Source organism: Heloderma suspectum, chromosome 11, assembly GCF_057233095.1.
Source record: "Heloderma suspectum isolate Gila_16-S chromosome 11, 16-S_ref, whole genome shotgun sequence".
Classification (NCBI taxonomy): domain Eukaryota; kingdom Metazoa; phylum Chordata; class Lepidosauria; order Squamata; family Helodermatidae; genus Heloderma; species Heloderma suspectum.
Window position 1 is genome coordinate 26,019,124 of NC_139468.1, and position 134,253 is coordinate 26,153,376.

A 134,253-nucleotide genomic window follows, 5' to 3' on the forward strand; every position below is an offset into this window, starting at 1 on the left:
ATACGAGGATCAAACTAAATGGCATGAATACCAATGAAAGCACAACACCAATATGCTAAAATCGGTTTTTTAATTTATTTTATTGTACTCATCCATTCAAAGTTATTTTACTGTCCTTCAATGAAACATTTCCTAGGCAGTTTACATTAATTCACAATGAAACTATAATCAGTAGAACAATGATTGACAACAGTATATAGGACAGTGCTAAAAACAGATCACAGCAGAAAGAAGAAGATAACCGAAGTTAAACGCCCGGGATAATCAAAGGTCTTCAGCGGGTACCGAAAAGATAGCATGGGTGCCAGGTGAGACTCCTTAGTGTAGGAGTTCCACAAATAGGGTGTCACCAGAGAAAAGGCCTTCTCCCTAGCCATCACCCCATCAGAGGCAGAGGCACCCAGACGGCGGCCTGCCAAGATCTTCGCGTGCGGGCAGGTTGGTGCTGGAGATATGTTTGTCTGTTTATTTATTATATTTTTAAACTGTCCAATAACTGGAGTTCTCTGAGTGGTGTACAAACAAAAAAAGCAAAAGTAAACATAAAATAATTACCAAACTAGTCGGATAAAAGCAAGATAAAACCAGCAGCACATCATAAAACCAAGAGTAAGCAGTGTGAAGATCTCAAAGAACTGAAAGCAGTCCTTACGATGCCTGGGAAAATAAGGTTTTCAATGGGTGCTAAAAAGACCATAACGTGGACATGTGGTGAGGCTTTCTGAAGATGGCATTTCACAGAGGGGGCACCATTGAGAAGGCCCTCTCCCTTTTAGTCACCTGCCTCACATCATTAAGTGGGGGCACCTGAAGAAGGGCGTCAGGTGATGACCACATACACCAGGTAGGCCATATGGGAGGAGATGCTCTTTCAAGGTAACCTGGCCTCAAGCCGTTTAGGGCTACAAAGGTTAAAATCAACACTTTTAATTGGGCCCAGAAATGGACTGGAAACCAGTGCAGATGCCAAACTACTGGCATAATGTGATCATATCAACCTGTCCCCACTACTAACCTAGCATACTTGTTTTGGACCAGCTGAAGTTTCTGGACCATTCTCAGGAATATAATCAACACAGCTGAACACAGCCGCCCAAACTCTATATAGACAGGAGCCTGAGCTCAAGAATTGTCCCCTCAACCCACACCTTTCCAAATACTCCCCTTGCCACCGTTGAGCACCTCTGTGACCTTTTATGGTGTTGAAGACTTCACCCTTTCAAGTAGCATCAACACTGGTGCCTTAGACAGACGCCACAGGCCTTCGACCACCTGAGATGTGGCAATGAAAAAGGCCAGTGGAGTAAAGAGGCCAAGTCTCAGATTGCTGAAAAAATGTGTAGCTTTATTATGAGGAGTTAAGCTACATATTCTTTCCCCAGCCTGAGACTTCGTTTCTTTATTCCATTGGGCATTTTGGATGTTCTCCAGTTTTGTTTGATCCTGCAATGAAAAGGATGCCAGCAAGTGTGCCCTGGTGCGGGAGCAGAGTAAAACCGCTAGGCCGTTCGTAGGTGAAAGACAAGAAGTGCCACCCATTAAAGAGACAAGAAGCCATCACACAGTTTCACATCTGAGGCAAATCAGAATGCCAGTAGTTAGACAGGATTAACTTGGAACTAAGCAGCATGGCTGATGTTTTAACAGCACTGACATTATATGAGCCAAGGATATTATAACAAGGCTTAACTGCAATCCGTAGAGGCTGGTGGCTCCGATGTCAGTGGGGCGGTGAATCCGCTTCAGGTTTCAGCCAGAACCAGTCAGGACTCTAAAGGAGCTATTCAAGGTGCGCTGCCACCCCACTGACATCAGAGCCACCAGCCTCCACTGCTTAACACACACACATCCAACAACAGCAGCCAGGTATTTCCAGCTCCAGGCACTAGGAATTGTTAGTATGACGCCTCCAAAGGGTAGGATGTTGATAGGTAATATAAGGCTCTGGGGCAGAGACAGGCAATCTGATGCCCCAGATGTCTTGGACTACAACTCCCATAATCCTTCACCATTGGCCATGCTAGCTGGGGCTGATGGGAGTTGTAGGCAAAAACATCTGGAGGGCCACAAGTTGCCTTCCCTCCACTCAAACTCAACATTCCTCAATGCAGCACCCTCCAGACACTTTGGAGTACAACTCCCATAGGCCCCAGCCAGCATGGCCAATGGCCATGGGTGATGGGAGTTGTAGTCCCAAACACCTGGAGGGCACCACATTGGGGAAGGCTGCTCTAGCCCTTAAAATGACAGCAACCCTACACATGAGGACTTTTGTCAGGTTCTGGATTACACGGGCAGCAATGTGGAAAGGTCGCTAACATTGCTCTTCGGCAAACAAGACGCTTCTGTCGAAGGACTGACACAGTACTTCAGAGTCAGGCAGAGGTATTTGATTTGGAGAGAGGAGAAAAACTGCATTCTTTGAAATGGAAACCAAACACACACACACACACACAGAACTCTTCTATTTATCAGCTCCTAAAGCCAAGGAGAATTCTAGCATTTTTTCCTGCTGCCAGCTGGCTGTTTTAGCAAACTTATAACTCTGAAGCCATGTGGAAATAAAGCAATTGCATTTCATCTTAACTTGAACAGCTGCCACATTATTAAGATCTACTGTGAAGCAATCTGTCCTGTCATCAAAAGGCAATACATTTTTAAAAGCTTGGGGAGGACCAGTTGTAAGTGAATACTACTCCCAATAGTAAGACAGATAGCGTACGGCTACAGCATAACATTTGAAGATCACCAATCACGGAACCGGCGTCAGGGGTCAGCATCATTGGGTGCCCATCAAGGCCCAGAGGGGGCTCCCACTGATGATTCCTGTAGCCGCCTCCCCTTCCTTCTCCCCCCCCCTCACTGCCACAGCCTGTTCATCTGCCTTCTCCTTGCTATCACCAGATCACAGTCCTACACACAATGGTGTGGTGGACTGTATTTCCTTTTAAACTATAGTAATTCTTTCTAAATTCACATCTTTAACTATACATTAGCATATGCTTTTTATTCAGTCGTTCAGTCGTGTCCGACTCTTCGTGACCCCATGGACCATAGCACGTCAGGCCTTCCTGTCCTGCGCTCTCTCCCGGAGCATGCTCAAGTTCATATTCATTGCATCAATGATGCTATTTAGCCATCTCATCCTCTGCCATCCCCTTCTCCTTTTGCCTTCAGTCTTTCCCAGCATCAGGGTCTTTTCCAGGGAGTTTTCTCTTCACATTAGGTGGCCAAAATGTTTGAGCTTCAGTTTCAGTATCTGTCCTTCCAATGAGCAGTTAGGGTTAATTTCCTTTAGGATGGACTGATTTGACCTCCTTGCAGTCCAGGGGACTCGTAAGAGTCTTCTCCAGCACCACAGTTCAAAAGCATCAATTCTTCGGCGCTCAGCCTTCCTTATAGTCCAGCTCTCACAGCCATACGTTACTACTGGGAAAACCATAGCTTTGATTAGACGGACCTTTGTCGGCAAGGTGATGTCTCTGCTTCTTACTTTGCTGTCTAGGTTTGCCATAGCTTTCCTCCCAAGGAGCAATTTATGCAAATCGGTGTTCTCTTTTGCCCTCTTTTTGGGTGATGCTTTGGGGGGGGCGGGGTTGGCAATGCATAAGCACTCACCTTACAAGCAGTGGGTTAGTGGTAAATTCTGAAGTGCAGATGCTTATCATGACATCCCCCAAAGTCACATTAAATGTCTAAAAATGCAGGCAGTTGTGTTGAACCAGATCAACAAACCAGTTCTAGCTGTTTTAATCTCCACCAGAAGCAGGCAGGGACGTCAGAGGAATCCATCTGGGGGGTTGGAGCAAGACTCCTGCTTGCTTCCCCATGAGCTGGCCTGACTTATCTGCATCGAATTGGGCCAGATCATGGATTTTCTGGGGGGGGGGGTTCGCTCTCCCTCTCATAAATAGAAAGTCACACAAATCGTGGCTGGAACTTGAGCAAATAAGCAAATTACAGTCGGAATTTGTGCAGACAAGCAAATTATGGCCGGAATTTGCACAAATTAAACAAACTGCAGCTGCAGTTTGAATGACTTTCTGTTTATGGGGGGGGGGGAATGAAAAAAAGTTCCCAGATTTTGGGAAAAGCCTGTGGCTCAGCTGGCAAATGCAAGCTGAGCCGGGTGGCAGCAGGGGTCCGCTGAGCCCAAAAAGGGCAGGATTTTCAAACGACAGACATCCCTAGAAGCAGGGTATTTTTTGTGTGTAAAGCTAGTGGGTCTTACTTCCCATTCAAGTCACCCTGAATACTTTGCATGACAACAGGGATAGCTCACAACACTATACTGTCACTGGAATAATTCATCCCCCCCTCCCAAGCTTCTGGGAGGACTGCAGCTAAGTTCAGAAGGAACAGGGAATTCTGAAGGGGGTGGCCAATGACATCAGCACCCCTGCTAATGAAAAACTGCCAGCGCTGTGTCCCTGTGAGCCCCGGCTCCATGACACCACGGCATGCAAGCAGTGACAGGAGCGCGGAGATGGAGCGTCATCTTCCCCTTGCCGTGTGCTCTCCTTCGGGGCAGTTGTGCAAATTCAGGCTAGAGGGAGAGGGCAAGTAAATGAGGAGTGTGGTGGAGTCTTAAGGCAACTTGCTGAATAGGACCCCCAAACCCAGAGCGAGCACTATTGCCACTAGAGAGCCAGTGTGGTGTAGTGTTGGACTGGGAGCTGAGAGATGCAGGTTCTAGTCCTCACTCAGCCACGGAAGCTCACGGGGTGATTTTGGGCCAGTCACAGACTCTCAGCCCAACCTACCTCACAGGGTTGTCATTGTGAGGATGAAATGGAGAGGAGGAGGATTATGTACACCGCCTTGGGTCCTTCCGGAGGAAATAAGGTGGGATATAAATGTAATAGATAAAAATATAAATAGTAGGGGTTGTGTGTTTTTTAAGCCATAATGCAAGGATGTGGAACCCCTGGCCTGGGGGCCAAATCCGGCCCCCCTGGGGGCCAAATCTCAGATTCCTGAGATGGCACCACCCCCTTCCCTTGGCTCTACCCATTTCTCCCACCCACCTACCCTTTGGATGTTTTCCGGCTTTTGTGCAGTTTTCCCTCCATTCTAAAAGGTTGAAATGCCTCTCCGAAAGCTTAGTGCCTGGCAGGAAGAGCTGTAAGCATAAATATGCTGATATCTTTGGTATTTTGGCCACATCCCCTTTGCCTTTGGCCCCGCCCACCACTGGAATGCGGCCCCTGAGACTTTCCCTGAAATGGAATTCAGCCCTCAGGCTGAAAGAGGGTTAACATCCCTGCTGACCAATAAAGGTGGAACCCATTTATTTTCTTATCTATACTTTTAGCTCTTACAAACAGAGATCTAGGAGGTGCTGCATTTTCCACGGTGGAAATGTGGTGATGGAGAAAGCTAACCCAGCTTAATTTCTGCCTCTAAAGCGCTCTCTCTCTCTCTCTCTCTCTTTCTTTCTCTCTTGTTTTAAAAGGTGGCAGGCTTATCGGGCAGCCGGTACAGTGAAAACCTTCAAGGTTGCTCTGGTTCCAGCTGCAAAACTCTCAACCGGGCAAGAAAACATTGCCATTAAAAAGCCATTTGGCAACTGCAAGAGTAGGATTTACATCTCTTATTCTGGCAAGAGGCTTTGCTTTGAAAAGATTCCCAGCTGTTGAGATATTTCCGAAGAGCAAATATTAGCAGACAATGCTAAAAGTAGATCCAGGAAGCGGTTAGTCAGGGCTCTTGCCAGCTGCTTACTGCAGGTGTCAATCTCCTGCCATAAATTACCACAAAGAGGGGCCTCAGTCTGCCCAATTCTTGCTCAAGACAAAAGTCCCAAATCACTGATTAGTGGGTTTATAGCATCTTAAAACAACAACTAGGCATGGGTGAATCAGTCAGTTTCACTTTCTCCAGCGTTTGAGTATAGCGGGATGGGGAGGAATAAAAACTTTGGTGACATGAAAAGGTGGATTCATCAATATGTATCAAATGATTAAAATCAAAGAAATTAACATGTCTCTGCATTATTTATTCTGATCATCATGGGAAGGAACAAATATGCAGAACACTGTCAGACCAACAGAAAACATACCTAGCCCCCCACTCCCCTTCCCACACACACTTTTGACATTTCACCAGGGGTAATGCCCGCACATTTTCAAGCCTATCTTCACACTTAAGTGCCAGAAACATGCTTTGAAAAATATGAAAAAAGAGTTCTGTGTAACTTTGAAGTGTGCATACATCTGTAAATTGTTGGTCATATTTTTAAAAAATCATCTTGTCTATTGTGTATCCTCAGAAACTGAGTGCCCTACACCAGAAGAGAATTTTGTATTGTTTCCTCACTATCAAGCATCGTCTTCCAGATATCACAGGACAATTCAGCTGCAATGCTGTACCTACTGAACTGAGCGGAATGCCCACTGAGTTCCAAGCCCTAATGGAACTTGTTTCCAAATAGACGTGCATAGGATTGCATTGTAAAAACACTCAGATTAGCAAGATTAGTCTTTTTATTTTTTGGCTGAACCAGACTGAAATTCACTCCTCTTACCTATATATGCCTGCCCGAGGACTGAGATCTGTTGGAGGGACCCTCCTCTACGTCCCACCAATGCGAGACATACACTATGGTGGGGCATGGACCTTCTTTGCTGTGGCACCCCAGTTGTGGAATGCCCCTCCCCTTGGAGGCCCGATTGGCACAGACATTGGCCTCATTTCTGCATCATGGCTTTTTACCAAAGTCTTTGAGGGCTAAATGCATTTCCTAAAGCAGCACATTATTTTTATTGTTTTAGATTTTAATTGTTATTAGCTTGTTTAATATATTTTTAGGTGTTTAAATTATTGTTTTATACTATTTAAATCAATTTTATCTGTATACCGCCCTGTGATCTTAATGATATAGGGTGGGATATAAATGTTTTAAATAGAATAAATAAATAATAAATAAATAAATGCAAGTCAAGAAAGTGTTCTGCACGCTTTCTGGATCATCTTCCAGATATCACAGGACAATTCAGCTGCAATGCTGTACCTACTGAACTGAGCGGAATGCCCACTGAGTTCCAAGCCCTAATGGAACTTGTTTCCAAATAGACGTGCATAGGATTGCATTGTAAAAACACTCAGATTAGCAAGATTAGTCTTTTTATTTTTTGGCTGAACCAGACTGAAATTCACTCCTCTTACCTATATATGCCTGCCCGAGGACTGAGATCTGTTGGAGGGACCCTCCTCTACGTCCCACCAATGCGAGACATACACTATGGTGGGGCATGGACCTTCTTTGCTGTGGCACCCCAGTTGTGGAATGCCCCTCCCCTTGGAGGCCCGATTGGCACAGACATTGGCCTCATTTCTGCATCATGGCTTTTTACCAAAGCCTTTGAGGGCTAAATGCATTTCCTAAAGCAGCACATTATTTTTATTGTTTTAGATTTTAATTGTTATTAGCTTGTTTAATATATTTTTAGGTGTTTAAATTATTGTTTTATACTATTTAAATCGATTTTATCTGTACACCGCCCTGTGATCTTAATGATATAGGGTGGGATATAAATGTTTTAAATAGAATAAATAAATAATAAATAAATAAATGCAAGTCAAGAAAGTGTTCTGCACGCTTTCTTGCTCCAGTTACTTGTAACAGGTCCTGAAAAATGTTGATGTTCATGGAAGCAGAGAAGATGTTCTACCCTGGATGCAACTCCCACCCCCCCCGGTGAAGGAAGGCCAGAGGTTTTGGACTTCAACTCCTATTAGTCCCAGTTAGCGTGGCCAATGGTCAGGAATGGTGGGGGTTGTGGTCTAAAACATCTGGAGGTCACCAGGAGAATATCTGGTGCTTTAGACCACTGATATTATCTAGCCCAGTACATTCTGATCTCCATAAGACAGCCTTGGCTTCAATAGATTCTCATCAATAGTGAAGATAAAAAATGGCAACATGTTCTGGCCGGGGTAACAACGGCCCTTGGGCAAGATACCCTCAATGGGCCTCTCCCTCTGGGATTTGACCTTCTCACCACCATTGCCACCAGCTATTGTTCTGCGTCCCCTTTCTTGTCATTGTTCTCATCTCCTTGCTTGAACAGGCAGAGACCCAGGTTGCAAGTAGGCAGGGGGATAACTACTGCACCTCCTTCTCACCACCATGGTTGTCTGGGTCAGAGAGGTGGGTGAAGAAGCAGGTTGCAACGATGAAGAGAAGGAGCAACTCTTGTCAGTGGGCCCCTGCAGGGGTGTTGGCCCTTGGCAGGTGCCCAACCATGCCTACCCTTGATGCCGGCCCTGCTGGGGGTGAATCCTGACTGATGTCATCCACCCAGGGAAGAAATTATTTGGAGACCTGGAGAGGTAAAAATTCGAAACGTACCTGGAATATTCCCAAGAGTATATGGGTTTCCTCCTCCGCTAACAGATGTCCCCCACCCCACCCCCACGGCTCGGTGCACAGGTTGCCTTTCCACTAGCCCACCAGGCCAGCTGCCGAAACCTGCTGCCATTCACTGGTCTTGTAACTGCTTGCCTTTATGCAGCAGGGTGGAGATTGTTTTCCTTTGTGCCTCTGTGGCACCGATCTTGTTTACAAGTGGCTCACCTCACCTAGCCTCCCCCTCTTTCAGTGAGGGATTGAGCATATGTGTAATTTTCCAGAAGGTCATTGTTTTCTTCAGCTTCCACATTGCCAGCTCTTCTGCCCTTGGTTTGGGAGGAAAATATCAGGCATCATCCTCATCATCTTGGCGGCTGAAGGCCAGGTCCCTCTCAGATATGGCAAAAGAAAAATGGCAAAGCACGTGCCGTAACAGTGTGGGCTTCATTTAAATCAGGGTACTTGGTATCAAGCCAGTTTTTAGTGTCCTTGTTTTGCAGTTTTTTCCCCTCCAACATAAAAATCCATCTCCATATGGGCTGGCGGGGGCAGCATATATCTTTCACAGTGCAACAGTGCCAGCAAACATTTTTCTGGGCACACATACACAAAACACTGGGCGGCCCAGATTAGTCTTTATGTGCCAAGAAAGAAAGGGGGGAAAGGTATTGACGGGGTGGTGGGAATTCTACTGTTAAACCACAAAATATGTTATTGGGTGCAAATTTTAGCATTGCAAAAACCTCCACTTTTTAAAAGAAAATAAAGCAGCTTCTAGTCCGCAGGGATATGAAGATAGGCTTGAAAGCACATGGGCCAATTCTAGTATTATTGCAAGAACCTCCACTTTAAAAAAAATAAAGCTGCTTCTAGTCCTCAGGGATATAAAGGTAGGCTTGAAAGCGTGGGGGAAATTTCAGTATTGCAAAAACCTCAACTTTTTAAAAGAAATATAACACTGTGTCTAGTCCTCGAGGATATGAAGGTAGGCTTGAAAGCATGGGGGAAATTTCAGTATTGTAAAACCCTCAACTTTTTAAAAGAAAATAAAGCAGCTTCTAGTCCTCAAGGATATGAAGGTAGGCTTGAAAGTGTGTAGGCAATACCTGATGAAACCTCAGAAGCCAGAGAGAGGCTGAGACATAGGGCTCCTATGACCCACAGAGCTCTTTGCTTCCTCCCATAACTACCAAGAGCAGAATAAATTCCACAGAATATTATGAAAACTATTTGACTAATTTAAACACAGATCATAGAAATCAGTATTTCCTGGTGCAGAATGGGGGTTACTTTGGTGCGGAATTTTACAGTCCTTTTAGCACACCGTCTAGTCAAGCACGCTCACTTACCTGCTGTGTGGATTGAGCTTGCCAGCTGGTTTGCCAAACCAGCCAGGAAAAAGAAATGAACGCAACCACCTAGCTTGATTTTCTTCCTTTAACAGAGGTTTGCTGTGCAGAAACCTGCGGGTGAAGCTTTCCACGGCATGGAGCTAACCTGATCAACACCTACTAATTGCTGCAGATCAAGCTGTTCTGAGCACCCTCACAAAAACAAGAAGTACCAAGGATTCTCTGGGGAAAACCCTGAAAGTTAAACAGGTCTAGAACGGATACAAGTCTGTAGCATGTATGTATAAGCACTATGAAGGGTTTTGTGTTTGCTTTGGGTGGGGGACTCTTTCTCCCTTTCGTTAAATCCAGGGCGGCCCTCCCAATGGGGTTGGACTACAAACCCAATCACCACTGCCCGTGCTGGATGGGGCTGATGGGAGTTGCAGTCCAACAACATCTGGAGAACACCAGGTTGCCTGCCCCCTCTGCTTTGAATACCTGGGAGACTGAGGGGGATATGGTACGTTTATCGGAAATCACAAGGCACAGACACTAGGATGATTCATGCGCAACTATTACAGGATTATGGTTGTATTATGTCATGTAAAAATAAATAAATACAACTGATGCAAAATTAAGCGTGGACTGCAAATATGCCCTGCGATGCATTATGATGCCCAAGGACTCCTCCAGTATTATCTCCAGAACTCAAGGCTTAAAAAGAAAGGGAGACCAGCTCTCCTACCTGCTGTTTAGCAAATCAATCTCGGCTCTCCTTCCTCTTCTCAATCTGTTTTCATCCTGCCCGTCTCAGGTGTCCTTTTGCCACACAGCTCTCAAGGGACCCCCTGTTTCATCTGACACACTTTCGAGTCACATTAGCCATTGATGCGCCGTAGTTTTGGAAGTGAGTCAGAAGCGTGATGTCAGGCAAGCAGGCAAGCAGGCCAGGCTGCCAGCTCGAGAGAGGGAAACTTACCAGGGAGCAGAACTTTGGCCAACAGAGCTAACTTCAACAGGCGCAGGTTCTCTTTGGGCCTTGAAAGCTCGTCGCCAGAGGAGAGATAAACTGGGGAAAAAACCCTGTGCTGAGGTTACCTTCACAAGAGCGGCCAGCAATTCAGCGGAACGACAAAACAGTGGTGTACCACACCAGCCTCAGCAATGGATTACAGTTTCACTTTACTCCTAACAATCCCTCTATATAATTATCCTGAAGAAAATATTTACTCCCTCTCAAAGGGCGAACAAAAGAGGTGCTGCTTTGTTCAAAACAAGCCTCAGAACACAACACAGATCTCGCTATCAAGGTAGTTTTCTGTGTGCCCAAGGCCAATGTTCCAAAACATCTGGGTCTGGAGGTCATCAATTTAACATAGAATAGGGGCTTTTTCCAGAATTTGTTTCCCTTCCAAGAGGCCTGTCCTCATCAGTTTTCTGCTAAGGAACCCCTGGATATATGCTATGGAATCCCTGCACACTGCAAAGGATTCTGGGGCAGGTTAGGAACATAAGATGCTGCCTTATACTGACTCAGACCATTGGTCCATCCAGCCCAGTACTGTCAAAACGGAGTGGCAGCAGCTCTCCAGGGGTTCAAGCAGGAGCAGTTCCTAGCCCACCTGGAGATTGATCTTGGGACCTTCTGCATGGAAAGCACATGCTCTACTCACTGAGCTACCGCTCTTTGCTTGATACTTCACATTAAATGTGGGCTTCCTGTTGCCATAACCAAGCTGAACACATCCAACACTCCACATTCAGGAAAGTGGGCATGGTCTGAGGGCACCTGATACAGCCATTTTCCTGAAGCAAAACTGGTTCGGATCTGGTCAGCACCTGGATGGGAGACCACTTGGTAATGCCAGGTCAATCACCTTGAATTCCTTGATGGAAGATAGGCAGGATATAAATTTAATAAAACTCACACACCCTTTAATGGCACATTGCAGGGAAAAATTGGTAGCGGTGGGTCTGGGAAATATCTTGAGAATCCCCAAAAGCTGGAGGAGGAGGAGGTTGGCAATGGGGGCATCCTCAGTGCAAAGACAGCTAATGTTAGACCTAATGTTACACGTTTCCTAAAAGATAGCTCACCTTCATAGCCCAAGACATTTTACTCCTTGAGGTGCAGCTGCAAATGATACCCCCTTACCCCATAAGCTCCCAAGGACTGTCAAGCAAGCTCCCAAGGCCAGTCAAGTTATGCTGGCATCCAAGGCAGAAGATATAACACGTGCCTTTCTCCTTTGCTGGCAGTAAAAAAGCAACAATAAATTAAATAAACAATTTGCTGCCATTTTTACAAAGCTTGAAATCAGCTGCCAGAGATGACCATCTCATTCTGCCAAATGGTAGGGTCAGCCCTGCTGGCAGTACTGAAATCTCTCTACAATTTTTATCCCAGGTGCACTGATTTCACGCACAGGCGATGGCAGTATCTCCAAAGGTCTGGTTACTTCCTTGTGCTTGCTGAGGTGAGGATGCAGCTAAGAACATACCTGATAATCATCACTGCTGAGGTTCCTACGCAGAGAAGTGAACGTGGAGAGGGGATGGGGGGGGGGACAGACTTGCTGTTCTAGAGCAGGTGGGCAGAAAGTAGATCTCCAGAGGTTTTGGACTTCAGCTCCCACCATTCTTGACCATACCTGCAGGGGCTTTGGGAAGCTGATATCCAAAAGGCCTGGAGATCTACCTTCTGCCCAGCTCTACTCTACAGGATCCAAACTCCTTCCACACCTGCTCAAAAGGAAATCAGCAGGAACTGTAATTCAAAGTGGCTATTGGCTTATTTATAGCTGCTGTCCTACACTCGCTTCCCTGGGAGTCCCATGGAATTCAATGGGGCTTAAATCTAAGTAGACATATATAGCATTATACTGTAAAGAATTTGGAGGATGAGCTCAGCACCCAGGGTAATTTACTCCGAATAGAAACAGCAGCAAATCCTCAACTGAATTCAGAGAAAATGATAGAAGCTTTCATTGCATGGTACCTGCCAAGTTTGATTGGGAACTTTTTCTTTGAAATTCAACATCTAGTTAAGGGTTGTTGTGTTTTGTTGGTTATCTTCCATTTCACTTGTGAAGTGGTTAACTCACAGATCTCGAAATGCATGCATGTTTCACGAGAGCAACAGTACAGGTTTTTAAGGGCCCTTGGGCAAGACACCCTGAAAGGGCTCCATCCCTGAGTGAGCCTACTATCTCAGCACCCACTGTTACAGCTCATTCTCATCGCTGCTTGATTGACAGAGAGAGCCAGTGAGCAACTAGGCAGGGACTTCTACTGCTCCTTCTTCTCACCACCACCGTTATCTGAGGGAGAGCAAGAGGCGGGTGAAAAAGCAGGTTGCAATGGTGAAGAGGAGGAGCAAGTCTACGGGGATCTTGTCAGTGAGCCCTTGCTGGGGTGGGGGCCTCAGCAGGTGCCCAGCCATGCCTACCCTTGATGCCAGCCCTGACAATGTAGGCAGTCCTGAAAGCAATATCCTCCACCTTAGATGGCATTTGTGTCATTCAGTACAAGTTGCTGAACTTCCTCGCTAAATTGACTCTTTAGATCCATTCACCGATGAAGGATTGGCTTTCTGTCGGACAAAAGAACCAAATCGTTGTGCCCAGTAAAAAAGGTGCAGTTTGAAAAGAAATGCCCTTTAGGGTCAAAAATCCAAAGTGGGCAATACCAAAACGCCCGCCCCCCCAAATTGTGCAAGCTTTCAAGTTCTCCACAGCTCTTCATCAGGCTAGGTGGTACAAAAATGAGGAGGAGGAAGAAAGAAGTCCAAATGTTAGACCAGATATTGTAGCTATTACAGGCCTTTAGGAACACTGGTGGTTTTAGGCCTGGGCAGGGCTGGCCTTACTATCAGGTAGACTGAGGCAACCACTTCAGGCGGCAGATACCAGGGGTGGGGTGGGGTGGGGTAACAGTAGCTTCCCAGCCATTCCTCCTGAGCCCCATGGCCATTCCCCTTCTTTGAGGGGCAGAGATGTATGTGCCACACAGCCTATAGAACATTATCCTATTGCCAGTGTAGAAGTATTCAACTGTCAGTCCAGCTGAGTTCTGCATGTGAACTTGGGGCAGGGGGTGTTACGCACCATCTTTCCTGTGTCTCCGGAAGCAAAAGGTTATGGCATGGCCCTGGGTCTTGGCCAACCACTGCTGCACATGATTCATCTAGGCATGGCTTAATTTGAGGATGGGCACAGGCCCAGGACCTGCAAACCCAGCCCTTTGTCTGGATTTAACATGAAGCAATTGCATTAAAGTTCAGATTCTGGAAGGGATGCCATTATTTCAGTGCTACCCCTGTGTGCCATATTTTTTTAAAAAAAATTGTACAGAAGAAAGGGATGGTTGCTTCAGGATTTAAAAAAATGATTTAAGCTATCCCTACCCACCCCTAGAACTAGACTGCACTGTCAGGGCTCAGCCTGGAATACATAAAGTGATAACAAAGAGTACCACTACGTACGTGCAGAGTGCATTTTGTTTTCCAATGCAACTCACCTCCACAATTCCAGGATTAAGAGAACAGAGTTGCCAGGAGAGAGGTTTGGCTTCCAGCCAGACTCAAACTCCAGCACCAATCTGTTTAGAAATTAGTAGAGTCCAGAATTTGAAAAAAGAAACAAACTACACTCCCCCGCCCACCAACACTTTTGTCAGATCAGAATATATTTATTAGTTGTAAAAGAAAGTTATTTTAAAAATGCACTTCCTGATAAAAGCTTGTAAAAACAAGAGCATCAGAGGTATGCTGCCTCCTTGCAAGAAAGGCAACGGACCCAGCAGATCCAGTTGTGTGGGTTTTAAGGCCTTTTTGGAGTTGGGTCTCCACTGTTCCAACAGTCTTAAAGTTTTGTCACATCAACCGAGCATCTGTATTCTCTCAGCATCAGTGGCACGTAAGATTGGAGAGAAGCGGATTTCCGATCAGCAGCTTGGTTGTGGATTTTAATCCAAGAAGGTTTGGGGTTTCCTTTATATCCAAGCATAGCAAAGCTGCCTGGGGGGCGAGAGGGAAAAAAGAGAGGAGAAAAGAGAGAGAGAAAATGGATGTGATAACTATCGCACAGTGGGGCAAAAAACCTGTAATAAATCAGTACAATTTGTGCAATGTTAGTTCCTTCAGATGCCTGTTAAGTCTTGCTCACATTCCACAGAAAATGTTATGCAGATAACTGATTTCTATGTACCTTTTTGTACTCTTGCATGTATTTAAGGTATAGTATTAAATAGAGCAATCCTGGGTTCACAGAAGGGATGTCTCTCATGGGTAAATCTAGCCCTTTTGCAGCCCAACAGTGTCCTGTGGCACCCCTGACTCAGCTTGCATTTATGAGCCAAACTGGGGAAATTGTTCCTGAAATCCAGGAACTTTTTCCAGGTCTTCTATTTCTGTAAAAAGCCATTTGCGCAAATTACGGCTCCCACACTAAATTGCACAAATTATGCAAATTTTGGCCACAATTTGCACAACCCACACAAATCACGGCTGCCATTTATGTAATTTGTGCAAATTGTGGCCAAAATGTACATAATTTGCGCAAATTACGGCTGTAATTTATGCAAATTGCTTTACACAAATTTAAAAAACAGGAAATCTGCACACCGGCCCGATTCAATGCAGTTCAAGTCAGAATAGCTTTCGGGAAAGCGAGTCAAAGTCTGGGGTCCAAGCTGACAAAAGCCCAACAAGCTTCACCCCCCCAGATGGATTCCTCTGACATCCCTAGTTCATAGTCACATATATTTTACCCATTTGTAAAAATTGCTTTCCAGGTCCTGGGCATTGCTCAGCGTGCTTACAATCCAAGTTTCTTGGCAGATCTGATTTTTGAACATTCCATACATTTATTTATTATTGCATTTATATCCCACCTTTTTTCCTCTTGCAAGGAACCCAAGGCGGCTTACATTATCCTCCTCCTCTCCATTTTATCCTCACAACAACAACCCTGTGAGGTAGGTTGGACTGAGAGTGTGTGACTGGCCCAAAGTCACCCAGTGACCTTCCATGGCCAAGTGGGGACTAGAACCCGGATCTCCCGGCTCCCAGTCCAGCACTCTTGCCACTACACCACACTGGCTCTTTTAGGGTTCAGGTTCTGAACATTAAGGAAAAAGATGTGCAACCCAAACTGAAAGCCCGAACCCTGGTGGTTCAGTGCTCAGGATTTTGCATACCTATTGCTACACCAATGTATTGGCACACAGTGACTATCTTAGTGCACTGGGAAATACTTAAAATTTAGGTGTCGCTAATGAATTATCCACTCTTGACTATAATTCTCTTGCGATGCTTTGCCTAAGGTACTTTCAGGGGTGCTTCTCCTGTGGAGTGCAGCACAGTCAAAATGCGATATCACAATGCTGCCTGCCATTTTCACAGCACCTGGGACTACTCGAGATGTCAGAAAGTGTTTCAAGATGACCCATCTTTAATCATACAGTGAAACTGCTAATTCTAAGAGCTTTCTGCATTGCTGAAGAACTACTGAATCAGGAAACCTATTGCCACAGCTGGCAAGTTTGAAAGACAGCTCTGTGCTGAGGTCCACACTCCATGTGGTTGAGGGATTGGGACCGCCTGCTCTCCCTATCATTCATGTGTTGGAAGTTCAAGTTTGCACAGGAGCCTACAGGAACAGGTAGCAATGTGCATGGATCCCATTTATGCAGTAAAATCAATGCTCTACGCATTCAAGACAACTCAGTCGTGCTCAGGTTCTCATTTGTTTTACACTTTTAACTTTGTTCTATCTCATTTCCACATCACCTTGAGAATTTTTTTTTCTTCATCTGCATGAAAATTTGTTTGGATTTTTGTGTACTTTTTTTCAAACCCCCTCCCCCTTACAAACACACACACACACACACACGTATTTTGGGAACACCACTTCTAATGTGTGCATTTTTCTGCACACTATTGCAAATGCACACATTTTAAAGTGATTTTCCAATGAATAAAGTAATTTTGGTGTTCATTTTCTCAAATATATGCATTTCTGTTGCATCTTTAAAAAAAATGGGGGAAAACTTTTGGGGGGCAAACCACATCACAAACTTTACTAAGGTATGGATTCTGATGGTAAACCACATTCGGGTTCATGTTTCAATTAGGTAAGTGGCCCCAACAAATTTCTCACCCATCCCTATTACACACAGAGGCCATGTCAACAACTCCAATGAATATCTGGGTGTGTTGGGGGGAGGGCATGCTGAGATGGGGCAGGCCAGGCTGTCAAAAGCCCACCCTACAGGTTGAATGTCAGCAAACGAATCCACTGATTGCATAAAAACAGGCTTTGTAATTATACAGCAAACGCTTCTCCTCCACATCCTGCACTGGCCACCTCCCAAGTGGAATGCAATGGCCCTTTTCAAAAAGTGCAGGACAATGTAATTAAAGAGGGTGGAGGGCAAATACCACACGCTCTGGAACTGGCAGGAGATGGATTTTAATTAGCCCAACTGTGATGATCCAGATGGGAATTTGAGCAGGATCGCGGGGGGGGGGGGCAAAACACCCTGCTCTTTGGGAAAGCATGAAATGAATAGGCCACATGTGGTCTTCAAGCCCTCTCACAGCCATGAATAACACAGCCCCACTGACACCAGGTTGAGGAATTTATCCATTACAGAGGGAAGAGTCGCATCCAGAAACCCTGGCACTTTCCCCTTCCAATAGCTCTTCCAATCTCCAGTGAGACAAAAGCCACTGCTGTAAAGGGGGGGGGTCCTAACGTCTTCCCCCTCCCTTATTCCAGACTGTGAACTTCCACAACAGAAAGGAGAGTACTGTAGGAAGGGATATCATGCTGTCAGGGTTGGATCTGAGCCCACAGAGTCCCAAAGCAGTTCTGATTCTGAGGAAGAGATACAATCCGTGGGAGAGGAACCCACTCATTTTTCAGAGGCGCAGCTGGAGGGAAAGCCCCCCCTGCTCACATTCCTGGGAGCGATAGTGACCCTGGCATGGAGAGGGAGGGACAACTTGAGCTTCGAGACATGAGGCGCAGGCACAGAGACACACGAGAGGTTGCAGGCGCCGAGAGGAGGTGCTCAGCCCACTTGGTAGGATGGCAACAGCTGTGCCCCAATGCCCCACAGGAAAGGCGAGACTCTCACCTCTTACTCCTTAAGTTCAGAGAGTTGCATGCTTTTCTCCAAACGGAGACCAACTGACTTCCTAACGCTTAGAATCCCCTGGTAGGCTGCTCCTTTGAGTAGGGATGTACGAACCCCTTACCTGGCTCCGCACAGGGGCATCCGTGGTGGGGGGGAGGTGCTCCGTCCCTCCCCCTGGAATCGTCCCTGGCCGGCTCCACTTCGCAACAGCTCCATGGAGCCGCCAGCTGGGGCCGTCTGCAGCCAGAGTTCCGGCCGTGACCGGGCTGCTGTGGCCACAAATTTTGGCCATCGTAGCGGCCGCCATTTGCATCCTTGCAAGCAGCCGTGATAGGCTACGTAAGTATTTACATAGCCTATCACGGCAAAGAGCAGGGGTGCAAATGGCGGAGCGGCCGCCATTTGCAGCCCTGCTCTTTGCCGTGATAGGCTACATAAATACTTACATAGCCTATCACAGCTGCTTGCAAGGACGCAAATGGTGATCACAGCAGCCCGGCCACAGCCAGCCGGGAGACCAGCCGCTGGAGCCGCTGCCACCGCATCCGCCCCAGGTAAGTTCCGTCACGGGGGGATTTCGCATGGGGGCAGGAGGGCGTTCCGCCATGGATTCCGGGGGGCTGGATTCTAATGAATCCGGCCTCACTGGAATCCATGGCGGAATTCTCTGACATCCCTACCTTTGAGTTTTCCACTTAGTCTCAGGCAATTAGCATCTGTAAGTGTCATTAAGTTGAATGGAAATAAAGCCTTGGAAAAGAGCCCTTTTGTCTGTGTGCTGGTTCTGGCTACTTGAGGATTTCAGAAGGCAGCAGGGGCGCTCCTGACACATGCCTGTTCTTGGAATCACAGGTACCATGTGCAAGTACAGAAATAGAAGACTATACCTCACTTTAAATGTGTTGGTTGAAGTGACAATGGGGCTTTGTTTTAATTAAAACCGAGAAGGGGGGGGAATTCAGATCAGGACCATAGTGTGCAGGGAAGGAATATGTAACCGGTCCCACCCTGCTGCAGTTCTGGAGTGGGGAGGGGGGACTCCCTTATGGCAGAAATGGAAATAGGCCAGAGTCCGACGGGGCGCTTACGCCTCCACTGAGTCGCTTTCGTCCCCCCAATTCCTGTCCATGAGTGGCGCCCACTGCTTGATCTAGTGCTTCCAGGGCAACCAGAAAGGAGCAAAAATGCTTGTTTCTGTCACGGGGCAGGTTGGCGGAGCTCACACAAGGGAGCTCTGCCGACCTATCCCAATTGAGAAATGGGAATTTCTAGTTGTTTCAGGGCTTCCTCTGGGAAGTGCTAAATCTCCGTTGTGTAAGCGGCAGTCCCACTCATGCAACAAAATAGGCTGGACCTGCTGCGTGAACAGAATCTGTGGGGCACAAGACAATCGATAGGGGTGTAAGCACCCCACTGGATTCCACTCACAGTAGCAGCAGCAGCAGCAGTAATAGCAGCAGCTCCACCTCCTATTGGTGCCAATGTGTTTTTTTTAACTGTTGCTATTCTTGCTGTACCCCGCTATTTTTTCAAGGTTGTACCAGGGGAAGGAAGGGTTAAACCTCCCCTCCCTTGTGGTCTTGATCCAGATAAGCCCCCTGACCATGGATTTATTTTATTTTTTTAATCCAAGTGGCACATTGAAGTAATGTGTAGTTAGACTAGCCGTTCCCAACCTGGTGCCCTCCAGAAGTGCCAGACTACAATTCCCATCATCTGTACCCAGTGTGCTGGCTGGGGACTGTGGGAGTTGTAGTCCAACGCCTCTGGATAGCCCTGGTTTACGGAAGGCTGAATTAGAGCCCCCCAGCTGCTCAGTAAATCAATAGCAGCCAACAGCGGGATTAGCCCTTTGGTGTCCGAACTACACAGCAATATTATGAAGATGTTTCAGGATGGCCGGTTTAACTGTACAAGCTGGATTTCAGTAACTTCTCTCTCATTTGTTCTTTTTTTGACAACATCAGCTTTTTCTGGGCAACACTCATGAAAGCCATGGATCGGCATCCAAAGCCCCAACATTAGTAATAATCTGCAGCTGGAAATAAACCCAAGTCCACTGTTGACCCCTTCCCAAGAAGCATCTAAAGTGGAATCACAGGCAGCTGGCTGGCAGAGTTTCTTATCAACAAAAGGGAATTATACTTCACAAGGAAGAAAGATCTGGCTGCACCGGCTGCCCGCTTTCCAGAAGAATTACTGCAACAGAAAATCAGGCCGCCTTTTGTACGCTTCGGCATGCAGCATTTACGTCTGCACAAACACCATTTAAAAAACAGATTCTGTGTCAGACGGGGAGGGACACAGATTTGCTGTCCCATGGGGCAGACACTGGGATTCCAAAAGGGGTTTTAAAAAGCCAACAACTGCGAAGGTAAAAGTGAAGCAAAGATCCTTACGGGATGAAGCTGCAGTCTCGCTGAGTTTGTTACCATGAAAGCGCAAGCAATTTCCAGCTGCATCCTGGCAAGGCTGAGCCCCATTTACACACAGTCCAGCTTCCCATGAGAACATAAGAAGAGCCCTGCTGGGTCAGACAAAGGGTGCGTCTAGCCCAGCCTTCTGTTCACACAGTGGCCAACCAGTTGCTTGTGGGAAACCCCCAAGAAGGACAAGAGTGCAATGGCACCTTCCCGGTTGTATACCCCAGCAACTGATATACAGCAGCATACTGCCTCTGATGCTGGAGGGAGCATAGAGGCATCAGGACCAGGAGCCACGGATAGCCTTCTCCTCCAGGAATTTGTCCACCCACCTTTTAAAACCATCCAAATTGGTGGCCATCGCTACATCATCTGGAAGTGAATTCTATAGCTGAACTGTGAGAAGAAGTCCTTCCTTTTATCTGCCCTGAATCTCCCACCAATCAGCCTCATGGGATGAGCCCATTGGGTTCTAGTATTAAGAGAGAGGGAGAAAAATGTCTCCCTATCCACTTTCTCCACACCATGCATAATTTTGTATACCACTTTCATGTCTCCCCTTACTCACCTTGTTCCTAAGCTAAACAATCCCAGATGTTTGCCTCGATCACTTTAGCCGCCCTTTTCTCAAGACTGATTCCTGCAAGAGCTGCTTTCAGGGCCTTTGAATGCCTCCAAAGGGAAAAAAGATGAATCGGAAGCAAGCACTACAGACGCAACCAGGCCAGATGTATTGCATTCCCTTCGGATTGTATATCCCAGCCTTCCACAGCCTGGGCCACCTCCAGACATCCTGGACTACAACTCCCATCATCCCAGCTGTCCACCAGACAGGATGGTTGTGGATGATGGGAACTGTAGTCAAGCACCAGTGGAGGGAGGGTGGCATGGTTTGGAAAGGCTGGGATATCTTCTGTCCTAGTTCAGGAGCCCAGGGCAATTCCAAAGACAGCAGCAGCAACAGAAACAAAACCCAGTGAATTCATCCATTTGAATAAACCTTGCAGCTCTTCTTCTCTCCAACCAGGACATTCTGGGCCTAATGTATTTTTGCCCTTACATGGCCATGGGCGTGTGGTCTGAACAAGCTGGGCAAATCCTTATCTTCTGGTATAAGATTCAGAAACATCAAGTGGTACCAGCATGGCAAACAGTGCCAGCTCCACATCCTTGGGGGCCCTTGGGCAATACACCTTCAGTGGGCCCCTTCTTCAAGAAGTCTGCCCTCTCACTGCCATTGTCACCAGCTATTGCTCCTCAGCCTCTTTCTCATCATTCCTCCCACTTGCTTGCTTGACAGGGAGAGAGTCAGTGAGCAAATAGGCAGTAGCATCTATAGCTCCTCCTGCAACGAAGATGATCAGGGGACTGGAAACAAAGCCTAATGTGGAAACAAAGCCTGCTCGGAAGGTGCCCAACCATGCCCACCCTTGATGCCAGGCCTCGGACAATCCATAGGGGAAGAGTGATTACCAACGCACCCCATTTATGACTTTGAGAGGCATCAGGCAATCTCTTAGATGAACTTTGCTCTGAACCAGCAGGGAAAATCCTTATCTTCTGGTTTAAGATTTGGCAAAGTCAAGTGCCACCGGCGTGGCAAGCAAACATGGGAATAATTCTTGCACTGAAGTCAGTTTGGGCCGCCGTCATGGTCAAGCACCCAAGAGTCAGGGGATCCCATTCTTTCTGTCCAGACAGAGTTATCTAAAATTATCTGTCCCACTTTGGTCTGGACGTGAGCCTCTATCCCAAACAACTCAAGGATACAGCGGAACAAGAACCTGCACAAGAGCAGCTGGAATGTCTGTTTCTATCCTTGAGGAGCAAAGAAGGGAAGAAAATGTTTTTTAAAACTATTCAGCCAAAGTAACTCAGAATGGTTACCGTGGAATGGATGTCAATTCTGGAAAGAAAGAAAGAAAGAAAGAAAGAAAGAAAGAAAGAAAGAAAGAAAGCCAGCCAGCCTGCTCGCCCGCCCTAAGATGTCCTTCTGTTTTCTTATTCTTCTGTTACATACTTGTTTCCAAATGACAGAATTTTCTACTGCATATGTGTTGGGCGGTGACTCCCATTATGCCCAGCCTGAATGTCCATCTGGAGAGCACCAGGTTGGGGAAAGGCCATTTTAAAGGGAGGGGGCAATTGCCATTAGATTTAAGGTAATCTTTGAATGAGCTAATTGGACATTTTATTTCTATAAGTAAGAGACATCAGGTTAAGGGTTTTGCAATTTTTTTTTTAAATCCCCTAATACAATGCAGTGAAAATAAAATGGGAGAAATGTTGATTTAGGGCACAATCCTATGCCTGTTTAGACACAAAAAAGGTCCTACAACTCCCAGCATGCCCCAAGGAGCAGGGCTGGCTGGGGAATGCTGGGAGCTGTAGGACTTTTTCCTGTCTAAACATGTGTAAGATTGCAGCCTTAATGGTCTAAATTTGGGGTTTGGTTGTGTTTTATTTTATTTATTTATTTATTTATTTATTTATTAAATTTATTAATCGCCCATCTGGCTGGTCACCCAGCCACTCTGGGCGATGTACAGCATATAATAAAACAGTTTAAAACAATAAAATTCTACAATAAAAACGTTTTCGAAAATACCCTAACCCACCACAAATGCCTGCCTGAACAACCACGTTTTTAATGCACGGCGGAAGCTCATTAAAGAGGGGGCAGGGCAGAGTTCCCTAGGGAGGGAGTTCCACAGAGTGGGGGCCACCACAGAAAGGGCCCTCTCCCTCGTCACCACCAGTCTAGCTGTCCTGGCTGATGGGACAGAGAGAAGGCCATCCAAGGCTGATCTTGTTAAGCGGCCTGTCTGGTGTTGCTGGAGGCGCTCCTTAAGATAGGCTGGGCCAGAACCATATAGGGTTTTAAAGGTCAAAACCAACACCTTGAATTTGGCCCGGAAAACAACTGGTAACCAGTGCAACTCCTTCAGCACAGGAGTGATGTGATCTCACCAGTGGCTGCCTTTAATCAGGCAAGCCACCAAGTTCTGTACCAGCTGCAGCTTCCGAACCGTCTTCAAGGGTAACCCCACGTAGAGCGCATTACAGTAGTCTAAACAAGAGGAGACCAGGGCATGTACTACCGATGGGAGCAGATGGTCGGGAAGGAAGGGGCGCAGCCGCCGTATCAGATGGAGTTGATACAGCACTGTCTGGCTCACACCTGACACCTGAGCCTCCATGGACAGCTGGAAGTCCAAAATGACCCCCAGGCTGCGGACCTGGTCTTTCAAGGGTAGCCGTACCCCATTCAACACCAGATCAACATCCCCCAGCCTCCTCTTGTCTCCCACCAAAAGTACTTCGGTCTTGTCAGGGTTCAGCTTCAGCTTATTCCTCCCCATCCAGCCACTCACCATCTCCAGACATTAGGACAGGGATTCTACGGCCAACCTTGGTGAAGATTTGAATGAGAGGTAGAGCTGCATGTCATCCACATATTGATGACACTACACCCCAAACCTCCTGATGATAGCCCCCAGCGGCTTCACATAGATGTTAAATAGCACTGGGGAGAGGATGGAACCCTGTGGCACCCCACAAGTGAGTGGCCACGAGTCCGAAACCTCCTCTCCCAGTGCTACCCTCTGGTACCTGCTGGAGAGGAAGGACCGGAACCACCGCAATATGGTGTCTCCAATGCCCAACCCCTCCAGGCAGTCCAGGAGGATACCGTGGTCAACGGTATCAAAAGCCACTGAGAGGTCAAGGAGAACAAGGAAGGAGCATTCACCCCTATCCAGAACCCTCCTCATATCATCCACCAAGGCGACCAAGGCCGTTTCTGTCCCATGCCCAAGCCTGAAGCCTGACTGAAATGGGTCTAGATAATCAGTTTCTTCCAAGTGTGCCTTCAACTGCATCGCCACCACCCGCTCAATCACCTTGCCCAAAAATGGCAGATTTGAGACTGGGCGAAAGTTGTTCAGAACTTGAGGATCCAAGGAGGGCTTCTTTAAGAGCGGTCTTATCACTGCCTCCTTGAGGGCTGATGGCATCACTCCCTCCTCAAGGGAGGCATTCACCACCGCCCTGATCCCCTCACCCAGTCTCTCTCTGCAGCCCATAATGAGCCAAGATGGGCAAGGATCAAGTAAGCAGGTGGTCGGCCTTACAGATGAAAGCACTTTGTCCACTTCATCAGAAGGAAGAAGCTGGAACCGATCCCACAAAACCGGTTTGCCACAGACTGCCTCTTGCTCACTAACTGTATCCACAGCATGCAGAGTAACACTCCTAATCTGATCAATTTTATCTGCAAAGTGCCTTGCCAAGGCCTCACAGGAGGCCTTAGAATGCTCCAGTGGTTCCAGAGCCACAGGACCAACCAGGCTCCGGACCACTTGGAACAGCCTCCTGGGACAGCACTCTGCAGATGCGATAGAGGCAGCATAATATTCCTTTTTTGCTGCCTTCACCGCCACGTGATAGGCTGAAGATACAGCTCTAGCCCATGTCTGATCGTCTTTGGAGCGAGACTTCCACCACCGGTGCTCTAGCCGTCTCACCTCCTGTTTCAGAGATCGTAACTGTGGATTGAACCATGGTGCAGTCCGAGCCCTGTTCAGGGGGAGAGGGCGTTTCGGAGCCACCTGATCTAATGCCCCAGTGATTGCGGCATTCCAGCCACCCACCAGGGTCTTGACCAAGTGGCCGTTGGTGTGCCCCAGAGAATCCCTAAGCATGTTCAGGAATCCATTCAGATCCATAAGACGCCTGGGGTGGACCATTTTAATGGGTCCTCCACCCCTGTGGAGGGGGTGTGGAACCGAGAAGTCTAAGGTCATCAGATAGTGATCTGACCATGACAAGGGGGTGGTGGATATACCTCGACTTCCAGATCACTCCCTGCTTCTCCAGAAACAAACACAAGGTCTAGTGGATGGCCGGCTACATGGGTGGGCCTAGTTAGAATATGGTGCAGCTCCCAGGAAGCCATGGTCTCCATGAAGTCCTGAGGTGCTCCTGTGAGGATAGCCTCTGAATGTACGTTGAAGTCCCCCAACACCAATAAGTTAGGGGACTGTACACGCACATCAGAGACCACCTCAAGCACCTTGGCCAGGGAGTCAGTCGTGCAACGGGGTGGACGGTACACGAGCAGAATCCCAGGACTGCCCTTTGGGCCCAACCTCCAGTACATGCACTCAGCAACCTTGGTCTCCCAGAGAGGGGGTCTGGTGAAGACCAAGGACTCTCGGTAGATAACAGCCACTCCCCCTTCCCGATCCCCAGCTCTTGACTGCTGTGCATACGAAAATCCGGCTGGACACAGGGCTGCAAGGGTTGGAGCAGCAGCCTCGGCCAGCCAGGTCTCCGTAATACATGCCAGGTCTGCACCCTCATCCAGGATCATGTCATGGATGAGGGAGGTTTCCTGGGTAGCAGACCTGGCATTGCAGAGCAGCAAATGAAGGCCAGAAGATGGAGTCACGCCAGATGGAGTTTTATGCTGATCTATGGATGAAATAAAACTTTGAAAAGGGTTTCACTCTAATGTCCATGTTACAACCTGGCTACCGTAGTTCAACCATTAACTCCTGACTTCCTGATCAGCTTGTGCATTAACTTGCAAGGTTCCTGGGCTCACAAAGCCCCTCTGCCATTCCTATTCCAGATGCACAGAACAGAGTAATATGGCTGGTGCAAAAAGACACTGTAAAAGACCGGTATCTCAACTTCTACCACTGTTGCAATCACATTATACACTTATGAGTACGGATGGGTGAATGTCAACTTCAGTTTAGCTCAGGTTCTCTTTTTTCCAGTACTACGTTTGTTCCATTTTCATGTGCATTTTTTTAAATCCCCATTTTTGTACACATTTTCTCCAAATGTCCACATTTTTTGCATGCACTTTTGCAAATTTACACATTTCTCCCAATTGAATAATGCTATTTGTGCACATTTTTGCTAATACACACATTTTAAAACATTATGTGCAGCTTTTTACACAATTTTGGAAATGTACGCATTTTTCTGTGTGAACTGCATCGCGAACTTTATAAATGTGCAGATTTCAGCAGCAAAGTGCGTTCTGGTTTTTGTGTAGGTTCAGGAAGAGCAAATGATTTTCTCATCCCTCCCTACATACAAGCAATTTCTATAAAGCAGACATGGGTACATTTTTTTTAAAGGAACAATTGTACTGAAAAGCAGCCAGGTAAGTTATGCAACATGTATAAGAGTCACCTTTCACCATGACAGAAGTCACAAAATTCATATACTTACCCTTTTTGTGGAAAGCAATGGGCTTTGCAGAACCTAACCTTGTAAATACTGACATCTCAGCAGCTCCCATTACTTCTGCAATGTCTCTAGTACACACAAGAACAATTGATCTGGAAGAGAGAAAGCAAAACATTGAGTATAGGACAATAGGAAGCAATTGCACCTCATTACCCTCTCCAGGAACACATGAAGAGTCAGTGCAATAGCCTGAAGCAAGAATATCTCCAGAAGTAAGTGATACATCTTAGATGCCAGGTTGAGACCTTCTTTAAGCAGATATTTGTATTTGAATCTCTTGCTTGATTATTAATTTTACTGCTGGCTCCTCAATGTTCTTTACGTATTCTTTATGGTATTCTTTTGATACTTTTATATCCATCCATCCACCCACCCATCCATCCATCCATCCATCCATCCATCCAACCATCTAGGTTACTTCATTCTTTTTGTTTGATTTTATTATTGTAATCTACCCTGAGGGTATTTGCCAGCTGGGTGGTATACAAATAAATAAATAAGCATGCACTCCAATTAGTACAGAATAGTGATAATACAGGGAGAGCGCCACACCCTGAATTTACCAGAACATTCGATTTGATAAATAAGATTATACTTCCTTTAATTGGTGTGAAATAGAGCCCTGTATTGGAATTTTACCTGAGAGAGCCAACTGCAAACCCCTCTTCTGCATGAAGGTCATTAGATAGTTTTCTGGTTAAGTAATGATGTCCCAAGACCACATCTGCAAGATGTTAACTATTTATATTAATAAGGTAAAAGGTAAAGGTGTCCCCAACCAGTCGTGTCCGACTCTAGGGGGTGGTGCTTATCTCCATTTCTAAGCCGAAGAGCCAGCGCTGTCCGAAGATGCTTCCGTGGTCATGTGGCCGGTATGACTGAACACCAAGGTGCACGGAGCGCTGTTACCTTTCCCGCCGAGGCGGTACCTATTTATCTACTTGCAATTTCTTGCTTTCAAACTGCTAGGTTGGCAGGAGCTGGGACTGAAGACGGGAGCTCACTCCGTCACGCAGCACTCGGGTCTCGAACTGCTGACCTGCCGACCTTCCGGTCTGTCGTTCAGGCAGCGTCTTAACCACTAAGCCACCGCGGCCCCATTTATATTAATACCCATTAATAAATGGTGCTTCCAAAGTGCTACAGAAGTGGAAAGACGAGTTGCTATCAGGTGTGCAGAACCCTACACCTACCTCGTGATCCTTTGGGTGCCAGGTGAAAACCTTCCTATTTCCCTGGGCATTTTAGTCTTTCAGTTTCTGTTTTAAAATCTGTTACTACATTTTAAATCTTTCTATTGCTGATAACTTTTATTTTAGTTTTTTACTTCTATTTTTATACCATGGTTTTTAAATTTTATAGTGTATCTTATGTTGTATTTTATAGTTTTGTTGTGAACCGCCCAGAGAGCTTCGGCAATTGTGGGTGGGGGTCAAAAGGAAAAAGGGGTGGGATGAAAGGCAGAAGGGGTGGGGCCAGAAATAACAGCATATTTTAGCTAAAAGCTCTTTTTTGCTAGAAACTAAGCCTTAGGAAAGGCTAGGGATGGGTGAATCCATCCCCATCCGGGCTCCCTGGGTGCTTGCCCAGCCCCTGCCCCCACTCACCAGTCTCCGGACTGAGATCAAGCCCCTCCTGAGCTCAGCGAGCAGCCCATACTCACCCCGGTGGCCTCATCGAGCTCTGCAGTCATCATTCCTTGAAAAATAAAGTGGTGTTTGCAAAAATGCGAATATTCGCATATTCGTGAAAATGCACATTTTTGCAAATGCGCATATTTGCATGTGTGCAAAATGCATGTTTTTGCAGAAATGTACATTTCTGCACATGTGCATTCACAAAATGCATGTTTCCACATACACAAATATACACATTCACCAAAATGCGCATTTTCACGCTTACGCAAATACGCCCATTTTGCGATCACCATGTTATTTTTTAAAAAATGATGACTGCAGAGCTCGATGAGGCTGCCAGGATGAGTGCTGGCCGCCCACCAAGCATGGTCAGGGAGCGAGCACAGTCTAGGGACCAGCGAGCGAGGCTCAGGGGTGTGGGCACGGGGGGTTTCCATCGGATTCCCAGACAGAGTTGGGCACCCGCACCATCCCTAGGAGAGGCACGTCAAACTTTTAGAATGGGGGGGAAAAAAACTGCACAAGAGCCAGCTAAACCACCAAATGTGGTGCTTGGGGGAAAGGCACGGAGCCTTTTGATGCTTTGACTTGGATTCCTGCATTGAGCAGGGGGTTGGACTCAATGGTCTTATAGGCCCCTTCCAACCCTAGTCTTCTATGATTCTGTGAGCCAAGAGAGGGGGGCATGGCCACCTGAAGAAACCTGAAGGGGCAGATTTGGCCCCCAGGAGGGCCAGTTTTGGCCCCCAGGCCTGGGGTTCTATACACCTCATTTATAGAGAGAGATATGTGGTTGCTTCAGGGAATTCAGGTCTGTGGTCATGAACTGCTCTGGAACGTCTTGGATGAGAAATCTGTTTTCAGGTTATTTGACCTGCTTTTGCCAACAGCCAAGACTTTTGTCTATAAATCTCTGTTGTTCCATGTTTATGTGGCGACGCAGAAAACCACAAGGAATGTGGAACAGATGCAAAGTGGAGAGGATCCAACTCTGCTGATGAAAACACGTCCAAGTCGACCAGGACTCAGCCTGCAGACGGGCAAGTCCAGTCACTGACTTGTTTTAAAAAGTGGCGGGGGGAGGGAACACCAAGTTTTATTGGAAGTCTAGCAACACCTCTGATTCTAATCTGTCACCAAAAAAAAGTTTTAAAAGCTTGTGTATTGGGGGAAGAACCTGGCAAGAATAAACAGGACAAGTTTCAGAAATGGAAAAGGGAGCCATTGGTTGCCAGGAAACTGCTGCAATTTTAGGCTTGGGCAATTGGTGAAAGAAACAGAATTGGCAAGATTTTTTATAAATATTTATATTTATATTTATATTTATATTTATATTTATATTTATATTTATTTAAAGTCTTATCTACTGATGGGTGGAAAAGAAGCCTTTAAGTTCAATGTCACTGCCAGCTTTCTGGCGCGACACTTCAGAGAGATGCAGAGTTTGGATTTTTAAAGACATTTTATTAGCCTTCGTCAGAGTCCTCCAGGCATGCTTTTTCGTTGCATAAAGTAGGTCATTTCCCTCAACCCCGTTCACAACTGAGTTGCTCCCTCGGGGCTCACCTCTCTTTTACGGATGCTTCAATGTAACCGCCGACCGCGCTGGCCACCTTTGCGGGGCTGCCAGTGTCAAAGTGCCGCCTGCCCACGATCGTGCCGGAGCACGCGTCTAGAACCAGGAGGAGTATCCCCCGGTGGTGGGACAAGAACACATCATCGTTGACCTGTGCAACAGAAGAAAAGGTTAAGATTCGCTCCAGGCAATCCACATGCAAATATCAAAAGAGCAGCCGCATGAGTTTGCAGCCTGTAATGGCAGAAAAACAAAATAAAAAACAATAGTCCCGTGACATCTTGAACTTGCCAGATGCATGAAACAGTCTGGAAATGCAGTGCATTTTTTATTTATTTTAAACGCGCGAACAGACCTGGCTTTGCACAGGCTGGAGTAGCCCTTGGTCAGATACAACGAAGCCTTCAAGCAAAGCTACCTGTTGCCAGGGTTGGATACATTGTGCTCACTGTGTCTGAGCGTAGGCATGCCCACTGGTACCCCTAGGCACAGCCCTAGCCATGGGGCACCCCTACTGCCCCCTGAGGGAGGGGCCTGTTCACTCCGTTCCCTTCAGCAGGGGCGGTGTACAAACGAATCTCCCTTGGTTTCAAGCTGTATCGACTGCAAAGTTGTAAGCTTGTTAGTCAAGTCAGCCCCTAGTAACTGAAAAAAACACTGCACATGGATACATTTAATTTAAATTAATTAATATGTTTTAAAAACAAAAAAACCTCAAGGTACTGTCCCCTAGGGTCTCCTTAGTATGCATGCCAAGTTTCAGGTTTCATGGTCTTGGAGCTATGGTGCTGATGGACGGGCAGACAGCAGGCACACATCCTCTTTTGTTATTGTAGATTATTTGTTTTTCATTTCATTTTAACCCACCTTTCCTCCAAAGAGCTCTGAGCAGCACACACAGCCTCTCTCTCTGCTCTGCCCCCAACTCCACCCTTTTATCTTCACAACTACCCTTGTGAGGTAGATTAGGCCGAGAGATAGTACCGGCACAGAGCATCATGTCTTAATGGGAATCTGAGCCCAGTTCTCACGGATCCTAGTCTGACACTCTAACCCAGCCTCTCCCAACCTGGGGCCTTCCAGATGCGTTGGACAACAACTCCCATCACCCCTGGCCATTAGTCCATCCTGGCTGGGACTGATGGGAGTTGAAGTCCAAAACACCCAAAGCACCCAGTTGGGGAAGGCTTGCTGTACCTCAGTGGATCTTGCTGAAATGCCAGGCCCAGGATGCGGTGGACATTCACATCTGTGTAACCTATTTGGAGTCCAATGACAGTCACTAGAGGCTGGTGGCGCTGATGTTAGTGGGGCGGTGAATCCCCTGCAGGTTCAGTCAGAACGAGTCAGAACTCTAAAGGAGCTCTCCAAGGTGCTTGGATAACTCCTTGAGAGTTCTGACTGAAATCCGCAGGGGATTCACCGCCCCACTGACATCGGCGCCACCAGCCTCCATTGATGACAGACTTACCTTAACGAAAGCTGGCCTTGAGTAGTTCTCCACATCTGCTTTCCTGACAGACTGGATCTGGATGCGAACATATCTGACGGAAGGTGTACTAGTGACAGCAACCTGCAAATATAAGAGAAGAACTACCCTGAATTAGCACATGGAATCCATCACCTCGGGATGTTGTAATGTTTATAGGCATAGCTGGCTTTCAACAAGGATTAACTGGGTCAGAATATTGTAACCTACCCTGAGTCTATGGGATTAATAAATAAATTGGACAGAGGGTAAGTCCCTCAATGCCTAATCGCTGGAAGCAAAGCAGGACCTGCAACAAAATTTTGCAGCACTGAATACTCCAACCACGCATGCCCTTTTCTGGGAAACTCCATTACATTTCCCATTACCCCACTTTTCCATCTGCTCCACCTCAACAGTCAGTATTCTGTGCCCACTGAGCACACTCGCTCCCCATTGGGCCGTTTTGTGGCTCCCCACCGGTTAGGGATTTTCCCCTTGAAAGCTGTTGCGTTTGTTTTGTTTTTATGCAAACCTTGCAGTTCTCCTAAGCCAGCTGATACCTCCCCTGTTGTGCATGGATGGTGCCATTTTGGCTATGCAAGGATCCACACTGGGAGAATGGAGTTCTGTATTAGTATATAGCAAGGGTGGGGAACATCTTTCAGCCCCGGGGCTGAATTCAATTTTGGAGAAGCTCTCTGGGTCTGCATTCCAGCAGTGGGACCCTGAGAAAGGAAAAAGGGGTGTGGCCAAAATCCAAAAAACAAACCACCATATTTTAGCTTAAAGCTCTTACTGCCAGTAGGAAAGGCATTCCAACCTATTAAAACTTGGGGGGGGGGGGGAGAGAACCATGCAAAAGCTGGAAAACCATCAAATGATTGGCAGTCAGGGGAAAGGAGGTGTGGCCAGGGAAAGGGGGTGTGACCATCTGGGGTAACCCTGGAGGGCCAGACTGGGAGCCCAGGATGGCTGGATTTGGCCCATGGGCCTACGGTTCCCCACCCCGGGTGTATAGGATGGCAAGTCTGTGTTCAGTGGAAAGACCTCATTCACAGATGATGGGAGACATCTGGCTCAGGTGTCTGGCAGACCACGTGTGATGGCCTGAAAGAATGTATGGGGCTACCCATGAGCCTGAAATGCAGTGGGGATCACACGAAGGCACTGATTTGGTGAATGAGCGCCTCTACGTAGTGAATTGGTGCCTCCACTCATAGCTGCCGCAACTGCACATATTGCATGGAACCCCCACACTGAGGCAACCCATAACATCCCGGGTGGGTTGGATGTTTGTCAGCAAGCCCTGAGTGCTCGCACATGACATTCGCACAGAAGCCCACAGAGAATCTGAAGCCGGCCGATGAGCCTTCATGCGGCTATCTCCCATCAGCTTCCCCAACTATCTGGAGAGGCACAATGCTGGGCCTTTAATCTGACCCAACGTGGCAATTATGTCCCTCAAAATGAAGTCACTAGTATATCCTTAAAGAGATAGTTGAAAGGTAGTAGTTTTGTGCAGCTGTAATTTGGGATGCTCAGTGTCATAGCAGAGTGTATGGTTTCTCTGTAGGAGGCCATGGGATCAACCCCCAGTGTTTCCAGTTCAAAGGGTCCTCAGACTGAGATCTTGGAGAACCGCACCTGGTTAAGACTGACAATTTGGGGCAAAATTGATCATTGGTTTGACTGGGATAATCTCCCGTCTTCTATAGCAAATTGAGGGTCCTGCCTTTCAAACTCTCGGGTTTTCTGAAAAATTCCAAAATCCATATTGGGATCATATCTTTATTAGGCCAACTCAAAGTTCATTAAATAGCATGCTCACTTTCGGGTGAGATCTGGCGAGATCTCTTCATCATCTGGTGAGATGATGAAGAGATCTGGAGAACTGAAAAGCTTGTACACTATTTTGTGACCTCTGAGTCAGACTCAGAAGGGTACTAGCCTAATATGGATTCTGGATTTTTTTTTCTCTTATGGCCGATATAGCTACCTTTGCTTTTTAAAACTGTCCTTCTTTGGAGATTCTGTGAGACACAGGAAAAAAGACAATGAAAAGAAAAAGAAGCACTGCATTAAGCAGCATCACCAATGTTAGTAGAAAGTGGCTGATAATCAGGGCAGACTAAAAATATCTGTAGTTTCAATCAATCTATGATCGATCTTCTGCAATTACCGCCTTGAGGATAGGTTATTTTCCCAGATGACTGGGGGGCAGGGGCGATTTCCGAACTCTGCCTGGTATGTCAATAAAGGGGACCTTTGCTTTGTTTAGCGTGACTTTAACTGTACTGCATTCTTGAATCAGAAAAATGGTTAATTGCCTGCCTCTGATGGAAAAAAGAAAAGTCAAGTATCCAACGGAATGTTAATTACATTTGCTAACAGCTTGCAAGTAAGGTATTTTCCATGGCTTATATATTTAGGATGCACTTATAACTCCACTGTGTCAAGTGAAGCTCTCTTGACTTATTGCCTGGGTACAACAAAAGGAAATCATCCACACTGGAGAGCGGGGCGCATGCGAAGGATAAGGGAGATATTATGTGGGAAAGGAAAGTACATGCATTGAATTATAAAGCATTTCAACAATATTCAGGATTACAGTGCAGGGATTAGAGAGCGACGGTGGATGAAGTTTACTTCATTTTTATCCCTCCACCTCTGCCAAAAGAGCTGAGGGAGGCTGTGTATAACTGGTTGTACATGGAAACTTGTTTTGCAGTACAAATTGCTTGCACACCCCTGATAAGGATCTTGACTGGGGCAGGGGGGCAATAGAGTTAAACCCCCCCCCCACTCCTCACACTAGAGCCCTATCCAGACTGGGGACTCCACACTGGCAGTCCGCAAAACCCCTGCACGTAAGCGCAAAACAACGTGGTTAAGGTCACATGTACTTTGGCCCAGATAGACAGAGTGCCTGAGGAACTATGGACGGAGGTCCGTAACATTGTTCAGGAGGCAGCAACAAAATCCATCCCAAAGAAAAAGAAGTGCAAGAAAGCCAAGTGGCTGTCTGATGAAGCTTTACAAGTAGCTGACGAAAGAAGGGAAGTGAAAAGCAAGGGAGAAAGGGGAAGATATATCCAACTGAATGCAGAGTTCCAGAGAATAGCAAGGAGAGACAAGAAGGCCTTCTTAAATGAACAATGCAAAGAAATCGAGGAAAACAACACAATGGGAAAGACTAGAGATCTCTTCAAGAAAATTGGAGATCTCAAGGGAACGTTTTGTGCAAAGATGGGCATGATAAAGGACAAAGAAGGCAGGGACCTAACAGAAGCGGATGAGATTAAGAAGAGGTGGCAAGAATACACAGAAGAACTATACAGGAAAGATCTGAATGTCCCTGATAGCCATGATAGTGTGGTCACTGAACTTGAGCCGGACATCCTAGAGAGTGAAGTCAAGTGGGCCTTAGGAAGCATTAGTAACAACAAAGCTAGCGGAGATGACAGTATTCCAGCTGAGCTATTTAAAATCCTAAAAGATGATGCTGTTAAAGTGCTGCATTCAATATGCCAACAAATTTGGAACACTCAACAATGGCCACAAGACTGGAAAAGGTCAGTTTACATTCCAATTCCAAAGAAGGGCAATGCCAAAGAGTGTTCAAACTACCGCACAATTGCGCTCATTTCACATGCCAGCAAGGTGATGCTCAAAATCCTACAAGCTAGGCTTCAGCAGTATGCGAACCGAGAACTACCGGAAGTACAAGCTGGGTTTCGAAGAGGCAGAGGAACTAGAGATCAAATCGCCAACTTTTGCTGGATCATGGAGAAAGCAAGAGAATTCCAGAAAAACTTCTATTTCTGCTTCATTGACTACGTTAAAGCCTTTGATTGTGTGGATCACAACAAACTGTGGCAAATTCTTAAAGTGATGGGAGTACCAGACCACCTTACCTGTCTCCTGAGAAACCTGTACGAGGGTCAAGAAGCAACAGTAAGAACCAGACATGGAACAACCGAGTGGTTCAAAATTGGGAAAGGAGTACGACAAGGCTGCATATTGTCGCCCTGCTTATTGAACTTATATGCAGAGTACATCATGAGAAGCGCTGGGTTGGATGAATCACAGGTCGGAATTAAGATTGCTGGGAGAATTATCAACAACCTCCCATATGCAGACGATACCACCCTAATGGCAGAAAGTGAAGAGGATCTAAAGAGCCTCTTGTTGAGGGTGAAAGAGGAGAGTGCAAAAGCTGGTTTGAAACTCAACATTAAAAAAACGAAGATCATGGCATCTGGCCCCATCACTTCCTGGCATATAGAAGGGGAAGAAATGGAAGCAGTGACAGATTTTACTTTCTTGGGCTCCAAGATCACTGCAGATGGTGACTGTAGCCATGAAATTAAAAAACGCTTGCTCCTTGGGAGGAAAGCTATGGCAAACCTAGACAGCATAGTAAGAAGCAGAGACATCACCTTGCCGACAAAGGTCCGTCTAATCAAAGCTATGGTTTTCCCAGTAGTAATGTATGGCTGTGAGAGCTGGACTATAAGGAAGGCTGAGCACCGAAGAATTGATGCTTTCGAACTGTGGTGCTGGAGAAGACTCTTACGAGTCCCCTGGACTGCAAGGAGGTCAAATCAGTCCATCCTAAACGAAATAAACCCTGAGTGCTCATTGGGAGGACAGATACTGAAGCTGAAGCTCAAATATTTTGGCCACCTAATGCGAAGAGAAAACTCTCTGGAAAAGACCCTGATGCTGGGAAAGATTGAAGGCAAAAGGAGAAGGGGACGGCAGAGGATGAGATGGCTAGATAGTATCACCGATGCAATGAATATGAACCTGAGCACACTCCGGGAGAGAACGCAGGACAGGAAGGCCTGGTGTGCTATGGTCCATGGGGTCACGAAGAGTCGGACACGACTGAACGACTGAACAACAACAACAACTTTGGCCCAAAGTTTCCCCAGCCACAACCTTCTCAATGCAACAGAGGAGAATCTGGTACTGTACCCAAGGAGCGCCACAGTGACTGCAGGGCACAGCCCGCCGCCGGGTCCCCGAGGGCTGTGAAGCTTTCTTCCCTATGTCTTTTTCTGAAAAAGGGTTCACGGCACAACTCCAGGGGAGCCCAGAGGACATCAGGGCCGTTATTTTAAGGCGTTCACAGCCACGTTGAGAGCAGTAGCTGTATCCCTTCCGAACTTCGTGTGCTTGAAGGTGGACAAAGAGATACCTAGAGAAAAAAAGAGCATGGTCAATTGTTTGAAGTTGGTTTAGATATATGTTCGTTTGTGTATATTGTGTGTGTGTTTTAATCTCTGTATGCTGTATTTTTTATGTTTTTAACCTTTGTAAACCGCCCAGAGATCTTTGGCTATTGGGCGGTATAGAAATGTAATTAATAACAACAACAACAACAGTCACCGTTTGGAACCAAAACACCTTCACCACAGGACAAAATGTTCCATGCGCTGTGTGCCTAAGTACAGCGCACTGTGAATAACTTCAGGTCTCATTTGGCCCTTAAGTGAGTTGATGGGAGAATCCAAATGAGAAACTTCTCAGTTTGTTCCTTTGAGCGCAAGCCTATGCAGGTTTAAATAGGAAAAAGTGCTACAACTCCCAGCATTCCCCAGCCTGCCTGGGAGTTGTAGCACTTTTTCCTGTCTAAACCTGCATAGGCTTGCACTTATATTCTCTTAGTTCAGCCTTCCCCAACCTGATGTCCCCCCTGCTGGATGGGGATGCTGGGACATGTAGTCCAAGACATCCGGATGGCACCAGGGGAAGGCTGTCATAGCCATTATGCTGCAGCAAGGAAAACAGAAAGATGCTCCACCTTCCATCATGGAACATAAGCTACAAAAGACAGGTTTAAAAAGGAGAGATTTGCTGCATTGAGGCAGGCAACTTGTGGCCCTCCAGATATTATTGGACTACAACTTCCATTATCCCTCACCATTGACTATGTCAGCTAGGACTGATGGGAGTTGCAGTCCAGCAACCTCCGGCAGGCCACAAGACACCCACCCCTGTGCTACACCATAAAGCTGCTAAACCCTGAAACTGCAATCAGCTCAGACCCAAAATAATAAAAATTAAATTAAACCAACATGCTGAGCATTCAAAAACACAAAACAAAAACAAAACACAGACAGTTACGACATGTCATCACAACTGCACTAGAAATCCACACGCATTGGTAAACAATCCGTTGACATAATTTGGGGCAAGAATTCATACAGTTCTGCACCGAAGGTCTAGTCAAAAACAATCGTTTCCCAATTCCCATTGTGAAAGATGCGAGGCACGAGGTCGGCCTTTGCCTCCTGGAATATACATTCCAAGGTTTGCCGGGTTAATGATGATGTCTAAAGATACAAGTAGGGACTCTATTTTTAGCTCCAAAGCTGACAGTTATAGATTGAAAGCTGCCTCAGGATGGTCAGGATGAAGCAATGCAGAAAACACGTCTTTGTACACAGTGTGCATGTTCTCCAAAAACTGTTTCAGCAGATGAATTCCACTGTCTCCCTCTATTAAATATATATACACACACGCACACACACACACACACACACTTTTAATTAACCATGTGGCTTCACTGTGGACAAACATGTGTAGCCGTTACTATTCTTAGACAGTGTTTTTATGACCATCTGGACCGCAGAAGCACCAAAAGTTCATAACTGAGCCTGGGGACACATAAACAGGCGCATGTGCAGTATGTAGAAAGCACTGGGGCTGTACAGGAAGGCCTGTGGCTCAGTGGACAGGGCACCTGCTTTGCACGCAGAAGGTCAATACCTGCATTGCCAAGTAGGAATGGGAACGATGTCCATTTGGATGGAGAGCCGCTGATGGTCAGCATAGACCAGCCTTCCTCAACCCGGGGCCTTCCAGATGTTGCGGACTACAGCACCCACCAGCCCCAGCTAGCATGGCCAATGGCCAGGGATGATGGGACTCATAACTTTAAACATCTGGAAGGTCCCAGGTTAGGGAAAGCTGGCGTAGACAGTGCTGAATTGGGCTTACTAGCACACTTAACATTAACCCATATTGCTTCCATTTGCATCAAACTACTAAAGCCAAGCTGCAACCCAGTGCCACACTGTGATGTGGACAAGAAACCCAGGCTACACAAAAATGGGAGTAGATGTGATTCTTAAGGCCTTGGTCACTGGGGGTGGGGCAGGAAGCAGGCTTACTCCCATCACGAGCTGAGAGACTGGGCTACAGAATCAGTAGCTCGCCGTGGCTAAAAGACTGAGCTACAAATCAGGAAGTCCCCGATTCGAACCTCACCTCGGCCATGAACTCACTAGGTGGCCTTTGTCAAGACCCTCTCTCTGAGCCTCAGTCTCCCCATTAGCAACATGGGATAATAATACCGACTTACCTTACAGGGTTATTGGAAGGATGACAACTAGATAACACACGTGAACCACACTGAACGCTTGAAAGTGCTATACAAATGCTAAGTATCATCATCAGCAACCACCGCTATTCCAGATCTGTCCACAAATGCCCGCCCTCTCCATCCTTTTTATTTTTATCATGGACTTTATTGATGTTTATATCAGAGAATACAAAGTAACAAAAAAAGGAACGGATGCTTAAATAGTCTCTGATCACTGTAGAGACATCCCACAAGACAGCAAAGAAAAAACAATGACAGTGAAGAATAGAAGGTGCAGGTTGGGGTTGAGAACGCAGTTGAATTCTTACTATTAACTTTAAATGGAAATTAGATTAGATTAGACACTTTATATGAGATTTAATATGTCCTGTATCACCCTTCCCCAACTTGGTACTCTTCAGATGAGTTGGACTGCAACTCCTATCATCCTCAGCTGGCATGGAGATGGTGGGAGTTGCCGTCCCACACATCTGGAGAGCACCAGGTTGGCGAAGGCCACCTATCCAGTCATGCCCACCAGCTAAAAGGGGGCTTTAAAGTGGGATTAGACAAATTCATGGAGGATGAAACTATAAATGGTGCTAGTCCTCATGGCTATATGCTACCTCCAGTGTTGTATGTGCGCACATGAGCATTGGAGCCCCTGAACAATCGACAAATTTGTTAGGGGCAGGGGCAGTTCTGCCTTTCCAAACTGGGTCCTGCCCTCCACCTTCTCCCAAACCAGACACAGTGTCTAGGTCCTGAGGTCTAGGTCCTCCTCCATCCCAGAAACAACATTTGGAGATGGCTAGAAAGAAGAGCTGCAACCATCCCAAGCAGAATGCTTTACCTGTTCTACAGGTATGAATGGCAATGTGTTCACTTGTGCAGCTGAGAAAGTTAAAAGAGGCAAAAGTAGAAGAAGGACCATGCTGGATCAGAGCAAAGGCTGCTCTGATCCAGCATCCTGTTTTCCCACTGCAGCCAACATGATGCCTCTGGGAAGCCCAGACATGAAGGCAACAGCCTGCTGTGGTTCCCCAGTGACTGCCTCAAATGATTTCTCCACCAATGCCAATGGAGAAAAAGATCCATGCAGGAGTTCTATGGACATATTGATGGTCCCACAGGCTCTCAGTCAGGATATAAGGGAAGGAGATGGCTATATCTATCAATTTGATTTCTCATTTTTTCCAGCCTGAAGTTCTGTTCATTCTGAACTTTGAGATTTTTAAAAAAGTTTGAATGAACATTTCTGTGCATTTCTCTGCGTATTTCTCCTAATGCATGCATTTTTGTATGCGGTTTTGCTTTATACACATTTTTTCAAGCCGTTTTCCCAATACAATACATATTAATGTTATTTTCGCTAACAGATGCATTTTTGTTTGCACCTTCCCCTTATAAAGGCATTTTTGCTTGGAGAACTGCACTGCAAAATTCGGAGAAATGCGAATTTCAAAGGGTAACTGAGTTTCAGCTCACGTTAGGTAAGCTTGTGTTGAAATGCAAACCGAATGAATTCCCCGCCCCCACCACTCCTACATGGGTATGAAGGTGATACAGAGGAACGGGGCCGAAGATCTTGCCTATGGGTTGTATTCAGTGTTAGTCTAACTTGCATCCCATTCATTTCAATGGGTGTACTCTAAGTAAGACTAACACCAGATGCAACCCTATGGATCCACAGCACGTTGGTGGTAGATCTTGACCTACTGGTTTAGATGCTTAAGGGCACAATCTTACACATGTTTAGACAGAAAAAGTCCTACAACTCCCAGCATTCCCCAGCCAGCCTGGCTGGGGAATGCTGGGAGCTGTAGAACTTTTTTCTGTCTAAACATGCATAGGATTGCACCCTAAAAGTCTCCTCTCTCTCCCTGTACTCTCAGAACAGATGACAAGGCTCAGGTGTATACAATACAGGTGCTTCCAACTCTCTGGCAACTCTAATGGCCAACACTAAGGAGCCAGGTACACCACTTACCCTGATGCACTGTCGAAATAAAAGAGCCCTTCATCCATTCTGTTCAACAAGCTGTGGTAGGAAGAGGCTGCCACATAATGCATTACACTGTGTGCTCTCCCCGTCTGTCGCTGGTAAATGTCTCTCACAACAGTGAACACCGTTCCCTTTGGGTAGCACAAGGCAACGTGAAGCCAGTCTCCCCTGATGGCAAAAGAAAGAAAGAAAAAGATGAAAATATGCACACCAGCAAAAAGTACAAGGCCTGTTAAAAGGAAGCCATCCCCAGCTGAGGGATTGATCTTTAAGAGGGAAAAATGCAAACATGTCTTCCAATCATCAACACATCCCTCTCCTTGCCACGAAAGATTCACATCTGTTGCTCGTTATTATTACTGGACTGACATAACATCCAGACTTACTGAAGGGCAAAGACTACTCTTGATCTTCAGGGCTTTGGATTAGGCTTCAGACAGCTGCCTCAGGACTGCTTAAGCAATTGGCTCTCGAAAGCCATGATCAGCAAAGAGATGATGACGATGACGATAATGATGAATTGCAATTCTATACCACCCCATAGCCAAAGCTGTCTGGGCGGTTTACAAAAGTTAAAACATTAAATATAAAAAGTTTGAAAGCCATTTACAAAAAAGCACAGAAAAGCACAGAAACAATATACACAGACAACATATAATTAAAATCAACATTGAACTATCAGACATAACTAAAGACACATCCAGGACCGATTAAAACTTATCATGTGCTACCAAATGCCTGGGAAAAGAGCTAGGTCTTAACCTGGCACCAAAAAGATAATAATGTTATGGCTATGAAAATCTCACCTCTGAAAGCATCTCTAGATACTTCCTCCTGCTGTAGCCCTGGAATAACAGCTGGAGGTGGGGGACATCCCCCATGTAAAAAACAAACAAACCCAAAACCAAATTTTATGCAAATCAGTGTCCTCTTTGGACCTCATTTTTGATGATTTGTGAATGGCCAGCCTAAGCAAAAAACCAAACAAAAAACCCAACCCTAATATAACATTGTCATGGCAGTCTGTCATAGATTACCATAGTCGTCGCCATTCACAGAATTCAAATAGGCCACAGTTCAATTTGCTGTGAAGCCATGATGGATTTCCAGCATAATATCCTTCATTTGTATACACAAATCCCCCCAAATGTCACTTGGTTGAGGACAGTCATGCAAAGAGAGGAAAAATCAACCCTGACACCTCATATTCTTGTTCTTTTTCTTATTTACTGCATCACCATAGTTACATGGGCAAGCAGGGAATAAACCCTGTTGTAGGCCAGGACGAGCAACCAAGCTGTGAAAATATGGCTTAAAAAGACTCAAACTGTGAAACCCATCCAGCAAACTGAATTCCCAGAATTCATGTAACCTGGACAAGTCCTTCCACAACATGTTCTGGAAGGTTACAATTAAGCAAAAAACACAAGGCAAAATGGGTAGTTTTTTGGCCCCTGATCTATTTTCACAACTGCCATGACTCACAGTTCCTATCATGTTCTGGGTAACAGTGGAGGCAGTAAAAGTGTCACTCTGATACTGTGTTCTGATGATTGTTCTCTCCTTGAATCCATATATTTGAATTTTCTCTATGGACAGTCTCTGTTTTCAGTACCTGCCCTTCGTAAATTGTTGCCCCTATTCTATCTCTCAGGAAAGCTTTTTAAAGTAATAGTGGCTGGATTTAAAGGAGCTGTGGGAAACCTGTGATGGTACTCCAGATGTTGTTGGACTACAGCTTCCATCATCCCAGACTACTCACTGGCCATGCTGACTGGGGTTGATGTGATTTGTTCCTTTCCATATATAGCAAAAGGTTTCTTTACCTCTACCTCATATTTTCTCTGCCAAACTATCCATTACTGAGCGGTCATTTCTGGAGCATATCCAGGCCTTTTGTGTTTTAAATAAATAAATAATAGACAAATGCAATGCCACTACCATTTCTAAACTTAGTCACACACAAAAAAGCTGTGAAGTTAGGGTGGATTTTTAAAGTTGCTCCCTCTTCTGGCTCCACCAACCCCCTGGATGGCCAGTCAACTCACTTTGGCCAACAGCTTGCACCAATTGTAACGGGAAGTGTCCGGAGATCCTTCATCCTGCTGTTCTGTTCTATCCCATTCCTCCACCTTCTATAGATTCTATTTTTATTTAGCACTTCTCCTTTGGATGGCGACATCCAAACTGTTGTAACATTGCAAAACTATTGCCAAACTGTTGCTTGGGAATGTTACAGCATTTCCATCTTCGTGGAACTAAGCATGCTCCAGATAAAGAAACAGATAAAAATAAGACATTCTTGTGAAAGCACACACACACAAAAACAACAATGCCATGGAACAGGGTCATTCTCAGGAAACACACACACATCATGAACAGGCCCCCAATGGCATTTCTTTCAGTGGAGCTGGTCCAGAGTTGCATCTGCAAATCTCTCCATTTGCGGTAACTCACAACTGGCTTTAAAACAAAATCTAGAGGGCACTGCCTGGCGGATGTTTCAATGGAGAAGGGAAGGACCGTGAGTCTGACTTTGGCTTCTGAAATCTAGAACAGCTTGTCCTTGCTACTTCCACCCTTGTAAAATATGATCAATTTGTTGACCTACCAGGCATTATGATGGGAAACCCAGGAACTGAACAGATCACAAAAGCCTGCCTCGCCTTTCCCTCAAATTGCTAACGCAGATGAAAAGTCATGTCTTTGGATTCCTTGTGTTTCCAAACGAGTAGCAGATTGCCTTGGTTTATTTGTGAAAACAGGTGGCCAGTTAATACAGGTGGCATGAGGTTTCTACAGTACATCTGAGGAAAACAAACTTTAAATATATATACACACACACACACACATTACGGATTTGAGTAGAGAAGTATCATACATTAAGGGTGCAATCCTATGCATGCTAGCTGGGGAATGCTGGGAGTTGTAGGACTTTTTTCTGTCTAAACATGCATAGGATGGTACCTTAAAAAAGAACTCTCCAGAGTAGAAGCTTGCTAGTTTGGCAAAGTTGCCATGTTGTTGCTGCTTTAAATGGCTCTGCTCCTGTGCCTTTAGCAACAGCAGTTAAGACTTTTTTCGTCATTTCCCTCCATGCCAGGAAAAGCTTTACTTACTAGATCAGGGGTGGGGGACGTCTTTCAGCCCAAGGGCCAAATTTAATTTTTGGAGAAGCTCTTGGGGGGGCATTCCAGTGGGGGGCAGGGCCAAAGACAAAAATAATACCCCAAATACCAGCAGATTTTAGCTTAAAGTTTTAAGCAGATTTTAGTCCTTACTGCCAGCAACTAAGCCTTAAGAGAGGCATTTCAATATTTTAGAAAGAGGAAGAAACTGCACAAAAGCCGGGAAACCACCAATAATCAGTGATTGGGAGAAAGAGGTTTGGGAATAATAATAATAATAATAATAATAATAATAATAATAATAATAATAATAATAATTTTAAGTTTCTATACCACCCCATAGCCGAAGCTCTCTGGGCAGTTTACAAAGATTAAAAACATTAAAAATACAGTATACAGAGGTTAAAACGCATTTACATAAACAAACACATGGACAATATACACAAAGACAAATTATGCAGAAATTATGGAATAATCTTCCCAACAAGGCCTGCCTGGCGCCAACATTGTTATCTTTTCAGCACCAGGTTAAGACCTTCCTCTTCTCCCAGGCATTCAGCAGTATATACTAAGTTTTTAATCGATTCTGGAATGTCTTATGGCTATGGTTGTTTGTTTTTGAGATTGCTGGTCTGAAGTTGTTTTATATGTTCCCTTTGTGTCTATTTTCTGTTCATGTGTTTTTTATGTAAATGGTTTTAATCTTTGCACATTGCATTTTTAATGTTTTTAATCTTTGTAAAACACCCAGAGAGCACGGCTATTAATGTAAATATTATTGTTGTTGTTGTTGGCAACATATATCTAAAACAACTTCAAGCAATCAACCATGGCCATAAGACAAATCCAGGATTGACTGAAACTCATCATATGGCTTTCTAGGGAGCTGTGGAGGGATGGATTGGGCTCACAGGCCTGAGGTTCCATGCCCCTGTGCTAGATATGCGCCTGACTGGCTGCCATTAAAGACACCTATGCAAGTCCAGATATTTTTATCAGGCAAAAAAAAAAACTTACTGGAAATCATGATGCGCCCCTAACAGAGAGAATGTCCATTTGTTCAAGTCAATAGTGCCTCCAACACAATGAAAACAAACTTAAGGAGAAATCAAATCAAGATAAGGACTGCTTGTTATCTGTGCTAGCAATACGGTTCTCTTCATCTGGCAACCAGGATTTATTTATTTGTTTATTTATTTATTTTACTTTTATTATTGGGAAGGTATTAACTGCTCTGCTTTCCATCCCAAACACCTGCCTTTGAAGAAGCAGGGGTCATTATTAACCGCTGCAAGGTTACCACATAGCACGGCGCACTAAACACCCCACAAAGCTACAATGAACTTAAAACTATCCAGCTGCAAGAATCTCAGCTCCGTGGTGTGCTCTCTTCGCAGCACCGTCATCCAACGATCCAACTAAATGAACTGATTTAGTTCTGCTTACACCCCCTCGGAAATGACTGACGAGAAGGACCCAATCGCCATTTTGCGGTCTCCCCCTTTTTAAAAATGTAATTGCACTGTTGACATTTGCAGATGCGACACCCCTGGAAAAAACACACGCGCGCCTGGGAAAACAACAACCAATTCATCGAATCATAGAATCATAGAATAGTAGGGTTGGAAGGGGCCTACAAGGCCATCGAGTCCAACCCCCTGCTCAATGCAGGAATCCAAGTCAGAGCATCCCTGACAAATGGCTGTCCAGTCTCGTCTTGAAGGCCTCCAGTGTGGGAGAGCCCACCACCTCCCCAGGTAATTGGTTCCATTGTCGTATTGCTCTTACAGTCAGGAAGTTTTTCCTGATGTTCAGCCGGAATCTGGCTTCCTGTCACTTGAGCCCATTATTCCGTGTCCTGCACTCTGGGATGATCAAGAAGAGATCCTGGCCTTCTTCTCTGTGACAACCTTTCAAGTACTTGAAGAGTGCTATCATATCTCCCCTCAGTCTTCTCTTCTCAAGGCTAAACATGTCCAGTTCTTTCAGTCTCTCTTCATAGGGCTTTGTTTCCAGTCCCCTGATCATCTTTGTTGCCCTCCTCTGAACCCTCTCCAGTTTGTCTGCTTCCTTCTTAAAGTGTGGTGCCCAGAACTGGACACAGTACTCCAGATGAGGCCTAACCAGTGCTGAGTAGAGGGGAACTAGTACTTCCCGGGATTTGGAAGCGATGCTTCTCTGAATGCAGCCCAAAATAGCATGTGCCTTTTTTGCAGCCACATCACATTGTTGGCTCATATTCAGCTTGTGATCGACAACAATTCCAAGATCCTTCTCGCTTGTAGTGTGGTTGAGCCACGTATCCCCCATCTTGTAACTGTGCATTTGGTTTCTTTTTCCTAGGTGCAGAACTTGGCATTTGTCCCTATTAAATGTCATTCTGTTGTTTTCTGCCCAGCGCTCCAGTCTATCCAGATCACTTTGAATTTTGTTTCTGTCTTCCAAAGTATTAGCTATCCCTCCCAATTTTGTGTCAACTGCAAATTTGATCAGCGTTCCCTGCACCTCCTCCTCCAAGTCATTAATACAAATGTTGAAGAGCACTGGGCCCAGGACTGAGCCCTGCGGTACCCCGCTTGTTACCTCTCCCCAGCTTGAGAAGGTCCCATTGATAAGCACTCTTTGAGTCCAATTCTGTAGCCAACTGTGGATCCACCGGATCGTTGTTTCATCTAGCCCACTTCGAGCTATTTCCCTTTTAAAACTCTCTTTAGCAATTTGGTTTCATGGAGAAATCCGAAGGAAGAACAGAGGGGGAACCAGGAGCCAGGCTGCCTACAGTTTGTCCAGAAAAGGGCCAACAGAGGTATGAGAAGCCAGAATGGCTCATGGCGCTGACACTTGGGGACATCTACAAAGCAAACCTATATCAGTTTCATGCCAGTATAAATGGCATGCGTTCCTCCAGAGATTCTTAGGACTTGTAGTTTCTTTAATTTTAGATTCATGCCCTGGTGTTTAACCAGAGTTACTCCAAGCAGCTCATGCAATTCACAGTTTCGTGACAGTCCTCTGGCAAAGATTCCCAGCCCCCCCACCTGCTACGGTGGCCACCTATGAAGTGTCAAAGAAGAGGACATGCATCACCTAAAAAGAGGATACCTATTTGTATAAAATTTGCATATGCTAATTTTTAGAGAGAGATGCCCATTTTAAACGAATTATTTTCATTTAAATAGAAATGCAGTACATCTGGTGTGGAAACCAGTGAGCAGTTGACCCGTGTGCCTTGCTCAATCTGCTGTCCAGGTGCTGTTGATGGGCAGCTTCAAGGCCCAGTTCTTTCTTCTGGTGGTTCTGGATCTTTATACTGGACACAGACTGGACAGCTCTTCAGATAGAGGGAACCTTCCAAATACAGGACAGCCCTCTGGCAGACCTTCAAATAGAGGATTGTAAAAGAGGACACCTAGCCACCCTACCACCTCCAATTATTCTATTCTGTATAGATGCTATTTTATTTTTGTACAAAACAAAGAGCTTAAGTGAGACCTAATGGACTCCTGTGGATTTTTGAAGTCCGATCAATCATCTCCGGACAAATGTGACTTGTGGGTCTATCAAAATCAGATTATTGTTTTAGCCCCCAGATTTTGGAAGCTAGATAAATTTCTGTTCAGAAGTGATCCTAATTCATGTAGGGATGTCACGGGAGTCAGAGAAGGTGGTGGAGTCGAGCAGACTCCCTGTCATTCGGCCTCCCAGAACCCGTTCACCAAGCCACCACACTCACCGGACCCCGTTCACTGAGCCACCAAGTCTGTGAGCACCCAGCGGCCACCTGACCCCTCAGCAAGCCACCATTTTGCCAAAAAAAAAAGAGAGGCGTATTTTCTGTGTAAGTAACATTAAGTAAATGGGGCCATGCAGACCTGTAATGTTGTGTAAATGGCCACTTTACGGCCCCCATTTACATAACGTTACTTCTACAGAAAACCCTGAGCCACCATTTTTTTTGGCAAAATGGTGGCTTGTCAGGGGAACGGGCAGTCGCGTCCCAGTCGCCAAGCACCTGAGTACCAAGTGGGAGCAAGGTCAAGCAAGCTGCAGGGGACTGGTGAGTGGCGCATGGGGCAGGCAGAGGAAAATCTGTCCATCCCTAAATTCATGGCAGACTGTTAACAGACTGATGTGTTTACAAGGGGATCCCTCTCCCTACCTCCAGGTCAGGAGGCAGAGCTTGGGGAGAGGCCCACAGAGGGAGCCCAAGCATCCGCAGGACAAACAGGGAACCTCCACAGGCCAGATTAGTTGGATGGGCCAGAGGTTCCCCACCCTGGTATACAATGTGCATGTGTCATTGCATATTTGCACATGCAAGTACAGTTGCAATACACACACACACAATATGACAGGCTGTATCCAAAATGCCTACTTTTAAAATACACACACACACCAGGATCGATGAAGAAGTTGCCATTTCAACACCGCTCCCGTTGTTTTTTTGCAATTCTCCCATATCATATGGGGAAAACAGGACTTTAATTTCGCTCTACGACAGATGGAGAAAGCAACTGAGCAAAGCCCCCCTAGGAAAGCTCTCCGGAGGTCATTTTAGGTAGAATGGTCAGCTGACACTAATTGGAACCCTAATCGCAGACTCCATAACAGCTTTCGGCTCCTAATAGCGCTTGCGTTTGCCAAGAGTCCTTTTCATCCTCTTCATTTATCCCTCCCCTAATAATGCCAAACAGAGAAGATTGCTCATAAGGTGTGTATTTGGAAGTGTGTGGGGAGGAATAAAATAATTCTATAAGCCGGGCATGTTTGCAGCAGGCTTGTTCAGGCCTCTTATTATCCGTGCTTTCCCTCCCGAGTACATCACTGGCAAAGAATTTAATCACTGTGTGATTAACAGCTTAGAAAGCAAGAAAGAATAACACTTCAAGAGGAGGGTGTAATCAACGGAGTCTAGCTGAGCACATGCTGCCCGCAAGTGCCAATACTCCTACCGCTCACTCAAAGACGGAACTAGACACTGAGCAGAGACCTGGGGTGGGAATGTTCCCTGCACATTCTTTTGCCCTGCGAGTACAGCACAAACCAGACCCTGCCCAGGGACTGTGTGTGTCTGTGCGCGTGTGTGTGTGGGGGTATGTTATGCACAGAAGGGCTACCCACCTGCCCCCAGAATGCTTCAAATTGCATCTACCCCCAGTCGCTTTGCGGTCACTCACAAAAGACCTGGTTCCCCATCTGATACCTAATTCTGCTCAGCTCAAAGAAATTGAGAGTCCTTATTGTAATTCGATGAAGCAAAGTATTTTCCCGACCAAAATGAAGCTTCAGAGAGAGCGCATGCGAGCGCACAGATGTGCGTGCACACGCATTTGCCTTTGTCATTCTTTCTTACTCACCATTCCCATTCAAAGCTCTTCAAATACACTTAAGAAGATATATCAGTCTTCTTGTTTATTCATTTAATTAAATTTTCTGAAAGAAAATAAAAAAAAATACTCCAAACTAGGAGAGGGGCTGAGAGACTAACAGCTTTGCTAATCTCAAGTGAGTTCATGGCCGTGGCGAGAAATCTGGATTTGTGACTTTGTTGATCCAGAACTCACAAGCCAGAACTAGATCTCACAGCAAGAATGGGCAACTGATGGCCCACCAGATGCTGTTGGACTGCAAGTCCCATAACCCCTCAGTGACTGACTATGCTGGCTAGGGCTGATGAGAGTTGCAGACCCAACAACACCTGTAGGGCCACAAGTTGCCCACCCGCATCTTATGGGAATTACACCCTCTTCTCTTCTTCCTCAGTTCTCCATAATGACCTAGTACTACAACAAACTGTGCTGATACGTTGACATTATCCACTTTGCCTTGCCTTCACAAGAAGCGGCCAATGAAATGGTGCAGGGGGCAGGGGAAGTTGGAACGAGGTGATGTCACGTCACATGTTTTGTAGTACTAGATGTTTCTACAGGAGGCTCCTGCTGAAAATAGCAGCCCTGCAGCCCTCTCCGATGTATTTATCATCATCATCTATTTCATTTCTATACTGCCCAACAGCCAAAGCTCTCTGGACAGTTCACAAAAATTAGACGCTACAAATACAAGATAATAAAAACATAATATCAGATCTTTAACATACAGCGTTTAAAAACAATTTATAACGGCTAAAAAAAACCAGTTACAGTAAGATACTGGAACTGATAAAAACAACGGATGTAAATGCCTCGTCATACGCCGCCAAATACCTTGGAAGTAGAGGACAGTCTTAACCTGGCACCAGAAAGATGACGATGTTGGTGCCAGTCAGACCTCAGTGGGGAGAGCATTCCATAATCAGGGGGCCACCACCAATAAGGACCCCTCTCTTGTCGCCACCCTCTGAGCCTCCCTCGGAGGAGGGTCTCGGATGTTGATCACAGTGTCTGGGTAGGTTCATAGCAGGAGATGTGCTCCATCAGGTACTGCAGTCCCAAGCCATGTAAAGCTTTACAGGATAAAACCAGCAGCCTGAATTGGGCTTCGAAATGTAGCCAGTGCAAATGGGGCCAGAATGTTAAATGCTCAGACCTTCTGGCCCCTGCAATTAATCTGGCTGCCATGTTTTGCAAAAGCTGCAGCCTCTGAACAGTCTTCAAGGGTAACCTTATTTAGCTCCGGCTTCCCAGCCACCAGGCTACACCAGCAGTTTCTAGGTCACACTCCATGCCAAACTCTTATCGGCCCAAAGCATCCCACTGCCTGAGTCCTAGCCAACAAATCTAGGTTAAGTATTTTAATATCTACATTCCTTCCCGTCTTATGTTAAACATTCCAACACTTCATACTGCCACAGTTTTAGGCCGAACAGTCAATTACAGTCTCTTTTTGCTCTTTTGTTCTGCTCGGTGAGTTTTAATCTTAACTGACTTTGCAATGAACCGGCTAAGATAAGCTCCTTGAAAGGGTCTCTGGTTAGTGTTGCTATTGTTGGTTCAAGATAGAGTCCGAGACTGCAGACTTATCGCGCTGGCCTTCACTGCCAATTACATGGCAGGGAAAACTGTGAGGGTTTAAGATAAGAATCAAGAGTGGCAGACACTCAAATCAGCCCACATATCAGCAGCCTCCTATTCCGAGTTAAGAGGCAGAGTTGCTAATTTTTCCAGAGAGAAACTGCCACTTATTTGAATGCTAGATTTGCAATGTGCAAAGTCCATTTGCAGACTTTGCTTAAGTCTGGCCATCTCTCAAGCTCAGGGGAATCAGACTTAAGGTCTCCACCTCCACACACTGCTGTGGTATCTCCTCAGCAATTTATTTTTCCTAAACCAGGTCGACGGCAGACATTCACTCATCGGAGGTGGGGGGGGGGGTGAGCAGGAGGTGGGAAGGGTGCACTCAGGCGGGATTAAGATTGGGGTGGGGGTTAAGACTACACCCTGGCCCCGGTCACCACACTGGTTCATGCCTGGTTCAGACATAATGCTAACCCAGCCTTCCCAAACCTGGCATCCTACATTTAGTGTTAGACTAAACTCCTGTGGCTGGCTAGGAGTGGTGGGGGTTACACAGTCCATCACATCCGGAGGGCCCTGAGCTGGGGAAGGTTGGGTTAGAGTGTCTGACTAGGCCCAGACGCCCAGTGGGACCCAGGTTCAAATCCCCATTCAGGCATAAAGCGTATTAGGTGGCCTTGGCCCAGCGTATGCATGCGCTGTCTCTCTCTCTCTGCCTAACCTACTTCACAGGGTTGTGAAGATAACATGGGGAGAAGGGAGAACCACAGCGCTTTAGTGGAGCCAGGATTCACAGGGACGCAGCACTGGCAGTACTTTATTAACAGGGTCCCTGATGTCATCTGTCAACCCTGCAGGATTCCCTGTTCCCTCTGAGCCTAGCTGCAATTCTCACAGTAGCAGGTGCTGGAGGTTGGGGTGGATTTTCCCAGCAACAGTAGATTGTTCCCTGTTATAATGCAAAGTATTTTGGGTAGCTTGGTCTTGAATGAGCAACTGAGACCCACAAGGTTTACACAAGAGCTGCTCCCGGTGGAGATGAAAAGTGCTAGAACTGGTTTGTTGATATGGATCCACACAGCTGCCTTAATTTCTGGAGTGTCCTTGGAGGCGTGGCTATGGGGGACCATCATGATCATTACCTGCTTTTCCAAATTTACCACTACACCACTGGACAACCACATCTCCTACCCTGATAACAGTGGAATAAATAGAAAGCCACCCTGAAATAAACTCTCCAGGAAGCTTCCTTATTCAGATTCATCTGTACTGAAGATGCAGTCCATGCTAAAGGAGGCCACAAGGGAAAATTAGAACAGCTTCTCTTGAAGGTTCAGCCTGTCAGCCAAGTGTCATCAAACATGCAGAGGCTTATTGGCAACACTGAATGTTTAAGCCTAATTGCCACTGCCTTTCAGACCACAAAACTGCCTTTCAGTACCATCTCCACCACTTCAGTTCTCTTGACATTTACATCTAGACCAACCTAACAAATGTGTTACTGAATGGGGCCAGACGAGTCAGAGAACGCTATTCACTTTCTCCCCTTCCAAGAAAACAGAGACAAAAGATCCCGACGCCATGCACGTCTTAGCTTGTTATGCCAAGTGCTTACCTTGGTTTACTTCTCGCCCAGATTTTCATCCAAAGCTTGCCAGCTGTGCCTATCCACCCCCGCAAACTCTCCTTCTGACAGTCTCCTCTTAATAAGCCTTAATGTCTATTGTGAGACTTGGTGGCTTTGGGGGGGGGGGTGTGCATGCATGCAAATGGGCACTCCATTGGAGCCAAGGACTTAACCCAGTTTTATGAGCAATCTCACTCCTTACACAAAGGGATGCATGCAAGACAACAGAGAGGGGATGTTAAGCATGGAGTTATGGTGGCTTGTTGGCCAGACAACAGAAAGGGTCTATTATACAAAATCTTAGGTCTCTGGACTTGGGAAAAAAAACCTTCCACTCAGGCTCCATACTGTACAGGAACAGGCACCAAAGTACTTCATTGAGTTCAACAGGAGGCCGATTTTATTCTGCGCAATTAAAATTCCCATTGATGCACCATGTTCTTGTGCCAAATATTAATTCTGGTCATTTCACACACACACACCCAATAGAACACTATCAAGAAATGTTGCATTGCACAAAGTTTACCGCTACATATTACCTCTCAAAACATCTGTCTCTCATGGTGGTGGTGTTTTCAGACGGGTGACCGAAGCCATCTATTTTTGATCCCTGGATGCCATTTAGAGGGGGAGAACATGCCCCATCCAAGAGTTTAAGTGCCAATGTTCATGTCCTGACTTTTTACTGTGTAAGTTCTTTTGCTTCTACTGACCAGGGTAAAAGATCTATGGAGGCACTAAAGTACCACAACCTAGCCACTGGAAACATTCAGCCCTTACGGACTAAAAACTTACAGAGTTCTGCACCCAGTATTGATTTTTGAGAGTAGCTGCAGAATAAGAACCTAACAGCTTTGCTGGATCAGGCCAATGGTGCATCTAGTCCAGCATTCTGTGTCCACAGTGACCAGTGGTATAAAGGAGTCAGGACTCACAGAGATGGAATGCTGACACTTTATTTTTCATTAACAGGGACACTGACAGCATCTGCCACCCCCCTCAGACTTGCCTGTTCCCTTTGAGCTGCAATTATCACAGTAGCTGGTGGGAAATAGATCTCCCTCGCAACGATATATTGTTCTCTGTTATAATGCAAAGTATTTTGGGGTGGCTTGGTCTTGAATGGGCAATTGAGATTCTGTAAATCTCAATTTACACTAGTTTTACAAAAGAGCTACTCCTGGTGGAGATGGGAAGTGCTAAAGTGGTTTATTGATATGGGTCAACAGAGCTGCCAGAATGTTTGGACTCTCCTTAAGAGGGTGGCTATAGGGACTGTCATGAGTATCTGCCCTTCCAAATTTACCACCACACCACTGACAGTGGCCAACCAGATGCCCTGGGAAGCCCAAAAGCTACTAGTAGTCACTGATGGACTTATCCTCCAAGAATGTGTCTAAACCACTTTTAAAGCCACCTAAAAAACCAGAGGTGGGCAACATGTGCCTCTCCAGATGTTTTGGCCTACAACTGCCATGATCCCTCACCATTGGCTCTGCCTGGCAAAGACTGAGGGGAGCTGTAGGCCAAAACATCTGGAGGGCCACTCGTTGAGTTTACTCACTCTACTGAGTCAACAATATTGCCAATAAACAATGAGCCACCACCAAATCTCATGGCAGCAAATTCCAAAGTTTAGTTATGCAAGTATGAGGAAGTACTTCTGTTGGTCCATCCTGCATCATCCACCTTTCAGCTCCATTAGTTTACCCCAGGTTCTAGTATTATGAGAGAGAGAGAGAGAGAGAGAGAGAGAGAGAGAGAGAATGAATCTCTCTCTCTCTCTCTAACCAGTATCTCCACACCAACTGTATACAGTTATACATAACTGTATAAACCTGTGTCATGTCCCTCTCTCCAATGGTGCCCTGCTATGGCTGGGGCAAGCTCAGCTCTGGGGCAAAGTAGGGGCAAATCTGTTTAACAAATTCAGAGGCAGGCAGGGGTTACCAGGGTTATTCAGGCTCACCAGTCAAGTACAGAGGGATCCAGGAGCAGGGTCTGGGGTGAAGCCAAGCTCAAATACAGATAAGTATTTCAAAACAAGCCCAGTCCAAGGAGCAGGGTCTTTGTAGGAGTTCGAGGCTGAGCCACATAGGAGATCAATCCAAACAAGAAGCAAGGGCAGCAAAGCTAGGTTGCAAGGTACTGGGAGCTGATACTCACCCATTGTTCCAGCAGCAGCTAGAGAGGAACTGAAAGCTTATGCAGCCTGCCTGAGCTCCCAGAGCCCCACCCAGACCTCAGCTGCAGTTCATTACAGCCCCTCTAGCAAAAGCCCCCTCATGAGGAGGGCCTTGCTCATGAGGAGGCTTGTTCTGCAAGCAGGCACTCCGTCTCTAGGCCATGGGCTTAGTCTGGACCTTTGTTCTTGGGGTCTGGGTGGAGGAGCTCTCCATCCCTCTCCACCTCAGGAGCAGGATAAAAGCTCTCTTTCCCTAGGGCCCACAGGACCTTCTGGACAGCCCCAGGGTCCTATGAAATGGCTTGTGCCCCAGGGACATCCAGCTCAGATCATCCTCTGAAGAGGATTCCTGGGGAGGGCATGACAATCAGCCTTTTTCCAAACTAAAAAGCCCCGAACATTGTAGGCTTTCTTCTTAGACTCCTGCCATCATTCATTGCCCCTTTCTCCAGTTTTACAATATTATTTTAAAGATGGGGCAACCAGAACAGTACTTTTGTGTTTTTTTTACTGACCCTTCGTTAGCATTGACTAGGAAAGCTACGTCACTCAAAAATCCATCCCTTCTCATTCGTTCTGACCTTCTGAAACTTTGGTGGATTCTTTGGCCCAGCTACAGCAGAGGAGTGAACCGCACAAGTCTTCAGTGTCAGGATTACAGATGACCTCAGGAACGGTCTGAATCCCCATGTTAAAATTCTTTATTTCCCTTATGGTCTTTTCTTAGCCAACGTCGAATATTTATTCCAGATATGCTACGGCTCTCTCTCTGAAACATCCCCGTCCCCCACTATCTCAGTCCATTGGGGTAAAAATAACTTCATGATGCTATCAAGCTGTGCTTAGCAAGACCAGGAGACTGCTATTAAACACGTCAATCATGTGTCCTGGTTTTTGCACAATAGGCATTTTGTGCATTCTTCCCTGTGTCCTGTGTTGGGGTTAATCATCAACCATGTTGTTTCTACAGTCTCCCCCACCCACTCAACTTAATGAAATGGAAGACCCACTAAACCAGGTACAAATGACCTCGACTTGTCTAGCCTTGCTGATATCCACAAAAATTTCCTCTTCCCATTCCAAAAGGAAGAGCAATGGGCCATTTAAAGCAAAAATAAAAGTCACTTTAACATGGAAAGGGAACAGAAATCCAGAACAGGTAGATGTATTAGTCAACACCAGCTAATGATTAGGACTACCATTCCACAACTACTCATAGAAACTGGTATTGGGTGCAGAATTTCTCAAGGTTCTAGTCCTTAAGGTGTAGTGGTAAACTTTGAAGTGCAGGTGCTCATCATGACCATTCCCATAGCCCCCCCCCCACACACACACACACACCCCTGCAAGGATGGTCCAAAAATGCAGGCAGTTGCATTTATACATATCAACAAACCAGCTCTAGCAGTTTTCATCTTGATCGGGGGCTGGTCTTTTCTAAAAGCAAATGGGTCTTAATTGTCCATTCAAGACCAAGCTGCCCCAAAATACATTGCGTTAAAACAGGGAGTAATATATCGTTGCTGGTAAAATTCATTTCCCCCCAGCTACTGTGAAGATTGCATTAAACTCAGAGGGAAACAGGAAGTCTGAGGGGTGTGGCAGATGACATCATGGTCCCTGCTAGACCATTGGTGATACCTGCAAAAAAGCTGGACCACTGACTTGATAAAGCGACAGGGAATCCACATTGAAAGTGGCTACTTTCACCATACAAAGCTGCTCATACCAAATCAGACTATTTGTCCATCTAGCTCAGTATTGCCTCTTTCACCCTCCAGGATCTCAGCTGGACATCTTGTTGCTTATCATCTGGTAAGTGACTTTTGTGTGTGTGTTTTTACCAGAGATGTCAAGAATGGAAGCTGGGACCTTCTGCATACAAAGTGGACCTTCTACTACTGAGCTATGCTGGTGGAGCTTCTGCCAAAGTGGACCTTCTACCACTGAGCTATGCTGGCCTTTTAAATCAGTGAGAGAAAAAATAAAAATAAAACTAGAAAGCCTTCTGCCTTTCAAAAGACTTGAATGTCTTGGCCACTGCACTTGGGTGCATAATTTGGGTGCATACTTGAATGCATCAAATAAAACACACAAGGGGGTGAAGAAATCAGAATTCACAATGGGAGGGTGGATGAATTCTCTGTGCCTCATTTCCAAAACGTAATAGCCATGCTGCATCAGACCAAGGGTCCATCTGTTCCAGCATTCTGTTCACATGGTGGCCAACCAGTTGCTTGTGGGAAACCCCCAAGTAGGACACAGGTGCAATAGCACCCTCCCGGATGTATTCCCCAGCAACTGGTATATAGCAGCGTACTGCCTCTGATACTGGAGGGAGCATAGAGGCATCAGGACCAGGAGCCACGGATAGCCTTCTCCTCCAGGAATTTGTCCAATCCCCCTTTAAAGCCATCCAAATTGGTGGCCAGCACTATGTCTTCTGGAAGTGAGTTCCATGCACTGTGTGAAGCAGTCCTTCCTTTTATCTGTCCTGAATCTCCCACCAATCAACTTCATGGGATGATCCCATTGGGTTCTGGTATTATGAGAGAGGGAGAAAGACGTCTCCCTATCCACTTTCTCCGCACCATGCATAATTTTGTACACCTCTATCGTGTCTCCCTTACTCACCTTGTTTCTAAGCTAAACAATCCCAGATGTTGTAACCTTTCCTCACAGGGGAGTTGCTCCAGCACTCTAGCTATCATCTCCCAAGCATGGTCAACTGTGCTGGATTGCTCAGTTTCTGTACTGAAGGAAATGAGAAGGGGAAACAGGGCTATTCTACCAGTCCTACTGAAATACCTCATTTCCCCCCTCTTCTCTCCCCATTCCTTTTCCCTTGTGTGTCATGTCCGTTTAGATTGTAAGCCTGCAGGCAGGTACTGCCTTGTTTTACTGATTATACATAATCACTCCACAAGGGTTTGTGGTTTTTGTTGGTTGAGGAGGAGGATAGAAAACACTTTCAGTAAATAAATAAAATATTTGAGAATCCACTCAAGGCTAAGGAATTATACACAAAAATTTGGGACTTGTCTGTCTCACAGAGAATGGAGAGGTGATGTGTACAACATGGAAAAACCTGCAGATACATAGACAGATACACACACACATTTTCTCCTAACCCGGTACCTTCCTAGTTTTACATAACAGAAAATAGAGAAGAAAAACATGGGATCTGGGATGGAGCAAGAGGCCAAGATGTGTTATGTGTCAGTTCAGTCCTGTGTTAGCTTTATATAACAGAAGAATCCAATAGCAATCCCAGTGTTTAGACTACAACGGGGAAAACACACAACCCTGTATATGCACTCATCATAAGCACTGTTGCCCGAGAGGGAGGGAGAGAGAGAAAGAGAGAGAGAGAGAGATGGGAAATACATTATGAGTGCAGCAGTTAGAGTAAACTAATGAGGAAGTGTATGCCAGGGATCTCTTGGATTTGATCTTGAGGCCAAAATGCCAACAGTAACTTAAATCTCTTTCCAAAAAAAACTTATTGGAAGGATAAACAACTTTGCACATCAAGAGAGATGGCAGCAAAAGTTAAAAACAGAGGCATTTTTGTGTCTTTTGTTAATGCCTTTTTTTTGTTAAAGCAGCTTTAAGTAGGCCAACTTTTTACCAATTTTTTTAAAGCAGGAACCTAGAACAGCATTATAGCAGAAAAAAGAAAAAGAAAACCATCCCAGCAAATGACACAGAAGCCACCCCATCACCCATTCTCCATTGGCTAGTACCTATTAAAGTTGACTGGATAAAGGATGACATCTTCGGGTGCTCTGCCATCCCACTGGACAGTATAGGCTTGCTCCAGCATCACCACCGGCTGGTACTGTTGGTATGACACTCCTCGGTTCACTCCCTGGAGCCTCAGAGGATGGGAATGGTACGTGGCTCTGGCAATTGATAAGGTCAGATTCTCAGGACGCCTGGCTTGAATATAGAGCTAAAAGAGAAACGGGGGGGGGGGGAGAAAGGGATGTGCATTAGAGCCAACCAAGCTCAGCCTTCCCATATGCATTTGATCAGCAGCACATCCTTCAAGTATTTTTGCCAGCAAAGAGCTCCAAGCATCCAGAGCTGAAGTCCATGGACCACTTCCAACGTAAACAGCAAAAGAACAACACAAATAGCTGTTGGTAGACCCACTTTCCCCAACCTGGTGCCCTCTAGACATGTTGGGCTACAACTCCCAGAACCACCCCCCAACCAGACACACATCTGGAGGGCCCCCGGTTGCAGTAGACCTGCGTTCTATGCAGGCCATAGAGGGGCTCAAAAGTGGAACTCATCAAACAGGTTCCTGATTCAACAATTTAAAAAACTGAGAAAGGGAATGGCAAAATGCCACTTGGAAAAAGAAAGCAGCTTGCAACCAGCAAAATGCCAAAGGAAATACTGGGCCCTGCAGAACAGGATAAGGCTCCCAGTGGCTGCTACTCATAATGGTTCTATATTGCCTCCAGGATCAGCCTGCCTCTGAATACCAGTCACTGGACAGCAACAGCAGGAGAGGGCTGCTGCTCTCATGTCCTCTCCATTGGCTTCCCTGGAGGAAACAGGATGCCAGAGAAGACAGGGCCTTTGGTCTGATCCAGCACGGCTCTTCTTCTGTTCTTATGTCCTTAGAATGGGCTGGAAGATATCAACCGGGGTGGGGAGTGTGTTGCCATCTAGATGCTGTTGGACTACAACTCCCATCACCCCTAGCCAGCCTAGGTAATGTTGAGGATAATGGGAGTTGCAGTCCATCAACATCTGGAGGGCCACATGTTCCCCATCCCTGACATAAACAATCGCTCGGGAGATGCAGCTCCACCATTTCCTAGCCCGATCTATGCAGGCAGTGAATCATCTGAGAATAGCCCATGCTTTGTTATGTATGACCCATGCCACATCTCTTTGAACCGCGCAGCTTGATGCGTTGCAGAGTCTTGGGACCAAGTTCTGTGGCATGACAGAGCGTGTGCACTGAATTCCGAGGCAGCCTGGGCAGAGCTACCCTTCAGGTACTCAAAGAGTTCAAGTCCCACCGGAGTCACTTGGGGAAGGACCGTAGCTTAGCAGTAGAGTACATGGCTTTGCGTGCCAGGTTCAATCCCCGCTGACCCTGAAGATCCACAGGCAGGGAGTGTAGAGTGGGCAGAAAATAGAACTCCAGATGGTTTTGACTTCAACTCCCAGCATTACACTCACACACACACACACACACACACTGGCAGGGGCTTCTGGGAGTTGAAGTCCAAAATATATTTTGCCCACTTGTGGTGTAGACAATACTGAACTAAATGGACCAGTCATCTGACTTGATATAAAACAGGTTCCTATTTACAACTTGCTACGCAACTCGTAAATACTGCCGCATGCATGAGCGTTGCCATTCCTTTCAATGGAGGGAGCAGATCTCTGCACACAAAGGAACATGCACATTGATCTGGAAGATCTGTTAAAACGAATGAGCCGGCCTCATTAGGGAGGAAGCCCTTGTGTACGGATCAGAACTGTCGCACAGATAGGAAGTTGCTGGTTCAGAGAGAAAAGGTGATAGCACAGAGTTCTAAATGGATGCTTGCCTGGGGCAAGTAAGGATCACTTCCAGGCAATCGGGCCAAGGAACTTTGGTAAAATGAAAGCGTTTAAGATCCTTACCCTGACTCATCCCACTTTCAGAATGGCAACATGCACAAATTACTAACAGGTGTAGCTGTGGGCAAGCGGACTAGTAAACATATCATGGCCTTGTAGCTGATTTGCAAGGCCGCAATAGCAGGTCAGAATAAAAGTACCACAACTAATGTCAACACACACACACTTTTATATACATTTCAGCTCTTGGATAGACTGGAGAGAGCCAGTGTGGTGAAGCGGACAGAGCGCTGCACATTATGCAGGGAGACCTGGGTTCAAATCTCTGCTTAGCCACAATGCTCACCAAGGGAACTTGGCCAGTCATCCCCTATCAATCTAACCTACCTCACAGGTTGTTGTGAGGATAAAAAGGGGGTGAGGGAGCCTTGCACACCAACTTGAGCTCCTTGGAGGAAGGACAAGATAAAAATTAAAGACATGGTAGAAACACACACACAAAATTGTTGCCCTTCCAGCTAGACTACATGGAGTTTGTTCCTATGCGCTGAACTAGACAGTGTGGCTGGATAAACCCATGACTGGAAAAATCATTAGCCTGTAAAAGTACTGTACAGGGTTGGCACGTTCCCTGGAAGATATAAGTGGGGTGGGGTGGGGGAATCTAATAATCATTAACAAAAGATCGCAGTTCACCTTTGAAGTATTTGTTTCAGCAATAAGCCACAACAGGTTTTAAATAAAGATATTTAAAAACAAAGACATTAGGGGCATGTAGGAGCTAGTTTCCATGTCTTTCAAGCGGTTTCAAAGGGGTGGCTTGAATTCCCACAGACGGCATGCTAAGATTCCAGATAAATCAAATGCCTTATAAATGAATGTGGGCAGAAATGGGCTACCATTTGAAAATTCACTCAGATCACTTTTAGAGCAGTAATAAGCTAGACCTTAGGGAGGCGGCAGTGGAAGGGCAGAGGTTAGTTCTAAGTATAGTATTTTAATGGAGAGGCAGTTTAATGCCTCTTTAAATGGGGCAGGGCTACAGTAGGTCAATGGGGATGTATGGATTTTGTTAAATCCATTCCAGCTGTATTTGAAGATTGTCAGGCGTTTTTCATTCTGTCATCCACTCATTGACAGAATCAGATTTTTTTAAACCAGAATTTTATTCTACTCGCACTTATTCACATTAGCGCTAATTTGCATTAGCGCTAATTCACACTTGCGCAAATCAGCATTAGTTAATGCGAATTAGTGATAATGCACATTAACTAATGTGGATTAGTGCATTTGTGCAAGTGTGCAGTAGCGCTAATGTGTATTAGCACAAATCCCACACCCCCACACCCCAGTGAAAAAATGGTCTGCAAGTCTGCGGCATCAGCATGACTTGGAAAAAGCCAGTCTGCTGTGGAATCCGCCAGTTGGATCCATAGAAATCTGAACTCATCCCTAGGGAGATGCATGCACAAGATTCCCGGTTCAGTCCCTAGCATCTCCAGGTTGGGCTAGGAAAGACCCCAATTTGAGATTTTGGAGAGCTACTTCAAGTCAGTGTCGATAGTACTGAGCCAAGTCAACCAGGAAGCTTCAGCTATTGGGCAGTATAAAAATTAAATAAATAAATAAATAAGTGTGGTTCCACATGTTCCAGTATAACTGTGGAGGAACCACACATTATTGTGAAGGTAACTCTGGTTTCCCTCAGAAAGTAAGCATGGGAGAGGTGGGGAGGCATGGAGAATTAAATTCTCAAGGGAGAATAAGTAGGTGTGCTAACAAAAAATCTTCCATCCAAAAGTTCTCTCCTGCAAATAGGGTGCCCACTTACTTACACATTGCCAAACAGAGACAGGGAGGGAGGGAGGGAGAGAGGAAATAAATCACCAAGAATGAGGACACAAATTGGCATAAAATCTGCATATGCTAATTTATAGCTAGAAAAACCAGTTTAGACATATTTACGATGACAACTGCAAAAGAAACGCAATCCATCTCACCAGAGTTGGGAAGACTACAAAGAGGTGAGGTGTGTCAGTCTGCTGTCCAGGTGCTAAATGTGGATGGGTTATCCCTCTTATGGGTTTTTATCTTGAGACTCAGGATGTCTGTTGCTGGGAAATCTGGTTTGTTTCTGATTCAACGGAGTTCCGCAGCTTTTGGGGTGTTTGCGAGCTAAGCTGCCTGGTTTTGTCCAAACTCCAGGAACTTTTTTTGCACATTTTTTTTTGCAGGTTCCACAATTCGCACAAACTTCTGATTTGCAGAAGTTACAGCCAAATCTGCGCAAATTATGGCTGAATTTGCACAAATTAAGGCTGACTTTGCGCAAATTGCTAGGAAATGTGCTCAAATTGTGGAACCTGTGGGAGGAAATGCACAAAATGCTCAAACTGGCCTGACTTGGTGCAGAGCAAGCCGGGCACCACTGCAGAAACCAAAATGAACTCCAGAGGGTGGGTGAACCTAGGAAAACACCTTGAACACCACCCCCAAATGGATTTCTCCAACATCCCTACTTGAGACATGGACTTCAAATAGTGTGGGGGTAGGGAACAGCTGGCCCTACAGCCAAGCCAACGTGGTGAGCACATCACAAGACAAATCGCACGTTGCAAGATAAATCACACACAGGGTTAGTTGGAAAAGCAGCAATTTTGCCATTTCTCATTCCACCACCCACACTGCATGATGGAATGGTATCCCATGGAAGTATGGGTGAAGCTTCAGCAGCTTTGCCCAACTGGAAGGAGATCAGCCTTGACCAATTCACCCATTCCTACATGCAAAGAGCCCTAGTGTTGCAGCTAGCAAGTCAAGCCGCAAGTATGTGGAGCTCATGGGTGGGCAACACTGGGTTTTGGCCTGCAACTCCCACCAGTCCTAGCCAGCATAGCCCATGGTGAGGACTGATGGGAGCTGTAGGCCAAAACATCAGGCAGGGCACAAGTTGCCCAGCCTTGATGTAGGTCAGGGATAGGCACCCTGGTGCCCTCAATTTTTTGGACTATACCTCCCATAAGTCAATGCTCAGAGATTATGGGAGTTGTAGTCCAAAACATCTGAGGGGTGCATGCCTGCCCCTGCATGTAGAGGATCTGAGGAGTGATTAGATACTTGCAGAGAGAAAGTTGGGGGGTAAAATGTCTGAGAAATGATATGTTCCCCGCTCTTGATGTAGGTCTTTGGACTGAGACATGAATGGATATTTAGAGGAGTATGTCAGTCACCTACACCAGCCTTCCCCAGCCAGCTGCCCTCTGGATGTGTTTGACTAGGTGTCCCATCACCCCAAGCCAGTCCAGGAAGGATGAGAATGCTATCCTTGCTCCCTGCCACAGCAGAGCAACTGACATAGTTTCCATCATTCCTCAGTAGTGTTGCAATGACTGTTGCTAATGGCGTCAAGTCAGGGGGTGAGCTTTGGCCAAGCTCCAGTCCTGTAAACTGATGTAGCACAGGCAGAAATTCAACATGGGCAGCTTTTCCTGGCAGGGAGGTGCAGCCAGAGGGAGAGCTTTACCTGTTGAATTTCTGCTTGTCCTGCAGGTATTGGAAGCCCCAAACTCTACCAACACACACACACACACACACACACACACACAGAGCAATAATCTTAGCAACAATAAAATATGTGGATGCATCTACAATATGTGCTTATAAACATCTTAAATAATGGTAGTACTTCCTTAAAATGCTCAGGCGCAAAAAGAAGAGCCCAGCAATAACTGTTTCTTTCACAATGATGCAGTAAGTGTTACAAGAAGCACCACCACCAAAAAAAAAGGATGAAATGAGGGGCAGCTTTGTGGTTGGTTAGAAATATTTCTAGACTGACTTCATTTCTAGCTGCGGCCGACACATGTAAGATTTCAAGGATCATAATGAAGACCATTTTTTCACTTTTGCAGCGCACTGCTTATTTCTAACAGGCAACATTTAAACCTGCATGTTCCATTTTTTTACGATTTAAATCAGAAAGACCGACCGGCCTCGACTTGCACTGCAGTGGTAGTTAAGGCTTGGCAGCATGCAGATGGAGTTCTGAAGCTAACCTGGCTGGCAAAATATGGTGATCAATGCCCCCGCCCCAAGCCCCACAAGCAGAGACAGGGTGGTGTAGTGGTGAGAGTGTTGGACTGGGAGCTGGGAGAACTGGGCTCTAGTCCCCACTCAGCCATGGAAGCTCATTGAGTGACTTTAGGCCAGTCACAGACTCTCAGCCCAACCTACCTCACAAGGTTGTTGTTGTGAGGATAAAATGGAGAGGAGGATTATGTACTCCACCTTGGGCTCCTTAAGGAGGAAAAAAGGCTGGACATAAATGAAATAAATAAATAGGATATGTTACAAAAAATGTAGTGTTGCCATTTTTCTGGCCCGTTGCTTCTGCCTTTGATACAGGGGTATCGAACTTCTTTCAGCCCAACAGCTGAATTCCATTTCAGAGAAGCTCTTGGGGGGTGCATTGTGGATTGGGGAAGGGCAGGGCTGAAGACAAAAAAGGTGAGGTGAAGGGGCAGAATCAAAATACCAGCATATTGTAGCTTAAAGCTCTTGCAGCTAGTAAGTGAGCCTTAAGAGAGGCATTTCAGCCTTTTAGAAACCTGCAAAGGCCAGGGAACCACCAAACGATTGGTGATCAGCATAGGGATGTTGGAGAAATCTGCAACAGAACCAAATGAGTTCAGATTTTCATGAATCCGACCTGTGGATTCCACAGCAGACTGGCTTTTCCCCTGGTGCGCAGATTCTGCGGACTCGCGGAGCGGTTTTCTAACTTTCCTGAATTTTGTGCAAATTTCTTCACAGAAAAATACACACACACACACACACATACACACATGCGCGAACCAAAAATGTGCATTTGCCCCATAGACTAAAGCACGAAAATATGTATTTGGGGAGAATTCACGTGTTTTTGCATGTGCAAATATGCGCAAATTCGGGGGGAAACGATTTTGTCGATGGGTGGACAACGGAATGAAAGTCACCTAACAATCCACAAAACACAGACAGAACTGATTTTACACAAGCCATACATCCCTAGGTCAGGGTTGGGTCCAGCCAGGGGCCTGGGACCCCTGGAAGTAAGAACCGGATTTCACATGAAATTTAGGAGATGAGTAGTTTATTTTAGTGTTCCTTCCTTGCAGACAGCCACAGGCAGATTGGCCCTTACCTTCCCAGTCTAATATAAAGCCTGGGATGGACGATCTGTGCTTAATCCAGGTCATTCAGAAAACCTGGCCTGGTGCAAGGAATGGGCCTATCATAAACACTACAGTTGGGAAAGGGAGGGTGGTCAGGGTAAGGGTCCGAAGCCCTCAGAGTGAACCTCAGAGGCCAGATTCGGACCCCAGGCAGGCTGGATTTGCCCCCTGAGTCTGAAGTTCTCATAGAATCATAGAATAGTAGGGTTGGAAGGGGCCTATAAGACCATCAAGCCCAGCCCCCTGCTCAATGCAGCCCTGCTTTAATATATGGGTACTGGGTTACAACCTGGAGATTTCCCAGTTATTTAAATATGTTTATCCCCCCTTTTGGTCCAAAGACCTTCAATGTCGCTCACAATATAAGCTAACACAGCCTACACTATACATTTAACAACAGCAGCAGCATAAAATGAGAACAGAAACACTAATGTCACAAAACAGAGCAGACATTTTAAAAAATAGGGATGTGTCCCATCTAAAAGCACAAGAGAACAAAGTAATTTCAACAGGCTATAATGAGGGGACCAATCAGGGGTCCCACAAAAAGAGTTCTACATCCTGGGTGCGCTAGTCCCCTATAGCCGAGCACAAATGGGTCATATAGGCAAGCTGCCCATCAGTTATAGATGGACAAACTTCATAGAACCTTAGACTTGGAAGGGACCTTGGCGGTCATCTAGTCCCACCCTCTGTTCAGTGAAGGATCTTGCAACTTCTTCGAGGGTCTCATCATGATAAGCTTCTGCGATACCCCCAGATTCCCTGAAACAGAGTCTAGAAGCCACTGCGTCGTGACATTTACATTGTGAGAAAAATACTTGGATCGTTGTGTGCATCCATGTGCATGTGTGTGGGTGTGCATGCATGTGCGTCCGTGTGTGTACTTCCCCCTTATATGCATTTGGACCAAATTCAAGCACAGCATAACAACGATCAAAACATGCATTGACTAAATGGCAATTTCACCTGTCTGTCCCACTGATGAATATACCGTCTTGTCTCTCAGAGGGGAAAGAAAAGCAGATTTGGTAATGGAGTTTCCAAGATCAAAGTGAACCAAAAAGTTTCATGATCATCCATGATTGGATTGGTCCTTTTATACCTTTTCTGGATTAAAATCCTGAGCGTGCACATAACACTAGTCTGTCTAAAACCAGCTGGGTGCTGCACTGCATTTAGCAATGGCATTTTGAAAGCGAAAAATTGGTGCTCTATTTCAAAGTAAATACCTCTCCTGTGCAAATGCCAGATTCTCATATATTCCTTTCATCCAGGCAAGCTCTGAACTGAAATTCATCACCCGTCTTAGATGCTGATTGGATGGGAAAATCTGGTAAAGCGAAGGGACGGATCCCAGAGAAAGTGACTGTTTGTTCTTGCTTGAAGGAAGCCAAGGAAAGTTTGTAGGATGGAAAAAGGGCCTCACCATGTGGAGTGCCATAATGAAAAGAGTATATAAATAGACCAAAAAGAAAAGACACAAAGAAAAAGGAAGAAATAGTCCCATTTGCTTGCAGTCCTGAATTTCATGTGACACTAAGTAGCTAGATGCCATTTCTTTCATCCCCACAAAAGGCAGGGTTGTAGCTCAGTGGCAGAGCATGTGCTTTGCATGCAGAAGGTCCTAGGTTCGATCCCCGGCATCTCCAGTTAGGGCTGGGAAAGGTCTCTGTTGGGAATCCTGGGGAGCTACTGCAAGTTGAGAGCCAGCATGGTGTAGTGGCGAGAGTGCTGGACTGGGACACGGGAGATCCGGGTTCTAGTCCCCACTCAGCCATGGAAGCTCACTGGGTGACTTTGGGCCCATCACAGACTCTCAGCCCAGCCTCCCTCACAGGGTTGTTGTTGTGAGGATAAAATGGAGAGGAGGAGGAGGATAATGTACGCCGCCTTGGGTTCCTTGCAAGAGGAAAAAAGGTGGGATAGAAATGTAATTGGTGAAAGAAAGAAAGAAAGAAAGAAAGAAAGAAAGAAAGAAAGAGGATAGGATAGGATAGGATAGGATAGGATAGGATAAGTTGGTATAGACCAGGGGCAGGCAGCTTGTGACCCTCCAGATGTTTTGGCCCATAACTACATCAGCATCCCTTCTAACCAGCATAGCCAATGGCTGTGACTCCATTCTAGGTTTTAGTCAGTACCAGCCAAAACTCTAAAAGAGCTATCCAAATTCCTGGACCCTATCCCCTAAATGCGTTCAATGCCTTGGATAGGTCCTTTAGAGCTCTGGCTAGTTCTGACTGAAACCCAGAATGGATCCACGGCCCCGCCAAAATCAGAGCCACCAGCCTCCACTGGCCAATGGTGAGGGTGATGGGAGTTGTAGGCCAAACCATCCGGAGAGCCACAAGTTGCCAGCTCCTGATGTAGGCAAAACTGGGCTACATGGACCAATTGCCTGACCTGGTACAAGGCAGCTTCCTGTGACCCTACGTCTGGTTCATGCTGATAACAGCTATTTTATCTACAGGGAAAAGATGCCCTGTGCTGATTGTGTGCTGGCCTTAAATGAAGGGACTGATTTCACATTACTTATTTAAAATATATGTATTCTGCCAGGATTCACAAGGTGGTTTAACAAGGTAAAATAAGCTAACGAAAGGCAGCAATAAAACATAACGCATAACAGACAACAAAAAACCAGCAATGCGCATGAACATACCTTGGGGAACAGATTGCTACTCTGATGATCTCAAATGCCCTTCAAAACAACCATCTGCTGTCTTGAAACCCAACAACAAGGGTGCCAAATCCGAGCCTCCTTTGGAAGGGAATTCCACAATCAAGGCCCCACTACCAAGAAGGCCCTGTTTGAAGCAGTCGGCCCACTGCATATCAGACGGTGAAGACGACCCAAGCACACAGTAGGGTCCATATATGGAGAAGACACTCCTTAACCTATAACTGCATGCAGACATGCAAATAAATGTCCACACTGTAAATGGGTGCTGTGATCATGGAAATAGACACGGCCGTGTGTTAAGCCGCAATGTCAGGGGAGGACAGAAAATCACACAGTGCAACAATACTGGGTACAGAGCTCACCTGGCTGACCATCTCAGCTTCTGATTAAAAACGACAACATTTCTAGCTTATTCTCCCTTGAACAGATGCAATTTGTGCATTTATTTGTGAATGCAGAAGAGTGACCAAACTGCAAAATTTTGCAAAAAAAAGCAGCAGAGATTAAACACACACACACATCAACAGGCTGCACACACATTTTTGTGGGTGTGAAATTTGGACTTCCTGGGCACATTTTTTTATATACACACAGCGCTGGAAATGGGTCACAAATTGTGCACAGCACCAATTCACACCATATGCCTTTCCTGTTATTAGCAGGATGTGAGATCACCAAAATCCAGTACATACCTAAGTCGTCTCCATGCAATTGCTACTGTTAATGTAAAGGTAGGGACAGGTTTATGAACTTGAGCACACTCCGGGAGAGAGTGGAGGACAGGAAGGCCTGGCGTGCTATGGTCCATGGGATCACGAAGAGTCGGACATGACTTAACGACTGAACAACAACAACAACAACAACAACAACAAGGGACAGGTTTATTTATTAATACTTATATACCGCTTAAAATAATAAAAGCCTTAAGCGGTTTGCATGTGACCAGCTTCCTACACAAATACCAAAGTCTATGCATCCCATGTGCACGCTGCCATATGCAATGGACACAGATGGGCATTCTTCCATAATGCGTGTGCAGCAGGAAGCCATGACAAACAAATGGGTTGATGTACATGAAGCATCTTAACCCAGAAGCGTGGGAGGGGGGCAGCTTTTATATTGCTTCAGTAGACGAAGTAGGAAATCTGTGATGTGGGAAGCAATCAAAACATGCAGAGTGAATCCAGAGTGAATAAAGCAGGGGGGTTGAACTTCTTTCAGCCTGAGGGCCGAATTCCAGAGATGCTCTCAAGGGTCACATTCCAGTGGTGGGTGGGGCTGAAGGCAAAAGGGGACAGGACCAAAGGTAAAAGGGGTGCAGCAAAAAATACCAGCATATTTTAGCTTTAACAAAGTGATAGGAGAGGCATTTCAACATTGTAGAGGGGACGGGGGGAGAGAAACCGCACACAAAAGCCAAGAAACCACCCAATGATCTGATGTCAGGGGAAAGGGGCATGGCAATATGGCAAACCCTGCAGGGCTAGATTGGGACTCGTAGGCCTGCATTCAACACACCCACGGAATAATGGATACAGAGCAAAACGGCCTGGCAAGAAGCAGCTGTTCTGTACAGCCCAGTTTACAGAAATTTGAGATCAGTGGTCAAAAAGCAAGCAGAAGCAAGCAGTGGGCATGTTAAATCTGCACTCTTGCGCTCTGTCTCTGTCTCTCTTGCACACATTTACTTTAAGCTCAGATTCTATCTCTCCAAAATAAAAAATTAGAAAAAGCTGGGCTTGCACTAGGACAACACCCTGCCATCAGCCGAGCGCAACTAAAAGTCTTTTCCCACGACCCCTGTGCACTCTGCACAAAAATGAAACCTGTACAAATTATGCTAATTGCTGAAATTTGCATCTATTTGCTTATTTTGTCTCATGCTTTCAAGATCACATCACCCAGTAAAGGGACTTGGGATCTCGCCATCTTCCTAGACCGCCTGACAGAGAATTCTCCGGAATTGGAAGTCTGATATATTCTGACATTTGGACAGAGGAAGCTGCCTTATACCAAGTCAGATCATTGGTTAACTAGACCAGGATTGTCTAGCTGGACTGGGCTAATGCTCCCTGAGGTCTCCGACAAAAGGTATTTCCCAGCCCGACGCTGCAAAATCCTTTACCACTGATACAGTCAAAACATAGTCTACCAGACACAATAGCTCCATTTACATGCAACACTAAACAAGTCTTCCCCAACCTGGGGCCATCCAGCTGTGTCGGACTACAACTGTCCTCACCCCCAGCCAGCTGGGGATGATGGGATTTGTATTCCAACACCGCTGGAGAGCACCAGGGCGGGGAAGGCTGTGCTATACCATATTTTTGGCAGCCTACATTGGTGCAGTGCTCTTTTTTGGTTTGATATACAGACTGATCCAGTGTCTACTCAAAGTTGGGACATAGGTCTTTGTCTCTCTCCCCTGCCCCGAAAAAGGCACACATATGTATGCAGAGTAGCAGCCCAGTTTCCAATCAAAAGGTTTCAGATAGGCGGGCCAAGAAAACCCTACTTTCCTCCAAAAGTGGTGTCTTAATGAAGATGTAAGGGATAACCTCAGGATGAGACCAAACATTTGGGTGGCCCTAATATTTATCCTTGGCTAAATTTTATGTTCAGGGACAACAGCTTTTAATAGGTTATCCCAACACCACATGCCGATGGGAAACCAGCCTGTAAATTATTCAAGGAAATGAAGGACATTAAGCAGACCCTCGCTGAATTTGGAACAAATTTCATAATTTAAATTCCCCTAATACAGTTAGGAATTCTCAATATTAATGAAAAAGTCCTGGGAAACATTAATCATGAATCCGAGGATCTGAGAGACAAAATATAACAACTGTCCAAGGCACGCCCTATTTTTGGCAACCCTTTACACTTCCAGTCATGTTTCTAATACTAACCAGCACAGCCGCACAGAACGAAGGCCAAAGAACAAAAGGAAAATGAAGCTAGCAGCTTAATTTTACCCAGCCTTTGCAGACACATACTCATGGAATAGGAACAAACTGTAGCACCCAAAGAATCTTAAAACGTAAAAGCAAGTTTCTGGCACTCATGACTGTAAGTGGAAAATGGGTAGACAATTTCTGCTAAAACCTCAGAAGCAAACAAAAAAAGAGCCAGGGAAACAGATTCTACTGGCGACAGGATGGGGTTCCCTGCTTTCCCCCAGGAGGGAGGAACACCGAATCAACTCATGCTACAGTTGCTTTGTTCTCTCTGTGACAAAGGCTGAATGTACACATAGCAGTTATACCATTATCATAATTATTGGTGCCCATTGGTGCCATGTGTACCAATAGTTATGATAACAGTATAACGGCTATGTGTAGATTCAGCCGAAGACAACTGAGGCTGCTTCAAGAGTGTGGTGGTTCTCAACTTACTAGGATTACTGAGCAAGGCATGAACTAGAAAGGAAGTCTCCACCTGTGGATGCCTGTATTGTTCATCAGAACCAGTACAGATGCAGAGAGACTTCTGTACACAGGGTGCCTTGTTAAGAGGCCAACATGCGAACCCAGCTCGACAGCATTTATGGAGCCTTGGGAAAAGGGTGTGTGTGTGTGTGTGTGTGTGTGTACACACAAGAGTGCTGATCATAGTAACACAGATTCAAACTCTTCTAGATGCTTGCAATGTAAGTGCTGCCATGCATGGACCCACTCAGTGTGTGCAACACCCCTGCAGGTGCAGCAGTGTTACCTGTGCATATTTCCCAGCACATATCATTCCATTCCACCTTGGGACAATAAGGCAGCCTGGGTGACGAACCAGATAGTTGTCTGCCCTGCCAACAAAGGTGTCTGGATATCCCGTCAGGGAACCGTCCAAATCGTGGAAAATCGAGATTTTGTCACCGTCGTTATTGTTGTCTCCAAACCACCGGCCTGGCAGGCCCAAGAACACCTTGAGCCCAACCTTTAGAGAAAGAGAGTGCCAAAGAAATACACACAGTCATTATTCTTGCAGCGACTGTATTATGACTGCAGCCTTCTCACATTGTCGTTCAGGGCTCTGTTGGAAATGGTAATACTGCCCCTGTTGTAACCGGGCCCAGCCTCCAGGTTTCAACAGCAGAAATTCCAGACCCTGTCAGAATGATTCTGTGCTTTTAACAGCTGTGCAGCAGGCAGAAACTCAACATGCAATGGTTTCCCATGGTTGTAGGCTGGAAAGGGTGCCCCTGTTGAATTTCTGTCTGTCATAATACAGCTGTTAAGGGCACAAAACATCTATCAAAAGATGTAGCAATCTTAGGTTATTAGGCTGGGCATTTCCACATCCCGCTCTCAGTTTAGGGTATTTGTGGCTCACACATTCTCCAAGTTGCTCAAAGAGGTGTAATGGGGTTGTTCCATTTTTTCCTCCAAACCACCATGCAAGATAGATTAAGTCAGGGTGGGGAAACTTTTTCAGCTCAAGGGCCAAATTCCAATCTGGGAAGGGTCTTAGGGGCCCCATTCCCTTTATGAATGGGGCCAAAATGTGATCCCTACCAATTGTATGGCTACTCAGAAGTAAGGAAGACCAAATCTCTCAGCAGCACTTTGAAGCAGCATCCCAAATACCAAGACTCTGCATGTCTACTCAAAGGTATGAGCAACAAGTCCACTCAGAAGTAAGCAGTGCAAGATTTTGCATGTCTACTCAGAAGTAAGCAGGAGAAACCTCAGAAGTAAGTAGGCCTGAATCACTCAACAGCTTTCTCCAAAGGCCCCACCCCCTCTCCCTGGCAGTACAAAGCTCTTATCTCTGATCAGCAGAGATAAGAGCTTTTCCCTGCCAGAAGAGGAGGTGAAGACTAAGGAAGAAGCTGGCAGGCAAACTGGGTAGTGAACCCCCGCAGGCTGCTGGATCCCCTAATTTAAGCCAAGAAACAGTGACTTGTTCCAAGGCTGCCCACTGAGCTGCATAGCCAAGGAAAAATTTGAATCCACATCTCCGTGGTCCAAGTCCAACACTCTAACCAATGCGCCACATTGGTTCCATACAGTAATCATTATTTGAGGTCTCAGAATAAGGCATTGCTCCTAAATACTGTCCTCGATAACCTACTTCTTGTGCATCAATTAATGACTACTCTTGACCTATGCGTCTCTCTCTCCACTCACTTAATTATAACTCTGAAGGATACAAGGAACATTAAATGCTATTTAAACTCTATTTCAACAGTGTTATTAAAAGCATTATGAGACCCAGGGCTGAATCTGAAGGCACAAGAAGAAGCAGACTAGCTGGAGCTGATCGTGTCTGGACCTGTAAAGGGCAGAAGGTTGTTCTGGATCAGATCGCTGGGCGATTTGCAGCAGATTGGCAAGGATTCCTGACTCCCAATCATTTAACAGCAGCAGCTCCCACCCTAAATTATACTGCTGAAATGAAGAAAGCTTGCAGGGTAAGAAGGCATAGCTGGAACCCTGAACAGGAGTGCTCTGTGCTGAAACATCTTACTTCCCCACTGGTTTGGGTTTGTTTGTTTTTAATTGACTGGGTTCAGACAATCATTGCAGCCCACAGTGGCTTATTTAAGCTACAGTGGGTTACAGTGCATGCTAATGGCCATTTTGAATATTCAATCCCCGGCGGGGAGGGGGGGTGCCATGGTTTGTCCTGTCATCCAAACCTGGGCAGCAGGTGTTGTTTGAAGGTAAACAACCCCTGACGCCTGGGTTCAGACAACACGACAAGCCATGGAAACCCCCACTGGGGGTTGAATATTCAAAATGGCCACTGGCAGATGACACAATCCACCATGGCTTGGGTCTGGTCAGTGCTTGGAGGGGATACTACCTGGGAACCACAGCCACCCTGAGTTCCATGATGGAACAAAGGTGGGCTATAAATGAAATAAGTAAATGGATGGATGGATGGATGGATGGATGGATGGAGGCTTAAAAAAGCCATAGTGGGCTGCAATGACCATGCGAACTGGTCCAGTGTACCTTATGAATACATATTTATCATACATATGTAAATAATACATATTTATCATCATTAAATGCATCATTTTAGTCTTACATATATATTTTGGATTTCCCCCCCAAGAATCAAAACAGTTGCACAGATCAATATGTTTTGCTTCTCTGTCCAGCCTAGCAATTCTGTTTTTTAGAGATGTGTGAACTCACCCATGTCTGGGTTCTCCGGACACCCGCCCAGCCCCTGCCCCTGCTCACCAGTCCCCAGATGGAACTCAAACCCCTCCCGCACTCAGCAAGCAGCCCACGCTCACCCAGAGGCCTCATCGAGATCTGTAGTCACCATTTAAATTAAAAATAAAGGAGGCCTATGCCCACACAGTCCTTTTCTCACTAACTTTGAATGTGTGGCTGCCAAGGGGCATGGCTGGGGTGTGGCCAGCAGGCACATTCCCACTATCCCCTCACCCATTCAATTGCAAAAATATGCACAAAAATGTGTATTTTTGCAAATGTGCATATTTGTGTGTGCAAAAATGCACATTCCGCGAATGCGCCTATTCGCATGTGCAAAAATGTGCATTTTTTGAACATGCGCATTTTGCACATAAACTAATGTGCACATTCGTGAAATGCATATTTTTGCGTGTGCACAAAGATGCGCAATTTTGCAATTGCCATTTTATTTCTCAAAAAATGGCAACCGCGAAGCTCAACGAGGCTGCCGGGGTGAGTGCAGGCCATTCGCTGAGTGTGGGCAGGAGTATTTCTGCTGGATTCCCAGACTGAATCAAGCACCCACGCCATCCCTACTGTTTTTACATTTGCAGTTAACCAAGGCCTAACTCCCTGCAACTATGTATTCCTTTAATATTCCTTAAATATGTTCCTTTGCTGGCCAGCGTATGGGGCCATGTTTATCTATTATTATTATTATTATTATTATTATTATTATTATTATTATTATTATTTATATACTGCCTTTTCCCCCAATACTGGGACACAATCTACCCCTTGTTGCGGCATTCCTCCTGGGTGGCAGAAGGCACCACCTCCCAATGGTCTTAAGGATGGGGCTGGAGTGTGCTGCCCTCCAAGTGTTCTTCAAGGCAACTTCGGAAAGGCGTTGCAATATGCGAGAAGAGGCCTACAGGATCAGACCTGTACAGCTTATGTAAGTCTGTGTTCTTGGTCGGTGTGGCTACTCGCAACTCCACGTGCTTATGGGAGGACAAAGAACTGAATCATTCCTTGTCCTCCATCTGAACTTATAAGCAATGTTTAGACAAGTAATAAAGTAGTGAAGTGTGATTCACTGGAAAACATGGAGTCAAAAGGACTTTTCTTTCAAGCCATAGAGGGGTGCTTGACACACCTCTGCTTTGTACAAAAACTACAGCAACAACGCACTCCTATAATCAGCGTGAAGGTGCTGACCGTTCCATGTGTGTATTACGGTCAGCCAAGCACCAGAGTCCATCACAGGGAACTGCCTCACAGCGCGTTAGGGGCAAAACAGACATTGCTTTAAATCTGTAACTAGCAGCTACATCTTTTTATTGTTACCCACAGAAACCTGCTGTAGTGGTCCCTAGGGTGGGGGCTGGGGAGCTTTTAAGATCCGGATTGGGGACCCTGCTCCTACTCTAGAATAAAACAAGAGTCGTAGTTGCTAGATACAGATTTAAAGTAATGCTTGTTTCAGCCCTCAGACTGTTGGGTCCATCTTGTTCAGCATTGCCTATCCCAGGGGTAAGCAACCTGGTACCCTCTAGATGTTTTGGACTACAACTTCCATAATCCCCATCCATTGGCCACACTGGCTGAAGCTGACAAGGAGTTGTAATCCAAAACATCTGCAGGGCACCAGGTCCTCTACCCCTGGGTCTGTATTGGCCAGCCAAAGCTCTCCAGGGGTGTAAGATGGGGTCCTGACCCAGAAACTGCAGGAGTAGAACTCAGGACCAAGTGCACTCAAAGCATGTGCTCTATCACCGAGATACAGCACTTCCCTAAAAAGCACTGGGGACCGTGGCCAAAATTTAAAGAGGTTCATAATCCTTATCAAGCCAAGCCAACTTCTGAAGTGTATTGTGGTACGAGAGTTCCCTCACCATCCCAATCTTCTCTCATTAGGAGTTGTATCCAATGTTAGCCTAACTAAGTCCCATTCATTTCAATGGGACTACTCTAAGAAGGACTAACACTGGATACAGCCTGTGGTTGGTCAAGCTCTGCTCTTCGTACCTGCTCCAAAGCCTTCATACATGGACATCAGACCTAGGAGAGACTGGTCCCAGCGTCATGATATTGGGAAAAAAACATGGGGCAAGATGGCAGATTCCATGGTGGATGGGAGACAATGGTATGAATCAGATGATACCTTTTTAATTTTTACAGATTCAAGTCAAATCTAAATGGCCTTTGTGGATGCGGAGTTGGCCTTGTGAATGGATCCTCAAGTTGACTAAGCACAGCCTGAAAATGGAGTTGAACCAAGGATGTTTTAATCCACAGCCTGGACACAGGCAGAACCATTTGTAAGGGTGCACAATCTGTTAGGAGTTTGGTCAATTAATCTGTCAAGAGCTCCCCAAGCCCAGGCCAACCCAGATGTTCACTGCTAAGGGTGGCGTTGTCTCTCACAGAACGCTACAATCTCAGTTCTGAAAGAGGGTATCATTTGTTTGAAAGTGTCCCCATGCCTCAAATCTCACCCCATGTCAGAGAGATGACTTGGTCCATTCCGATATGTCAGAGAGAAGGTGACTTAGCCTGTTCCAGTGGCAGAGGCAAGGAACATCAGGGCTGGGGGCCAAATATGGCCCATCTGAGGTCCCAATCAGGCCCTCTGTGGCTCCACAGAGGGTCATGACCAGTGGCGGCTGGTGTCTCCAGTTCCGGAGGGGCAGTGATTCCATTCTGGGTTTAGTTACCACCAGCCAAAACTCTAAAGGTGTTATCTAAGGTGCTGCACCTTATCTGAAAAATGGTTTCAGCACCCTGGATAGCACCTTTGGAGTTTGGGCTGGTGGTGAGTAAAACCCAGAATGGAAGCACAGCCCCACCGGAACTGGAGTCACCAGCCACCACTGGTCATAACCCTTCCCTCCCCCCCATCCCTGATCATTTGGTGGAGTTTTTTTTTCCCCATTCTAAAAGGTTGAAATGGCTCTCATAAGGCTCAGTTACTGGCAGTAACAGCTTTAAGGTAAATATGCTGGCATTTTAGCCCAGCCCACCACTGGAATGTGGCCCCCGAGAGCTTCTCTGAAATGAAAAAGGTTCACCACCTCTGCAATATAGGTCACAAGTTTCACACAGCAATGCTTTCAAACAAACCTCTCCCCACGTGAAATCTGAGGCGGAACAATCTTGAGGGAACCAGAACACATCAGCGAACAAATGTTTGAATTAGTTTTCAGTCTGGTACCCCGACTCTACAAGAATCTGCCTCAGGTTTCTGAACACATAAACATCGAAATAACTCTGACTCTCTCCACACTTACACTTCGCTCCATTCTGACTAGCGACACGTTGTTCTGAGGACTTATCTGCCACGCATTCTTCATAAAGAAGCCAATGGCGCTCGTGTGTCTGTCGGCAGTGGGGGTGAACTTTCTAAAAGTGCATTTTGTCAGCCGGACAGGACCATCATAGATCTGGAAGCCACGGATCGGAAAACTCCTACAGATGATGGAAAACAAAAAGCATCGGTCTTCCGGGGTTGCAGGAGAGGAGGGGGAGAACCACAGGATGCAGCTCTTGGTGAAAAGGTCACAAATAAGTTATATCAATTCTATTAAGTTTCCTTTATCTTCCCAGGAGCTCACAGCAACATGAATGGGGCTACCCCATTGATCTTCACAAGAATTTTGTCAGGTAGAGATAAGGAGTGTTCATATTATCCCCTCAGGTGCAAAGGGGTAGCAGGAACTCACAGGCAGCCATGCATTCCGTAAAATGGAGAAAGGGCCCCTTCACCAAGCAGGATTCCCCACTGGGCAGAGGAGGCCTATGCTATACAGTCCTTTTCTCAATAACTTTGAATGTGTGGCTGCCAGGGGGCATGGCCACTGGTGTGGCCAGCAGGCACATTCCCTCTATCCCCTCACCCATTCATTGAACATATGATAGAGTTTGAATGGCACGAGCAAAGGGCTGGATGTGCCTGATCACATCTGATCTCGGAAGCTGAGCAGGGTCAGCCCTGGTTAGTACTTGGATGGGAGACCACCTGGGAATCAGGCTTCCTGCACTAAGCAGGGGGTTGGACTCGATGGTCTTGTAGGCCCCTTCCAACCCTGTGATTCTATGATGTCAAGCAAAGGGCTGGATCTGCCCAATCTCGTCTGATCTCGGAAGCTGAGCAGGGTCAGCCCTGGTTAGTACTTGGATGGGAGACCACCTGGGAATCAGGCTTCCTGCACTGAGCAGGGGGTTGGACTCGATGGTCTTGTAGGCCCCTTCCAACCCTGTGATTCTATGATGTCGAGCAAAGGGCTGGATCTGCCCAATCTCGTCTGATCTCGGAAGCTGAGCAGGGTCAGCCCTGGTTAGTACTTGGATGGGAGACCACCTGGGAGTCAGGCTTCCTGCACTGAGCAGGGGGTTGGACTCGATGGTCTTGTAGGCCCCTTCCAACCCTGTGATTCTATGATCCTTATAGTACAGAATCCCTTTCAGCCCAAGGGCAGAATTCCATTTCAGAGAAGGGCAGAATTCCAAGGGCGAAATTCGGAGTTCCGGAGTACAGAATTCGGAGAAGGGTGGACTTCCAAAGGCAGAATTCCATTTTGGAGAAGCTCTAGGTGGCTGCATTCCAGTGGTGGGTGGGGCAAAATGGACAAAACCAAAATTACCAGCATATTTCAGCTTAACGCTCTTATTGACAGTAACTAAGCCTCAGGAGAGGCACTGCAATTTTTAGAATGGGGAAAAATGCACAAATGCCAGGAAACCACAATCGATAATCAGGGGTAGGGGGAGAAGGTATCTGGGAAAACCTGGACGGCCAGATTGGGACCTGAAGAATGCTGGATTTGATCCTTGGGCCTGAGGTTCTACCTGATATAATAGCCCTGACTCTAAAGGGGGACAGGGAGCTCTCCATTGTGATCAGCATTTATTTATTTACTTACTGTGCAATCCTATGCATGTTCAGATGGAAAAAAGGCCTACAACTCCCAGCATTCCCCAGCACTGCTGACTGGGGAATGCTGGGAGTTGTCGGCCATTTTTTCATCTAAACATGCATAGGATTACACCCTTGCTTACTTACAGAATTTAGAAACTACATCTAAAAAAGACTGGAGTAGTGAACAGTAAAGAAAAAATAATAATAAAGAAAAATACGAAAGAATGAAAGTCTTTAAAATCAAGTTATACAATAAAACCGTGGCCGCTTCATCACATGTTTTATAATGAATGCTTCTCTCCAACAATTCAGATGCAGCTAAGCAATATGGAGAAATATGTATCAGCTTTGCTGCTGGCAGTTTGATCTTGCCTTTGGCACTCTGAATGGCTTCTGTTTTCTTTTTGACTTTAAAGACCACTTATAGTGCACACTCCAGCTACACTGTCAAACTCTCAGACCACAACTGTTTTCTACATTTGCTTCTTATTTTTGCTGAGTGAACATGTATCTGTTCAGCTTTTGTTTTCTTCTTATTCTCTTTTCTGTAATAAATCTGATATTTTTTTTTACATACGTCCCTTGTTCTGCTCTGTTAATGCATATATACACATATGCATCTTGGAGATTCCTCCTTCTTCATTTTTGGCATCTTCCCACCTTTATCATTCTGCTTTCTGGATCCATGCCACCTTAATTCCCCCCAGCTAGCCTCAATCCATTGTACAAAATTCCTGTATGGTTATTTATCTTTACTGTCTGTATGACAAAGACAAGGTCAGTTTATTCAGGCCAGATCTCAATCCCCGCTCCACCCATTTTTTATTTACTTTATCAAACCAGAGCCAGCCCATCCCCGACAAGTCCTACATTTCTACTCCTCTCCCCCTTGGTCCATTTCTGTACCCTGCCCATCCCTCACAGGAAACCTACTTGACTTACAGGGGGAGCAATAAAAGCGAGGGTTCCACCACACCCTACCAGCACACCGTGAAATGGCAACATTATGCTCTGGATAAGTTTTCAATGATTCCTATCACTCCTAATCGCTAATTCAGGGGGTGAGTGCCAACAGAAGAGGAACTAAACTGTGGCCACTGCGAAAGAAGAGAGGGGGGTCCCCAAGATTTGCAGATGTACTATTTAAAAACAAAACAAAAGGGGACCCAAAGAAAAAGGAAGAACAGCCCTATGAGGACCAAGCATGCTCAGTGGCCACAGAAAGTTGAGTGTCAGCTAGACAAGAAAAAATGACAACTGGGGGTGGGCAGGGGGAGAAATGGTATGGCTTGCTGGAGGAAGGATGTTCAGGCACGCTTCATGGCAGCCATACTCACAAGGTGAGTACAGAAACTGCATGCCGCTGTGTTGAGCCACATCAACAAACCAATCCTAGCAGTTTTCATCTCTACCAGGTCTTTTATCAAGCTAAGGGGTCTTCATTGCCCATTCAAGACCAAGCCACCCCAAAAGACTCTGCATGAGGGACGCTGGAGAAATTCGAGATGGACTGAAATGAGCTCGGATTGCTGAGAATTTGACCTGCAGAATCCACTGTGGAGTGACCCCCTCGGGCTATGCGGAGTCTGTGGACTTTCGGATGTTTCTTTTTTACATTCCCGAAATTTACACATATTTATTCGTAGGAAAATACACACGTTTCTGCTAAGTGGAAGTAGGGGGGTATGCTAAATATTACACACTAAGGTAAATTATGTAAAATCTTATGAAACCCCTTACATAATTATTTGCATATTTTTCCGCTTGACGGAAACAATTCATATCCGTCTGTGAGCAGACGACGGAACAAAAGGTGCCTGACTATCCATGAAACACAGACAGAGTGGGTTTTACACAGTTCACACAGCCCTACTTTGCATTACCACAGGGAATGGGTTCATTATTGCGAGGGAAATTCACACCCCACCCCACCGCCTGTGCCTGTGAGGATTACAGCTGAGCTCAGAAGGAACTGGGAATTCTGAAAGGGTGGCAGATGATGTCAGTATCCCTGCTAATCAAAAAATTGCTGGCACTGCATCCCTGTGAGCCCTGGCTCCATGACACCACTGACTGCAACATGTTGCAGGTCCCACTTGTCAAGTTCTGAAAGACAGAGTAAATGGGCAGCAGTCTGGGATCCGGTTCGGAGGGGCAAAGCCTGAGCCACATTCCAAACCAGACTTCCCCAATCTGAGCCCCAATCTAGACTACAACTCCCAGAATTCCTGACCATTCGCCATGGTGACTAGGGCTGATGGGAGCTGAAGGGCTCCAAACCACCAGGGTAGGATTAGCTCCCATCCCAATGGCATATCTAACTGCATCCCTTTTCTTTCTACCAAACAAAGGTATAGCTGCCATTCATGATACGGGGGAAATAATGTGATCAACGTTGCAGAGAGGGTGAAACCTCCCCTATCCTACCCTTATCAGATGGTGGCCTGGCCTGCACTAACAGGAAGAACATGGGTGGTGTGATAAACACACCCTCCACCCACACACACCCTGCATGTCACAAAGCTGCTAGTAATAATTTAGAAGCATCCGTGGTACATCCGCCCCTGCAGGGATGCTCTCATGCTCGCAGAGGCTCCACTGCTAATGCATTTCTCATGCACTCGTTTCCAAGGGAAGCCACCACCCGTAAATAACCTACTTGTTTCTGGGCAGTGTCCTATATTCTCCATCGGCTCCTCTCCCCCAGTAGCTGTTTTGTCCTCCCTGGGAACCAAGATTGCTGCTTTCGCCCACAAAGATGGAATGAGTCACTTCCAGGCTGCAGCCTTCGTCTACGGGGAAAGTTCCATCACTAAAATTAGATGAACAGCAAGTTGTTAAGGATGCAGGGATGGAGCAGAGCTCAAAGGTGCTCCGCCAGCAGGGTAGATCAAGCCTGTTCTGACGCAATGGAAGGGGCATGAAAAAGGCAAGCAGAATGATCAAGACGGTCCAACCACATCTGAAGGTCCAAACCACTCCAATTCCAGCATGGGCAATGGTTGGAGCTGATGGGAGTTGTAGTCAAAGCACATCAGGAGTGGCTGGACTACAACTCCCATCAGCTCCGACCATTGCCCATGCTGCATTTGGAGTTCAGCAACATCTGGAGGGCCGCACATTCCCCCCTTCTGATCAAGAGGTTGAACCACTCTTCCTTGGGGACTTTTATTGTTCAGAGGAGCACAGGAGGATGCCTTATACCAGGTCAGATGCTTCATCCATTGAGTACAGTATTATCTACTCTGTCTGGCAGAGTCTCAGGCAGGAGGTCTTTCCCATCACATTCCACCTGATCTTTTTTATTGTTGTTTTTTTAAGAAAAAAACAGCCCAAAACCAAACTGGGGGATCCAGGAATTGAACCAGGGGGACTCTTTGGCCTGCAAAGCACATGCTCTACCACTAAACTGCAGTCCCTCCCACTAGAACAGGGCTGGGAAACTTTGGATGGGGGGGACTCCATTGCCTCCGCAACCCCCCCCCCCGGAACCCACTGCAGATGCACCCTGGTGGAAGTGGCTGCGTGCACTAATTCACAGTGATTTTGCTGGGAACCAAGGCCCATGGGGAGCACCGGTCCTGTTTCCCAGCAGCGGGGCAGCAAGGGACCAGCAGGAGTAGCAAAAAAGCCAAATATTTGTCCCCCCAAAATGTGATGCTCCTGCTCACGTTTGTATTTGGGATTGTAAACGGGACACGTGTGCATGATTTGCGAACAGAGATGAAATTCTCGTACATCCCCACGTGTCACAGAGTTTGGCAAAAACCATGGGGAAATCAGTGGGTCAGTCTTGTGGATTTCCTGAAGCTGCTCCCCACCCCATAATTCTGACACTGGTTTCCAACAAATATGTTCTATTGAGAAAAAACAACTCACCTAGCTAGAGTGAGTCCAATCCCATTGTCTGCAAAACTAGGAGGGAAGAAACATACCAGAAAAAGTGTAAAGTTCAAGGGATGCATGATGGTAAAGTCCCCCCTCCCATTTAGCACAGATGCCAGGACCAAGAAGTGATGTTTCAAGTTCACCTACCCACAGTTGCGGAAGACAATATCTCCTCCCCTTGCCCAGGCTCCGTGGTCATTATTTTTGAAAGCAACGAGGCCATCAATTACAGCAGGAACCCGTGGCTTTTCGGGGTCGGCGTCCTGGTGCGGGCGGAACCTGGAGCAAAGAATTGAGTTAATTGCCATGACCCCAGCACAATGGGAAACCAACTTAGAGACAGGAGGGGGCCGTCAATCAAAAGCTCCCAAAATACTTGAACTGAAATGAAGCCTCGGTGTTTCCAGTATTTTTGGCCGTGTGAGTGCAAGCTGGAAGATGTTCAAAAATGCAAGCTCAGTTTATGTTAGTGCACATTGTACTGCAAGGCTAAAAATAGCAAGTGTTGGACTTGTACAGTATAAAGAAACCTCCGCTCTGTAAGTCCTAAGGAATGGAGGAGGCTCATCCTTCTGGAAGTTGTTCCAGGAAAACCTCCATACAACTTAGCTCTCCTGTTCTTCTCTCTTCCCTGATCCCTGGGCCCCTATGCCAGGTGTCTGTGGTTCCCCCAAATGCTCTGAACCCTTGGCTACCTCACACATGCCTATCGCATCGCTGCCTTTCTCTGCACCTGGTCTGTGTCAATTAGGGATGGCCGAGACATTTGTTTGGTTTGCATTTTAACGCTGACATCCTGAATTCACATGCCACAAACCACATATTGCTGTTAGAGGCATCATTCACACTTTTCAGAATTTTGTAGTGCAATATGCAAATAAAATATGCATGGAGAAATGTGCATATTATGGACATGTGCACATAAGAATGCTTTATTTTAGCGGGGAAACACTTGTAAAAAATGCTTATATTTGGAAAAGTTCATGCACAAGTGCATATATTTTGAGAAATGCACACGAAGATACATATGAATTCCTTGGTGGACTTCTTTAAAAAAAAATGCAAACTGATACAAAAACAAACACAACATAGAAAAATGGGAAACACGGCAAAATGGAGCTTGACAGATTCATTCATCTGTACTATCAACTAATTCCACCGAGAAGTAATGGATAATATCCAATGTTAATCCTACACAGAGTAGACCCATTGAAATGAATGAGACTTAAGTTAGTCACAACTAACTTTATTCCCATTCATTTCAATGGGTCAACTCTTCATAGGACTAACATTGGATACTACCCATTGTTTGACTTGTTGCCCAAGTTTCATCAGCTCCGATGGGGTTATTTGCACACGCAGGTAATCACTTGGGGTTTCAGCTAATAGAAAAGGCCATATCCAATCCAACTGGGAGAGGTACCTGCTAGTTCAGTATCTGAACACATCTTTTAGAAAATTCAGCACAATTAGCATACATACCAAGTGCTACGGTATGAGGCATGTCAAGTGGTTGAGTGCAGAGAAGAACTAATCCTCAGTGTCCATTGTTTTCTATCAGCAAAAATTCCATGAATTGCTTCAGATTTAACTCCCTGAATTATGTGCCTGCTCTACAAATTTGGTACAGAGTTTTATAGAGGCAGAGAGTTCAGAGTTTAAGTCTTACTTGCCCCATGAACTCACTTGGTAGCTTTGGCCAGGCTGTTATTCTCATAACCGAACCTCTCATTCCCTTCCTGCAAAATGAGGAATACTCATATTGACGTCCTTTATATGGTTGTTGGAAGGACTGCCAACAGAATGCCTACAAAGTGTTCCCAACACACAAAAGATGCAGTAGAAACACGAAGTATGCAAATTCCAATCCTCTTGCTTCCTTGAGTGATTTTTAATTTGTTTTATTGAGCGATGAAATGGGTGGGGTAAAGTCTATTATATAAAAGCCAACTCTCAGCTTTCTGCCGCAAATTAGCATGACCAAGAAACAGAACCAGGCCATTAAAAAAAAAGATGAGCTATGCTGGATGAGACTGAAGGCTTATCAAGTTCAGCTTGATGTTCTCACAGTGGCCATCCAAGGTGCCTATGGGAAGCCCACAAACAGGCTATGGGTGCAACAGCGCCCTCCCACTCATGTTCTCTGCAACTGGTATTGAGACATATATTGTCTCCAATAAGGATGGGGGCTATGCAGATGAGGTGGGGTCATGCCAATAGGAGTAGGTTTGATTGACAATGGCTGGGGACCCTAGGAACAGATTTAGCCTCCCCTAAAATGATGTCCCAAGAATGCACCCCTTCAGTTTTTCCACAGGTGAGCCGATTGTTTCCACTTATTATTTATTTATTGCATTTATATCCTGCCTTTTTGCTCTTGCAAGGAACACAAGGTGGCTTACATGACCCTCTTCCTCTCCATTTTATCCTCACAATAACAATTCCGCGAGGTAGGTTGGACTGAGAGTCTGTGACTGGCCCAAAGTCACACAGTGAGCTTCCACGGCTGCGTGGAACCCAGATTGTCCGACTCCCAGTCCAACGCTCTAGCCACTACACCACACTGGCTCTCACTTACACCGATTGGGAAAGGGTAAAGCACTATGCTTTTGCTACAAGGGCAAGATCTACCCTCCACCCTGGCCCCCCAACATGGGAAGCCCAAACCTCAAAGGGATCCTGCCAGGGGTACAAATATATCACTACTGCACGCCCTGTGCAACTTTGCAACACGAGCTATCCGAGAAGGACTTATTGTATATTCCCATCATTATCCACCATTTGTTCAAGGAGTTTGAGATGGCATACACGATTTCTCTCTGCACCCCCCCTTTATCCACACAACAGCCCTGCAGTAAAGAATAAGCTGAGAAGCAACAACCAGTCCAGGGTCACCCAGTAAGAGTTTCATGGCTGAATACAGACAGTCTTCCCAGTGCGATCCTATGCATATTTAAACAAAGAAAAGACCTACAACTCCCAGCATGCCCCAGCCAGCACAGGGCATGACTGGGGCATGCTAGGAGTTGTAGGCCTTTTCTCTGCCTAAACATTCATAGGATTGCACCCTAGCCCACCCTTTCCCAACTTGGTGCCCTCAAGATCTATTGGACTTCAAGTCCCATCATTCAAAGTCGACATGGCCACTGGGGAAGGCTGATCTAACCACTGCATCACATTGGCTTTTGCCCTCCATCCCACCTCAAAAACCGGAGACAGAAGCACCAAGGAGTCTGGAAATCCCCCTAAAGCAATAAAAAGAAATTAAACTAAACAGGCCGCAAATGACAGTGTGACATTTTGTTTACACACCTGGCATTATCCACCGTCAGATATTCTCGGGGATTTTCAGCACTGGCTTTCGACGTCTTGACTCCTTTCCCAATAAACAAGCCAGCCTGGAAAAATTATTATATACATATGCATATATATACATATATATTTCACCATCTGAGTTCAATTATTTTTTGAACAAGCAAACTGTAGCATACTTGGTAAAGAAAATGAAAAGAAAAGAAGTCTGAAGATTTTTGCAAAGGGAAGTTATTGACACTGCAAACAGTGGATATTCTACTAGTCAGGGGTGGGCAGCTTGCGGCCCTCCAGATGTTAACATGAAACACAAGAAGTGTTTTGCCAGATCAGACCAAAGGCTCATCACAACGCTGACAACGACATTTATATCTCACCATTTTTCCTCTTGTAAGGAACCCAAGGTGGATCACATGATCCTCTTCTTCACCATTTTATGCTCATGACAACCCTGTGAGGTAGGCAGGCTGAGAGCCCAAAGTCACCCAGTGAGCTTCATGGCCGACTGGGAACTAGAACCCGGATCTCCAGAGTCCCAGTCCAACACTCTAGCCACTACACCATGCTGGCTCTCCGTTGCCACAGTGGTCAACTAGATGCCTAGGGGAAACTTACAAGCAGGACTTGAGTGCATGTAGTTGCTGGACTACAACTCCCATCAGGCCAACCACTGGCCATGCTGGCTGGGGCTGATGGGAGTTTGGAGTCCGGCAACATCTGGAAGGCCGCAGAGGTTGCCAGTACAGTTTCAGCTGTTCCAAAACAGCTCAGATGATGGACAGGAGAGGCTGCTGGGTGTTTTTGCCATGCTGATTGGGAAACTGGGTCGGGGGGGGGATTACATTTGTTTTCTAAGAGCCCATGCATGTGCCAGTGTATCAATTTACTCTAAGAGGAAAGCTCCTATTCTAGGATCCAAGTAGCCTGGAACAGGAGCCTGCTCAGGCCTCTCAGGACATGGGGAGTTTCAGGGGGCGGGGGGGGGCAAGGAAGAAGGACAGAAGAAAGACAGGAAGTCCTTGTTTTGCTGTTCAGTGTGAACCTGGAAGTTCCATCTCCAGACAATGGAGCCAGTTGCTCTGGTATTTCTTATCTTTATTGGCTCAAGTGTTTTCGACATTTTGTAAGCCCTGGAAGCTCATAGGTCCTTGTTGGCCCATTGTGTGTGTGTGTGTGGGGGGGGGATCTTATTTTAACTTACCAACTGATATATTTCTGCATAGCTAAGGAATACCCCAAGTATGTAGAAAACACTACTTTATTTTTTGCATAGCCCTGTTTCACTCCCAAAGGATACCCACTCAACCTCCCAAGTCTGCTTTTAGAGGGAATGGTGATGCCTTGGAGTTCTGGGAGAGAAGCCCCAAAAGGGGACAACTAATTATTTTAACTGGGAAGCACCCGTGCCTGTGTGTGCGTGCGTGTGTTGCACATACACACGTACACCCCGCACCATACGTACTACAAAATGTTTTCTAAAGCTTGATGCTACATCTCTTCTGTAACATGCTAAGGGATGCCTATCAGAGATTGGCTGAGATGCCCTGATGTCAGAGAGGAGGTGAATGCGGGCAAATTAGCACCACCACTCGCCGAGCTGCTTATGTCCTACAGAAAGGCAAGGCAGGCCGATGCTCGAAGGAAAAGAGGGATAGAAGCACCGGATGCGTACACCAGGATTCCAGGGCTAGGGTGGCCATGTGTCCTACTTTACAAGGGACAGTCCTCTATTTGGAAGGTTGTCCAGTCCAAGCCAGGTTTAAAGATGAAGAACCATAAGACGGGAGAGCAGAGACTTGGAGGTCCTCCATCAACTTAGCACTTGGACAGCAGACTGAGCAGGCAAACAATTCACCTGGTCACTGTCAGGAGAACCCAAGCTGCCTCTTACAGTCCCCTCCAATAGCCAACTCAAGTCACTGACAAAAAGGATTATTTCCAAGGCTTTATTCCTTTTACAAGTTAATGACTCTTTCAGATGCTAATCACCAGCGACTAAGCAAGGAACTGCACTGGGGTAGTTAGCAGAGAAGCCTACGCTCCAGATAAGGCAATTGGTCCCCGTTTGAAGGGGAAGAGCAGGAAGACTTATGAACTTATGGGCTATGGAGAGGTCCTCCCTCTTACCTCAGGATGTGACCGTTGTTTTAGCACCAAGCAGGCAGACAGCCTCCTCTCGGCGCCCTCCACCTGGCGCCGCTCCCTGCGTCTGCGCCGAGCATCCAGAAAAACCCCCTCCCCCACCCTCTCGCTGCCAGGGTCGCCATCTCTCTCGGGAATGCAGGCAGGAGGAATCTCCCCCTGCCGCTGTGCCTGTGAGAGATGAGTGAGCTCCTCTCCCACGGGTTGTTGCTCTTCCTCAGAATCAGAACTGCTCTGGGGCTCTATGGGATCAGTTTCCACCCTGACAGTCACAGCCTTTCCCACTAGGGTGAGATGTATTATGTTTTAGTTTAAATGATGGTCATTCTTTCTAAACTGGCATCACAACCTATAAATTAGCATATGCAAATAGTTTACAGATCTGTGCCCTTATTTGTCCTTTTTTTGTGATGCATTTCCGCCTCTTCTTCTTTTGCAATGGTACATAACTGGTTGCCCTACAGGGCCTGAGAAGGCAGCAGACAAATGGAAGCAACTGAGAAAGCAGAGTCAGGACTCCGAGAGAGGAACAAGCAGAAGAGAAGGTGGCCAGAGGCAGGAGCTCAAAAGAAAGAAGGTGGGTGAGAGAACGGACAGCAGAGAGCTAAAATAGAAACCCATCAGAAGTTCTGATATAGATGTCTAGTATTTATAGAAAGTCTGTACATGCCTTAAAGTTGGAATGGACTCTGTTATTGTAAAATGTGCCCAGAGGAGTCAATTCAGACTGCCCAGTTGGATATTGTCCCTTAGACTGTCCAGTGGGAACCCGGTGGAAGATGTACCATATTCCAACATCCTGGGGAAAAACCAAAACAAGGACAAACAAACAGATGTGGTGTAAGAATCCTCAGATCCTGTTTATACCACAGCCCGCCTGCTGAGGTGAAAAAACATTATGGAACTGAACTTCAAAGACAACTTTTTAAAAACCACTGCCACACACATCTGGATAAATTTTTGTTTTACTACTAGGGCATCTCAAAGCACTCTGAGGATATGCCTACATGAAAAATTTCCAAACTGGTTTCAACCATCATGGCTTCCTTGCAGAAGAATCCGTTTGGCTGTGACTCATTGAGCCAAATATAACTAACTCAGCATGTGCAGTGGTCCCCCAGCACTTGATTAAGCTTCTCCTTTTGCCATTTTATGAAGATGTAAAGAACTGGGGAAGGGGTAGAGATGGGGGAGAATGTCAGTCAGTTTTACTTACTTTTGCACTTTCAAACCAAGATGCAAACCGAAACTCAGTCATCCTGAAAAATCTGCATTTCTCCAAATTTGTAACAGAGTTCTCCAAACAATGAATACAAAAGGGCATATATTGGGAAAAGTGCACCCCAAAATGTGTATATTAGTTAAAGTAACATTAAAAATGCATTAAATTAGGAATGTTGCTGCAAAAAATGTGTATATTAGGCAGAATTGCACATAAAATGCATGTAGTATTAGGAGAAATGCACACAAAAAGGCATACAAATTTTCATGAAACCTTTCTATAAAAAATTCTCAAAGTTTGGGACGAACCTAACTTAATACTGGAAAAATGAGAAACAAAAATGGAAGATTCATCCATCCCTAGCTGGCAACCCACAAAACATGGCTGGTGGACTCCATTCAGCATGGCAAGGGGAAAAGATAAGGAGAGCTAATCTGTCACCCCTGCTGAGACACCAGCTGCCTTTGGCTCCCCCCAAATGTCACCTAGCAGCAGCCATTCCATCAGGCTACCTGAACTATTTCCATCCAGCTAGTTGTGATACGAACTGTAATTTTAAGAAATGGTGCCCGAGCTTGCTTTTCCCCCCTCCTCCTTCCCCTTGTGTGTCATGTTTCATAGATTGTAAACTTGAAGTCAGGGAGCATCTTACTACTGATATGTGTAAGCCACTCTGGGAGCCTTTTTGGCTAAAGAACAGGGTTAAAAATAAGCTTTAATTGATTAAAGAAATAAATATTGGCAAGTCAGAAGTCAATACAGGTCTGGGTTAGGGATCACTGCCAGCTCAATTTTTTGGAGGCCACTGGGAAAGGTACCCTCAATGGGCCCCCTTTCTCAATGAGTCGACCTTCTCACCACCACTGTCACTAGCTGCTATTGCCGCTCATCCTCTTTCTCATCTTTACCACTTGCTTGCGTGATAGGCAGAGAACCAGTGAGCGAGTAGGCAGGGGCATCTCCTGCTCCTCCTTCTCACTACCACCATTGTCTGGGCCAAAGGGAGAGGCAGGTGAACAAGCAAGTTGCAATGGTGAAGAGGAAGTCCAGGGAGATGGTGTGAGACAGCCCCTGGTAGGGAGTGTTCCATCGGCAGATGCCCAACAATGCCTACCTTTGATGCCAGTCCAGCGAATCCTCCAGTATTCTATCAAACTACTTAGAAGGAAAATGGACCACTGCCTCTCCAGTTTTGTGGCTGATGAGTAGAAGGCAATGGAATGACTGACAAGCACTTGGTGTTCATGGCTGGATCTGCCCAATCTCGTCTGATCTCGGAAGCTAAGCAGGGTCAGCCCTGGTTAGTACTTGGATGGGAGACCACCTGGGAATCAGACGTCCTGCACTGAGCAGGGGGTTAAACTTGATGGTCTTGATGGTCCCTTCCTACCCTGTGATTCTATAATATAGATACATTACAGATAGCCTAGTTTGTATAAAAGTTGCTGTGCTTTCAATTAACTTACAACGCTCCCTGTAATTGTACACAAAATGCATGCCAACGGGCCTGTGGCAAGTTCTCAACACTCAGACAAAAACAACAATACCCAGAGTTCCATGGAGGGGGGACACAGATCCAGTTTAAAGAACAAGACTGAAGTCTGTAATGTTGATATGCCCTCAAAACTTCCTGTTAAAAGGGGGCTGAAGTCAATATACCACCTTTACTGTTTAAAACCTCGTTACCTGAGCACCGGCAGCTGCATTCTCGATCAGATTATTATTGGGGTTAGCAATCCAGAAGGAGCTGACAGCCCTGAAGAAGAAAATAACAAAAAATGTAGATTTATTTTAAGTCACTAAGCAGGAAGAAATAAAAATATTATGGCACTGCATTGCTTGGAGTTTAGCCATGATACTGCCATAAAGTTTAAAACCTTTACACACACCAATAAATGACACCCTTTATGTCAAGTTAGATGCCTTCAGTGATGTCAAGCATTTCATGGAACCTTGTGCAGGCCATGTAGTAAATTGCAATTAAGGAACCATTAGCATAAAAGCTGGACTCTGCTGAACAAACAGAAATCTATTAAAGAAACTGGCATTCCCTCCTCCCCACTCCAATCTTTGAACCCATAATTGTTGGGACTGCTGATGGCAGTCTATCAAGCTGGGATATAGCAGCATAGCTGTACCAGAAGCAGCCGGTACTCCTCAAAGGCTCAAGGTGGAAAATCCAAACAAACTTTGGTCTCTCTCACACACACTAATTAACATGGAGAGCCAATGTGGTATAGTGGTTAAACCATTGGGTTGGGATTCAGGAGATCTAGATTCTAGTCCCTGCATTGCCATGAAGCTCACTGGGTGACTTTGGGCCAGTCACTGACTCTCAGCCTAACTTACATCACAGGATTGTTGTGAGGATAAAATGGAGAGGAGGAGGATCATGTAAGCTGCCTTGGGCTCCTTACAGAAAAAAGGCGGGACATAAATGGAACAACAACATGGTGCCCTCCTCTGCAAGTCGCATTGGAATCCGTTTCCCAGCTAGCCATGAGCCATACTTAGAGGCACAGCACATGCTTTGCATACAGAAGGTCGCATATTCGATCTAGCACCTGCAAATATGGCAAGGAAAGACCCCTGTCTGAAATATGGAAGAGCTGCTGGTGGTCATTGTAGACCAGGGGCAGGGAGCCTCTTTCAGCCCAAAACCCAAATTCCATTTTGGAAAAGCTCTCGGGGAGGGGGTGTTGAAGGTGTGTTCTGGCGGTGGGCAGGGCCAAAGGAAAAGGGGTGAGGTCAAAAAAATATAAAAAATACCAAGATATTGTAGTTGAAAGCGCTTACTGCCTGTAACAAAGCTTACGAGAGGCATTTCAACCTTTTAGAAACGGGGAGGGAACTGCACAGAAGCTAGAAAACCACTAATTAACCAGTGGCTGGAGGAAAGGGGGTGGGGCTAGGAGAAGGGAGTGCAGCTGTCTGAAGGACTAGACTGGGAGCCCGAGATGGCTGGATTTGGCCCCCAGGCCTGAGGTCCCCCCCCCCCATGTAGGCAATACTGAACTAAATGAACCAATGATCTGACTTCATATGTCAGCTTGCTATGACTTCACAGTAGGGCAGCCACTCAGCTGAAAGCAAACAGGCACGATACAGGCAAAGAGGACCTGGCTTGATTCAGGGCAGAACAAGGCAAAGGCAACTGAAGAACAAAGAGGGTGATTGAGACACAGCCAAGGAGATGCAAAGAGGACCTGTTGACTGGCCAAGCGACAGATCGCACCTGTAACCGGAAAAGTACAGGTGTGCCTGCATTCCTAGGCAGGGCAGGACAATGATTCTGAATGTTGTTATAAGAACACATGTTATTGCCTTATGCCAAGTCGATCCAGCCCAGTCTACTTCAGCCTTTTCCAGATGATTTCAACTACAGGTCCCATCAGCCCCATCCAGCATGGCCAATGGTCAGAGGTGATAGAAGTTCTGATTCAAAACAACTAGAGGCATCACGTTGGGGAAGGCTGGTCAGTTCTGACTCACTGCACCGCGCCAATATTTCCGAAAGCACTTTTCTCCAGTCTTGCTAGCCAAGAACATTGTTGCTGGAGATCAGTGGAGGCTGGTGGCTCTGACATCAGCGAGGCAGAGAATCTGCTCCGGGTTTCAGTCGGAACTCTAAAGGAGCTATCCAAGGGGTGAAGCAGAGAGCTCCTTTAGAGTTCTGACTGAAACTCGGAGCAGATTCACCGCCCCACTGACATCAGAGCCACCAGCCTCCACTGCTGGAGATGCTGGGAACTGAACCTGGGCCCTTCAACTTAGCTACTAGAACGATGGGCCCGCCCCAGTCTTTTGAGACCGAGAACACATCAGCAGAGCGCACAGAAGCTGAAAGCATGGTTTGAAGTGAGTTTGCAAGCCATGCCTTGAAGTGGGGAAAGATACAATTGCCATCACCTGGTCAACACCAACAAGGGGAAGAAGAAGGACATTTGCCTCAGAAGGCAGGAGACGGGGTCCTGATTTGAAGACCCTGGCTTGCAGGGAACCACTGTTACATCCACACTGGACCACTATCTTGCACAAGGCTAGCTAGCCCTCGTTCCACAGTCTGCCCATCAATGGAATCAGATTTGTTCTTAGTTCCCAAATTTGCACAAATGCGCAAACGTGCAAATTCACACAGGCAAAAAAGTGCGAAATCCCCCCAAATGTGCATTTTCACACTTTAGCCTACGGGGAAATGCACATTTATGACGGGGTGTGTTTTTTTTAAGTGTATTTTTTAATGACAAAATTTGTGCAAAATCGGGAAAGTTAGAAAAAACATCTGCAAGATGGCAGAACCCTCCTGATGTGTGTGTGTGTGGGGGGAACCAGTCAGCTGCAGAATCTGCTGGTTCAATTCATCAAAATCCAAACTCATTTGGTTCCATTGCAGATTTCTCCGACATCCCTATGGAGAACGTTTGTGCTGGAAGTTCAGAAGTCACAGGAAGAGTATGCTAAGAAGTTCTCAGATCACCCCACTGACAGAAGGCATGACCTCAACTTGAAGAACAGGCTCAAAGTCTAACTTGCAGTGCACACATAACAAGTGCTTAGTCATCTCTGCCAATTTGATAAGGCCTCAGCATGAATAGCAGTGACTCTTACTAAAAAGACAGCACTATGTTTCATAAGAATTGATATTACTGGAGGCACAGTTGTGCCTCCAATAGATAAGGTGGTCAAAAAAGGATTCTGCCATGTTAAATGAAAATCAGGGGGGTGGGTTATTCTAATCTTAATAAAATCGAAGGAGTTTCACCAATCTTCCTGAAAATTGCATGTGCCTGACAAAAATGTCTATTTTAAATAACCTGAAAATTTCAAGAAGATTGGTTAAAGACTGAAGGAGAAAGGGCAGTTAACAGGGGGAAAAAAGCCAAAAAAAACCCCTCAGTCACACAGTTTTGGCGCTGAAAACATTTGTTGACAATCGTTTGTGCTCATCATTTGTCAAAAAGCTGGAAGCTACATATGAAAACCATATATGTTTTCCTATTTGCTTTATATTGCAGTTTGGGGAATGGAATTTCTTTTTTTAATTCAATTTACTTTTTTAAAAATTATACACACACACACATCGATCGCCTTGCCTGCCTGTGTGAATTCTCAGTCAGCCATCCCACCATCTCATCTGCTGATAGACAATGGAAACTAATTAGAGTTTAATTACCTTTGCGCTGTACACACTCAGGCAGAAATTCCCAGAGGCCACATGCTGTCAGAGAACCACAAGTGTGGCCTGATCAATACATTAACACGGGCTTCCCCAACCTGATGCCCTCCACATGTGCTGGACTTCAACTCCCATCAGCCCCAGCCAGCGTAGCCAATGGTCAGGAATGCTGGGAGTTGTCATCCTAGACATCTGGAGGGCACCAGGTTGGGGAAGGCTGAAGTAAAGGACCCTGTGAGCCAAACACCCATGCACCTCTGCAAGGGTTGCCATGTCTTCGCCAGGGGGAGAGGGGGCTGACTCAAACGGCATTTTTTAAAACCTGCATGTTAAATGCAAAGGTGCATTCAGCATCATGTCTAGTTTGGCCATGTAAAGCAGGACATGCTGGGTCTTTCTCCTTCGGAGGCTCCATCCAATTGCTAGCACAGAGATCTTCACTGAAGTTGCTCTGTCTGCAGCCATGTTTCTCCCTCATATGCACTTGGCTGATATTCAGCATCATGAAGCACATGCTACATGCTATTGGTTCCTTCATCCAAGGGAGAAACATGCAGGCAGAACAACTTTAGTGAAGATCTCTGAGCTAGCAACTGAACACAGCCTTTAAAGCAGAAAGATTAAGGAAGCAATGTTTATTGATCTGCTGAAAGCAGATATCAGTGTGAAGGATGAAATGAAACAAGCTATGATGTTTCTTAATTAATGAAGTAAGTAATACATTTATATCCCACTGTTTTTCCTCTTGCAAGGAACGCAAGGCAGCTTACATGGTCCTCTTTCTCTCCTTATTATCCTCACAATAACCCTGTGAGGTAGGTTAGGCTGAGAGTCAGTGACTGGCCCAAAGTCACCCAGTGAGCTTCAGAGCTGAGTGGGGACTAGAACCCAGATCTCCCGAGTCCCAGTCCAACACTCTAACCACTACAACACACTGGCTGTCTTAATGCAGCTTGATTGGTTGTTGAATACAGGTGCTCACTGTTAATCTTTGTTTCCCCCATTGAGACTTGGCCTGTTCCTGATTGGTTCTGGCTCAGTTTATAAGTGGCATTGTAGCATACTCTTATTTGTGACTGAAGTAGGGATGTCAGAGAATTCCGCCATGGATCTCAGCGAAGCCGAATGCCAGTGCATTCGGCCCCCCGAAATCCATGGCGGAACGAAGCCCCCTACCCCACCACCCCATGAAAGGCGCGCAAAACGGAGCACTTACCTGGTGCCGTTCGCGCTGCTTTGCAAATGTGCATTCGCTTCCCCATTTACATCGTGATAGGCTACGTAAATACTTACATAGCCTATCATGGCTAATGCAGGGACGGCTAATGCAGGCTAAGTATTTACGTAGCCTATCATGGCAAAAAAAAAAGGGAACACAAATGGCAGCCGCCGTAGCCGCCACCATTTGCGTTCCTGTTTTGGTTTTTTTGCTGTGATAGGTTACATAAATATTTACGTAGCCTATCACGGTAAAAAACCAAGGGCGCAAATGGCATAGCAGCCACCATTTGCGCCCCTGTCTTTCACTGTGATAGGCTACGTAAATATTTACGTAGCCTATCACGGCCAAAAACATTAACGCAAATGGTGGCCGCTGTAGCCACCACCATTGGCGTCCGCAGGCTCCAGATGCCTGTGAATGCACCCAGCTGGCTGCTCCGTGGAGTTGCCGCAGAGAGGAGCCGGCCAGGTTAGGATTTCGGGGGGAGGTGCAGAGCGCCTCCCCGCACCATGAATCACCTCTGCGAAAAGATAAGTGACTTTCGTACATCCCTAGACTGAAGCTGGCGTTTTATGCCGAAGCATTTCACATTTTTAAAATCTATAAACTGGGTGTGCTATTGCTGGATATTTGTTTTGTTTTGGAGTGCTGTGTCAAGCACATTGCATTGCATCACCTACGTATCGGTTGATTCAAGGGGTTATATCCAATGTTAGTCCTACTTAGAGTAGACCCATTGAAATGAATGGGACTTGTTAGACTAACACTGGATACATGACATGCTGGACTGTATACGAATCAATGTTTCATTGTACACACAGCATCTTGTTTACAAGATCAGCCCAAAGAATGCATGCAAGAATGCATATTCCGTTTCCTGGACTGGGCTTTCCTCACTCAAGCAGTCCCCTCCATGCCCTCAGGTTCACATTGTGTGAGAGAGAGGGTGGGCACAGGCCAACCTCCTCCTCAGAGAACATTGTGTAGAAAGTCCACTCAAGTAGAAAATGTTTCCCACGGCAGAAGTTCTGCCCCCCATACACACACACACACACACACACAGGCGAGGCTGAATGAATGGGGAAATCCAGGTGGGGCCAGTGAGCTCGTCTGGACTCTCCCCCTTGCATAATAGAAATCACGTGTGCACCAAGGGGAGAACAACCAAACCAGCCTATTGTATTTAAGAACATCAGAAGAGCCCCGCTGGATCAGACCAAAGGTCCATCTAGTCCAGCATTCTGTTCACACGGTGGCCAAGCAGCTGCCCACGGGAAACCCACAAGCAGGACAGGGGTGCAACAGCAATGTATACATAGGCATACCACCTCTGATACTGGAGAATGCATATAGCCATCAGAATTGGTAGCCACGACTTTGTCTCTTGCGATAGGGAATTTCATAAACTGTTTCTGCACTGTGTGAAAGAGAACTTCCTTTTGTCTAACCTGAGGGTAGGTGATGGGGAGCAGACAATCCTGCTACTCACTCCCCATCTCCTAACTGTGGTGAAGAAATCAGCACTGGCCCTCTGGGCCTGTTGACAGAACACATCTCTTGCCCGAATTCTCAGCTCAGTACAGGTTCTTCAGAAAAGCCCACAAAAAGTGGTGGAGAATATGGGAAAGAACATAAAAGTCCTGCTAGATCAGGCTCTTGCTGGGGGAGAACAACCAAACCAGCCTATTGTACTTAAGAACATCAGAAGAGCCCCGCTGGATCAGGCCGAGGGTCCATCTAGTCCAGCATTCTGTTCACACAGTGGCCAACCAGCTGCCCACGGGAAACCCATGAGCAGGACATGAGTGCAACAGCACCCTCCTGCCCATGTTCCCCAGCAACTGGTGTACATAGGCATACTGCCTCTGATAATGAAGGTAGCACATCGCCTTCAGGATTAGTAGCCGTTGATACTTGCATGCAGTCCACGCTAGGTACAGGGACATAGCCCCCATAGACGTTCTCGCGCATGGCAATGCACATGGCTTCATTGCGGTCTGTGGGCAAGATGGTGCCCGCCTTGGTGAGGAGCCCCAGGTTGTGATGAAACGTGTTCCTCTGCTCTGTCCCATCTTCAAGGAAAAAACAGTGCCCCAGGGTGTCGTAGCCGACAGTATCTTTCACCTAAAACAATCACACACACACAAAGGAGAGACAGCTGTAAACACAGAAGTGTTATCTTTCCCAGAGATAAGACTGCAGCCAGGAGATATTCTGATCGGCCTTGTTATGTCCCTTGATAAATATTCCAGGATCATCCCCTGAATTTTCAGCATTTGGGGGGGGGGTTCTTTTTCTAACCGAACTACCCCCCTCCCTCCCCCCCCTCTCAGTGGAGGCTGGTGGCTCCCATGTCAGTGGGGCAGTGGATCCACTCCAGGTTTCAGTCAGAACTCTAATGGAGCTATCCAAGGTGCTTTCAACTACAAACCATGGCTTTTCAAGATGGCTTGTATGAGAAAAACAAGCTGTACTGCATGGTTAACAAGCCACCATGCAGAAAATGTGCTGCGTTCAGACAACATGCTAACCCATAGTTCAATAACAACCCATGGTTCAACAGCAACCCACACTCAACCACTGAGTGTGGGTTAGCATGTTGTGTGAACCCAGCCAGAGTCAGTATCAACCACACTGGAGAACACTGCTATTTAATTTCTAGATTTTCAAAAAGGACTATTTGTGTTAAGGTTTGTTTTGTATGGACTGTTCACTGGAAGGACAGATACTGAAGCTGAAGCTCAAATATTTTAGCCACCTAATGCGAAGAGAAAAGTCACTGGAAAAGACCCTGATGCTGGGAAAGATTGAAGGCAAAAGGAGAAGGGGACGACAGAGGATGAGATGGCTAGATAGCATCACCAAGGCAATGAATATGGACTTGAGCACGCTCCGGGAGAGGGCACAGGACAGGAAGGCCTGGCGTGCTATGGTCCACGGGGTCACGAAGAGTCGGACACGACTGAACGACTGAACAACATCACCCCTCCTCGCTCTGTACCCTTCAACACACCACGCGCACACATATCCAGTTTTGGGCAGCAGGCCTGGATGATACATTCTGAAAACATTTTGTCCATATTGCTTCAGCTTCATGTTGCATGAGAGGTTGAGCGCCAAAGCAAACCATGATCGAACATCATAGAATAGCTATCAACACATATTGTTGGAGAGCATGAATGTCATTTATTGTGTTTCTGAGCTATATATACACACATTTGCTATTTGGAACCATCCCAAATCAGCTTATATTTAAAAGGCCAGAAGGGACCTGGATTGCTATAGGAAAGAGATCAGTCACTTTTCGTTTTTCCGAGACCCTTCAAATATGCGCCATCGGTTTGCCTAACCTGACACAATCAACTCAAACTTTTTCCTTGATTAGATGCCTGTATTTTAGCTAGCGGTGTAGTGGAGCCAGGACTCAGAGGGACTTGGCACACTTTTATTAGCAGGGACACTGAAGTCATCTGCCCACTCAACCCCGTGGGACTTCCCTGTTCCCTCTAAGCTTAGCTGCAATCCTCTCAATAGCTGCGGGGCCATGTGGGTGAATTTTCCCAGCAACAATAGATGGCTACTTGCTGTAATGCAATGTATTTTGGGGGGGCTGGCTCCTGAATGGGCAATAGGGACCCGTTCGCTTTACAAAAGACCTGCTCCTGGTGGTGATGAAAACTGCTAGAACTGGTTCACTGATTTGGGTCAACACAGCTAACCTGAATTTTTGGACTGTCCTTGGGGCACGGCTATGGGATCTAACATGATGAGAACCCTTCAGAATTTGCCACTACATCACTGATTTTAACCTCCAGCTTTCTATATGGAATGCAAGCATACTGCCACCCACAATACGCACACACACACACACACACACACACACACTTTTTGGTTATACATTATTTTCAAATAATGCTACAGCCTTTGGGGGAACATCAGTCAGTAGGACTTTGCCTGCATTTTGTCTGGATTGCGCCCCATGGGGCTAAGCCAACTTATTGCTAAAAATCAAACAGCTAAAAAATTAAAGTGCTATACAAATGTTAAAGTAGAGAGAATGTTAAATGTTAACGTAGAGAACAAGGAAAACATGAAAGAGACACAGTGGAACTGCAGATCAAAAACTATGATCAAACTAAAATGAAATCAAAATCAAATCAAAATCAAATCAAAACTATGATCAACTACTTTAAATGTTAAAGTAGAGAACAAGGAAAAAATGAAAGAGACACAGTGGAACTGCAGATCAAAAACTATGATCAAACTAAAATGAAATCAAATTCAAATCAAATTCAAATCAAATTCAAATCAAATTCAAATCAAAATCAAATCAAAATCAAATCAAAACTATGATCAACTACTTTAAATGTTAAAGTAGAGAACAAGGAAAACATGAAAGAGACACAGTGGAACTGCAGATCAAAAACTATGATCAAATTAAAATGAAATCAAAATCAAATCAAAACTGAGATCGACTACTTTAAATGTTAAAGTAGAGAACAAGGAAAACATGAAAGAGACACAGTGGAACTGCAGATCAAAAATTATGATCAAATTAATTTGGGCGGATAATATGTGTGGCCTTGGCTTTCTTTCTTTTTTAAAAATTATCTTTTACAGTCCTAGTCTGCATTTGTAGAGAACAAGTTTCTAGCTCTCATTATCACCATATTGCAGGATTATATTGCCTGCTACAGCCAGAATAACGAACCCGATTGCTCTGGAACAAAGAACTCAAAAGAACGCATTCAATCCAACAAGCTCGGGCACCTGTTGTGATCCAACAAGCCCATGGGTGGTGTGTTCTTGCTCACTTGGAGAGGGAAAGTTAAGAGGCAGCAATGGTAAGGAGCAGCAACAGCAGAGCTAGGAGGCTCCAAGGATTGGCAGTGGGCCCCCTATTGGGGTATGGGCCTTGACAGCTGCCCGACAATGCCAACTCTGGGTGCCCAGAGTTCATTGGAATACAGATGGAAAGGCATTGGTTAAAACTTTGCATTGTCTCATCTGACATTCTAATACATCTTAGTATCAACAGGTAGCACAAAACAAACTCCTACCAAAAGGCCATTGGCTCCATGGATGGCAACACACCTCGAGAAGCAGTGATGGATAGACAGGCTGTCTAGGTAAGATGGTGGGTTATAGCCTCCTCTTTCATCCACATCTCCAGTCAGATGGAAATGCACAGGGTAGCTACCCAGTATTTGCTGGCCCATGTTTTTCAACTCCACCCCTGCCATGTGGACAGAGGTAAAATTCTTTTGGATCTATTCAGATCAACAGAAAGACATCAGATGAAACAAACATGTTTTGTACTGACCACATTCATTCATGCAGGAATGTCTGACATACAGGCACCAGAGGGAAGCCATTGGCTTGTGTGACACCAGCCAGGTGAAGGCAAGCAATTTAAGCTGGATGGTGGGCCTGATCCGGCCAGCTGCTAGCTAGCACAGCAGAGCTCAGCACAAGGCACCATGGACTGCTGCAACAAAGCAACTGGCAGCTTCACCGGAGGATTGCAAGAGGGGTCTGGGCTGTAGCACAGGGGTGCAGAACCTCCTTCAGCTCAAGGGCCAAATTCCATTCTGGAGAAGCTCTTGGGGGCTGCATTCCAGTGTTGGGTGGAGCTAAAGGGAACAGGGGCAGGGCGAAAATACCCCCAGAATACCACCATATTTTAGCTGAAAGCTCTTCCTGCCGGTAACTAAGCTTCAAGAGAGGCATTTCAACCTTTTAGAATGGGGGGAAAATCTGCACAAAAGCCACAAAAGGATCAGTGGCTGGGGGACAGTGGGTGGGGCCAGGGGAAGAGTGCATGGCCTTTTAGGGAATCCTGGGGGGCAGATTGGGACCCCCAGAGGGCCAGGTTCACCCTCCAGGATTGAGGTCCTAAACCCACACTGTAGCACCAGCCCAGTGCACAGGTCAAAGCTGCTGGGCTCACAACAGTTGGCCATGGTGGTGGTGGGATGTTGCAATACCCACACAGCATTGAAGAGCGCACAGCCAGTCCAACCACAAGGTCAGGTACAGTCCACACATGTGTTTGAACAACATCTCCCAGCATCCCAGTCAGCATAGTCACCAGCCACATTGGCTGGGGATAATGGGAGTTGCAGTCCAACACATCCTGAGGTCACCATATGCATTTTGTTAGCCCAAGACCTTTGGAGTACATCTGCATTGGGAGATGTCGATTCCCAAAACTCTGGGATGGATTTGGGTCAATAGCCATTGAAAGATACTTGCTTTAATTTGCCCTCCAAATGTATCAAAGCTGAAAAACTGGCAGTGGTTTGGCCCATAACAAGAATCCTCCATCTCTCCTTGGATCAGTATATTTCGTGTCAAGAGGCCAACCTCTGCTCTCATGTCTACTCCGTCAACAATCTCACCCACATGAAGGTAAAGTGGATTTCCTGGCCAAAACAAACAAAATGCAGAATGCCCCCCCTCCTGTTATTAACTGTGGATCATTTTTAAAAAATTACAAACATAACACATTTTTAAAAATCGAACTACTATCTTCTTTGTGTCCCACCTAACCACCCTTGTCCTCCTGCATTGTTGCTAAACCAGAACTATGTTAACCTTATGGAACTGATCAGTGCCAGAACAGAAATGGAAATGGACCAAGACCAAGAGCTGATAGACAGCTCTAGGGGTGGGGGAAGAATTAATTGGAAGACTAGAGTCTTCCAATGGTTTTTCCAAGACATGCGATAAATGGGAAATAAATATTTCTTGACTCAAGCTGTTCTAATTTTCTCTAGAACATGTTGGTTTTTACACTGACACGTTCATTGTGATAGCTGTTCATAAACGGATGGCATACACCAAGTTTTCCATGCTACCAGCATTCCTCTCTTGCAAATGGTTTTCTTCTTAGCTTTTAGCGAAACCAGCAATCTTCACTCATAAAGTGGCAAGTAAAAAACAATACATGAGGACCTCTCACTATGAAGGACAATGTAGGAAGGGCTTGGAATCATACCATCAATCTTCACTTGGTTACTCTGACATTCAGGGCATGGCAGCAAACGAAACTCTTCGGCTTGATGCATGGAGTAGTCAGTGCTGGCAATTACGACTTCATCCCCAGGTAACCAACTCATCACTTCATCCACCAAATCCAGAATTATGCCTTTAACCACTTCGACTTTAAATCCATGATGGGGCACTCCTGGAAGGAAAAGGGTGGAGTGGGGGAAGTGATCAACTATATATGCAACTGTGTGGCTGATCACAAAGCGGCAGGTGCTGGGAGAAAGCAGAAAAGTATTGGAGGAGAGAGTTGTGTACCACATGGCCTGCCCTGCACCTCTAAGCTAGCCTGTTGCCCTGAGGTACAGTGGAGGATGTTGTCCCTCCACTAGGAAGTAAGATTCAACTGCCGGCCTGCTTGGCTTTTGTACGTGGATTGGGTGGGGGAGCCATCTTGTTCTTCGCCTCAGGCAGCAAAATCTCAGGTCAGCCCTGGCTGTTCACATACCCCACAGAGGTATGTGAACAGATCCAGTTGATGGATCTGTCACCATCAACGAGGCTTGCTAGGCTTGATGGGAGTTGAGGCCTTCCAAATATTTTGGCTGACAAGTTGCCCACCCCTAAGATACCTGCAGTGATCTCTTTGTCAACCAAGAGAACCTATTCTTAATGAGCAGGATACAAATGCTGTCAATAAATAAGGGTGCGATCCTATGTGTGTTTAGACATTAAAAAAGGCCTACAATTCCCAGAATGCCCCAACCAGCTATGGCTGGGGCATGCTGGGAGTTGTAGGCCTTATTTCTATCTAAACACTCATAGGATTGCACCTTAAATGGATTTTGTTTAAGAATTACCCTCAAATCCCGCTTCAGCAAACGCTTCTCTCAAACTGTGTCCATCACCACCTCTGCTATGCCCATTCTCTTTTGTGGTGGTGGGGAGGACCAGAGTTCAGTGGTAGAGCAGATGCTTTGCATGCAGAAAGTCCTTAGTTCACTCCCTGGTATCTCCAGTTAAAGAGATCAGGTAGCAGGCAGGGAGAAAGACCCTTTGCTGCCTGTGACCCCAGAGACCCACTTCCAGTCAAGAGAAGGCACTCTTGGGCCTGATGAACAAACAGGCTGCCCTGGTCTAAGCCAACTTCCTATGTTCTCCTTTCCCCACCTTTGCCTTATAGAGTCATTTGCACAGTCAAAAAATAAAGTCAGTTCAACTGGTGGGGCAAATATTGCCTAGTCAAAGGGTAACATATTAGCAGCAAGGTTCAGCGACCAGAGGCCTCTGTGCATGTTCTGAAGGCACACGGTTCAGCACAGGACCAGCCAAAATTGCTTTTCTGCCTGAGGGGAAGCAGCAAATGCCACCCATCCAACTGCTTAAATCAAGCTGCATAGTACCTGAGGGCTGGGTTCACACAACACATGAACCCATGGGTTGTTTGTTGTATTGTGGGTTAGCTTGTCAGAACCCAGGATGGCTTGTTAACTGTGCAATGTGGCTTGTTAACCATCCTGAACAACCCAACAACAAACCATGGTTTCTCAAGGTGGCTTGTTTGAGAAAAATAAGCCATCCTACATGGTTATCAAGCCATCCTGCAGAAAATGTCCTGGGTTTTGACAACATGCTAACATGCCACTGTTCAACAAACAACCCACGGTTCAACAACCCACACTCAGCCAGCTAAGTTACTTTGGAAAATCCCACAAGAGCCTCTCTCCACTTCCTGGCAGTAAAAATAAGAACAAGTCAAATAACTAACAATTTGCTGTCCTTTCATGACATGCACTTTCACAGTCAATTTTATTGCATATAACCCTGGGTTCTTACAATTTTATCAGAAAGAGAGTCACAAACACAAAAAAAGACTGAATAACCCAGTTGCATGAACTCATCATGCATACAAGCTAACAGTGACCATTTTTAGGACCTTTGTTCTGATCTTTCTTAGCAGCTATGGTGAAGAAAGCTTCCTGATTGGTGACATAAAGCCTGGTTACATCAGCCTTCCCCAACCTGGTGCCCTACAGACCTTTTGGACTACAACTCCCATCAGACTCTGCCAGCATGGCCAACTGTCAGGAATTCTGGGAGTTGTATTCCAAACAATCTGGGAGGCATCAGGTTGTGGAAGGCTGCCTTATATTCTTCTCCTAGCAGGCCTCAAAGTAAAATTAACTTTTCTGACCAGGGATTTAAAGCATTGATTTAGTAGAACAGTAACAAGGAGAGATACAGATTACTACAAACAAACCCAAAACTGGTTACAGTGTTATCAAAATGGGGAAGTTAAATCCTAAACTAGTGTAGTCAATTACCTATTGCAAAACATTGTTAGGTAACAGACTTACACCACCCTCATTCAAGAGATCAAACAGTTCCTCCTTGGCTTTGATCTTGAGGGGGCAGGGTGAGGGACCTTAGAAGTCAAGTTTCTAATTGTGTCAATCAATTGGTAGATCAACAGAAGGATCAAATATTTGAAGCAGGTTGAACCAGTGACTCCCTAATTTTATTAGAAATTAATGTCTCAATTTTAAATTGAAATTAAAATGCAGGTAACAAATAAAGGGGGGCCGCGGTGGCTTAGTGGTTAAGACACTGAACTGCAGACTGGAAGGTCGGCAGGTCAGCAGTACAAGACCCGAGTGCTGCATGACGGAGTGAGCTCCCGTCTTCGGTCCCAGCTCCTGCCAACCTAGCAGTTCGAAAGCCAGAAATTGCAAGTAGATAAATAGGTGCCGCCTCGGCACAAAAGGTAACGGCATTCCGTGCAGCAAGGTGTTCAGTCATGCCGGCCACATGACCACGGAAGCGTCTTCGGACAGCGCTGGCTCTTCAGCTTAGAAACGGGGATGAGCACCGCACCCTAGAGTTGGACACGACTGGTTGGGGACACCTTTACCTTTTTAACAAATAAAGGAGTCCATTTCTGAATGTACTGAGAGACAGCCAGCATGGTGTAGTGGTTAGAGTCTTGGACCTGGAGTCTGGAGAGCCAGGTTCAAAGCCCCATGCAGCCATGATGCTCACTGTATGATCTTGGGCCAATCTCAGCCTAACCTACTTTACAAAGTTATTGCAAGGATAAAAGGGGAGTGGGAAATGAGGGATGCCACATGCTTCCTGGAGGGATGCTTGGATATAAATGCAGTAAACAAACAACAATATAGAACAGGTGAAAGGATGCTTGCTCCTGAATAAAGTGAGCCTGTGTGTACACTTTCCCCAACCTGGTGCCCTCTGGGATGATTTGGACTACAATTCCATCATCCCTTATTCCTATGCTAGCAGAGGCTGATGGGAAACATAGCTCAAACATCTTGGGGGGGGGGCAGGTTGTGGAAGGCTGGTTAGACCTCAACACATGCAGGACTGGGAAAGCAAGAAAACTTCACTGCTGCTTCATTCAACACCCTGATGCAATGAAAAGGGTAGGCAGCTGCTGATACAGAGGACATTCTTAGCTTCAGGAAGTCTTTGACTACAGCGAAAGAAGAGGTCGCCAGTTGACTAGCACCCCAAGCCTACCATCTTGTCTAGTTGTGAGCGATGAAAGTAGGGGGCTATGCTAGAGCTGTACTGTTTAATCAATAAATTGCTTTGTATTTGATCCGAAGTTGTGCATTTTCTTAAAAACAGCAACTAAAAAACAACTAGATAGATGATAGATAGGCAGAATCTACACACACACACACACACACACACCTGGTGCTAGGGATGTACGGACTGGGTGAAATCCACTCCTTCTGTGTTTTGTTCCATCATCTGCTCACAGGCAGATGTGAATATTTTTGTTTGTCATGTGGAAAAATACGCAAATAATTCCCTAAGAGGTTTTGTAAGAATTTACATCATTTTCTTTATTCGTAACATTTTGCGTATTGCCCCCCATTCCATTTAACTTTTCCTCAGCAGAAACTTGTGGATTTTCCTATGAATAAATATGCGTACATTTCAGGAAAGTAAAAAAATCATCCGAAGGTCCACGGACTCTGTGCGGCCCGAAGGGGTCGCTCTGCAGTGGATTCCACAGGTCAGATTCTTAGAAATCCAAGCATATGTTTAGTCTGTCTCGAATTTCTCCTGCATCCCTACCCAGGGCCAGATCCAGCCCTTCATGTTTCCCACAGATGGCCATGCTCCCTTTCCCCCAGCCCTGCTCCCTTTCTCCCAGCCATCAATAATTTGGTGGCTTCCTGGCTGTTGTACAATTCCCTCCTCCTCCATTCAAAAAGGTTGAAATACCTCTCCAAAGGCCTAGATGCTGGCTGTAAGAGTGTTAAGCTAAAATATGCTGGTATTTTTCTCCCTGCCCCTCCGCCCACCACTGGAATGTGGCCCCAGAGAACCTCTTGGAAATGGAATTCAGCCCTTGGGCTGAAAGAGGTTCAGTGCCCCTGATTTATTCACACACAAGTTTGATTGACCAATCCAATCAACTTAACACTTCTATAACTGGGCGGCCCATCAGATGAAAGGGCATAGAGAGGCAGCCATAGCACTGAGGGACGCATATCTAATGGATACTGCTGGTTCAGGGGAAACAAAGACCTGGCAGCAGATAAAACTCAATACTTCAACAAAAGATTAGAAAAGGATTTTAAAAACCTTTGATCCAGCCGCTGTAAGCAGTGATTCTAAAGCTGATGCCTTCGTAAGTCTTAAAGTCTTTTGCTGCTGTGGCCAGCCTCGTCGTTCCGTTCCCTGGAGATGGCTCGGTATCTTCAACAGTGGAAGATGCATCACCTCCAAGGATACCAACCAGAACCCAGGGCTGTCTGGAAGGGGTGAATAAGGGCTGTGACACTTGGGGGAAACACCCAGATGTCAAAAAATTCTTTCCTGGTTTTAATTCTGGATTTACATATGTGTATCCCATTTGTTAATTTTAGGTGGACAGAATCATGTTCACTTTTATTTAGTAACTATAATCATATGTGTACAGAGAGAGTCTAACTTTTTCAAAAGTTAGAATAGACACACCTATATCAGGGCAGTCCACAATTTACAGATCAAAAGGGGGGTGGGAAGTGGAGAGTTATATCCTGTTTAATTCCACGTCACCATATTTTTTTAATAATTCATTTTTATTATAATATTACAAAACAAAACAAAAAAGAGGAAAGGGAAAAATGTAGCTGCATAGATTTGAATATATCAGTTTCAATGCATGCATAAGAAATGTATGGCTTTCTAAGAAATGATACATAAACTTCAACAAAAGCAGCACAGGACTTGATGATGGGCTCACAGAATTCAAACTTGCAGACTTCAAAACATTTCTAGCCCTTATGTTCCAAGGTAGACACTATATCTGTGTGACTGAAAGGAAAGTAATCTCTTCCATCCTCCTACACCAAGAGAGGTTCCTCTTTCCAAAGCAATGGGTTTGAAATTCAGCTTTCATTTTTTAAAAAGAGGTTTCTAGTCCTTATTGTTGTAAGGAAGACTTTACATATTAGGACTGAAAGGGTCATAAATGTCATCTGCTTCATCTTCCTATACCAATACCACTTCTTCCTTCCAGAGTAAGCGGGCCTGGGGAAAGTAACGCGTCAAAATGCAGCCCTATGAGGGGAATTGACAAATGCAGCCATATGATGGGAACTGACAAACTAATATTGCCATGTTGGACTGCCAGATGGGTTCTGGGACTCCTGATTAGGCACAGAAGCTCCCAGCAACAAACAGCAACAAACCATGACAATTCTTTTGCATGCAACCTGTAGACCACAGCAGGGGTGCATAACCAAGTCCAGGAGCAAATATGACCCATTCAGGGGGCAAATCCACCCCTCCAAGGTTCCCCAGATGACCATGCACCCTTTCCTTGACCCCACCCCTTTTCCTCTGTCCACCAATCCTTAGGTGGCTTCCTTCCTTTTGTGCAGTCCCCCCACCCCCATTCTAAAATGTTGAAATGCCTCTCCTAACGCTTAAGGTTTGTCAGTAAGAGCTTCAAGCTAAAAAATGTCTGTAATTTTTGGGCCCTCCTCTTTTGCCTTTGGCCACACTCACCAGTGGAATGGGGGGGCTGAGGGCTTCTCTAGCCCCTAGGCTAATAGAGGTTTAACACCCCTGGCCTAGAGTCTCGTAGCCAAAACACAGCCAGTGATACAGGCAGCAGATGCTGAGCCCGGTTCATCTTGATCAGCTGAGCACGGCCAAAGTCCACCATGAGATTCTGCCTCATGGTTTACTTAAGGCAAAATGGCAAGAGACAGATAAAGTTGCACAGGCTAGTAATCAGACAGAAAGAAATGTCTGTCTTGAACCACAACAACAGAAAGACGGCTTGGGCTTTTGTTTGGTCCTGATGAAATCACATTTTGCATCCTGTAGGCACAAGCGCAAAGGCAAGTTTCGGCTTTGGGGACACTTACCTTTGGGACACAATCCCGAGGCACGCACAAGCGGAGAGGCCCCGTGCACCTGTCGCCAAGTGCAATACCGATCGGGAAGTGGACAGCAGCAGAACAGTTAGGAAGCCAGCCAGGGAGCTGTCCATGGTGGGACGACCGGTTTTCAAAAGAACTGCTCTGGAGGAGTTCACCGCTACATTCGCAAACGACGAATGGGCGCGCGCGCGCACGCACACAAGTGCTGAGTGACACCAGCTAATGGCCTGAAAACAGTCTGCTGGGAACCCCCTACTGCCATCCTGTAACTGGATATCTCTATAGCTGCCCGTTAAAAGGCAACGCCAAACTTGCAGTTACTTGCATTCCGATCAAGAGCCAAGACTATCCAAAAGATAAATAAAGCGGTAACAGCTTTCATTCGACCGGCAAGTGCCACAGACACTACATGGGAGAGTTCTTGTTCTTGATCTAACCAAAGTACCCTGATTACCTACAGAAGGATAATGTGGCGTTTTCACAGCCAGCAAGTCCATTTCCCTTGCACCTCAATCTTGTATAGGAGCCTTCCCCAACCTGGCTCCCTCCAGATCTACAACTCCCATCACCCCCAGCCAGTGTGTACTAAGAACATGCTGTCTGGGAGTGATGGGAGTTGTAGTCCAACACTTCTGAAGGGCACTGGATCAGGGAGGGCTTTTGTATTGTTGCATTTGCTGATAAAGCAGATGCCACTTCCGTTGACTCCTGTCTCAACTAGCATAGGGAAGAAGGTGTTAAACCCCATCTCCCCCCCCCTCCTCAATACCATGGTCCTAATCCAGACTGGAGGAGACTGAAGCTGGAATTTTTATTTTTTTCAGGGCAGGGGGAGATGCATGGAATCCAAAGCCTTTGAGGGCTAAATACATTCCCTAGAACATTGCTGTAACTGTCTTATTGTTTTAGATTTTAACTGGTATTAGCTTGTTTAATAGTTTAATATGTTTTTAAATGTTTACATTATTTATTGTTTTATAATGTTTAAATTGATTTTATCTGTATGCCGCCCTGAGATCTTAATGATATAGGGCGGGGTAGAAACATTTTAAATAAAATAAATAAATAATCCCATGTATAGGATTCAAAGATACATTTAAAATAATCTTTCTGTTTATGATGAGAATCCGAGTAATACAGTAAGCCATCCCCAATGGAATAAGCCTGCAAATTCACCAAGCATGCACATGTTCTTTAAAAACACACCATTTAAAATTACCTGTATTGCAGATGCAGGATGAATTCACTGTGTAGCAGGTTCTTGAGAAAGTGCCTGGTCTCCAGGGTTAAACTCTTCGCTGCGGAGTCCCCCACCGCCACAGCCACCACGCTGCCCGGGGGCTGCTGGCCAAGGAATTCCCTCAATCGTCGGCTTTCCTCAACAAGGAGGTGGGTGTCAAAGCGATCCGCAGCCACCATATGGGCTGTGCCCGCATCCACGATCCGGATGTTGAGGCCACGGCTGCTCCAGCGCTTCTCAGAGGCATATTGGCCATGCCGGAGCCCGCCTGGGTGCAAGGTTTTCGCCAAAAGGGTCCAAGACCGGGGCTTTCTGCCGTGCAACTCCAGGATGCCACCTCTGCCCACTCCCAGGAATTTTTTGCCATAGCCTGCCACATCTGCTCCTTCCGTGGCTTTCCCATACAGAGAGATGACGGCCTTAGAGTGGTACGGGCACTGCTCGGAGCCGACATACAGCGCCCCGCCATCCTCCAGAAGGATGCTGCGAGCTCTTAAGGTGATGGGTTGTTCTGGATCATCTGCAAATACTAAGATCCCTGGAAGGAAAGCAGAGGGAGGACAATGTTCTCAGATAGATGAGCTGGTCTGCCACAGCGGCTAAGCCACTGAGCGGCAGATCAGGAAGACCTTGGTTCAAATATCGCCTCTGCAGTGAACTGGTGGCCTTCGGCAAACCACTCTCTCTCTCTCTCAGCCCCAGTCCACTCATCTGCAATATGGGGGATAATTACTGTGGTCTACTTTACAGGGTTGTTGTGAGGATCAAAACAAGATAATGCACGTGAAGGGCTTTGAAAGCACTACAGAAATGTTAAGGATGGTAATGATGGATGATGACCATATGCCATCTCTGTGTTCGGAAGCAAGAATAGGGACTTGCTGAGAAAGATGGTGGCTCAGGGCTGTTACACATTGGATGTCATCAAGGAAACAGGGCAAGACAGGTTCATAGACTCATAGAATAGTAGGGTTGGAAGGGACCTACAAGGCCATCGAGTCCAACCTCCTGCTCAATGCAGGAATCCAAGTCAGAGCATCCCTGACAGATGGCTGTTCAGCCTCGTCTTGAACGCCTCCAGTGTGGGAGGGCCCACCACCTCCCTAGGTCATTGGTTCCATTGTCATATTGCTCTGTCAGGAAGTTTTTCCTGATGTTCAGCCGGAATCTGGCTTCCTGTCACTTGAGCCCATTATTCCGTGTCCTGCACTCTGGGATGATCGAGAAGAGATCTTGGCCTTCCTCTCTGCGGCAACCTTTCAGGTACTTGAAGAGCGCTATCCTATCTCCCCTCAGTCTTCTCTTCTCAAGGTTAAACATGCCCAGTTCTTTCAGTCTCCCTTCATAGGGCTTTGTTTCCAGTCCCCTGATCATCTTTGTTGCCCTCCTCTGAACCCTCTCACACATGCATGCATCTCACTTGATTTCTCTACACTCGACAAGTGGAAGCTGAAGTACACAGTGGAAAAGCATTCTGCTGGAGGGTGTTTCACACATGCAAGACATCCCTTGATGCTGCAAATATGCATTTCTGAACCAGCCCATATATCATCCTTCCCCAGCCTGATACCCTCCAGATGTTTTGGACTATAGCTCCCAGCATTCCTGACCATTGTCCATGTTGGCTGGGGCTGATGGGAGTTGAAGTCCCAAACATCTGGAGGGCACCAGGTTGGGGAAAGTTGAGTGCTCATTGGAAGGACAGATAATGAAGCTGAAGCTCCAATATTTTGGCCACCTAATGCGAAGAGAAAACTCCCTGGAAAAGACCCTGATGCTGGGAAAGACTGAAGGCAAAAGGAGAAGGGGACGGCAGAGGATGAGATGGCTAGATAGCATCACGGATGCAATGAATATGAACTTGAGCACGCTCTGGGAGAGAGTGCAGGACAGGAAGGCCTGGCGTGCTATGGTCCATGGGGTCACGAAGAGTCGGACACGACTGAACGACTGAACAACAACAACAACTGCTCAGTGGATCAGTGATGGACTTGTGAGACCTGGGTTCAAATTCCCGCTTGGTAAAATGCTCACTGTCTTGGCCAGTTACCCTCTTTCCACCCAACTCAACATACAAGATTGCTGGGAGAGAAAGAGAGATGTGAAACGTATAGTATGCTGAAGTGTGTTAGACAAAAATAGGGCCAATTTGAAAATGGATGAAATCATTCAACAGAATATTGGGGGGGGGGGTACAGAAGCAGAAAATCACTATCAAAGAGCCTTTTCTGCCATCTTCACACAAGTCCACACAGAATGCCTCTTGTGGACAGAAGTGACATGCCTTTATCTGCATCACACATGAAGCAGCTGCACCTGTTGAATTTCAACCTGTTAAGTTGCTCTTAAAGGCAGAGAACTGCTGTAAGAGAACCCCATGGAACAGAAGAGGCAGTTCAGAAGAAAGTTCTAATTTGGACTGGCAGATCACATTTCAGTTTTAAAACATCCCCTTGCCAACCTGGCACCTTCCAGAGGTTTTGGACTACAACTCCCACAATCCCTAACTATTGGACTGGGGCTGATGGGAATGGTTGTCCAAAACATCTGGAGAACAACAGTTTAGACAAGGCTGTGCTACATGCTTTGGTCAATGGAGGGGGAGGGACAGAGAAATGCTCAGGCAAGGACAAGGAGGGCAGCCTTATATCAAGTACTAAATACTGAGTCCTGCAACCTCTTTGAAGACTTCCCGATTTGTGGCATAAGCTTGGTGGAGGCTTCTGACAAAGTTTATACCACAGCATATCCAGAAGTCTTTTAGGGGCCACAAGACTCCTTTTTCTGTCTGCATTTGTTGACAGACTAACGCGGCCATGGGCTCTCTGGAATGAAGTGGAGGGAGCATAGCTCGGCAGTACAGCCCCTGCTTTGCACGCAGAAAGTCACAGGTTCGATCCCCAGCCTCTCCAGGCAGGGTGAGGAAAGAATCCTGCCTGAAACCCTGGACAGCTGCTTCCAGCCAGTGCCGACAATACTGGACTAGATGGAACACAGGTCTGATTCAGTCTAAGGCAGCTTCCTACATTCCTATGAATGTGTCTCCTTCTGTCAGCAATTAAGTAACCTGGGAAACACTAGCACCTCTTCATTCCATGTGGCTGTATGCAATGCCCAGGTTAAGAGGCAGCATGTTCTGGGTTCCCTGTGGCTGAGGGGAGCAAGAGGGGGCTTTATATCCTGCAGTGGCTTCCCCTCCACCCTCCCTAGGCATCTGGTAGGCCACTGCTGTGGGCAACAGGATGCTGGACTAAAAAAGCCATCGGTCTGATCCAGCAGGTTTCTTGCAGGCTACTGCCCACAGTCGCTAGACAAAGATGCACTGAATAGATGAGAACAGACCTTTTGGGCCTTCTAACTACAAGTGTAATAACAAGTTCACAAAAGCAGGAGGGGTGGACTAGATGACCTTTGTGGCACCTTCCAAACCTATGATTCTGTGATCAGAGAGCACCGAAAGGGCAACAAACCCATATTAAGCTATCTTGGGCGTGTCGGTGGAAACCCTTGAGCTCCTTCAGCCTCTCTCCTCTGCCTCTAGCCTATAGTCTAGGCTCTTAGTGGACAATCTTAATGAAGTACATACTTAGGTGTAAGTTCCTCGAACTCAGCGGGCTTCATTGCCAAGTCAATAAAAATGCATAGTGGGTTCGACTGCACCAGCTGGTTCCAAGCCGTGTTTACTCAGAAATCCCTCACAGATAACGCACATTTCCCAAGGAAATACACACAGGAGGGTCAGGATTTCCACATTAAGGATAATCATCTCTGAACTTATCCAGAAGCCAGTCACATGATTCTCCTCTGTATTCCAGTGTGGTGTAGTGTGGTTAGAGTGTTGTGGTGGTACTTGGGAGATGTGGGTTCAGCCTAACCTACCTCACAGGGCTGTTGTGAGCATAAAATGGAGAGGAAAGGGGGCATGTACACTGCCTTGGGCTCCTTGAAAGAAAAGGCAGAATATGAATGCAGTAAATAAATGAATAATGCTTGGAAGTAAAACCCACTGAATTACTCCCAAGGTTATTCTGGAGTGAACTTGAACAGATGACACACACACAGACACACACACGCTCCTCGGGCACACCCCACCTCACCTGTCCTCACCCTGACAGCTTTTCTTTACCCCAAGGTAACAGCCTGGACGGCAGAGCTGAAAAGGGGCATGCCACCCCACCCCCCACACGCCTTACCTCCTTCCTGGATCCGCAAGGAATGAAAAGTCGCGGAGCTCTCCAAGCGCAGGGCCTCCCCTCGGCCCACCACGGCGGCACGGCTGCTGTTGTGTCCCGGACGCCACGGGTCGAGGTGCGCCACGGGCCACCCGCAGCTCCCTGCGGGAGGAGAAAAAAAGGGAGACAGACAGACCGAGCCGGGTCGCTGGCTTCGCTAGTACTTCCCAGGGAGTGAGGCCCCTCGAGGACAGCCGGCCGGGCTTCCTTCCCAAGCACAGGACGTGCAAAGAGGATGGAGCATCGATGTCCGGTGACAGACAACGGCCGGAGGGGCGGGGGGCAGCGTGAAACGCCCCCCCAATTTTCTCCCCCCCACCACATTTTTACAAACAATTACTTAAAAGTGTACAATTTTATCTTTAAAAGGCCTGCAAGCCACGTGAACTCCCCACCTCTATTTTTTGGCGGCCCCCCCCCGGAACGTTTAGGCTGGCTACGGGCCTGGCGTGAAGTACCCACCTGGGTGCCGCTGCGGATCCTCTCCAGTAATGGATCAGGCGCTGGTCGAGGCGGAGGAGGAGGCGGACCCGGCTGCAGGGCTCTCTGCAGTTTCGCCAAGAAGGGGCGGCGGCGGCGCAGCCCGGCCCCTCCGAGCGCATCCCCGCCGCACCTGTGGGAGGGCAGCTTTGCGCCAGGCGCGCCGTCGAGGGCGCGAACCGAAGCTGGGCACGGCGCGCGCGCGGTGTCCCTTCTTCGTTTCCTTTCCTTCCTTAACGCGACTGTCGATGCGCCAAGGAAGGAATCCTGCAAGCGCGAACCCGGGCCATGCGCCTCCTTGCGCGGGCGCGCTCATTGCCGGCGGCGGCGGCGGCGGCGGGTTAAGCAACACGTGGCGGCGCGACCCGGCCGAGGATTCTTCCCCCTGCTGCCCGTGTGTTGTCTTACCTCGCGTTTGTACCCAATGTCCGCCACCTCTTCCAATAACCCCTGCAAGAATTCTATTTATTATTATCACCCGTTAAGAGCTTTCCTAGCCTTCAGTAAGTCAGAGCCTGCAAACTCACGCACACTCACAAGCATACATGGGATCCGGAATAGTGAGGGCGCAATCCTATGTATGTTCAGGCGGAAAATTGCAGGCTTAAGGTGCAGTCCTATGCGTGTTTGGGCAGAAAATTGCAGGCTTAAGGCGCAATCCTATGCGTGTTTGGGCAGAAAATTGCAGGCTTAAGGCGCAATCCTATGCGTGTTTGGGCAGAAAATTGCAGGCTTAAGGCGCAATCCTATGCGTGTTTGGGCAGAAAATTGCAGGCTTAAGGAGCAATCCTATGCGTGTTTAGACAGAAAAAAAAAGTCCTACAACTTGGCTGGGGAATGCTGGGAGTTGCAGGCCTTTTTTTCTCTGTCTAAACACGCATAGGATCGCGCCTTAGGGCTGGAATTCCACACCCACTTACCTGACAGTAAGCCCCAGTGAACTCGGCCAACTTCGCAAGCGCCATCTCCTGCAGGTCTCCTCGGCACTGCACGCGCGATCTTCGACGTGTCTAGTGAGAAGCATGCCCCACCCCACCCCGATTTCAACGGGGCTTACACCCAGGTAAGCGGGTCTGCGATATAGGATTGCAACCTTCCTCTCGCCCCTTTCTGCCACCGGCGCACTAAGACCATCACCCGATTCATCTCCGGAACTGTCTCTCCGGATCCAACATCAACGGCGCCTCCTGGCGGCGGCGGCGGCTCGCCGAAATGCCCGGCCCTGCTCGCAAGGCGAGCATCATCTCTTACCTATTTCCCCCTTCGAGCCAAGGGGCGCACGCTTGGATGGGGCCGCTCTAAAAGACGGACGCTGCTTTTCCTTCCCGAGCCTTTGTGCGGTGCTGTTTATTTCCCCTCGCCCTCCAGCACAGCTCTCAACTTTGGGACGAAGATGGGGAGCTGCTCCGGAGTCGATCCTAGAAGGGGCTGCCTCTTTTTCTTTCCTTTTTTAGTAATTTTCGCGGGGGGTAAGGCCGGTCTGTTCAGACACGCTCCTGAAGCGAGAGGCTTTCCCGGAGCGCTCCGACGCCCGGCTTTTTCCCCCTCGCATCCCACCAGCCTCCCTATTTATAGGCGATCGCGAAGCCGCGCTGTTTACACCAGCTGAGTGCTCGGCTCCGCCCCGGCCTGTGACGCCTCTTTGCATTCTGGACATACCGCGCGGCTCTTGGCGCCGAGTTGCAAAGAAGAAGGGAAAGGAAAAGAAGAGGGGAAAAGTAAACCCGGATTGGGGGGGGGGGGTGAGGAGGGGGGATGCGCGGCTCTCTCTTTCCGTTCCCGGCCATGCTGCAATCGCGATTGCTACACTCCGCTCGCGGAGTCACCAGCCCTCCCCCGCCGCCCCCACGTCCAACGGAGGCTGGTGACTCCGATTTCGGTGGGGCTATTTTTTAAAATTTGTATTTATTATTACAGTTACATCCCTCCTTTTTTTCCCCCCTTCAGCACTTTGGATAACTCCTTAAGAGTTCTGGCTGGTTCGGACTGAAACCCAGAATGGATACACACCCTCACCGAAATCGGAGCCACCAGCCTGCGCTGCCCACATCCAAGCCGGGGTTCCGGGGCCGGGGGCGTGGGGGCAGATGAGTCAGGTCCAATCCGGTGCGCATGCTGGAACAGGCTTGGCGAATATGAGGAAGGGCTTATTGTATATCCCCCCACCACCTTCTACGCCGGGGGGGGGGGGTGTCCGGCGGTTCCTCACCGGATTCACACGTGCTTTTCCAAAACAGCAGAAAAGGGCAAACCCGAGACGGGGGCGCGGGGGAGAGACAAAAACGTTTATTATTATTATTATTATTATTATTATTAAGCAACTGGGTACGAGCGCGCGGGCTATGCAACCCTGTGCGTGCCTACTCAGAAATAAGCCCCATTGAGTTCAATGGAACTTGCTCCCATGTAAGGGTGTAGAGAGGACTGCCGGAATGATGCCTCCCGAGCGAGGGAGTGGCGCTCAAAAGGGTCAAGGTTCAAGAGCGAAACTACAGGCGTTGCCTTAGGTGACCTCTTAGCCTGACCTCTCAGCATTGTTGTGCAGATGAAAGTGGGAGTGGGCGAAACCATAGATCAGGCTAAGGTTGCCTATTAGCCTGGCCTACCTCTCAAGGTTGTTGTGAGGATGAACCGAGGGCGTGAGGCAAAACTACAGGTCAGGCTAAGGTTACCTCTTAGCCTGGCCTATCTTTCAGGGTTGTTGTGAGGATGAAAAGGGGAGTGGGGAAGACCACCAAAGGTTTGGGGAGTGGGGCAGAAGATGGGATACATGCATTTTTTTCCCCCTTTACATCAAAGCAAATGTTAATTTGATGGGGAGGATGTTTAACCCTCCCCCGTTCTTTCCTCCATTTCAATCCCCTCCCATTAATAACCTAATGGGATTATTAGCCCTATTTGCAAAAAGCCCCCCCCTCCCGATAATAGGGAGCAGGGGAGATGTGTGATCTTGAGCTGGAAAATGGCCAATGGAGGGAGGATTAAACACCCCCTCACCCCAGAACTCTTTCCTGGTCATGTTAGCAATTTCTCTCACACACATATGCACACAATGATACTTACTTCTTTTTTTAAGCCACTGGAGAGATGAAATTATTGGCCTCCCCCACCAGATGTACTTTACTTCTATAAGGCTGCAGTCCTACACTTACCTGGGAGTAAGCCCCTTTGAACTCAATGGAATTTATTTCTGAGCAATCATGAGTAAGATTGCACTATGTGTGGCAGATCTGTTGTGGATGCGATCCTATGTATGATTACGTGGAACGATCCTATGTATGATTACGTGGAAGTAAGCTCCACAGAATGCAGTAGGACTTGCTTAGCATGCATAGATAGCCTCAGGGATCTATGTATGCATACCTGGGAGTAAGAACACCGCTTGAACACTGGTGGCGTCTGAGTAAATATTGGTTAATTAATTTAGAAACTGTGTTTCCATTTTTTGCATGACTTCAAAACAAGTGACAATCATAGCATGGGATACAATTTAAACCAAATCCCTCATAACTATTTATTGAAACAAGGGGGGGGGGAGGGAGTTTAAAATGCCATTCATAGGATCAGATTGCACTTGGGACTTCGTTCTTTTAAAATATATCTTTGTCTGTAATGTGGGAATTACTTCTGAGCACAAATGCTTTGGGTCAGGCCATGGACACAGTTCCTCGGAAGTCAGTCAGTCACTAGGCCTCACTCCTCCATAAGTGTGATTAGGAATTTGGAACCTTAGAATTTAGCGTTTGGGGGAAAGTACTTGGAAGTAAGTCCCACTGTGTGCAATGGGGGCTAATCAAGGCCAGCTCCAGATCTGAGAAGGGCTGTCCTGCAGCAAATCGACCTCTGTGGTGGAGGGCTCCTACATTGGTGGGCTGACCTGGCCGCGGTGGCAGACAGCAGCAGTGTGCTCCAATCAATTCCAGGTGGCTCAATCTGGGAGCCGCCATTTTAATTACCCAGAATGCCCCAAAGAGATGCTCTGTCAGGGCCATGTGGGAAATTAAAATGGCAGCTTCCACGTTTAAGGGCTCCTTCACACTGAGTTTTTATCCTGTTGATTGAGATTGCTCCTTCACAAAGTTTGCAGGCCCTTTACATGAGGCCATAATCATTCAAGGCACCTCCTGCACCAAATGCCCTTTGTTCTGTTTTTAAATAGCAGATAATGAGCTATCAAATTACCCTGTTGTGTTCTGCAAGAAGAGGAGTGAGATCAATGAAAGATAATGGAAGACTCTGATATTGGGGGGGGGAGGAGAAAGTGGGGGGAAAGGAATGAAAAAGGGAGTCGTTGTGATTCTGCATTTAAAACAGAAGCAGAAAACCCTGTTTGAAATGCAGGATTTTAGGCTGGTATAGAGATGCCCTAAAAGCGGGGCCCAGAGGAGACATCAGAAATGTGCCCGGCCGGGCTGCTGGGACTAAGCAGCTGCCATACATGTAGGATTTTGCAAAGCCTGACAAAGAGATCAGAAAGGTCAACTCAGATCAGGATGCCCAAAGCAAAGGGGGGGGGGAGAGAGAGAGAGAAAGAGACTGGGCCAAATGAGCCTCTTGTTCTAAGGGCATAACTTTTAGGGATCTACAAATTTTGTTAAATCCATTCCATCTGCGTTTCAGGGATTGTCTTTGGTTCTGTCGTCTGCTCATTGACAAGATCAGGGTTTTTTTGTGTGAGAATTCTGTTCGTTTGCAAAAGCGCACTTGCATTTGCAAATGATTTTTTTATAAAATGGTCTGCAAATCCGCACGACTCAGAAAAAGCTGGTCTGCTGCGGAATACGCAGGTCGGATTCACAGAAATCCAGCCTCATTTGAATCCATTGCAGATTTCTCCAACATCTCCTGTGGTAAGAGAAGTCACCTCTCTCTTCCTCTTAGCCCTTTTCAAAGCCACGCACCATGATCTTATGGTGATGAATTCCATGCATTGTGTGAAATAAAAAGGTAAAGGTGTCCCCAACCAGTCTTGTCCGACTCTAGGGTGCGGTGCTCATCCCTGTTTCTAAGCCGAAGAGCCAGCGCTGTCCGAAGACGCTTCCATGGTCATGTGGCCGGCCTGACTGAGTGAAATAGTGTTTCCTCTTTTTTGTACCAACTGCTGATCACTTTCAGTGGATGACCTGCCTTCTAATGTTATGAGAGAGGGAGAAAAATCTCTGTCCACTTTCTCCAGACTACTGGCCCTCAACAAGTGGGTCACGCCTGGGCCTTAAGTGGGTTGCAGGGCAAAAATCAGCCCTGCTTTTTTTTCCCTGGATCTTTTTAAGAGAAGGAGAAAAAGAGAAATGTGGTGGGGGAGAGGAAAAAGAGAGATTGTAGGAGAACAGGGGGAGAACTGAAAATATATGGTTTAAGATGTTTAGGGCACAATCCTATGCATGTTTAGACAGGAAAAAAGTCCTACAACTCCCAGCGTTCCTCAGCCAGCCATGTCTAAACATGCACAGGATTGTGCCCTTAAATTAGGTCCCACAGTGCAGTTTGCAGTTAAAGGATGCTCTTGGATATCTAAAGGTCTGTCATGCAGAAGATGGAACAGACTGTTTTCTGCTGCTCCAGAGGACAGGACTAGGATCAGTGGGTGGAAATGACAGGGAAGCAGATTTTGGCTAAACAGTAGGAGAAATTTCCTAACAGTGAGAGCTGTTGAGCAGTGGCATAGATTCCCTCGGGAGGTGGTGGGTTCTCCTACACTGGAGATATTTAAGCAGAGGCTTGATGGCCACCTGTCAGGGATGCTGTAGTTGCCAGATTCCTGCATGAGCAGGGGCTAGGCTAGATGACCTTCATGACTCCTTCCAACTCTATGATTCTATGGATTGGAAAAAGTTGATTTGCTGAAGTAACAAGACCTAAACACTTCACTCTTTCCTCATATCCAAGTTGCTACAACACCCTTGATCATCAGGGTTGCCTTTCCCCCCCTTTTTGCATGTGTGTGCCTTTTCTCCATGCTGTGCTAGTCTCTACAGTGAGACAGGGTGTACCATCTCTTTGCAGTGGGACAGGACATACCATCTCTTCCAGATGTTTTATCCAACCTGTTCTTTAAAAAATTTAAAAATATATCCAGTAAAGATGCAACTTCTTGTGGCAATGAAAAATTGGAATGTAGCAACACATCTTTTGGGTGCCAAGGACTTTTTCAGCAACTTCTTCTGGCAATGAAAAAAAAATGGAATGTAACAACATGGGTTTTTTGGTGCCAAAGACTTTTTCGGCAACTTCTTCCAGCAATGTAAAGATTATAATATAGCAAGATACCTTTATGGCATCCGGCAAATACCTTTTTGCCTTTTTAACATTTTCCCCATATCTAAGTTTTATGTTAAAGCTGATAATTGATTATTATTTGAATCTTTACTCTTACAATATTTGATTACTCTATTTTTACCCTTCTGGGATTACTTTCTTTCTTTTAAAAAAATGTATTTGTAATTTTTGTCCTGGTGTATTTGATTTGATGTTTTATTATATGATTCAATTTGTGTCTTAATTTTTGCCAATTAAATTGTTGTACATTGCCGAGAAGTTAATAGGAGACTACAAAATGTAAATAAATAACATACATGATGAGAATTTGTGAAAAGAAACATTTTGTTCCTTCTTCCTGAATTAAATTACTCTAGCTTGAGTTCAAAGGATAGATTTTCAGAGACGTGGAGGGGGTGTCATAGAGTGTCACTACTGTCTAATTCATGGAACACATGTACGTTTCTTCTGTAGTACAGCCTTCCCGAACCTGGTGCCCTCCAAATATTTTGGACTATAATTCTCATGACCCTCAGTAATGATGGGGCAATGGGAGTGAGTTGTGGTCCAATACATCTGAAGGGCACCCAGTTTGGGGAAGGTTGCCATTGTATGTGATTTTACTGGTTTTTCTGTAGCCTAAGGCTGCAATCCTATGCACTCTTGCCTGGGAGTAAGCCCCGTTGAATGCAGTGGGTCTTGCTTCTGAGTAAACCTGCATATGATTGCACTGTCAGACTGCCAACAAGGGAATAACCACCTTTGAATTTATAGTTCATATGCAACAGGGCAATTGTGGAGGGTGATTCCCCCGCCCCTGCACCCCCTGGTCCCATTGCAAATTGCTCTTACTGTTCAGGGGTTAATGACTGTTTCGCTGAATCAGACCACCAAAATTCCATCTGGCCCGGTATGCTGCTTCCAGCTGTGGTCAGTTGGATGCCTCTGGGAAGTTCACAAGCAGGTCACGAAAGCCACAGCCTATTCGTGTTGCTTGCCCTCAGTGTTTATACTCAGAGATACACTGCTTCCAATTGTGGAAGTTTCATTAAACTATCAAAAACCGCTGATGCTCCTATTTGCCTGCCCATTTTTGTGAACCATATACTCTAGAGGCCATCACAACCACCATAGAGGCTGAAACTGTAAGGTGACTCTATACATCTTTATGCGTAAGTAACTTCCACTATGCTCAATGGAACCTATCCCTAGCTATGTGTGTATGGGAATGCAGTCTAAGCTACAAATCAATAAATCCCTGGTTCAAATGAACTCACTAGGTGACCTTTGACAAAGCCACTCTCAGGCTTGCATCTGCAATAATACTGCTCTACCTTTCAGGGTGGTTGCATTATTTATTTATTACATTTATATCCCACCCTTTTTTCCCTCTCTTGCAAGGAACCCAAGGCAGCTCACATGGTCCTTCTCTCCATTTTATCCTCACAACAACAACAACCCTGTGAGGTAGGTTGGGCTGAGAGTCTGTGACTGGCCCGCAGTCACCCAATGAACTTCATGACCTGAGTGGGGACTAGAACCTGGATCTCCCACGACCCAGCCCAACATTCTAACCACTACACCATACTAGTGGTCAAGGATTAAAAGTGAATGCATATGAAGTGCTTTGAGCCTATTCGTCTTGCAGCCATGAATCTGATCATCCAATTATGTATTGTACAAATGGGAATGGTAATAACACGTTGTAGTGTACTCTTTCTGGAGCCAAGTGAAGACCTTTTTTTTATTCTTCCAGGAATTTTAGCACTTCAACATTCTAGTCTTTTAGCTTTGTTGTTTTAAATTTACTGTATTTAAAATCACTTTTGTGAACCGCCCAGAGAGCTTTGGCTATTGGGCAGTATAGAAATGAAATAAAGTAATTACTCATTAATTAATTAATTAATTAATTTAAAATCACTGTATTTTAAATCTCAGCATTGCTGCTAGGTTTTATGCTGGTTGTATGTTTATACTGTAGTTTTAATGCTTTTATATTTTATATTGTTTTTAGGCTGCACTTGTGGTTTTAATTTTTGTGAACCACCCAGAGGGCTTCAGCTATGGGGCAGTATAGAAATGTGATAGATGATGATGATGATAGACAGACAGACAGACAGACAGACAGAGTGGAGAGCTAGCTCTGGATACTCAATTTCATTCTCCCTCCTACTTGGTTTTCCATTCTCTCTCTCTCTCTCTCTCTCTCTCTCTCACACACACACACACACACACACACACACAGTATTCTGTGGCCACTGAGGGTGCTCAGTCCTGATTGGGCTTTTCTGCGCCTAGTGGAAACACATCTGGAGGTACCAGGTTGGGAAAGGCTGCTCTAACCCCTGTCTGTCACTAGAGGGTGGAAGGAAACATACTAGCAGCTAACTTTAAGAATATCTCATCCTAAGACTGACCCTGGGACTTTCCAAAAGTTAGTCATTCTGCTGTTTGGGCCTTTCACAGCTTTGGCACCTAATGGGAAGTCAACGGGTGTTTGGTTCCATTATCTGACATTGTGCGGCAATGGCTGTTGGGCTTCTCCCACAATGACCACTGGGGAGAACACCAAAATTGGCTTCTTGGCCAAACCCAATCTACGCTTCCTTACTCATAATCTTTTAGGTGGACTTTTGTGGTTATTTTCAGACTTGGAAATGAGAAATGCATGACGAGATTAAGATCTGGTGCTTTCTTTCTATCTTTACCGACAGTTGGGAAGTCATTAGCTGAAGTCATCATATTTTACAGCCCACTCTTCAGCATGTTTACTCAGAAGTAAGTCCTACAGACTTTGGCAGGGCTTACTCCCAAGTAAGCATGCAGAAGTTGGCAGCCTTAGGCCACTTCTGATTTGTTAGATGCAAATCGTATGGGCTTGTTTTGATGTCATCTTGAGTCAGTTGTGGAAATAAACACAGTTCCTCCTGCATTCTTTAGTTCTTTGGGTGAATCAAATAAGGAACCTGCCCTTGGCAGTCTGAACTCAGTGCCAGTTCCAGATTTCTGAGGGCCCTTGGGCAAGGCCCCCGCGACGGGCCCCCTCCCTCGGTGAGTCTGCCTCCTCACCACCATGGTCACAGTGGCTCTTGCCCCTCATCCTCTTCCTCATCATTGCTGCGACTTGCTTGCTTGACAGGCAGAGAGCCGGGGAGCCCACAGGCCGGGGCATCTCCTGCTCCTCCTTCTCACCACCACCGTTGTCTGGGCCAGAGCGAGAGGCGGGGAACAAGCAGGTTGCCATGGTGAAGAGGAGGAGCAAGTCCAGGATGCTTGTGTCAGTGGGCCCCTGCTGGGGTGTGGGCCCTCGGCAGGGGGCCAACCATGCCTACCCTTGACACTGGCCCTGTTTGAAGTGGCATGGTCCTGGAAAAGCTTGACCACTGGATTCTGCTGAGTGTATAAGCTGGCCCTGAATAGGTTATCTAGTCAATGCTAGAATTATACTGAGGGCCAGAAGAACATGCCCCCCATACCTTTTACACCAGGGCTGCACCTGGCCCTCAGCCACTCCCTGTGTGGCCCTCAAGGCCAGGAGGACTCTACCTCCTTTTCCCCTTCTGCGGGGGAAAACTTGCTGTCCTGAGAACCTCCCATGTTCTTCTGGCCCTCAGTATAATTCTAGCATTGACTAGATAACCTATTCAGGGCCAGCTTATACACTCAGCAGAATCCAAGTAGCAGGAAGAACAATCTCCATGGTGATCACTGGGAGAGGCTTTCACCTGCACCTCCCTAGATTGCACCAGACAAAGAGGGGAGGTTTAAACCTCCACATCCCTATGCACTGGGATACGGTTGGGGGGGGGAGTGTGTATGTGTATATGCATGTGCACGTGCATACCTGTGTGCACGTTTGTGGCCCCTGGCCCTACAACCCAAACTGGGAACAACCCTTGGAGCTGAAAAGGTTGTGCACCCCTGTTTTACATCAATTCTCTTAAGGGGCAATCCTATGCATGTTTAGACAGAGAAAAGTCCTGCAACTCCCAGCATTCCCCAGCCAGTCATGCTGGCTGGGGAATGCTGGGAGTTGTAGGACTTTTTTTCTGTCCAAATATGCATAGGACTGCACCCTTAGTCACTATTTTTAGATGGGTATAGAAGATGATTTGGCCAGTCTTAAAGTGTTGGTTGGTTCTGGTGATCTCTTAATAACAACCACCCTCAATGGCATCATTTTAAGGAAAATCAAACTTCTGAGTTGCTTCCCACGATGCTCCTTGAAAGATTGGGGGGGGGTGGAATCATGCAGGAACCAAGAGGAGTGGACCCTTCTTTGAAAGAAAATCACTTTCCTCTCTGGTCCACTCCCTCCTGACTCGCATCCTGTTTCCTCCCTTCTGCCCAGATGGAGGAAGGAAGAACCTGTCATTCATTACTTTTCACTGATGAATGAATGAGGTCCGCAGGGGAATCAAGTCAGATCAGTCAAGTCATCATCCCGATTCGGCGATTCTTTTTTTTTTTCTCACTTCTGTATAGAGAGCTCCTTTCAAGATGTGCAACCCAGTTCTATCCTTGTAATGTACCATTGACTTTATTTTGTTGTATTTAGCAACATTTATGAATCGCTTACATTCAAGAAATTTCTTGTACATTTTTGATGTACAAAAATAAGTCTTTGTACAGAGAACAAGATTACTTTCCTGGGAAAGCCTTTTGGAAAAGGTATGTTTCCAGTAGGTGTCAAAACCCCAGAAGGGTTACAACTAGGGATGCCCGGATTCTGTGAAATCCATCCCATATATGTTTTGTGGATTTGTAGTATCATTCGTTCCAGCATCCGTTCACAGACTGATTGGAATATTTTTCCCCATTATGTGGAAAAATACACAAATAATTCCATAAGAGGGTTTGCAACAACTTGCGTAATGTATGTTAGTACGCAACACTTAATGTATTGTCCTCCATTCCATTCAACTTTCCCCTGAATATGTTTTCCAGGATGGCCTACAGTATATCTCAGTAGAAACATGTGTATTTTCCTACAAATGAATTTGTGTAGATTTAGGGAAAGTACAAAGAAGAAGAAGAGGAGGACGAGGAGGAGGAGGAGATCTGAAAGTCCACAGACCCTCTGCAGCCTGAGGAGGCCAGTCCACAGCGGATTCTGCAGGTCAGATTCTTAGACATCCGAACTCATTTTAATCCATCCTGAATTTCTCTAGCATCTCTAGTTGGGACCTGCCTAATTTGTAGTGGTAGGGCTTTCCAGAAACTGGGTGCAATGACACTAAAGGACCTATTCTGAGCTATGATGGACTAGTTCTCCAAAATCTTGGGTGCCACCAGGAGGGTATCTCCTGATGACTGCAGCAACTAAGCAGGCCAGTAGAGGATCAGGCGATCTCTTAAGCATCCTGGTCCTGAGTTGTTTAGGGCTTTGTAAACAAGTAAAAGGTAAAGGTAAATGTGTCCCCAACCAGTCATGTCCGACTCTAGGGTGCGGTGCTCATCCCCGTTTCTAAGCCGAAGAGCCAGCGCTGTCCGAAGATCCTTCCGTGGTCATGTGGCCAGCATGACTGAACACCGAGGTGCACAGAACGCTGTTACCTTTCCCGCCGAGTATTTATTTTATAGAATTAAAAATTTATTTATTTTATTAGACTATTTATCTACTTGCAATTTCTTTTGCTTTCAAACTGCTAGGTTGGCAGGAGCTGGGAATGAAGACGGGAGCTCACTCCGTCATGCGGCACTCGGGTCTCGAACTGCTGACCTGCCGACCTTCCAGTCTGCAGTTCAGCATCTTAACCACTAAGCCACCACGGCCCTTTGTAAACAAGCACCCTAACCTTAAACCTGTCTTAGCAGCATCTAGGCAGCCAGTGCAGTTCCTTCATAACAGGTCTAATATGCTGGTGATAAGCCACTCCCATTACTAATCATTCTGCACATGTATTTATTTGTTACACTCATATCCCGCCTTTCCTCAAGGAGCCCAAGGCGGCACACCTGAGCCTCCTCTTCTACGTTTTATCCTCACAACAACCCTGTGAGTTAGGTTAGGCTAAGGGTCAATGACTGGCCCAAAGCCACCCACTGAGCTTCATGGCCGAGCAGGAACTAGAACCTGGATTTTCCGAGTCCCAGTCCAAAGTTCTAGCCACTACACTACACTGGCTCTCAAACCAATGTGCCTAAAATGCAGCCTTCATCTACTTTCTGCCACAGCCAAGCATTTGTTCCCCGAGTGAGCACATGGCGCTCAACAGGATGTAGCCATGACAAGTGGGGAACTGCAACAAAATGCAGTAGCTTTCTCTCTCGTCCTCATTTCCTCCCAGCCAACCACGCCCTGCTCCAACACACCAGAAGGTCTGAAGATCCCCAAGATCATCATCTGAGGCTCTGTTCCAAGTACCCCACACACTGAGTTTCAGTGGGTGGCTACTCGTGAGCGGGCCTTTTCTGCAGCAGCCCCCAAATTGTGGAATGCTCTTCCTATAGAGGTCTGCCTGGCACTTACTTTGCTGATTTTTCAATGCCAGGCAGACCTCTCTTTTTATTCTCCTAGGCCTTTTGGAAGTATTTTAACTGTTGCATGCTTTATTTCTAATATGCTTAATGCTGCATTTGAATATCGTCTTCTCCATGTTCTTAGCCACTCAGATATTTCTTTTAAATGCTGAGTTTTGGGTGCTGCTTTTAAAAAGAATATTTTAATGTGTTTTATTATGTCGGTTTTATCACTGGTTTTATTTTTGGTTTTGATTATGTACTGAGGGCTTCGGCTATATGCCAACTCACAAACTGAATGAATAAATCAATGAATGGGCAGATTTCAGGCTTGTGGGGTCTACCTTGTTTTTTACTAAAACCCTGAGATCCACTAACCAGAGTGGCCCAAAAGACATATATATAGAATGAAATCATTCTGAGCTCAAGAATTTGTTTTAAGTAACAGAACTGAATGGAGGTCACATTCCTCCCTCACAAAAATCCATTCCTTGTTACCCCACCTACAAACTTTCTTAATATGAGCAACTATAATTTAGGGGAGGAGAGAGCCATTTTGCTTTTAGGATTATTAAACAATTGGGAGTCAGGAACCCCTGCTGATCTACTGCAAATCAGCCAGAGACCCAGTGATAGATCCCACTCACATTCTGCTCACCCCGGATCCAAACAGCTCAAGTAAAGCATTCCACACAATGCCCCCACCCTCAGTTTCCCAGTTTTCTTTTCCAACTGACACTCAGCATTTTGTGACTATTGAGCCTGCTGGTTGTGGGGGGGCAGGGGAGTGCCCCCTTCTGGTTTATTTTAAATGATTTTTAAAATTTTAAATAATTGATTTTTAGTACTGTGCCTAACATTCCTTCTCCTTTCTTTCAACCATGTGTCTTTTCAGATCATAAGCCTGCTGGCAGAGATAGTCTTATAGATTATACATAAGCTGTTCTAGCAGTCTTTTTGGCTGAGATAGATAAATAGATAGATGACAGACAGACAGACAGACAGGCAGGCAGACAGACGGTGGCTTTGGGGGTCAGGGTTGTACCAGGGTCCCAAGATCAGCAAAGGGTTTGAAATTGTTTTACACTCTGTTACCTGGGTGCCTGTGTTTTTCAGTGCTGTATTATACTTTTATTGTAATCTCTTCTGTTGGTTATTACTTCTATTGTTATATATTTTGCCTGTTATTGAACCTTAACTTGTTTTATTTTATTTTAATTGATTGACTAACTGACTGACTGACTGATTGTTGTAAGCCACCCTAAGAATTCTGTAACAGGGCGAGCTATAAATAAATGGTAAAAGGTAAAGGTAAAGGTGTCCCCAACCAGTCATGTCCGACTCTAGGGTGCGGTGCTCATCCCTGTTTCTAAGCCGAAGAGCCAGCGCTGTCCGAAGACGCTTCCATGGTCATGTGGCCAGCATGACTGAACACCGAGGTGCACGGAATGCTGTTACCTTTCCCGCCGAGGCGGTACCTATTTATCTACTTGCAATTTCTTGCTTTCGAACTGCTAGGTTGGCAGAAGCTGGGACTGCAGACGGGAGCTCACTCCGTCACGCAGCACTCGGGTCTCGAACTGCTGACCTGCCGACCTTCCAGTCTGCAGTTCAGCATCTTAACCACTAAGCCACTGTGGCCCCTATAAATAAATGAGTACATTATAAATACTGTTAATAAATACATAAAATAAAGAAATTTCAGGAAAAAAAGAGATGGCAGGGGAGGAAAAATAGAGAGAGTTTGAGAAAGTGAGAGGAGGAGAAATCCGAGAAAATGAGGAATCAGATGTGACACATACAGTGAAAAGAAAGAATTGAAATACTAGTCCCCATTTTGCAGGTTGGGGTTAAAGATAGTTTGTTGGTGAGCAGATCTGAAAAAATGGAAGACGACTGTTTTCTGCATCACTTAGCCTGCAATCTCACTCTTACCGATGGAGGTCTCCTTTACACACCAATGACATTGCTTGCCTTCCCTACTGAGCTCATAGAAACATTCTGCACAGCCTGGGTGATCATCACACTGTGTATGTTTCATTTATACCACACTGGTAACATGCTGAAGTAAAGGTCCTCATGACAAATGCCAATTAAAACCAAAATGGTTCAAAGCAAACTGCAAACATAAATACAATGCCGGCGATAACACAGACGAAGAGCATCTATGGGCAAAATGCAGAAAGAAGGAACTGTATGGATCTACAGCTTATGAAAGGTGCAATCCTATGCATGTTTAGACAGAAAAAAGTCCCACAACATGCTGGGAGTTGTAAGACTTTTTTCTGTCTAAATATGGATAGGACTGTGCCCTAAGTGTCATTTCTACATTTATACTCTACCCTCTCCAACTGAAAATGCCACAAAACAGCATGTTCTCTCTCTCTCTCTCTCTCTCTCTATATATATATATATATATACACACACACACACACACACACACAAGGAAATTGAGGCTGCAATTTTATGTGCACTTACATGGGAGCCCCATGAACGCAATAGGGCTTACGTCTGAGTAGACATGTATAGGATTGAACTGTCATTCTCCAAATCAGTTTGTAGCCTCTTTGGTGTTACCGGGGTCTTCTTCCTCCTGTACCAATATGTTGCACCTGGCTCTCCACTCTCTTAAGCCACTATTTCAGCCCTCCCTAATCCGACACCCCCCCAGGTGTTGGCCTATAACTCCCATCATCCCCAGCTAGTTGACTGGGGATGGTGGGAGTTGTAGTCTGACACCTGTGGAAGACACTAGGTTGGGGGAGGTTGTGCTGTTTTGTGTCTGTCTGTGGTTGGTGGACCTCAGGGTTTTAGTTTTTTGTTTTAAAGTAGATCCCACAAACCCGAAGTCTCCCCATGGCCACAGCAGAGGGACCACTGGGAACATTCACACTCTCCTTGTGTACCTACCATTTTGTTTCGTTTCAGAGTTAGCTGGTGGTTTCCTTGTTTCGAGCATCTGATTCCTTAGCAGCGAGGACGTCCTGGATTGATCTGTTTTGACCGCTACTCCCACAGTTCCGAATAGCTGATGGACCCGGTATAAGAACGAAGGCTTTACTTTGGAATGCAACAGCTTGTGGGGATGAAGATGGATCTGGGCCGCATCATCCAGATGGTCACAGTTTGGATGTTGAACGACCTCAGAGGCCAGGCTAGGTCTCAAAGCTTTCACCAATATGTTTTGGGAAAACGTCGGGAGTGCATGGCAGGTTCTGCGCTTGCTGTCCTTCTTTGCAGTCAGGTTCTGACTCGTTAAAAAACGTTGCTGCTCCTTGCGACTTAAGGGGATGTTACTTTTGGATGGGTTCACGACTTTATGAGATTCAGGGACCCCTGAAAAAATTCTCTGGAATAGTTCCTCATAATCCGTATCCCATAAAGAATTGTTAGGATGCAGGCTACTTTCTGAAACAATCACAGAGATAGTCAGAACTCAATTTGTGACACCTCTTTGCCCTTTTAAGAGAAATTAATTTCCTCCCAAAGGTCAAAGGCAATAGGATACCTTTGACCGCACAGCTGTGTGAAACACATCCTGCTGACAAGTTTTGTAACCCAGCTACCAGAGCATTTTCATCGATCACCTGGGCCCAGAATACCTTTTGGGGGCATCTTCCCTTATACATACCTCCCTGTTGTTTAAGAAAAACTCAGGGAGGCTCTTCTCTCGATTCCATCCACTCATGAAATAAAGGTAGGGCCTTTGCAGCAGTGGCCCTACAATTTCAGATAGTCTCTAGGGATGTCAGAGAAATCTGCAATGGCTGGATGCGCCTGATCTCGTCTGATCTCGGAAGCTAAGCAGGGTCAGCCCTGGTTAGTACTTGGATGGGAGACCGCCTGGGAATCAAGCTTCCTGTATTGAGCAGGGGGTTGGACTCGATGGTCTTGTAGGCCCCTTCCAACCCTATGATTCTATGACCTTTGAGATTCTGCAGTAGACTGGCTTTGCCCGAGTCATGTGGATTCCATGGACTTGCAGGCTTGTGTTTTCACTTTTGAAGGGGATTTGCACTAATTCACATTAGCGCTAATTCGCATTAACTAATGCACATTTGCACAATTACACATTAGCACGAGCAGAATGAAATTCTGGGTGGGTGGGTGGGAAATCTGATTCCATCAATGAGCAGAGGATGGAATGAAAGACACCTGACAATCTGCAAACCAGAGATGGAACAATTTTAACAATATCTGTATGTCTTTATTATTCTCTCCCGGAGATGTCCACTAGGCAATATCACTACTTAGTGCTTTCAGTGCCAGCTGAAGTTTTAGAAGCAGTGGGGAGAATCCAACTAAAGCCTTACTTAGACTAGATCTATTGAAATGAATGGGACTTAAGTTAGTCATGACTAACTTAAGTTTCATTCATTTCAATGGGTCTACTCCAAGTAAGGCCGTAGTTGAATTCTCCCCAGTGTGTTGTAGTGGGTATGGTGTTGGACTTAGACTGGGGAAATCCAGGTTCAAATCCCTGCTCAATGTGTGACCTTAAGCCAGTCATTATCTTCCAGCTTTATCTGCCTCACAGGGTCACTGTGAATCTAAAACAGGACAGAGAGCCATGTACACCAGGGGTAGGTAGAAGATAAACTGGGATCTACTGGATGATTTGCAGTAGATTGGCAAATCATGTAATCTATCAAATGCTGACTAGCATGAGAAAACAACAGCCTTTTTGGGGGGGGGGGGGGGTTAGAGTCCCTGATCTGTAATAATTGAGATGTTGATTTGTACTTCTATATACCAGACATCTCAGTACATGGCTCATGGGATGCAGTAGGCAGTTGAATACACCCCAAGATACTTTGTACCTGGCTCCAGTTGGTGGACCTCAACCCTTAGGGTGAGGATGTATGGATTTTATTAAATCTGTTCCGTCTGCATTTCACGGATTGTCAGGCATTTTTTGTTCCATCCTCCACCCATTCAAGGAATCAAGTTTTTAAACCAGAATTTCACTGTACTTGTGCTAATTCGCATTAGCGCAAGTGTGCATTAGCACTAATGTGTATAAATGTGACTTAGCACTTATGGGAAATACGTTTCTCTTTCTGAGACCCTGCAAAGCTGCTGTCAGTCAGAATGATAGATAATACTAGACTTCATGGACAAATAGTCTTGACCCAGTACATGGCCGCTGCCTATGTTCCTATTCTTTGCTAGCAGCCCAATCCTATACTTTCTTTCTGCTGCAAGGGGAGACATGGATAAGGAAAGGGTGAGGTGGAAGGGCCTTTTGCACTGGTTCAGTGTTGCAAATTTAACCTCTATGATTTATTTCTAAGATTTATTAGTCACCTGACAGCAAAGAGCTCTCAGGGTGATGTTCAATAAAGAACTGTATGTGTTGCATAGGTGCAGTGACATACCTGCAATTTTGTGCTTGCACAGCAACTCAGCACAGTTCTTATCAAGTTAGATATGGGTGGAGAATAGGCTTGACAGGTGGAATAAGTCTCAATACAAGCCCATCAGCAGCAACAGGAATATAACTCTGCCTTGCTCTGAGCAGGGCCGGCTCTACCATTGGGCAAAGCGAGACAACTGCTTCAGGCACCAGATGCTGAGGGTGGCAGGTCCTAGGGGCAGCAGCACCCCCCAAGCCATTCCTCTTTGTTGGAGGACAGAGCTGTATCCTCCACATGGTCTGTCCTGCAACTAGCCTACTGCCCTCAGGCGCAGTAGAACAGGGGTGGGAAGAAAGTAGATCTCCATATGTTTTGGACTTCAACTCCCAGCATCCCTGATCATTGACCTTGCTAGCAGGGGCTTCTAGGAGTTGAAGTCCAAAACATCTGGAGATCTACCTTTTGCCTACCTCTGCAGTAGGGGGCATTATCCTTTTGCCAGGGTGGAAGTTAGCTGCCAGTCCAGTTTGCTTCTGTGTGTGGAATGGGGTGGTTCTTTTCTTTGGGCAGCAAAATATCTTGGGCCAGCCTTGACAGTGGGTACATTTTCCCCACACAGGTGCACACTGGTATAAGAAATACCCATGTCTATGAGAATGTGAGATCAGACTAGTGTCTATGGACCATTTATGGGGGAAGCACATGCATTTCATCAGGAAGACGTGGCATATTCAATTGATGTTTAAACGTCTTAGGTCAGCACCTGGCCGGCAAGTCGGCAGGAGGAGGAGGAGGAAGAGGAAGCTGGTGAGCACCAGAACATTGAAGACAGGC

At 46.2% G+C, this 134,253-nt stretch overlaps 1 protein-coding gene across 1 annotated transcript; it reads right to left on the reverse strand.

Moving 5' to 3' along the window:
* Window positions 1-14,358: 14,358 nt before the first annotated feature.
* On the reverse strand, window positions 14,359-117,459 carry LOC146337178 (cell surface hyaluronidase CEMIP2-like). The gene is made up of 25 exons (XM_084816378.1): window positions 117,394-117,459; window positions 116,266-116,355; window positions 115,328-115,612; window positions 114,827-115,022; window positions 110,613-111,171; window positions 107,604-107,773; window positions 102,997-103,185; window positions 102,252-102,421; window positions 101,057-101,266; window positions 97,915-98,120; window positions 91,285-91,354; window positions 89,047-89,175; window positions 86,235-86,320; window positions 83,070-83,201; window positions 82,914-82,949; window positions 81,694-81,846; window positions 77,407-77,584; window positions 71,682-71,897; window positions 58,220-58,428; window positions 40,566-40,748; window positions 36,184-36,406; window positions 31,204-31,305; window positions 29,723-29,883; window positions 26,502-26,611; window positions 14,359-14,704 (listed from the first exon to the last, which is right to left on the reverse strand). Exons 1-25 carry the CDS (start codon window positions 117,457-117,459, stop codon window positions 14,550-14,552), a joined length of 4,284 nt encoding a protein of 1,427 aa, XP_084672504.1. The 3' UTR covers window positions 14,359-14,549.
* Between the last annotated feature and the right edge of the window lie 16,794 nt (window positions 117,460-134,253).

Bases quoted from the DNA above. Each gene is read 5' to 3' on its own strand.
- LOC146337178 (XM_084816378.1), bottom strand. From the start codon at position 117,459: ATGCGCACCGGATTGGACCTGACTCATCTGCCCCCACGCCCCCGGCCC. The intron at 115,023-115,327 runs GTGGGTACTTCA...GGGAAGTACTAG, and splicing joins GGATCCGCAGCGGCACCCAG to CGAAGCCAGCGACCCGGCTC. The intron at 107,774-110,612 runs GTAATTTTAAAT...CACCCCTTCCAG, and splicing joins ATCCTGCATCTGCAATACAG to ACAGCCCTGGGTTCTGGTTG.